Source organism: Cupressus sempervirens, chromosome 3 (assembly GCF_028749045.1).
Source record: "Cupressus sempervirens isolate cs-2001-9-10 chromosome 3, ASM2874904v1, whole genome shotgun sequence".
Lineage (NCBI taxonomy): Eukaryota > Viridiplantae > Streptophyta > Pinopsida > Cupressales > Cupressaceae > Cupressus > Cupressus sempervirens.
In genome coordinates this window covers 770,919,285-771,063,463 of record NC_143120.1, presented here as the reverse complement: position 1 = coordinate 771,063,463, position 144,179 = coordinate 770,919,285, and the positions used below count along the sequence as shown (strand labels likewise).

The 144,179-nt window shown below is 33.8% G+C and overlaps 1 protein-coding gene across 1 annotated transcript; it reads right to left on the bottom strand.

Annotated features, from left to right (window-relative positions):
- Nucleotides 1-35,258: 35,258 nt before the first annotated feature.
- LOC149569073 (uncharacterized) lies at nt 35,259-36,289 on the bottom strand. The gene is made up of 3 exons (XM_089817692.1): nt 36,155-36,289; nt 35,964-36,031; nt 35,259-35,715 (listed from the first exon to the last, which is right to left on the bottom strand). The coding sequence occupies exons 1-3, from the start codon at nt 36,240-36,242 to the stop codon at nt 35,605-35,607; spliced, it is 267 nt and encodes an 88-aa protein (XP_089673818.1). The 5' UTR covers nt 36,243-36,289; the 3' UTR covers nt 35,259-35,604.
- Nucleotides 36,290-144,179: the final 107,890 nt, after the last annotated feature.

Below are 144,179 nucleotides of genomic sequence, written 5' to 3'. Positions count from 1 at the left end.
AAGCTTCATCCATGGCTCACTAAAATGTAGCCCCTGCATTAATCAATCCAAATGGAATTCTCATGTCCATGAAGGTTCCATTTGGTTGTAAAGGTCATCTTTAACCTATCTTCTTCTTCTACCATTACCTAATTATATCCTAAATATCCATCCAAGAAAGGCATCATTTTTGAACCATTCACAATTTGTAGGACCTTGTCAAGCAAGGGAAATGGGTAGTTGTCCTTTTGAGATGCTAGGTTCAAATTATGAAAATCTATGCAAAGTTGAATCTCCTCGGTCTTCTTTTATTTAGGCACTAAATTAGCCACCCATGTAGAGTGATGCACAGGGAAAATAATCTTAGCGTCTAGTAACTTCTTGACTTCCTTCATTATTAGAGACTTGAGGATAGGAATGATGAGTCTTTGCCTTTTTTGAAAAGGTTTGGCATTAGGTTTGAGTGGAATATCATGTGTAATAATCTTAGGGTCATATGTCTTTAGTTCTTCATAGCTCCAGGTGATGACATCCTTATATTCTGTAAACAATTTGATCATGCCTTCCCTTTCTTATGGACTACATGCTATCCCAATTCTTACCATCTTAGGATTGTCTTCCATTCCTAAATTGTATGAAACACATTCATTAGTCCCTTTCTCTTCAGTGGTCCTTTTATTAAATGCGGATTAATCATGATAAAAAATGCATTCAAACTTGATTGTCCCTTTAGGAATAGTATTAGTTTTCAAGTTCAGGATTCCATCTTCATCTTGAGTTGCGCTATCCTCAGGTGCATTATCTGGAGTGTCATCATTTCTTGTCCCTTAAAATGGATACTGCACATAATAAATTTAAGAATATGTTGATAATCCTAAAAGACTTGAAAGTTTGTGATATTTTCAAGAATAGATGGAGCAGCAACCAATTCGATTGAAAATCATTTTAATTGTGTTCTTTCAACTAGTCGTAATGCACTTGTTGAAATAGAGAGGGAATCTACCACCATGTTTTTCCTTCTTGGAATGGACTTTATGTTCAAAGCTTCAAAATCATCTAGTAGATCACATACTCTTTTCCTATAAGAAAGTAGCCTCTTATCATTACAGGAATATAATGATTTCACTTGTCGAATAACTAACTGAGAATCTTCTTCGACTATGAGAGCTGTAAATCCTTTCTTGTGTTCAAAAAGAAGTCCTCAAATCAATGCTTTATATTCTGCAACATTGTTAGTACATCTAAATTGCAATTGATATGTTGTGTAAAAAGACTTACCTTTTGGACTAATCAACTCAATACCTGCATTGGCTCCTAATTTGCATTTGGAACCGTCAAAGAGAAGTGCCCAAATTGGGCTTTCCTTGGGTTTTCTAACCTTATGCTTATTTTTCCTTAGTTTTTCCTTTACCTGAGCTTTGAAGCATTGTCTCTTGGGTACCCATTGTAGTCTTTCATGAGGTGGGCTTACTAATTTTCCATTGTCATTCTTTGAAACTTGGAGTGTATGTTTTTGTTGTTTGTCTTGAATTTCACCTATCAATTCTTTGATTTCATCTGCTTTGGGTTTAGGATGGATGACTACTAAATTCCATCCCTAGCCTTTTATTTACCATCTTATTTTTGGTACTTTGATCATTCTAGATGGAGGAGAAGACAAACCTCCACCATTTGAATAGGTATCGCCATATGATGCATTTAGATCTTTAGTTTCTTCTTCACTCTCTTCGATGGCATCAGACATGTTTATATGAATTTGGTTTTCTATGGGTTCATTTTGTGGATCATTGACTTTCTTTACTCCCATCATTTGTGTTAACACCTTAGCAATTACTTCTTGACATAATGAACATTCAAACTTTGAATGGCTAACTTTATGTAATTGACAAAATCCTAGAAGGAGGAGGATATTAGGGTTAGCTTATCCCCCTAGATATTGTAAATTAGCCATCATATGGTCTATGAATTGTGTTATGACCTCATCTTTTGAGGTTGTAATTATGGAGTCCATATCTTGACCATCTGATATTTTGGTTGAAGTCGTATCAAAAACCATTACTTTGTAGGAGCCTAAATTTGTTTGTAAGAAGGCTACCTCATTAGGACCATTATATTCTATAATCATCTTTTTTAACTTTAGCTCTACATGTATTTTGATTTGGTTGTTCAAACCTTTCCATGGTAACCAAAGCTAAGTTAAATCCATGGAAAACCATCCCCTTAGGCACTTCATCCATTCTCTACTTAGGAGTAATCCATATGTTTATGGGATATCAACCACATGTATATCAATGACATCTAGAATTTGTGGGTCAACTATTAATTGTATCTGCACATCTTTTAGTATACCTATGACCTTCACCTCTATTTTGTCCAACTGTATCACTATTTAGTTGGTAGGTTGAGGGTTGACTCCTAACTTTTTCACTATGGACAATGGCATGATGTTACATGAAGCTCCTAAATCAATAAGGAAATTATGAAGATTCTTCCCATATATTTTGATGTTGAGCAAAAATGGGGGCACCTCAACCTTGACTTTAAACATGGTGGGTAATGCCTCTACAACATTAACTTGTTGGGATACTATCTTTTAAGAGGTAGTATTTGTATTTTAGGAGGTCTTTGTATGATCTAGAGTCTTCATGAGTGCTTCGTATTGTTGTGGAGAATTTTGCAACATGTCAAACATGGATATGTTGGCCTTTTTTCATTTCAGGTCTTCTACATCACTATACTTTTCAATAGAACAAGCAGTGTTTTCCAATATTGTTGGTACATTTCCTTGGTTATGATTTTGTTGTCCTCCATACACTAGTTTAATTGGTGTCAAATTGTTACTCACTCTTGGATTGGGAGGAGTTGGTCGTAGTGTTGGGGGAATTCCATCTATTAGAGGTTCATTTCTACTTCTCAAGTTGTGTGTATTCTGATTGTCATTGCAAAAAGAAAACATCTCTTCATGCTAAAGGTTGGATTCTTGGCTAAATGGGAATGAGAATTATTCATTGGCTAGCTATTCTACCTATGTACTTTTTGCACAATCATAGGATTCTAATAGCATAGCATTAAATTTCATAGGATGAACATTGTTGTTTACTTTTGGATTTTGAGTCATTTCTTGATTTCCATCATAATATGAACCATTGTTGTTAGATACATTTTTACTATCATCATATTGATTGATATTTGTGTACTAAATATTATTGTTGTTATTGTCTACAGGAATGCTTCCATTATTCAAACAGGTATTCCACTATCATTTCTGTCTTTGGAAGCCATTATTACGATTAGGAGGATTGAAGTTGTTCCCTCCATTATTGTTTCTTGTGTTGGTGTTCCCACTATTTTTGTTCCCACTAAAGTTCCTATTATAATTTTGGCCATAATTGTTGTTGTAGGGACCAACATTGTTCCTTTGAAAACTATTATTCTATCCTTGTGACAACCTTAGATGAGTCAACTCATTGTTCATTTGTGACATTTTTTTCATCTGACCAAATTTAGAAATAAAGCTATTGTCTACTTCAGTGGGCATTATTGCCTTTTGCTCAAGGAAGATAGCTTTTGGAGGTTCATACCCTAGATATGTTAGAGCGGGGTTTTGAGGAGCACATGCCTGTTATAATAGAACTAGATTCATAGGTATAAACTGACTAGGAATCGTAGGTACTTTGATAGGGTATGTTGGCATTTTCATGACATCTTGGGTTGGAAGCATCAATCCTCCTCTATTAGGATTGGCTTTCTTAGTAAAAGTTATTGCTTCTATGAAGACCTTTTCCAATGTATCAATATTTTCTATAGGAAGTCTTCTCAGAAAGATAGTAGTAAGAGGGTCCATACATTTAGGTAGATCTAAATAGTTGCTTCAACTAGTAAAGTGTATGGTGTTTCCAATTTGTGATAAGCCATATGAAAGTGATGAATGAAGCATGAAACTGTCTTAGCTAGATCTCTTTTGGTTGATATGAATTTTTTATGTATCACCGCTAGGTTGATAAAAGTTTTGAATTGTTCTAGGAACAATTTTTCGAAGGTATCCCAATCTCCAATACATCCAGCTGACAAACTGATGTACCAATTGTAGGAAAATTCCCCCAAAGAGTAAGGGAATAAATAGAGGATGACATCCTCATTAGCAATCTATTTTTGGTTTAAAATTTCTTTGAATACTTTGATGTGGTCTTCGATAGTTCGTGTTTCTCCATAAATGAACCTTGGGCAAAACTTCTTAGGATTCTTAGGGAGGTCATGGAGTGCACCTCTCAAGTTAATTGGCGAGTCTACAACATTTGCAAAAAAGGCCATTGGAAAATTTGGTGGACCCAAGGGTGGTGGTTGTGGAGGTGGAGTTGAAGAAGATGATGAAATGTTGAAGGGAAGTGGTTGAATTCGAGGTATTCCTTTATCATTGCGAGGCTTGTGAAATTGGTTAAGCTTGAGAAGCTTGTGTGTACTTGGGGAAGACCTCAAAGCTTGCTGAAATGGGTATTTTTGATCAAGATCCTTCAGTTTGCATCAATTTTGGAAAAAGTCCACCTCTACAGAAGCACACTTTCTCACAAATAAGGCACAAATCAGAATTTAGCACAACAACGAACTAGCACACCAGCATAGTAGTGCACCTAAATTTTCCAAAAAACTCATAAATTTTTTTGAACTTGTAAAAAGTGAAAAATTTCAAAACTTTGGCAAACTTTCCTTCTATTCCAAAAATCAAAATGGCGGCCCTCCTAGCACCACTTCTATTGAGTTTGCATTATGCATGATGCTAAATGGCAAGAATTCTTTTGAACTCCTCTCTTGAAAAGTCAATCTCTTGAATCAACTCCAAGGTTCTAGGTGATCTTGTGACCTACTAGAATCTACATAGTTGAAGATAAATTTTTTTGTTCACAAGGAGGCTTTTTTTGGTCTGAAATATTTTGGATGACATGTACATTATGCTCACTACTTCAAAATAAGCATGCAAAACAACTATGTTTTTGTATTATTTGTTTTTTATATGAATGCAATCTAACAATGTAACTAATATGAATCCCTAAATTAATGAGGGTTTAGTAAAGAAAATAAAAAAATCTTTAAAGGAAATAATGTGAAAGTAAATCCTAATGGACATAAGCTATAGAAATGACATGTCTATAAGTTAAGCTTTCAAAGAAATCAGTGGGTAACCAATGAAAATAGGAGCAGTGCTTCCTTGATTCCACTGATGCAATCGTCGATGGAAAGCTTAATAATAGTATGATATTTCACTCTTCATCAAATCACGAGGCCATAGAAAGTGCACTCATGGGAGACAAAAAGTTATGCAAGCACTATTTGGTGATTTCTTCTCAAGCTAGATATGTCAGTGGAATTCGTAAAACTATAGCAAACACCAGAATTAAAAGAGATCACACAACTAGAAATAATGCAATAAACTTTTGGCTCAATCACAATTCCATGAACATAAATTCACAAAACAATGACACATTTAGGCAAGAATTACTACACTCCAAATGTGAACACGAAAAGCATAATATTATTGCATAATAATAGTGGCCTAGATTACATATTACAATCCTATATTTATAAGAAATCATCTCCTCAATTTGTGTTGAGAGTGAGAGATATATTCATGCAATAATATGCTTTTAATTTAATAAAACAAACTAATTATATACAAAATAACAATCTAATTGGTGCTTAGTAGGACTTCATGCATTTTTATATTTATTAATTGGATGCATGAGCCTTTACATGTCATAAAATAAAGAAATTATGAGGGAAGGAGAATAAGAAAGCCTTTAGTCAAAGTAGAAGTGTCTGGAAGTGTCAAACATAGAATTTCCTCCTTCACTAGGTGTCTATTAGAGTTGAATTACTCTCAAAATGTGTTTCATATGCATGAATGCTCTAATCTTGGAACTAGCAGTTAACTATCAACGCACCTCTAGAAAAGTGCACCTGCAACTAGCACACATATGCACATCTAACTTCTTCAAAAATATTCCAACACTTTTTGACAAAAGGTACACCAGTGCACTGGCACACTAGCACACGAGTGCACCTCAAAGGTCTAAAAATGCAAAAATTCACCAACTGTAAAAATTGAAATTTTGGCTTCTGGGTTTTGTCCCCCTTCATACCAAAGCTATGTGTGGATGCTTGCCCTTGAATTTCTCAATGATCTCAATGACTTTTTGCTACATCCAGTAAATCTAAGGCATCATACTTTACCTTTTGTCTATAGTTATCTATCTCTATATAGGTCTCAACAAAATCCCTTAGTTTGGTATCTAGCTCTAACAAGGCTTCTTTTGTTCTAAATTCTTGCCGGATATCCTCATCACTAGAAGCTTCTTCAAAAATCTTCCTGAATTTCTCTACTGGCATCAATTTCTCCCATGCATCATATTCAAAAATGTTGAGACATGCATCACTATAATATTTCTCTGCTTGCAAAATTTTCTCTTAGGCTTGGTCCTTGAGCCGATGGATTTCTGCATGTAATGTTTCTATTACTTTATTACTATCTGCTATCTTTTCAATCCAATCATCAATTAAATCTAGCTCCTCTACTATATATACATGTACAAGCATTCTATACCTCTTCGCCTTTATGGCCTGTAGTACTTGTAAATCCTTTTTGCATGCATGTATTTCATCCATGATACTAAAATCTTACTTCAAAATTGCTACCATTTTATCTACATTTGCCTACATAACATGTAGTAGCTTTAGATTTCCCTGGATGATCAAAATGCCCTTTTCCTAAAATAAAATTTGCCATTGCTGATAAGCATTCAAAAATGGATCCAACTATATTCCTTGCCCATCTCTTATCTCGAGTGTAGAGTTTAGAGTCTCCTAGGAGTGTTCGGGATCCAAGGGACAACAACTTCAGCTAAATATCCTTTTAGGATTTCATTTTTCCTATGAAGTGCCATTAGTTCTACCATTTCTTGCTCCAAACTTTTGAACACATCCTTCATCTCCATTGTGACCATCAACCTGGCTATATCCAAAGTGGGCTTTCCAATGGGCTATCCAAGCATAACCTCTCTGATTTGATAATCTTGTGGAGTCAAATCTTCTACATCAGCATCAAGAGGTGGAATAGCCACTTATGCAAATAAATCTTGATTTTGATCACTATTGATGACTGTTAATGCCATAGCCTCTTTCGATGGGGACTTAGGCTTCCTTAAGACCTCAATCAACTTAATAATATCCTCTTCATCAACATTGAATTATGGATTTTTACTTCTTATCATTTCTTTGTGTAACCACCTTTGGACTTGTTCTACCAAAGGCCTACCTCTTGAGGATGAAGGAGTTTTTTCTGCCACCCCTTTTCCATTATTCCTCCTTCCTAGGGTTCTTTCCCTCTATGATGGCCCTTCCTTGATAGTTTATATTTCAATGGAGCCCACAGTTCTTACCCCGGTGTCCTAGGGAGCTGGCTGAGTATATTCAACCATTTGTCCTTCCCTAGAGACTTCATCGGTTGATATTTGTTGTGGTTCTTCCTCCTGCTCTTTTTGAATTTTTTCTTCTTTGGTACTTGGAGGTAGGGGAGTAGCAGAGTCTTTTTCCACAACTAAGACTTGCAATGGGGATGGAGGAAGAAACTCATGACCTTTTGATTTTGGGGGCATTTGGGTCCAATCTTCTTGCTTGGGCTCATTGGTAGGTGTATCTCAAATCTTGTCTCCCACCAATTTAGTGCCTATGGGCATGAAATCAAAATCTAACATCTTAAATATGTTAGTTCCCTCTACATCCTACTCATAATCCATTATTTCATTTCATCCTCTAATTTAGTTATTTGTAGAGATTCTGCTGGGATTGATGATGGTGTAACAGTGGATCTTCTCCTCCTTTATTGCTCCATGGCTCTTGCTAGCTAGGTTCTTCTATTCAAGGGAATATCATTCTCATCCTCCCCTTTTTTCTCTTCAAGGATAGGTTCCAGAATAGATGGGAAAGGAACTGCCCTCCTGATCACCCTTTGCCTTTTCTTGATCAGAGTCTTAATCTTTCTTCATTTCTTGGGGGCAGAAGGGGATGCTTGTTCTATCTACCAAGGTTATGAAACCTCTTGAATCTCAACTTTTGTCTTTGCTTGGCTTAGTGTAGTAGCTAGTGGAAGTTGTGGGTCAATCTGAACTTGTGGAGCCCTAGTATTCTCAAACCCTTATACATTTACTTCTTCTTTTTGTGGGCATGTTGGGATTTCACCTTCCTCTAGCTCAATTCTTTGAGGAGAACTCATCTTTTTTTTTCCCTTTCCTTTTCTCTCCTATGGATGATACTATCCAACTACTCTATCAAGTTGGTATACCATTTTGGGCCTAATTGGCAATTAGCTACAAAGGTAGGGATGGTGACTTTCTTCCCTCTACCTTTGGCTGGGTGGGCCTATGCATGGAAAATTACAATCTCAGCCATTGGATCAAGTTTAAATGGTTTCTTGATCCAATCCTGCATCATTTTGATGATGTGCCTCACCTGATAGTTAATATCATCATTCTCTTCCCTATCAACCTCAGCATTCATAATGGGTTGTTCCCCAATTTTATCTTCATTGAACAAAGGATCAAGCAGCTCTCCTAAGTCTTGTTGGAATATGTGCAATGAAATCTTTATTTTTAAGGCCTTTTCTACTAGATACAAATTCATCCTACAATAATCCTTAATATGGACATCATATTCATTTGTTGCATTCATCCAAAGGTCTTCAATAGCTTCTTCATATGTGAATGCTTTACCTGCTAGGTACTATATTCTCCCAATATTATCAAAACATCATTGTGTAGAACTGTACTCTTCTAAGGGAAATTGATCACATTCACACTCAAAAGAAGGAATATCTTGCTTCCATTTCACTTGAAGAGGCCCTATCATTAGAGGCCATGCCTAACACTATTTACATTATTTTCTAACTAGGTTGTATGCAAATGAGAGTTGTCGGGTGATCTCTAAGAGAACAAGTTTGTCACTAGGATACCTTGGAAGCTTCTTCGAGTTGACCATGGTACTAGCTACCCTTAGATATGTGAATGTTCTGAATTGAATTTAATATGCTTCAAGTGTCATTATATGTGCCATTGCATCATCTAATAACCTCTTCACATAATATCCTTCTATGAATCTAATTATGGTGAATATGAAAGCATGATTAACAATTTTGCATTCCTTGCTCTACCTCGTGAGTCTCTTTTTCACTAGTTGTGGATAAATAACATGTCCAAGCATTAGGATCCTACATGCTCCCTCTTTTGTATAGACCTGGATAGTTTGTCACCCTCATAGCAAATAAGTACACCAGGTAGGATGTCATGTAGAAGTTCCTTTTGTTCTTTTTCGTCTCCAACTACTCACACAAATTTTTACTCAAAGCAGTGGCTGAATCAAGTGGCATCTATTGGAATTAAAGATAGAGTAACTGAGAGGGGGGTGTGAATCAATTACTGACAAAAATTAATCCACAAATCCCTTAGATGTCTTAAAGATTTGGTTACTGCTGATACTTGGTCAACAAATGTTGTAACTTGGGAAATTAAACTATTACTTATCTTCAAGCACCCATACATGTAACTGAAAACAAAATGAACACAAGAGACACCGGATTTAACATGGAAACCCAATATGGGAAAAACCACCAAGTAACTAGTCACCAATTTTTCACTCTTTTGAAGTGAGCCCTATTAGGAGCCAACCCTGTTAAAGGTTAAAATACACACTGTTAGCTGTGACCTTATTAGAGGATTTAATCACCCTATTAGGAGTGGCCTTGCTAGAGGTCTTTAGAACATTTCAACTGAACTTTCACCTTGTTAAAGGATTTACTAAATGGCTGTTAAACTAACTCTATTAAGAGATTTGAAATCACTACTACAATGGTTAGAAAGAAACAATGAATTGACCTGAACAAGATGCAACTAAATTTACTGGATACAAGTCTCTATTCAGCATCATTAGATCCTCCTTGATCAAATATGACTCTACTGCTCCTCAATGATCTCTGATCATCCTTCAAATTTTCTTCCACAATAATCAATCATCATATCATATTAACTTCTCATACCTCCACACCATACTCTTTTGAATTCGCAACTTGACCTCTTACTTATACCATTCAGATTGTCAAGTCGGCCCATTTACATGTTATATTTACCAATAAACCATTCATCAGTTGGCTATAGATATTACTCTTAAGAAAATAAACATTATTTCATAAGAAAATGAAATCCTTTACTGGCCGACCCTGCTTAGTAAATACTGCTTCCAAGAATTTCCAGACTTAACCTTCTTGACTCGATTAACATTACAATATCCTTAAAATTCTTTGGCTGCCAAGTTCGCTCGGTAAGAACTAAATCTTCCAAATTACCTTTGATGACCAAGTGAACTCGATAAGAACTATTTCTTCCAAATTACCTGTGATGATCGAGTGAGCTTGGCAAGAGTTGTTTCTATCACATTTTCTTTGATTATCAAGTGAGCTCGGTAAGAACTAAATTTCTTTGATTACCTTGAAAGGTCGGTAAACATTGTCCTTTGCCTTTCTGACCTTCTCAGCTCGATAGACACTACCATTTGCCTTGCTGACCTTCTGAGCTTGGTAGACACTATCCTTTTCCTTGCTAACCTTCTGAGCTTGGTAGACACTATCCTTTGCCTTGCTGACCTTCTGAGCTCGATAGACACTATCTGATGACTGATATGTGATTTGTGTGACATCAAGACAACACACAATTGAACAACTATATACAAAAATCTCTCTCTTTGGCATTGATGGCAACACAACATGTCATAACAGAATGAAATTTGAAAATAAGTCTTTAAATGATGGAATACTCCCTCTTTCATAATAATTTCTCCCTCTTACACAAATTCTTATTATTTGCAAATTTCAGAAAGATTTGACAATATATTTTCCCTCTTTGACAACACATGCCAAAGAAAACTCAAAACAACTGAATAAAATTGTACCTGATGTACTGATTCATATGCAATGTCTTCATTGGTTTACTGCATCAACTGATAGATCTTCAATTATGTTCTTGTTGATGCATCACTAAAATTGTATTTTAGTGAGCTTCAGATAGGGAAATGACCCCTAACTTACCTCTTAGATACAAGAATGCATCCTCAGGTAAAGGCTTTGTGAATATGTCAGCAATTTGTTCCTTTGTATGCACATATTCCAATCTTATTTCCTTTTTCTTGCACCAATTCTCTAACAAAGTGATACTTTATGGCAATATGTTTGGTTTTTGAATGCATCACTGGATTCTTGGAAATGTTAATTGCACTTGTGTTATCACAAAATATAACAAATGGTTCTATGATTTCTTGCTTCATACCTTCCAATAATTGTTTAAACCACACAATGTTTGATCAATTTACTAATGCTGCAACATATTCAGCTTCTGCTGTGGATTGAGATGTACAATTCTACTTTTTGCTTGTCCAAGAAAGAAAGCTCCTCCACTTGTGCTCTTTCTGTCATCAATATTTCCTACCCAATCTGCATCAGTGAACACCTTTAAATCTAGTTTTCCTCCAATTTTATACCATAATCCATATTCTTTAGTTCTTTTTAAGTATCTCATGATCCTTTTGATTGCCATCATGTGATTTTCTTTTGGTTTTGCTAAGAATCTTGCTACAATCCCTACTGCAAGGGAAATGTCTGGTCTTGTGTGCACTACATATTGCAACTTTCCAATCATAGATCTATACAATGTCGGATCCACTTTCTTTGATTCATCATCCTTGGTGAGTTTTAATCCAGTACACATAGGAGTCCCAACTGGTTTGCAATCTTCCATACCAAAATTTTTTAGTATCTCCTTGATGTATTTAGATTGAGTGATGTAGATGACATTCTTATTCTGTTGAATTTGAAAACCAAAAAAGGATTTGATCTCACCAAACATTGAAATTTCAAATTCCTTGTTCATTTGTTCTGAAAATTCTTTACAAAGATCATCATTTCCTGTGAACAAAGTATCATCTACAAATATTTCTGCCAAAACAATCTTATTATTTGGTCCTTCCTTTATGTACAAACTCCTATTGTCATTAGTTCTTTGAAAACCAATCTAAATAAGATAGTTATGCAATCTTTCATACCATGCTCTAGGGGCTTGTTTCAGACCATATAATGCTTTATGCAATTTGCACACCATGTCCTTCTTATCTGGATCAACAAAACCTTCAAGCTACTCAATGTAAACTTCTTCCTCCAATATGCCATTGAGAAATACTGACTTGACATCCATCTGATAAACTTTGTATCTTTTGAATGATTTGAAGTCTTTCTTGCCATTGTACTTGTGACCTTTCTTCTCATCTTTGTTCTACTTATTTGGGCACCTAGCAGCAATATGTCCAATTTCTTCACAAGAGAAAAAGATTAGAGGAACTTTACCTTTGTATTTTCCTTTGCCTCTTGAATATTTTCTTGCTAGTAGAGCTTCAACCACTTCAAGATCACTATCTGAACTTTGTTCTGATTCTTCATCACTTTCTAATTGTGGTTCCTTCATCTTTTTCCCTTTTTCTTTGAGTGAAATCTTGGCTTCAAATGCTGATTCAACATTCTTGGCAGCTAGAACATATTTGTCATAGTTGTTTAGCTCAAATGCAGTCAATCTTCCAACTATGGCCTCTAAATTTATTTTATAATTTGCCTCACATCTCCTTTCTTAAATTACAGAAACTCTGATTGCATAAATGGGAAGTAGAGTTCTAAGAACTTTAATTATAATTGTCTCATCACTGATGTCTCCTCCAGATGCTTTGATTGCACTAACACATGCTTTAACTCTTTCAACATACTTTGCAATGTTTTCATCCTCTCTCATCCTCATTTGGTAAAATTGTCCTCTCAAACTTTCTACTTTGGCTCTTCTCACATTATCATCTCCTCCATAGATTTCTTTCAACTTGTTCCACATTTCAAAGGCAATTTTGCAATCCTTGATGTCATCAAATTCTTCATAACTCAGAGTAGATGCTATATCTATCATCATGTTATTGTGAGTCTTCTTTTCAGCAATATCATTGATAGATAATGTACCAAAAGGTTCTTCATATTTTTCATCAAGGTACTGCAGCCCTGTATCACCAATGGAAGCTAAATGAAGCCTCATCAATCCTTGCCATGCTAAAAAGTTGTCCCTATTAAGTCTTGGAATTTCCATTTTGTAAGACATCTTGATCTTTAGCTTAGATCCTTGAAATCTCTTCCTGTAAGCACCAAAATCTTTGATACCAATTGTTGGAATTAAAGATAGAGTAACTGAGGGGGGGGGATGTGAATCAGTTACTAACAAAATTTAATCCACAAATCCCTTAGATGTCTTAAAGATTTGGTTACTGCTGATACTTGGTAAAAAAATGTTGTAACTCGGTAAATTAAACTATTACTTATCTTCAAGCATTCATACATGTAACTAAAAACAAAATGAACACAAGAGACACCAAATTTAACGTGGAAACCCAATATGGGAAAAACCACCAAGTAACTAGTCACCAATTTTTCACTCTTCTGAAGTGAGCCCTATTAGGAGCCAACCCTATTAAAGGTTACAATACACACTGTTAGGTGTGACCCTATTAGAGGATTTAATCACCCTGTTAGGATTTAATCAACTGAACTGTCACCTTTTTAGAGGATTTACTAAATGATTGTTAAACCAACTCTGTTAAGAGATTTGAAATCATTGCTACAATGGTTAGAAAGTAACAATGAATTGACTTGAACAAGATGCAATTGAATTTTTTGGATATAGGTCTCTGTTCAGTATCATTAGATCCTCCTTGGTCAAATATGACTCTACTACTCCTCAATGATCTCTGATCATCTTTCAAATTTGCTTCCACAATAATCAGTCTTCATATCACATTAACTTCTCATACCTCCACACCATACTCTTTTGAATTTGCAACTTGACCTCTTACTTATACCATTCAGATTATCAAGTCAGCCCATTTACATGTTACATTTACCAATAAACCATTCATCAATTGGCTACAGATATTACTATTAAAAAAATAAACGTTATTTCATAAGACAATGAAATCCTTTACTGGCTGACCCTACTCGGTAAATACTACCAATAATTTCTAGAGTTAACCTTATTGACTCGGTTAACATTACAATATCCTTAAAATTCTTTGGCTTCCGAATTCACTCGGTAAGAACAGAATCTTCCAAATTACCTTTGATGACTGAGTGAACATGGTAAGAATTGTTTCTTCCAAATTACCTATGATGACCGAGTGAGCTTGGTATGAGTTGTTTCTATCACATTTTCTTCGATTACCGAGTGAGCTCGGTATGAACTAAATTTCTTTGATTACCTTGAAAGCTCGGTAAACATTGTCCTTTTCCTTGTTGACCTTCTGAGCTCGGTAGACACTATCCTTTGCCTTGTTGACCTTCTGAGCTCGGTAGACACTATCCTTTGCTTTGCTGACCTTCTGAGCTCGGTAGACACTATCTAATGACTGATATGACATTTGTGTGACATCAAAGACAACACACAATTGAACAATTGTATCCAACAACATCTTTTCCATCTTGATAGTCTCAATAAAATGTACCATGAAGATATTTAGGTGCTCGACTACTGGTAGACCCATTACTCTACTCAAAAGTATGATTGAGTAACCAATATTTCCTTCACATATCCCCTTTTCATGTCCTCTTTATTGATTATCTTCCCCAAAAAATTATTCTCTGTAAGATAAGAGGATTGGATGATCTCAGAAGCCTCTTGTAAGTGCTCTCTATACCATGTCTCTGCTACCTCATAGGTTAACCTGATAAATTGATCTACCCTCAGGAGATGGAATACTTTCTCAATGTTGTTAGGTCATAGATTGAGAATGATCTCTCATGTAACACTCTTAACAACCCTCTCTTCAGGGACAAAGTTTTGTGCAAGTGTCATAACGAGCTCGAAAGATTGCACTAAGACTAAGTGAGATGCTGCATTCACTAAACCTAAATGAATCAAAGCAGAAACCATAGCAAATCTCTTAATGGGTTTTTTACATATCTTCAATAATTCTCCCAAATTTGTGTGTCCTAACTGTGCATCTCTAATTTTTGAGTTATCATCGTGAAACCTTGATTTGTCTAGATGAACACCTTGGAACATGAAGATGACGGGCTTCGGTGCCATATTCTTGCTCATGGAAGCTGAAGAGGATGCCATTCTACACAAAGGGACAACCATTAGTTTAGAATATGATAAATTGAAACCCTAAAGTTGAGTTGCATAAAATTTACAAAGTGGCACTGCTTGAAAACATAGAAAAAACCCATTTTAGCCTCAAAGGCCTTATGGTGCACTTGGCACACCTAATAGGTTTGCCTAATGTGCATATTTTCAACATGAAATTCCAATATATAAAGTGTGCACTAGCGCACCTCATGAGGTGTGCTAGTGTGCACCTTACATATCTCGAGACTTCTTTTAAAGTGAGTTTCTAAAGTTTTTTGTGCTTTGGTGCACACAAGCGCACCAAGTTACGTGTGCTAGTGCACATCTAACCCTTTCTTTTTCATTTTTTAAGGTTTTTACGCTTTATGAAGCACCGGGTGGGTAGTAGTGCATGAAGTTAGGTGCATTATTGTGCACCCATCTTGGGAGGTTTTGTATTTTTTTTGTTTTGTTTTTTTAATTTTCAAAGTCTTGGGGGGTGATGCGCAGTTGCACACCATACTAGGTGCACTACTACTCACCTCTTAAGGGTTTTGTGTGTTTAATAGGCAAGGTGGGGAGGGTGCCACACCTTGGTTGATGCGGAGCTACAGAACTGGGAGGTGTAGAGCTGCATAGTTCAAGAGAATTGAAGGCAAATAGGAGACGAGGTAAAATGAAGAGTGGGAGGGGGGAGCTTTATAGGTCCCTGGGGTATCCTTGTGTTGGGTGGTTCGCAGTTGCATAGCTGCGACTTTTAAACATTTCTTCACTTTAGCGCATTAGCACAGTTCACGTAGTATACCAAGTGTGCTAAAACATCAATACTTAGCTTTTCTATTGAATTTTTGATTGATTTTGATCTTCGAGCTTTTTGGCAGGACCCAAACATGAACTAGGGGTTTTTTGTGAACTTCAAGATGACTAGGATCCTAATTTTAGGAGTCCAAAAACCTTTGAAAAGTAAGGGGTCTCCATTTCCTGAAAGGAAATGGGACATACATTGTAGAACTACAACAATACTCTATACTCCATGTATGCATGACTATACTTTGATGGTGATTATTTTAGTGATTTCAGTTATTTGATAATGATTAGTTAGATCAACTATCATATGTATTTTTTGATGGATGCTTACCCCATACTGCATGTGTATGGTGTGCGTGTATGTTTTCTTTATGTATGACATTTCTAATGTGGTTAAGGAAAGGATTCATAGTCACCTGCTAGTCGTGATCTAAACAATACACCACTTCCTTCCATTGCATGTTTAGTTTAGAATAACTTGTTTGTACATGTGTGGATTTTATGTAGATTGCAGATACTAGTTATCAACTTCCCTAAATTGCTCAAATGAGCGTACCCAATCGCTTTATCTCAATGGTAAGAGAGGGGAGATAAATTCTTAAGTCCAAATCATAATCTTTAAACCCAATTTTCTTAGAAAATTAGGACAAGTATCTGAGTTGATTACCTTATGAATGTGTCATATGACGTAAATTCATGATTATAATCCTTTAGTTTGATCATGTGTTTTTCTATGATGGGTTTTCATATTTCATCATATAGGTCTTTGGTTTTTTATCAACTAATTAAGTTAGATTAAAATATTAAATTAATGATTTAATTTAATGGAAAATTAGTATGATATTTTTAATATTTAATTAATTGGGAAATTAATTAAATAAAAAGAACTAAATTTAAAGATAAAATTATAAGTTTAATTTTAGAATGTGATATTATTTATTTAATTTAATAATAATATATTTAGGAGTCCATTTTTAAATAAATGTTAAATATTATTATTAATTAAGTTAATAAATATTTTATCTATTAACATTTTGAAAATAAATTGAATAATGGAAAAGATATTAATTTATTAAAGAGTTTTAAGATTGCATAAAGTATGCATGAGATTAAAATTTAATAAATTAATTAAAAAGACAAAGCAAGTAAATTTAATAAAGATATTTTTAATTGCATAAAGTGTGCATGAAAACATAAAAGAAAGATGATTAAGAGTTATAGAGTTGTGAGCAAGGAGTTCTCTCGACTAATCACACAATTAGTGCCTTGAATTTAAGAGAGAACTCCTTATCAACATTAAGGGTTCATTTTTGAGGGACTAAAGTTTTGGGAAGGAATCATAAATTTTGGAGAAGGAATATTCAGAGAGAAGATTCTAAGAGAAGAAATTTCTCTCACAAATCTTTTGGGTGTTAGTGATTTTAGCATCAAAACCAAGTAGATACTTGTGTTTTGATTCATCCAATTAATTATGTTATATTCTTATCTTCTTCATGACTATGAATTGTTTATCCAAATTTCTTTGTGATGAATATTTCAATATTGTAAATTACTAGTATGCATGTTGATTATTTTGTATATGTAAAGATTAAAACATCATAGAATCCTTGTTTAGTGATTTTACAAATTGGAATTTAAACTGGGAAGGGTTTTGATTTGAAAAGGAAAACTTAAATTAAAAATTCAACTGGTTGGTCGTATTTTCCCTATCTGAGTATTGCTAGAACTTTTATAAAAAAAATTTAATTAATTATTAAAAATTTAATATGAGGGGAGGACATTCTTGGAAACTGTTATAAATTTTTATATTTATCAAAAAAGAAATTTTTTTTAAAAAATTATATAATAAATGGAGGGAAGACAAGTTTTATCCCACCTCCCTTCGTGTCATATTCAAGGCTGCACTGACCGTAGTGTGAACTGCGGCAACAACAGCAACATTTACTACTCATGCGGTCATAGGCCCACTATGACCAATAGCTTATAAAAGAGGTCGCACGACACTCTAGGCTGGCGAGCCTAAAATGCATAAATTTATTGTGTTTTGCAATTTTTTAAATTGTCATTAAATTTTGTAAATCTAAATGTTAATTAGTATTTACTAATAAATTTTAATTATTATTTATTAATAAAATTTATTAAAAGTTTTGTTAATACTTATTAAATTTATTAATTATCAATAAATATTAAATATTAAGAATTTTAATTTATAGTTATTAAATTTACTAATTTAGATTTTTATTGAACTTATTTCAATTAATAATAATTAATTATATCTATTGTTATTATTATTTTGATAAATTGATTTTTTTTATGGGATTGCGAGTATTCTATTTAATAATCAATGATTATTATTTGAATAATTAAGTAAATAATTACCTTTAAATTATTTTCGAATAAGGGTAATTGTGCAATTATTTAAATATAAGAATGAGTCAATTTTAAGGGTGAACTGTGAATCTTATTTACTTGAAACATATATTAAACTGGAAACTGAAACCTTACTGTTAACTCAACTATGTGCCTTCAAATCTAAACTACACTATGAAACTACTCTGTTATCTATATGTTGTCTATGTTTTGGGTTTGATTTGACTAGAATGTTGACCAATTTTAGGACGTCTAGCAAAGGCTTGGGAGTTTTGTGGTTATGGTATTATTCTGATTTGATCTTTGATCTTTTAAACTCAACTATGGTCATGTGTTTGTATGCTCTATGATGAGGTTGATTATATTGTTGGTTCTTGCTTTCAGTGTCCTTGTGGAATAACAAGATGCATGTTATGAGATATTTTACTTAACCTTTTTTAGTCTTTGATTAGTATTTTTGGGGATTTTTTCCAGTTGCATGTAAAGAAATGATGGGTTATTGTGAATTATCTTTTGATGCTTTCCAGTCACTTGTATAGGACTAAGGTGAAATCTATGATTCTTTGATTTGTACTTTTATGAGCCTAGGGTAGGTAATCTGTGTGTTAAGTTGGGAAGTGGCTCGCAATGGAAGCTAGGGCCCAAGTTGGCTACCAGGGTAACCCATTGTAAGTAGTTTAATAAGTGATAGCATTTCATTAAATGGGTTTAAAATAAATTTAATAAGATATTGTTACCACAAAAAGTCACTAAGGGGCTAGAGGGTTAAAAGACTAACTAGGTAACCTTAGAGTTGACTCGTTAGTATGCCTTGTTAGTAAAAAAGGATACTAGTGTTGCATAGAGTCACTAGGGGGCTAAAGGACTAAAAGACTAGTCACCTATAACCCTAGAGTTGGTTTGTGCGATGACACTTGCCCACTAGTAGTATAGATTTCCTACGTGTCTTTGTGTGCCTCTGGGTCTAGATGTTGATTTATCTTGGGACCTTTGAGTTAGATTACTTTTGGGTTTTCTTGGACTTGGAGATTACTTTTTATTTTTGAATTGATATCCTATTTGGGACTTGAGACTATCTCCTCAGTGCGGTGGGAGTGGGCCTTTTTGGGTTACCACGTAGTCAGGTGGTAGTGCTTTTTACTCTTACCATTGAGATCTGTCTGTTGATGTCGTGGCTGGAGTTCTTTTTCTATATTTCTTTTCATTCTATTCTCGCGTATTATGATGGATGGTTATATCTTTATGATGGATGACATTTACTTATTGTACTATATTTGTTCATGGATTTGAAAAGGATGATGTAATCTATCTTTATAAATGTATACTGTTTAGCCTTTCATACCCTGTGACATGTACAGTGGATGATTGAGCATTTTGAATTTTATTGCCAAGTGACATTCGAAAAAAATGTATATTATTTAAATGGACTTGGACTTTTAATTATTCTTTTATGTAAATGTATGATTTATTATATTTAGTATTACTAAACTTAAATGTGACTCAATGTCTTGGGATCCTCAAGGAATGTAATCTATTATGTTTGCTTCTATATGATTGTATGTTATTGCTTCCACTACTCTATGTTTGATGTGTATGTTATTCTTTCTTTCAAAAAAAAAATGTTTGGAAAACTTAGTAAAACTTTAGGTTAATTCTTTTGGATCCCTTGGTAGGGTGTTACAGATACAAAAACTTATTTTATTGCTACTAATATCTTCAATATTTGATATAACTCTTGTTGCTCTTCAAAAAACTCAGATACCAGTAATCATACATCATAATTCACATCAATAGAATATTCTTTTAGTCTTCATAAGAAGCACACTTTACTTTACACTTACAAGCATTCCTTTATACCTTTCTAATTCTCAAAATATTATCTAGATGACCTTTAAGCTTTCACATGCTCAACAAAATATACCATTACAACTTTTTATCTTAGGGATAACATCTAGGATGTCATCCCTAATTAATTAAGTAATTATTTTGTAAAAAAAATAATTCCTCAATTCGTAATTATCCATTTCTTGTCATACTCTATTCTTGTTTGTATAATGCCACAATTGGTAAAAATGTTATATCTCCTTCTATACTGACCATACTAACTCGCGCACTTGAATGCATCATCCTGACATTTTGTAGTGTGCATACCTAACTGCACACATATCAATAATGTCTCTGTCAACTACACATCAAAATAGTATCTTCTCTTGTAGATAAACTAACTGATACTTAGACAATTTTCTAGATATGAATGTCATAACTTCAACTTCAAAGTTTGCCTTCTTCATGCTAAAAATATGTTTCCATAAATGAAAACATTAATATCTACCTTAGCCAAATTTCCAATAATATTATCTTTTCCATTTCCTTGATAATGAAATTCAAAGCCTTGAGGACAAAAATAAAGTAATTCAGAATAGTTGCACAACAAGTTTTAACAAGAAAGAGAGACATCTCACTTTCCAAGATGAGGTTTTTTAATTTAATTATTTCTAGAGTAGACTTCCAATAGTATGGCTTGTTAACTCCCATAAAAAAATTGGATTCTAAGATAGGAGCTTGGAAGTGAGGCTTGCTAAAACCTGAAGATTTAAAATGTCTTTCTCTTTATCGAATACATGACATTGAAAATATACATTGTGTATTTTTTGTGATTAATACTTTCACCTAATGCTTCTTCACATAGTTTTATATTATATATTTGATGTCTTCAATTAAACTAACATTCAAGTGGGAAAAGAAAAGGGTAGCATCCACAAATAAGGAATATGTAAGAGATATGGAAGTATTTGGGATTGAAAATTGCTTCTAGTGACCAATATTATGGGCATTAGAAATAGCCCTAGTAAGCTCTTCAACCATAAGAGTAGATAGAACCAAAGAGAGGGGATCACCTTGACAGATTCCTTGTGTGCTATCGAAGGAACCTATGGAATCGCCATTGATAATAATATAGAATTTAGCAACTTTAACACAAGCCATGACCCACTTGCAACATTTATAGAAAAAAAAGGATTGGAGAATGGAGAGGAGGAAATCCCATTTGACTTTATCATAAACTTTAAGCATATCTAATTTAATTACATAGGCTTGAAGTTTATTCTTCTTGATTGTATGGAGATCCTCATGTGCAACCATAATGCCATCATTTGTTTCCCATCCCAAAAGAAATTCTCCTTGTTGCAATGAAACAAGCTTCAAAATTAAATGTTGTTGTCTCATATAAATTGCTTTTTTGAAAATTTTGTAAATTGTATTGCACAATGTGATAGGTCTAAATTATGTAAATGTGTGTGGATTATCAACTTTTAGATATAAATGTAATGTTCATTGGATTGAGGTTTTTAACATTGCACCAATTTTCCTAGATTCTTCTAGTACAAGGAGCAAGTCAAAACCAATGAATTCCCATGCTTTTTGAAAAAATATTGTAATGAATCCATCCAAACAAGGAGCTTTATCTAGAGGAAGTGAAAACCCACCTTTCTAACTTCATTCATTGTGAATTATTTTATTAAAATGTTGTCTCTGTTGTTACTAAGCTCAAAATAAATTGAAGAAGGGAGGTAGATGTTGAAGCCATTGAAATAATAGATTTTAAGGTAGTAGGAGCTAGAAGATTTGAGAGATAATGTATTACCTCTTGCTCAATATATGCTTGGTTAGAGAGAAGAGCACCTGCTGATGAAGATTAAATGGAAATGATAGTATTAGTGGCCTTTTTAACCTTAGCAATAGTATGAAAAAAGGAAGTATTCTTATCACCATCCTTTAGCCATATCTCCCTCAATTTGTGTTGCTACTAAATTTCCTCTTTGTGTGATAGCTTTGTTCATTCTTCTTACAAAGATTTTTGCCTTTCAAAGAGGTTGGCTAAGAGTCCTTGTTGAATAAAAATGTCATGAATGTCATTTCTTTCTTTCTCCACTCGAACCTTCTCATTAAAAATGTCCTTAAAAACTACTTTATTTCAGGCATGTAATTTGGTTTGAACGTCGAGAAGCTTCATATGAAATTGATACATTCGTGTACCATCCACAAATGGAGCAGATTTCCACCATTGTTTGAGAGAAGGAAGAAAATATGAATGTCTAAACCACATCTTCTCAAATGTGAAGGATTTTTACTTTATGCTTGGAATGGTGGTATCATTGATCAAAAGTGAAATTACTGAATGATCCGAAGAAATGAAATGCAGGATGTGTGATTCCAACTTTACATTTGGTTTATATGAATCTCTCGATAGGATAAATCTATCTTAAGATATTTCATAAATGTAATAAAGCCCTTACATCTATTTCAACAAGTGAATGTACCATTAGAGACTGGAATACCCATGAGGCCATTATCATGAATGAAGAATGAAAAGTCCTCAATAACTGTTATTGGCGAGAAAATACCACCAACCTTTTCAGCAAGAGATTTAACAACATTGGTGTCCCCTCTAAGAAGGAACTTATGTATGGATAATTGTTGAAAAGAGTGGGAAAGACTAAGCTAAAGCTTGCCTTGGTGGAGTGTTGATCATAAATGTTGTGTAACATGAATTGGATATCAAAAGAGGACACTTCAAACAATTGCCAGTGAAAATGAGATGAAACAATACTCACGTGAATCATTTTAGGATTCCATAAAAGGAGTAGCTCACCAAAGGCCCCTTGTGGTGCTTGTGAAATGAAATTCAATTTATTCCATTTGGAGAAGATGTCATTAGTAGAAGAAAGAAAGATCTTTATTTCTTGTAGAAGAATTAGACCAACACCACTTGCATCAAGTTGTCTTTTGATGCAAGCTCTTTTGTTAATGTTGGCAATGAAACAAGTAGTATTTTGGGAGGTTAGGAATTGGATTTGGGTCATTATTTTCACTCAAGACATTAGGAAAATTCTCTTCATTAAAGGTTAATTCATGGTTATTTTTCAGCCATTATATGAGCTACCTAATTTAGATATTTTAAAATAAAATTATATCAAACCTATATACAAACACATAGACCAAATGTCTATCATTCATTGCCACAAAAAAAGAAATATTGCCATTATAGATAAATACACCCAATTAATCAATGTGGAGATCCCAAATATTATGTCATGGAAAATTCTAAGAACATAGAACATGACCTTCTATAGATCATTGTAAACTTCATTTTAGTTTTAATTAGTAATAGCACCAAAGAAAGGTGCAATAAAATATAATCTAAATAATAAATGGGAGGGTACAAAATCAAAATATGTGAGGACTATATTTATTAGTGATAATTATTTAACATAAAAGAATAAATTATAAATTATAAAATAATTTAATATTAATGGATGAAAATACACATTAGACATATATTTAGGATGATTATGTCTATAATACATAGCAATATACAAATGCCCATTGCTCATCACTATGTACATTATTCTCCAAATGTAATTTGCAATTGACTTTGATCCATCGCTATAGGTAATAGTGAACCCTTTTGAGAATCACATTGTTTTATTGTTAAAATACATAGCGATCAACTAATCTTATCGTTAATCATTACAAAATAAACTTCCTTTCTTTGATCATCGAAAGCACTTATCAACATATTATATAGTGATACAACCCACTTCATTTCTGATCACTATAACAAAAACCTCATCTCCCTGCTTAACGATAATCATTAACGGTTATAGCAATACACCTTTCTTTATTGCTTATCCCCATATTGACAATATGTCTTCTCCGCATAGTGATAAACTTGATCTCTATATGTTATACCGATATCTCACCCAACTTTGAAGATGACAACAAGGATCCATAGATAGGGACTATCATGTGATGAGTAAGCCATAGGAATGCATTTTGAGACACACTACTTTGATTTAGATGGAAAATCATGATTTCCTACCAACAAAAAGAAATGTAGTAAGTAATTCTATTATTTGATCATAACCATATAATCAACCTAGGCTATGAATAATATCCTTGAAATGATAAATAATTTCCAACATGAAAATAAGTCAATAAGATCAACTATAATCAAAGAAATAATAGGTGGAAAATATTTAACATATGGTAATTGATCACATGGGTCGAATGGGTTGTAGGCTAACCTATGACCCCATTCAACCCATTACATCGTGACATGTTTCCCTAGGGGTCCTAAGGACATATGGTAATCGATCACATGGGTTGAATGGGATTGTAGGCTAACCTATGGCCTCATTCGATCCATTGCATCATGACATGTGTCGCTAGGGATCCTAGGACCCCTAGGGACATATGGTAATCAATCACATGGGTTGAATGGGGTTGTAGGATAATCTATGACCCCATTCAACCCATTGCATCACAACATGTGTCCCTGTGGGTCCTAGGACCCCTAGGGACATATGGTAACTGATCACATGGGTCGAATGGGGTCGTAGGCTTACCTACAATCCCATTTGACCCGTTGCATCCCTACATGTGTCCCTAGGTATCCTAGGACCCCTAGGGACATATGGCAATTGATCATATGGGTCGAATGGGGTCATAGGGTAACCTACGACCCAATTCAAGCCAATGTATCCTGACATGTGTTCCTAGGGGTCCTAGAACCCCTAGTGACATATGAAAATTGATCACATGGGTTGAACAGGGTTGTAGGGTAACCTACGACCCCATTCAACCCATTGCATCATGACATGTGTCCCTATGAGTCCTAGGAACCCTAGGGACATATGGTAATCGATCACATGGTTCAAATGGGATTGTAGGCTAACCTACAACCCCATTCGACCCATTGCATCATGGCATGTGTCCCTAGGGGTATGTTAATTGATCACATGGGTTGAATGGGGTTGGGGCTGACCTACTACCCCATTCGACCCATTGTATCGAGACATGTGTCCTTAGTGGTCCTAGGACCCCTAGGGACATGGTAATCAATCACATGGGTCGAATGACATCATAAGTTAACCTACGACCCCATTCGACCCATTGCATCATGACATGTGTCCCTAGAGATCCTACCACATGTAAGGACATATGGTAATCAATCACATAGGTTGAATAGGTTCTTATGCTAACCTATGACCCTATTTGACCCATTGCATCATGACATGTGTCCCAGGACCCCTAAGGACATTTGGTAATCAGTCACATGGGTTGAATGGGGTCATAGACTAACCTACAACCCATTGCATTGTGACATGTGTCCCTAGGAGTCGTAGGACCCCCAGGGACATATGATAATTGATCACATGGGTTGAATGGGGTCATAGGCTAACCTACGAGCCCATTCAACCCATTGCATTACAAAATGTGTCCCCAAGGACCCCTAGGGATATATCATATGGGTAGAGAGGGGTCGTAGGCTAACCTATGACCCCCTTTGATCAATTACATCTTGACATGTGTCCCTAGGGGTCCTAGGACCCCTAGGGACATATGGTAATCGATCATATGGGTAGAATGGAGTTGTAGGCTAACTTATGACCCCCTTCAACCCATTGCATTACAACATGTATCCCTAGGGGTCCTAGGACCCCTAGAGATATATGGTAATCAATTAGATGGATCAAATGGGGATGTAGGCTAACCTACGACCCCATTCGACCCATTGCATCGTGACATTTGTTCCTAGGGACATATGGGTTGAATGGGGTTGTAGGCTAACCTACGACCCCCTTCAACCAATCTCATTATGACATGTGTCCCTAGGGGTCCTAAGACCCCTAGGGACATTTGGTAATTGATCACATGGGTCGAATGGGGTTGTAGGCTAACCTACGACCCCATTTAACCAATTGCATCGCAACATGTGTCCCTAGGGACATATGGTAATCGATCATATTGTAATTTAATAAACTATATAATACTATGTAATAATTTCTAATACTATGTTCAAATATATTTTATAGTAGTATATGTAGTAATATATATTTAATATTATTATTATTATTATATATAGATAATATTTATAATGTTATAGATAATATATAATACTATATAATAATATATAGTACAATGATCCTAATATACTATCTAATCATATTTAATATCTTATCTAATATTATAACAATAAAATTTGTTATAAAATATATAATAATAAAATAAAAAATAATGATATTCAAATATCATTATATCTTAAATGTGAAAACATATTTAAATATTTTTTAAGCTTTTGGTTTAAAATGTACTATAGGCATCCCCTACCCCTATAATTTTATGGATATGGAGGGACGGGCATCGATAAATATATATAGATAATATTTATAATATTATAGATAATATATAATAATATATAGTACTATGATCCTAATATGCTATTTGATCATATTTAATATCATATATAATATTATAACAATAAATTTTGCTAAATAATATATAATAATAAAATATAAAATAATAATATTCAAATATCATTATATAGATTAAACGTGGAAAACATATTTAAATATATTTTTAAGCTTTTGGTTTAAAATGTACAATTAGTTCCCACCATCTTAATTTTTAAAATTTTGTGTTTTGCTGCAACATTTTGAGTGCCTGATTAGGCTTGGTATTTACAAAACCTATTTGGTCAACTCAAAAAATGTGTTTGAGACATGTTTCCTTGACATTTAGACTTCAACTAGCCATCTGACAATATTTTTTCATCCAAATTCAATGAATGAAAAGGGTTTTTTTAGAACACTCTTAACATTCCATCGATATAATTGTTGTCAAAATATGAGTTTGATAAGTATTTATTAGTTAATTTCTAATTAAGATGTCTATAAACTATTAATTGACATACTGATTGAAAAATAGTTTTAACTTTCAAATGGTATAACATTTTTAAATCCAAAAGTTGTGTCACATTCTATGCTTCACCTAGTATAAGGAAAAAGAAAAGAAAAAAAGAATTTTGTAAAGTTTTCAATTAGTTAAGGTGGTTAGACATGGGAGTTTTTTTATTCTGAAAAAATTAGAGTAGAAAATTCATATTTAATTATTTATTGGGAATAAAAATACTCAAAAATATGTGTCACATCTAGACACGAGTCTAATTTTTATATCTATAATTATATTTAAAAATATTATCATTTGGTTTTGATTAAAGTGGTTAGACATACACCTACTTTTTATGTTCACCCTAAAATTTCTGTAGTACGATATTCAAATCCAAAATTTTGACCAATCAAATAATTTTTTCTCTAGATAAGGCCTAGTAGTTTAGAAACTTCATTCAATATCTTACAAATTCTTTTCTTACAAATTTTTGATATAAAGCCCATAACTACTTTAATATTATGTGTCAAGTTAACATGACCCTAATTTGTTGGTTTTTCACTACCACTTAAGGCCATAGTTTTGTTGACCATGGTCCTACATGTACCCCAATGTTAGTTGTGACTGGGCATCAGAACATTTACATGTTGAGAAAACCAATTTTGTCATACGAGTTTTTGATTACACAAACACCTATGTAAATCATTATGGCTGACTTATATACAACATTTAATGATTGTAGAGATAGTTAAAATGGAGTTTTATGTATCTTTATAGAAGGTATTGATGTTGAGGAAAGAAGATTGACCAATTAGAAAATCATAACAGAAATGGATAAAGCAATAAATTGTGAGTTGTTGATTATTATCTAGAACTTTCAAAGATTATCTATTTAATGAGGGCTCTAACCCTAGAGAGAGAGGGGGAAATGGTGAACGAGTGATTAGTAATGAATGGGTGAATGTGCAAGTGAAGGAGTGAACAAGGATAGAGCAGAGTAAGGAAGATTAAGTTTGATAAGAGATCAAATAGAGAAATATAAAAAGTGAAGAATAGAATGGAGATATCAGATTAAGAGATCATATTGAGACATTAGACCGAGGATATCTGAAATCATCTTTTAGAGAAAATTGAGGGTCAAGTACTGAATTAGTTTGAACAGATCGAGTTAGAGAAAATCTCTTAACAAAGTGATCCTAACATATCTATTTAGAATCTCGTTACAAGGTCCTTGTTTAATTGTAAGTGTGAAATGCTTCAACAGGGTAAGACTTAACTATGTTAAAGCTTTTAACAAGGCAAACTCTTCACCAGGTAGATAATCTATTATGACCAACATTGTAAGCCTAATAGAGTAACTTTATTGTTGCAACAATGAAGATTTGTGGGTTTCATCCCCACCCAAGGTTTACATTCACATTGAAGTGTTTCTGGGTAACCAAATCATTTGTGTTATGTGTTGAAACTTTTCATGGATGTTATGTTTTAATTTTATTTCAACATTATAGTTTTAATGTTAGATCTAATATATTAGATGAATTAGGTGTGAAATCAATAAAAAAAAAATTCAAGTAAAATTTCAAGATCCTAATTCACCCCCACTCTCAGTGTCTTGTTTCCCATTAAGTCCTTCCAACATAAGGATTCAATCTCATGTGCATACTCAAGTTCATCTTGTTTCTCAGTCTTCCTACAAATTAAAGCAAAACAAACATTATTCTCGTTCACAATTTTATAAATCCAATTTATTTCAACCAAACATAATCTTATTACGGTACAATCATTCTCATTGGGTTTCTCTACCAAAGGTAACAATACTTGTTTCTTTCCATAAGCCCAAATACCATACTGATTCAATGTACCATCATGAAAAGCATGTCTATCATACTACCAAGGTCTACCCAATAGAATATGGTAACAATACATAAGCATAATATCATGCAAGACCTCATCATAATGATTTCCAATCTTGAATTTAACAAGGCATTGTTCACTTACTAGTAACTTATACTCCTTTTGGATCCAAGCAACATGATAAGACTTAGAATGTATCAATCTCTACAACTACAATTTGTTAACCAACTACTCTAATGCCAAGTTATTTGGACTTCCACTTTTGATGATTACTTTGCAGCACTTTCTACCAATCTTACATCTAGTCTTCAATAAACTCTTTCTTAGAATAGACTTTTCATCAGATTCCTCATTCCACAATATTCTTCTCAAAATCAAGTTCTTACCATGCATGGGTTCATTCGATGATTCAACAACTTCTTTACAAGCCAAAGTATCAATGTTAGTACGTCTAATATTCTTGCTAGAATTAGTGCATTCAAAGGCACTATGTCCTTCTGCACACTTGAAACAAGTGCCCTTAAACTAAGACCTTTTCTTCTCTCTTTCCACCACAATTATTCCTAGAGTAACCAATATAGCTACCTCTAGTGTAATCAACTCTCTTACTAGAAAGTTCTTCTTTCTATTTGGTCTTCCCTTTTTCTTGAATTGCATTGTTGGTTCTACTAAATTCTCTATAGGTTTTTCCTCTTCTCCTTTCAAATCTAACACCTCTTCCTCTTTATCTTTGATCATGTTTGTCTTCCAATTATTTTTCAGCCTTCAAGGAATATTAATATGCTTATTCTACACCATCCATCTTGACATAGCCAATCTCATCTTGAATTGATGTCCTAAAACCATTCAAGTATCTAGCCATCTTCTCTGCTTCATCATCCACAAGTCTAGATCTAATGTCCAACTTGTAGAATTCCTTAGTGTATTCTTTGATAGTCATGTATTTTTGTCTTAGATTCAACATTCTCCTTAAAAAATTAACCTGGGATTCCATAGGAAGGAACTTCTTCTTCATCTTGCCAATCATCTTTACCTATGTCTTGATCTTTTCTTTTCTTCTTTTCTTCTTTTCTTCTTTTCTTCCTTTCAATTTGAAAATGATCCCACCAAAGTAAAGCTTGACTCTTCAACTTGGTTACTTATATCTTAACCTTCATATTCTTAGGACTTCTTTCTTACTCAAAGATCTTATCCATCTCAAAGATCCAATCCAATACATCATTAGTCTCAAGTATTCCATCATAGTAAGAAACTTCAACACCAAGTCTAGAGTTTTCCCTAGAAAAAACCCTTAGGAATCTTTCCTCATCTTGTTCTAGCTCAAGTTGAGGTTTAGGATTAGGTGTTTCTTCTTCATCATCACTAACATCCTCAAGATGTACACCTCTTCACTAGGTTATACCAACAGCTTCAATTCTCATTGCTATATTTCTCAACATATCCATTATAGCATTATCTGCATTTCCTTTACCTCGAACCATCTTGATAATAGTTCCTAAAAGATCGTAACCTTATGTAAGTTATAAGTCAAATCCCAGATCTTCCACCCTACAACCAATCCAATTAAGGTTCTCCACAATCCCAATACTTATAAGGAAAGCAAACCTTTCTTTGATACCACCTAGCACAAGGCTAGTAAGAAAATGAGAGCTAAACAGATATCAGACCCAATCACCTAATAGATCTCCAAGAGTACACATAGAAGAAAATTTATAATTGCAACAAAGAGACAATAGGTTTTATAGATTCATCGATTGATTACACATCTCGCATGATAAAATATATGTATCAACATCCAACATGCCTAGTTGTGAGACCTTCAATGTTATAGCCAATGAATTACATCAAAGTCCAAAACTTGTCATTTAGGGCTTCTACTATCTCATCCCAACTTTCTATCCATCCTTCTACCAAATCTAATGATCTTACCTCCTATGCCATAATCCAAGTTCTTATATAGCTAACTAGACCATAAGTTTGCAAGTCAAGCATCTAATTATAATATTGGTCCTTCCTTGGAAGAGTAAACCATAAACCCAAGAAATGGGGATTAATTGTTCACACACACTTAAAGGTATGTCCAAATACGAGCAAGGATTTGACTCCCAAACACTCAAGATGCCAAGTGATCACAAAAAACCACACTAAAAGAAATAACACACCACGTTGGATGAAAATAAGAAGAAATAAAGATGAGAAAGAATGGCATAGATGTCGAGGTACGAGGCACAAAAGCTTATATGCACTCTTAGGGTAAGGATTCAAAATAGGTCCTCAACATGATATCAACCACAGTCAACTCAAACCAAAAGCAACAATGCCTACTTCATGAACAAAAAATTGGTACAAAATAATATCAAATATTTTTTAGTTGATTCAAGATTTCTTATTGACCAAAGTTGCACCTACATTAAAATCTATGTAATGTTTTATAATTTTAATGTAATATTATATGTGATCTCCTAAAAGGCATCTTTAGATTATATGTACTTGTATCATGAATTAAAAATTAATGTAAATGGAAGAAGGGTATTGGTGGAAGAAAGGAAAGAGTAAAGTGAACATATTGTATTATTGTAGAGAAATTAGAAGATGCCATTTCAATAATGGTATTTATTTAAGTATCACTTTATGTTGATGGATAAAGGGAAGATGAACCTAGGAAATGTTATGTTATTATGTATCTAAGGAAATGATAGGAAGAAAAGAAAATATAATATTTTAATTTAATGTTCAAAGAAAGTATTATGAATGATAACTCATAGAAATTAGACTTGAAATTTGGGTAGTTATGATGTGATGAATGTAGACACTAACTTGATTGTGTTGATTAGTAAATTATTTATGTTTACTTAGTACATTTGAAATGAATGGAGAGTAATAAGACAATGCATACCTTAATAAATATTTATCTCCGCCTTAATTTCTAAATAGAACTAATGTTTATCATAGACTAGTAGAGGTTATGACTTTAGTTATCAGTTTTCAAATAATGTCTTGAGTTGATAATTCAAATAACCTAATACTTGGTTAACCTAAGTTAAACTAAGATGTGAACATGACAATGATTGTAGACTAATAATGATTACATTTCAATGTATATCTTTATGGATGTAAATATGTTTGATGATGTTTCTTTAGTAGCAATGTTAAGGAATCTGTGAGGACTTAGGTTGGTTAGTAATCTCACATTTGAATTTTGTAAACAAGTGTTTTTTTTATGTATTAGAAATGATCCATATCCTATTGGTTTAAAAAATTACTTGCACTTTTTGTAGTTAGATGGCTTGTCTCTCAAGTTCCCTAGCGTGGTGTTACAGGCTTTAGGTCCATAGAGTTACTAGCATATGTTACAATCACTTTTGATAATTAAAATGGCCCACATTGGGATGTCCAAATATCAAAAACTATCCCCACACACCCAATAAGCCAAGTCAATCATACTCAACTACCACTAACCACTGTATGGGCTATCACTATATACAAATCACAAGGCTACACACTAGATAGGGTCACAATTGGTATAAGACAAACTGACAAGGCCTCACATGTATAGTGGTCTCTAGAGTCAAATCCATACAAGGCTTTCGAATAAAGCATGCTTTCTCTTTGGAATGGTACTACAAAATGAAAAAGAATATGTACAAGATTATTAGAAAGAAAAAGTAAGCTTGACTACTATTGATCTCACTTTGATTTTGGGTCCGCAATGTTACTTTCATCTCTCTTTTAAAATACTTCAACTTTCATCTTTTGCATTCCCTTAATTAAGAAAACCATTTGTTTCTTAACGATTTTATCTTCTTCCCTCCTACAAATTGAAGGGCGGAAAGAGGAAACAAATAATATTGATTGCTACATATGGAACATTTCCTAATGTGCTCCAATCCATTGCAATGCTTCAATTTTTTGGAAAGTCATACAAGAAGTCAACTGTGACAATATCAAGCATTCAACTTTTATGCACTGAATTCTATTATATACAATGCTTCTTTCTACCATAAAGCATGTTTGTAAAATGACACTTCAAAGTAATTCAGTTTACTCAAATAGATTGTTCTTCCACATCATACACCTTTCATTAAACCTTTACCCTAAGAAGATACCATGAGCATTTTTGTGCACAACATGCAATATAAGTTTACTTCTTTCATTCCAAAAAAATAATGTTTTGCCTCAAATTTCAATATTCTATTGAAGGTTATTAATTGCCTTATTAACTACTCCAGCTTCATACCATTTATACATTCTATCCCGTGCAGACTAATATACAAAGCAAGTTGTGAAGACAAAATACAGATGATGAAAACTGAGGACATGACGCCAGAAACAGAAGAATGAATCAGCACCTCAAAACGTATGAAGGGAATAAGGAAAGAAAATAACACAACAGACCCATAAAGAAGACAATACAGTGGCACCTATCGCACATTATAAAGCATTAATATCCACAGCGTACGGAGATACATCATCATTTATACCTCAAAACAATACAAAAGAAGTCACATACCTCAAACCTGCAGAAAGGAATTCAAAAAGAAGATGAAAGCCGACACAGTTACAAAGGAATTCAACATTTATTTTATTGAGTACTGAGATTGCGCATACTCTTTTCCAAACTGTATGTGTGACATAAATTCAGTCGTACTAGAAATTTTCAAAGCTGTGTTATTTGTGAAAAATACAATTCGCATGCGTTGGGTAGTATTTAAAGGCTCACCTACAAGAATTTTATGTATAACGATACAAATATATAATCTAGAAAGTAGCACAATACAGATATAGACTTCTTTTAAGCCTTGGCAAACTTGTTTCTAAATATACAGCTATCACACGTCATGTGATTAGTTCATGCAAGATAGGATTTAGAAACAAGTTTGTCAAGGCTTAAAACAAAGTCTATATTTGTATTGTATTACTTTCTAGATTATATATTTGTATGGTTCTACATAAAATTCTTGTAGGTGAGGCTTTAAATATCATGTGGTTATCCTCTCTACAAACTAGTTGATCAATTTTCAAAAAATTGAAAACATCATAGACTTTTCTGAAAATTTCAGCGTTTGATTTGCATAGTTTGTAGTCAAAAACAATAAAAAATTTAGAAAAAAGAAAAAGTTTGACTTTGTATTGTCTCCGATGTAGCGTGTCCCATTTATTTAACCCAAAACTAATCTGCACAAGATCTTAAGAGGAAAAAAATATGGAGAAAAAAGGTCTAAAAATGCTTATATATAAATTCCTTTTTAATATGATTCAACATACAAAACTTTGTTAGACCATGAAAATAGTTTATTACTATTACATTATCTAGAGAAAAAAGAAGATCTGATTGTCTTCCTGAGAATTCCTGTACGAGTTATGGTGTGTTTGTTCATGCTCATTAGGTGATCGGTTTATAGAAAATCGTAATAAAGTTTATCTTCTTCAGCATAGCTTCAAGATTTGCAGATAGTATATTTTCTTATTACTATGTTATAGCATATTGATAAATTGGATGGGGGATTTGGAAATTAAATGTAAAGTTAAAGCAGCACCCATGAGGATTGTAAGCCCTTTCTCTAGTTCTCGCAAGATCCTTTTCAAGCTTTCTCTCAACGCTCCAAAACTTATTTCTGACATGGAACAAACTAGACAGAAGCAAACAGGAAAAATAATTAACAATTATCCAAGGTTGGAAACACAGAACACATGGATAGCCTTATGATATGAACAGAAGATTTTGGTTACAATTTAAAATGAACGATTTCTTACTATGCAAAGGAGACAACAACCAGTTGAGAGATTTTGCACTGGAAAATTTTGGAAGTCTAAACAACCTAAAATCCCACCAAATCATTTCAGCTTTTTCCTGTGAAATTATTGATTTTATAGGTTTTTCAAGTCAAATGTTGAGCCTATAGATTGAACTGTAAATATATGCATCATGAAAAAGAAGAAAGTGAAGAGGAGACTGGAAACAAAACCGTGGAAAACTCTGCCAACTAATGTTGATTTTAGTATGAGGAATATTTCTCAATTGTAACCCCATTCAACTAATAGTAGTTATAAAACATTTCAATGTGATTTTAAATGGCCTCAACAATATTCTTTATAGGTCAATTAAGATTTCTCATGTCCATAATATGGTGTTTTATGTCTGAAAGGACTCTTCAGATTTTTAAATAAATATCTGACTCATTCTTCCAATAAGTTAAAGACCAGCAAAAACCCACACGTCAATGTTTTCAAATAATTATTTCTTCACTTCATAATGGGCAGTGAAGAAAAACGGACACAATGGAAAACTCAACTAACCACTAAGATCAGAAAATGCTATAATAATATAAATAACAGTCTCAAACTGTTGACTGTAAATTCTCCTCAAGATTAATATCAAGATCAAGATGAAGCTCAAGATCTAATAATTTTCAATCACATGATAAGTCACTGCTCTTTGAGATCTAACATAACAGTAAGACACAATTTGGCTGTATATCATATGATTATAGAAACTGCCAACGCTTTACAAATTTCATGCATAAACATTGTTGGGTATTAAACTATGGTTATAGGAATCTGGAGTACACATATACTTATTCATTTTATTTTATTTTGATTTGCGTGACATATTACTAGTAAGGACTTCAATTGGTATTGAAGGTGCTATTTAAGGACGCCTGCCACCTCTTCCCTTCTTGGGATCATGCTTTGGATTGGGTTCTCCAGTGTCATAGTCATTTGCTGCAGCATCCAGAAACCTTCTATACACGATGCTATCCTGTCATGCCCACATGAAAGTTTTATATAATTTATTATCACAATGAAAAACTTTTAATTTGATGATGGATTAAATACACCTCTAAAAAAAATCCCATAACCGAATTAAAAAATACACAATTAACATAATAGATTTTAAAATTTTAGTATCATTAATACCCACTTTCAAAAAAAAATATACTCTATTCTTTTTTAAAATGATTAATTTCAATAGATAATAGATAATATCACTCCTTTGAATTTGCATACCTCTTTAAGGGAAGTACCATTGAATTCCACAGGCCCATTGTTCTGTTTCTCAACAAAACCCTTTTCATCTAGAAGAGAAAAGAGAGAAAAACCCATAGATCAGTTCTAGAAATATTCAATCATTACTAGTTTTGTAAATAGTCATCTCTAAATGTTTAGAGCTTTTGTGAATCATTTTTTCTGTTACAGACCTGTCAACAATGGAGTCGCATACTTTATGCAGTAAGCAAGCAGAAAGATAACAAGCAAGGCGTGGTAAATCCTCTGAGACGCAGCCATAGTTGAAGCAATCAAATTATCTGACTTGTTCACTGAGATGGCTTTCCTCGTCTCCGCCTTCCCATATTTATACAAAAAATCAAGTACTTTATTTTTCAAATTCTTAACCCTAACCACAAATGGTGTACAATAAGACATATTTGGTTACGTAATACTTCATATTCACATAAGATCTATTGAAGCACGATATAGTTCAAGCCTATACGAATTGAGGAGAAGTCACCTACCCTTTTGTGAATCCAGAATGTCAACACTTAACATGAAAGCCCACTAAGAGATTGTCCCTTTATTTAAAATACTAAAAATAGCTATTTTGCATGCTAATGTCTTCGCTTATTTTCTTTAATGTGAACGTTAAAATATTCGTCTTGGTAAGAGGAAAAAGCTAAATACATATTTAATAAAGTGGTACTTTGTGATTCAATAGGTACAATTTGTTGAGAACAATTGTCCAGATGATGATATCATATAGAAGTCATCTATTAATATTCAAAATCTAGTCTAAACTACTATCGAATAAAGTGGTATTACATAAAAGTAATTGGGTATCCATTAAAGTCGTTCGTGGTTCAACTTTTAAATGTGTATTATTGAAGGATCAACAATTATTTACAATTCAAATTTTAAATGGATGTCATTGAAGTGTTGCGATTCAATTGGTTGAGAATAATTGTTGAGGATGATGATATGTGATATAGAAGTCATCCACCAAGACTCAAACTCCCACCCAAACATTGATATCTTATAAAGTGGTACATCATAAAAGTAAGTGGGTAGCCATCAAAATCATTCACTATTCAAATTATAAATGAATAGTGTTGACGGGTTGTGATTCAATTGATTTAGAACAACACTCGAGGATGATTATATGTAATATAGATAATATCTTAATATATTTATCTTTATGATTTTGGCATAATGCACATGGCTACAAAAAAAGTAGCGACAAGGTCTGCCATTTTTCGATAGGCAAAGAATGCATGAAGCCCTGCACCCCTTCAGCTCCTGAGGGCGAGCTAACTTCTCCTCGAATTCATGCAGTTAAATATGGAACTGTATGGGCTTCTATTCCTACTAGAAACTCATTTTTTCTTTGGAAAGGGTTTGTCCTACTTCAACGAAGGGTCGAAGGGTTGGTTGTCAAGCTATGGCTAAATGCAAGGCTTTTACAGATACTTTTTCATCATCCTTCTCAATGAACAAAAATTGAGAAAAACTCTAATGGCTTCTATAATTTTTCTCCAAGGGATGCCCTTCCTCAAAATTAGGGGATAGCTAGAAACAATAACCTGTGGGTGGTTTTGACACACATTCCTTTAATTGCAACGAAAGCCAATTTTGTTCTGCTAGAGCACAGAGAGGTAGGCAAGAATGTTAAAATTGATCAACGATGAAGGGTTTATGAAAACCCTAATCCATTTTTTGGAAATTGTTCTCATCAAGAATTTAAGTGAGTGACCCCCTTGGTATCAAATGCCACCCTAAACAAATAAGAAATCCAAAACCTAATCCTTAGCAATGAAAATATAGAGAATTTGTGGGAACAATGCAAAATCGAAGGCATTTTCACCAGATGTAGGGTTGAGTCCACTTCCAACATTTTTTGTTTGTTTGGATGATATCATTGTTGGGTGAATAGCTAAGTATCTCTAACTTGTTCAATAGTATGCTTTTTATCAACTCTAAAACTAAGGAACTTAGAGATAAATTTCTTCATGATGTCCTATTTTCTCTAGAAGGAGAACATGTAAAATTCATTGAATGACTGTCTAATTTTAATGTTCAAAATTTCAATAATCATAAAATCATGAAATTGGTTACTTTCAAAACAAATTCTGTAGAGTTCCTCCAAGAGGACATTTGGCATCAAATTGGTAATTCTTTGGGGGGATTTAGAGGGTTAAAATTTTTTTTCTTAAATTCTATTGATGTCAAAATTTTGGTTGATCTCAATATTGATGAATCTTGTCTGAAACCCCTCAAAATTATCACGAATCAATCTATATACTATCTCAACCTAGAGATTTTCGTGGGTACCTATAAGGGTCTCTATTGTGATGCAGAGCCACACCTTGGAAAGCTCAGGAGGAATACTCACTCAACTGAGTTACTTCAAGGGGCACGACATCAATCAGCTAGGATCAAACTCAAACCAAACTCAAGATTGGATTAATCAGAATATATAAATCTCCATAGTTTATCTTCACCCGCACACCAAGATCTTTAACCCGGAATGTCCTCAAAGAAAATATATTTGCACTTTGACAAGAGAGACCAAGATCGAATTGCTGCCAAACTCCATAGTCGATTATCTATATCCTTTCTAAGGCAAAAACAGAAACTTTCTCTATTACCCAAATTCGAATGCCTCTCTTACATAGCCAACCGGCTTATTTAAAATTGATTCTCCTTTTCTAATAAAAGGATGAGAAACATTTTTTCATCTTCTATCCAAGAAAAGGATAAGAATCTGAAACTGCCTACTACCTATTATTGGAATCTGACAATCATGCAGTAGGCCACATTTTAAATATCCACATTTTTTTCGTCTTCTATCCAAGAAAAGGATAAGAATCTGAAACTGCCTACTACCTATTATTGGAATCTGACAATCATTATCTATGAATTAAAACTATTCTAATTTAAAAACCTATACCTAGTCCTAGGTGGCTATATCTGGAGAGCTCATCGAACTGTTACTCTAGGTATGCCACCACATGTAAGACGTTTATTGAAAACATTAAATTTAAATATTGAAAATATTAAACATTTCTTATTTTATTTCCTACTCTGCTACTGCAGCATACTCCCATGTAGAATGAATCTCAAGTCCTCTTGAGATGATGTGTTGTAGAAATGAATCTCATTCTTCTTTCGAACTTTCCAATTTCTTTGAACTAGGATGAGCATATCTACAAGAAAAACAAAGATAATATCCAACTTCTCCACATTGTAGCTTTGATTCTTTAATGCTATAAATGTCACAAAAAATTCTCCAGCATGATTCACTATACATGAAATCTGCATCTCTGCATAAACATTATTAGAAGAAAACATATCATCAGCATTAAGATTATTTGAGTTCTCTTTTTGAATATGAGCTTCCTTATACACCATGTAATGTGCATCATATCTATCTTCATCAATAGTAACCATAAACTTATCTGCTTCTTGACTATCAACCAGTTTCACATCTTGAATCTTAAGAATCGTATTTATCTCTTCTTCCTTTATTAAACATTTATCATCATCTTGATCTTCTATAGTAATCTCACTTTCCAATATCTCTTTCTTATTACAACTTTTCTCAAGAACAATAACAGTATTGCACTCTTTCCTTTCTTCTTCAAGCTGAGTTTCCGTACTACCGCCATGTCTTTTCCATTCTCCCACGATGGCTGCAAATTTTTTCCATAAATTAGATTCTTCTTCAGAATTTGCTGTTACACATTCCTTAGCTTCATCTTCATGCCATTCCTCTTGACATTTTTCTTCATTATGCATATTTAAGGCTTAATTAGTTGCCTCCAAAATCTTTTCCATAGGAGTACCTTCCAACATTGTACTCTTCTCTATTTTCAAAGGATATGTTACTGTTCCAACCACAGATTGTTTGCATTCAAATCCAATAGGGCTTGTCTTGTTACTGCTCTCGTCAAGAGATACTTGCTGCACTTCTTGTTGTTGCACTTTGTGTTCTTGCTGCACTTCTTTCAACTTAGCTTTATTCTCTTTCAACTTAGCATCATTCTCCTCAAGTCTCCTTCTCAAATTGTTTATCTCCTCTTCTATCTTGCTTAGCTCTTCTCTTTGTTTTCTCCTTTCTTCTTTCTCTCTTTTCTTCTTTTCCTCTATCTCCTTCTGTTTAGAATCCTTTCTCTGTCGATACTTCTAAAAAGATACAATAAAGTTGCTTCTTCTTGTCCCATCATTCCTCAGCTAGGTTATTTTCTTCTTATCTAGTCTCCTGGACTTCTTCTCGGACTATTTCTCTCAATCTTTCACAATCACACAAACATATACACAACTACTTTTTCCCAAACCTTTTGCTGAGCTCTGATACCAAAAATGATGCAGAGCCACACCTTGGAAAGCTCAGGAGGAATACTCACTCAACTGAGTTACTTCAAGGGGCACGACATCAATCAGCCGGGATCGAACTCGAACCAAACTCAAGATTGGATTAATCAGAATATATAAATCTCCATAGTTTATCTTCACCCACACACCAAGATCTTTAACCCGGAATGTCCTCAAAGAAAATATATTTGCACTTTGACAAGAGAGACCAAGATCGAATTGCTGCCAAACTCCATAGTCGATTATCTATATCCTTTCTAAGGCAAAAACAGAAACTTTCTCTATTACCCAAATTTGAATGCCTCTCTTACATAGCCAACCGACTTATTTAAAACTGACTCTCCTTTTCTAATAAAAGGATGAGAAACATTTTTTCATCTTCTATCCAAGAAAAGGATAAGAATCCGAAACTGCCTACTACCTATTATTGGAATCTGACAATCATTATCTACTAATTAAAACTATTCTAATTTAAAAACCTATACCTGGTCCTAGGTGGCTAAATCTGGAGAGCTCATCGAACTGCTACTCTAGGTATGCCACCACATGTAGGACATTTATTGAAAACATTAAATTTAAATATTGAAAACATAAAACATTTCTTATTTTATTTCTCGCTCTGCTACTGCAGCATATTGTGGTTATTTGCTAGTTTAGATAATCATTTTACTAAAGGTATTTTGGACATAGAGTGAATCTATCCAAGAAATGTTATATAAAGATTAGTAGATACTTACCTAGGGTTAGCTCTCCGGCAAACCCCTATCCCTAGCAATAAGGATAATTTAGGGGATGCACTAAATTAAATCTTGCCATCTTCCTCCCATCCTCCTTTAGACGTGGGAAATAATATGGAATTTTATGTTACTCTCAACCCTTTAGGTGGATGATTTTCTATTATTAGAGGGAAGAATCTTTCTAAAGGAAGATGCATTCCCTATTCTATGGTTGTTCAAAAATACAAGGAGGTCTTTAATAATGATAAAAATCTAATGTCATCCCCAAGAACCATTGATAATCATGGGAAAACTCCTCATCTTTTCTTAGTGAGGGATACAAATCAAAATATCCAATTAGAAGGATCTTTTAGAAAGCCATCCAAAGAAAGGACCTCCATTTTAATAGTAAGAGCTATTATCATGAATGCTAATGGTATTCTTTTGGGGGAGTATCCTAAGCATTGGAGAGTATTAACATGTTGCATTCATGAGTATGTTTTTCATTGATGTCAACATAGAAGTAAGTCTATGAAGTCAGACAAAGTAGCAGACAAAGATCTTAGATGTACAAACAATGTTTTGATTGTTTGGTGATTCATGTTCATGGACATGTTTGATACAATGTCCTATTGATAAGGTTCAATGCACAGTACCTAAGTCCAAGACATACAGAACCTATGCTTGATTTATAGAAAGCAATACAAAGACAGAGTACTTGAGAAGCAATTTTTGATGTTTGTATTATATTTTCTAACAGAGATATAATCTAGAGATGCATGGTTAGCCAGTAACATAAGATAGTCTAATGATGATGTTAGTAAATGTGCAAGCCCTAGTGTTACACGTGTGAAAAGTTGCATAGGCTATGAGCTGACAATTCTATTGTAATTATGAACTAATCAATTACCTTATTATAATTAATTGGGAAAGCCTTAAGGCCAACTCAAGGAATTATTTTGAAGATACAGTATAAAGAAAACTTATTTTTCTTGTTTGTAATGTGGCATAAGTAATCAGTTGTATTAAATGCGAAGTGTGAAAAGGAGTGGAGCATTTTATGAATCCATGTAAGTGATCCAAGGGATTATTGGATGTGAGATTTGTGATCTGATTACAAGATCAAAAGGAGTAGAAGTCTGGTTGACAAGATAGAGAAAGAGGAAGTACTATTCATTTCTATTATTTTGCAAGGAATAATATAGAGATCATTTGGACAATGGGTTCATTGGTCTTTACATAAAACTATTTGGACAATGGGTCCATTTATCTTCCACAACTCCTAACAAGGTTGGCACAAATCTTAACAAGGTTGGCACAACTCCTAATAGGGTTGAAATCTCCTAACAGGGATTCAAAGTCTCCTAATAGTGGTTGATATGTACTGAATGTTATTATAGAATCCTAACAGGGTCCATCCTCTAACAAGGAATATTTATATTAATGCATCATCTTGTGGGTATTGTTAACATTAAACCATGGACAAAAATAACAATTACATGAAAATATAACCAATATCAAAAAATAATAGATCACACGAAAAATAACACAAGACACCAAGATTTAACATGGTTCACCCAATCCCTGGGCTATGTCCACCAAATAGCAAGTCTGATATTATTACAATCTAGTGATGACAACCTGATCACAATCCATAATTCCTTACAACTCAATACTACCACAAGAACCAATTTTTACATCACCACTATGAAACAATCCCTAACCCTAAGCTCTTTTATACAAGTATGTTTATTGCTTTAAGGTTATAATTAATAAATACATGTTGATCCAAAATCCTAATAAAAAATTTATGAAGTGTGTATAGTACTTCCTAATCAATCACCATAATCTAACAATCTCCCATTCAGGGATTGATTAGGCTCCACATTAAATAACAATCTCCCACTTGGAGACTGATCTTGTAGCTATGTTGCTTCTCCATGAGGCTCCCACTGGATCAAACCACCCTAGACTCTGTTGTTCTTTTATTCATGTTCAGTTTACAAGAGCAACCGAAGCTAAAGAGGAGTTCAACTTCTCCCATATCACTACCTTTGTAAACATATCTATTGGATTGTCATCCATATGTATATTGTTCATCTTTAATTGTCCATCCTCCAAAACTAACCAAATGAAATGGTATTGCAATTGTGTGTGTTTGGTCTTTGAATGCAGAGCTGAATTCTTTGCAATATGAATGGCATGCTGACTATCTATAAAGAAATAATTATCCTTCTAAGGTTGTCGCAATTCTTCCAAGAAGAAATGAAGCCATGTCATCTCCTTGGTTGCCTCTATAGCAACTACATACTCTACCTCTATAGTGGATAAAGCATTAACCTTCTGTAACCTAGAAACCCAACTCACGACTGCCCCACCAACAGTAAAGACATAACCTATAGTACTCTGCATGGTATCAATATCCTCTACTAAATTTGAGTCAACATAGCCCTTTAAATCAGTAGTAGAGCCCCCAAAGTGTAAACACTTATTGGATGTTCCTCTCAAATATCTAAGAACCCATTTGACCACATTCCAATGCTCGATTCCTGGATAACTCATATACCTGCTAACGACTCCCACTACATGTGCAATATCTAGTCTTGTACATACCATAGCATACATCAAGCTTCCTATAGTTGAAGCATAGGGTACCTTGGACATCTTATCCTCCCCTGCTTATGTCTTGGGACACATCTCCTTAGTCAACTTCAAATGACTAGGTAAAGGTGCGCTAACAGCTTTAGCATTCTCCATAGAGAAACATTGCAACAGCTTCTCAATATAATCAGCCTAAGATAGCATCAATTTTCCATTCTTCCTATCTCTATAAATCTTCATACCAAGGATTTGTTTTTCTACCCCCAAATTGTTCATAGCAAATGCATGTTCTACCTGGCGTTTCAACCCTGTAATATAATCCATGTTAGACCCAACTACAAGCATATCATCGACATATAAACATAAAATAATGTAGTTGTCAGCATCCAACCTATTAAAATAAACACAATGATCTGAATGACACCTATTTTATCCATGTTTATGCATAAAACTATCAAATTTTAGATACCATTATCGAGGTGCTTGCTTCAAGCCATATAAAATTTTCTTCAATTTGTAGACTAAGTTCTCCATACCTTTGACCTCAAATCCACGTGGCTGAGCCATATATATCTCTTCATCCAAATCACTATGAAGGAAGGTTGTTTTAACATCAAGCTTCTCTAAATGCAAATCTTTAGTAGCCACAATACTTAAAATTGTACGTATAGAAGTCATTTCAACAATAGGAGAAAATATCTCATCAAAATCAATGCCCTTTTTCTATGCAAATCCTTTTACAAATAACCTAGCTTTAAATCTTTTCTTACCTCCATCCTCTTCTTTTAACCTGTAAACCAACTTATTCTATAAAGCTCTTTTACCTGTAGGCAACTTGCATAAATCTCATATCTTATTCTTCAGCAAAGAGTCCATTAGTCTTTTATTATAGACTCTCGTTGAGTCTTAGTATCCACCTGCACAGCTTCATCATAACATTCAAGTTCACCAGAATCAGTAAGTAAAATTGAATATAAAGAGGGAGAAAATATTTTTCAAGGTCTAATTTTCCTTGTTGACCATCTAACATTCATTGGAGTGTGTGGTATTTGTTGTTGCGGTTGTTGCACATCATGATGAATGGTTGGAACATCATCTTTTGGAGTATCATCCAACACTACATAATCATCTTCTTTCTTCTCATGCTACTATAATAGATCTTTCTACAAAACTTTCTCATTGAATATGACATCCCTGCTTCTTATAATTTTATGATTTTCAAAATTTCAAAGCCTATAACCAAATTCATTAATGCCATATCCAACAAATAAACATTTCTTTGACTTAGCTTCTAGCTTGGTTCTAGTTTCAAAATCTATGTGAGAAAATGCTTCACAACCGAAAGTTCTGAGAAAAGAATACCTCACCTTCTTACCAGTCCATGCTTCCTCTGGAATACCACAACCCAAAGGAGTAGAGGGACCTCTATTAATCAAATATACAGCAATATTGACAACCTCTACCCACATGTGTAAGGGCAACTCAACATCTAACCTTCAACCACTCTATTTTCCTATGGAGTCCTTGGAATAGTTTTCTATCTATGAATACCATTAGTGGAGCAATAATCTTCAAATTCATGACTGCAATACTCACCACCATTATCAAATCTGAGACATTTTAATTTCTTACCAATTTCATTTTCAACCAAGCATTTCCATTTCTTAAAAGTTTGAATACATCAAATTTTTGTCTAAGGAAATAAACCCATACTCTTCTAGTTGCATCATCAATGAATGTAACATAATAATGAGAACCACCAAGGGAAGATACCTAAGTTGGTCCCCATACATCGGTATGTACAAGTTCTAATTTCTCCTTTTTGTTATCCTTCCCAATCTTCACAAAACTCACTCTCTTTTGTTTTCTATACACACTACTTTCACATAAATCCATATTAACACATTTTAGACCTAGTAAAACATTCTTTGAATGAAGTACTTCCATAACTTTCTCACTCATGTGCCCAAGTCTGTTGTGCCACAGTGTTGTATCAAAATTTATAGCAGCTATTTTTTCTCCATGCTCAACTGCAACAACTGTTCCTGAACATTCATTTTTTATCTAAAACAATTAAAGTAAACAGAACAATATGACATGCACAAAGATATAAGGTTCCTACTTTCACACCTTTTGCTACTACAAGGGAACCTTTTGAAACCTTCTGATTTTTATCATTAAAAGTAACTACACAACCCTTATCATAGAGTTGCCATGCCTAAATTAAATTCCTACTCAACCTTAGAACATGTCTTACTTCATGTAGTAGCCAATGATTCCCATTCTGCAACTTAATCTTATTTTTTCCCTTTCCAACAATTTGATAGGGTTCATTATCTCCCAAATAAACAAGTCCAAAATCCCCTTGGACATAATCAATGAAATAACCTCTATGAGGTGTAGCATGAAATGAAGCACCAAAATCTAAAACCCATGAATCATCAACACTTTCTAAAGATAGAAGCAAAACATCCTCTTTAGATTTGTTACTTACCACATTTGCCTCCTTGTCTCCATTTATTTTATCTCTTTCATTTTTCTTTCGATTCAAAAAATCTTTCTTTTTATGCCCTAGTTTCCCATAGTACTAATAGTCATTTAGTCCTCTTAAGTGAGACCTCTTCCCCTTTGACTTTCTTATTGATTTCCCATGATTTTCAAAATTACTTCCTCTCTGAGTTATTCTTCCTCTAGTTTGTGCATTCAAAGCACTTCCTGATGTAGATCCACCTAAGGTTTTCCTACGAGTTTCCTCACTCAAAATAACACTAATCACATCATCATATTTTAGGGTACTAGATCCAAGAATAGAATTACTCATAGCCATTACCAAGCCATTCCAACTTTCAGGAAAAGAATACAAAATCAAGAGAGCCTTAATTTTTTCATCAAAATTGATACCCACAGAAGATAACTAACTAGCAATAGTATTAAACTCATTTAATGATCTACAAAAGATCCACCTTTTGCCATTTTCATATTAAATAAATGCTTGATGAGAAATACCTTATTTAAAGTGGAGGGCTTTTCATATAGTTTTGCTATGGTTTGCATCAATTCTTTCATTGTCTTCACTTTTGTAATATTAAATGCCACTAATGGTGCCAGGCATAATCGAATGCTTCCAAGTGTCTTTCTATCTAAGAGATCCCATTCATCATTTGACATAGATCTCCGATTCTTAGTTTTACCTTCCAACAACTTCCATAAATCCTTTTGTTAAAGATAGTCTTCCATTTGCATCTTCCATAACTAAAAGTTTTGCCCATTAAACCTATCAACCCTCAGCTTACCCTCATTTGCCATCACTCCCACTCAATTGTGAGACTTTCCTGGAGAGGATAACTTAAAAAAACCTCGCTCTAATACCACTTGTTAGGATTAAACCATGGACAAAAATAAAAATTACATGCAAATATAACTAATATTAGAAAATAATAGATCACACAAAAAAGAACAGAAGACACAAAGATTTAACATGGTTCACCCAATCCCTGGTCTATGTCCACCAAACAACAAGTTTGATATTATTGCAATCTAATGATTACAACCTAATTACAATCTATAATCCCTTACAACTGAATACTGCTACAAGAACCAATTTTTACATCACCACTATGAAACAATCCCTAACCCTAAGCTCTTTTATACAAGTATTTTTACCGCTTTAGAGTTATAATTAATTATTACATGTCAACCCAAAATCTTGATAAAAAATTTATGAGGTATGTATAGTACTTTCCTGATCAATCACCACAATCTAACAGGTACCATCCCCACTGGGGTTTTTCCTCTAATCAAGGGTTTCCCTAGTTAACATATCTAGTGTTATTGTGCATGAGTATCTTGTTGTGGTTTTTTATTATATTTCTCCTATGGTTAAAGTTTAATAAGCTTGAGAATTGTGATATTAGTTGGATAACTAATTCACCCCCCTTGTCTCCATTATATTGGTGGACTATATATTCCAAAAATTGGTATTAGAGCATCAAGTTCTTGAAGAGAAAGCTTAACATCTTTGGGAGATTAGTGGCTAGTCATTTTAGTAAATATAGTCGTCAGTTAGATAGAGGAAATTTTGACACCCAAAAGATGGAGATCCTTGGTGAGTTATTAGATTTGTGTAAAGAATAGAGCATTGAGTTTCCTAATCTAGAATCCTTTTTTTACATACAAATTAATAGAGGCACAAGTAAAGACAGATCCATCTTGGAAGTATACATGAAGATCAATGAAGGTGTTGATTTGCTTATGAAAAGAAAGCTAGAAGGTATGAAAATTTTCATTTGTTGGATATGTAAAGAGTTTGGTCAATTTTCATCTAGATGTCCTAAGAGACCAAGAAAATCTAGAAAGAGTTCACTTTCTTGGTGGCAAAGGTGGTATATCCACTGGTCCTTGCAATAGTGGTTGTAATTGATTCCAGTTCTCTCCTAGAGATTCTCTCTAAGATGTGTCTCTTATTACTAACCTTCAAATGCATCCCAGATAGCATAAAATCAAACTCTGGGAGGTAAAGACATAAATTCCATTTCCTTTTTTGGACTCTATCCATCCCTCCTATTTTGTAGAATCCTTGAGTCAGATTAGTAGTTCTAGAATGGAAGGAGGCATCTAGGTTACACCCCTCCATCTTTCATGATGTATAGCTCTAGCTAACTAGGTTCTCCTATTGAGTAGAAGATATTTGATATCATCCCCTTTCTCTTCTTCATATGCCTCTAGTATAGTCTTTGAGATCTAATAGGATGAGGCAATCTTCTTCTTTATCTTGCTACTCTTCTCCCTTACCACCGTTGTCTTGATCCCAGTCATCTTGGACACTGACAAAGAGGCTTTTGTTTGGCCCAAGGTTTCTATTGGTGGAGCCTAAGGTTCTTCTTGCTAGACTACTACTTTTTCACTTTGAGCCTCCTTTGGTTGGGCTTCCTCTTTCTGTACTACCTTCTTTCTATTCTTCCCTTTTCCCCTGTCATTACAGAAGTAGGCCACTTTCCTCTCATGTTTGTAGACCATTTCTGGTCATACTAGTGACTTCTCTTGGTAAGTCAAGACAGTGACTTTGGTTGCTTTTCCTTTCTTGGTGCTAGTCTTAACCTGTAGTGTCATCATGTTAGGAACTGGCTTGAACTGAAAAAATTTACTTACCCAATCTCTAGTTAGTTGAATGACATGTGTGGCCTCATGTTTTATATCATCATTCTCCTCCTAGCTAATCTCAACATTCATTATGGGTTTCTCGAAGATTATATCCTTTTTATAAAGTGGGTCTAACAAATCTTAAGTATTTGTGTTTCATATCTTAAATGGTATGTTCAAATTGAGAGCTCTCTCTACTATCCATAGACTCATCCTACAAGAGCTCATAAGATTTTGAAAATCATAGTCATCTATGCAATTCATCTAGTGATCTTCTATTATGGCATCATTTATGAATTGCTTCCCTATGAGATGTTGTACCATCCCAATGTTTTCAAAGTAGGAGAATGATACTATGTAATCATCTAAGGGATATTGATCCCATTCCATTTCATAGGTAGTTATATCCTATTTATGTTTGACTTTGAAAGCTCCAATTGTAATGGGCCATGCCCATGTCTTCTTATGTTTCTTTCTCAACCTATCATAGGATGAGGCAAATTGCCTAGCTATGTCCAATAGTATCAATCTATCACAAAGATAATGGGAAAGCTTCTTTGGACATAAGAGGGTCCCTACCACTTGGATATAGGTTAATATTTTGAACTAAAAGAAGTAAGCACCCACTTGTGCTGCTCAAGTGACAACCTCTACAACTAATCTCTTTGCATTATCTCCTTCAATGAACCATATTATAGCAAAGATGGAACCATCATTTACTAATCTATACTTTGGGCTCTTGAATGGGAGCTTCTCACATAAAAACTAAAGGTACACTATCTGTAGCTAGGCAGTGGCATCTTGCATGCTTCCTTTCTTCACTAATCCTAGATAATCAATTGGTCTGGCTATTAGAAATTAGCCCACATAGGAAGTCATGTAGAAGCGAGCATTAATCTATTGGATACAATTATTTAATTATATGGTGTATCTGATGTTACACAAATTTCAAGTATATACCAAGAAATCAATATATGTCAAGCTCACTTGAGAGTCAAAGGAAGTTACAGTGTATGATGAGTGGTTCAACATTAATGAAGTTTAGAGTTAGTGTCTACCAAGCTCACTCAGTCACCTAAGGAAAGTCTACAAGGAATGAGTATTAACCAAGCTCACTCGATTACTAAAGGAATCTTGTACAAAGAAAATGTCTACCAAGTTGACTTAGTAACAAAAGAAAATTTGGCATAGAACCAATGTTAACTGAGCTCACTTGGTTACCAAAGGAATTCTGAAGGAAAATCTTTTCTGGGTTAGTGTTGACCGAGTTGGGCCTTGCTAACAAAGGATTTTCCTATATCACTTTTGTTGGTTAGTTCTAGCTAACTCATGGGATGAATTTCATTTATTTGAAATTTTATTCAAGCAAACTTGACAAGATAAAACATATAAGATCAAGTTGAGAATTGAATTGTGAAAAAGAAGAAGAAGCATGGGATTCAAAAGATAAATCAAGGAAATGAATTTAAAGGAGTTGTCTGAGCTGCAAAGAACATTCTGATCAAGAAGGATCAAGTATTCAACCCAAAATAGAGATCTAAAATTAGAAAATAAAGTTGCATCAGAAATTAGGTCATATCATTGTTACTCTCTAATAATTGTAGTAGTAAATCATAACAGAGTTAGCTTAACAACTATTTGCCATATCCTCTAACAAGGTAGCATTTCTAGACTGAAGTGTTTAAAGACCTCTAACAAGGCCACTTCTAACAGGGTGAATTAAACCCTTTAAAATAGTCACACCTAACAGTGTGTTTTGTAACCTTTAATAAGGTTGGCTCCTAATAGGGCTCATTTCAAAAGAGTGAAAAACAGTAACTAGTTACAATTGATGTTTTTTCCCAAATCTGATTTTCACATTAAATCCTAGTATCTTTCATGTCCATATTATTTCATTTTCGATTTTGCAACTAATTTAATTAAGGTTAATCATACTAAACATCTTAAGAAGAAATTATTTCAGTATTTTTTGAGGGACAATAATTCTTAGTGTTTGTCAAGTGTTCCTGTGCTAACTGGGTTACTGTAACGCCCCGCCAAGGGACCCAAAAGAAATGACCTAAATTTTTACTAAGTTTGCCAACTCTTTTTTTTTTTGAAGTAAGAAAGAATAACATACATAGAAAACACACAGTAGCCGAAGCAATAACATACAATCAACTAAAACATACATAACAGGTTACCTTTCTTAAGGATCCCAAGACATTGAATTTACATATAAATTTAAATCTAATGATAAGTCCATCAAATACCACATCCATATGAAAGAATAATTATAAAGTCCAATGCCCAATTAAATAATATACATTTGTTCTAAATTCCTCTTGGAAAATTAAATTCGGAATGCTCAATCATCCATTGTACATGTCATAGGGTATGAAAGGCTTAAAAGAATATACATATGTAGAAATAGAAATACATCATCCTCCTCGGATCCATGATACAAAGTACAATGAAATAAATAAACCATCCACCATACATGATACATCCATCCATCATAAAAGATATAAACATCCATCATAAAGTATAACCATCCATCAAATGATACATAGAAAGAATGAAAATAAATGCAGATAAGGAATGCTCTAGTCATGGTGACTATGGATGGATCTCAATGGTAAGAGTGAAAAAGCACTACCACTCGACCGCATGGAACCTAAATGGCCCACTCCCACTATGCTGAGGAGATAGTCCCAAGTCCCAAACAGGATATCAAACCAAATATGAAAAATACTCTCTAAGTCTAGGAAATCCTAAAAGCAATCTAACTCAAAGGTTCTAAGATAGGTTGACATCTAATTCCCAAAGGCACACAAGACATGTAGAAAACCTACTATGTAAGTGGGCAAGTGTCATCACATGAATCATGCTAGAGTTACCCTGGTAGTCTCTCAGGACCCCGACCCCCTAGTGATCCCTATGCGGCCACTAGTATCCTCTCATACTGAGAAGGCATACTACAAAATGCAAGGTCACAACCAAGCATTCTCTCTACTCCCATCCTAGTCTATACTAGCACTCGAGGCATGGGCAAGAACATACAAAGACTCTTATTAGGTTCATTTTACTCTCATTTAGTGTAACATTTAGTGTAATGTTTTCACTTATTAAACAACTTACAATGAGTTACCCTGGCAGCCACTTAGTGCTCTAGTTCCCATTGCAAGCCACTTCCCAACACTACATATAGATTTCCTACCCTAGGCTCATGAAATCACAAATCATAGAATCATGGTAAAATCACTTTAGTCCTATACAAGTGACTAGAAAGCATCATAAAGATAATCATAATAATCTCATCAGTTCTCTGCGAGAAACTGGAAAGCATCAAAGATAAATCATAATATCCATCATTTTTCAATGAGAAACTGAAAAGTATCCCAACAATATTGATCAAGTACTCAAAAAGGTTAAGTTAGGTATCTCATAGCATAAATCTTGCTATCCCACAAAACACTGAAACATAGATGCCAACAATATAAACACACTCAACATAGAACATACCATCACATACCATGGTTAAGTAAAAGTTACCAAGATCAAGTCAGCATGATACCACACTCAGAAAACTCTTGAGCCTCTAGTAGACATGCTATAACTGGTCAACAATCTAGTCAACCCCAAACACAGATAGCATATAGAAACAAGATGCAAGTACATGTTTTGGTTTGTTTTAAATCACATAGTTGAGTTAAATGTGGGGTTTCAATTTCCATTTCAGTGTATGTTTTTCAGTGAAAAGATTCACCATTTACCCTATAATTTAACTCATTCATTTAATCAATTAAAATATAGAATCACCCCATTATATTTAAAGTCAATTACCTAAAATATTCTAAGGGTAATAACATATTTTTTAAAAACTTACTAAAAATAATTCTCCTTATTTTCTTTTGTAAGGTAATTGTAATTTACTAAAATCAGAATTTAAATAGCTCTTCAACAAGATTAAATAAATTCCCAACCTTCTCAATTAACCCTCGTTATCAAATAAGTTTAATAACTATTTATATCGCAACAAATTATTTAAAATATATATATATAGAATCTTTTAATAAAAATTTATTTAATAATATTAAATAATTTATAATCATTAATAATTTAAAAATCTTTTAATAAAATTTAATTTTAAAACACATTAAAAAACTTTTTTTTTAAATAATTATAAAGCATATGTTTTATAAGCTTATGTAAAGACTTGCAGCCTTTGTGCCGTAGTACCCTATTATCGCAAGGCTTGCAGTGGTAGGTACAGAGTACCTATCATCACAATACCTACGACAATAGGTGTACAGTCATAGAGCCACAACAAGGGGGGTACGGGGTAATTCCCTCCCCCTCCAAAATTATTTTTTTTAAAAATTGAAATTTTTTTATATAAAATGTTTTTTATTTAAATGTTATTTCCTCTCTATCAAAAAACCAATTTATTTTATTATAATTTTATAATTAATAAAATTTAATAAAACAAATTTATTTTAACTATTTATTCTTTTTATTATTTTTATCAAAGCCTAGAATAAATCTAATGGAGGATTACACCACTTATTAATTTATTTTCTCTAAGAAGATTTTCCATTTAAGTTCAAACCCTACTTGATATATTTCTCATTCCTTTAATCTACTGAAGAGGGTTATACAAATCTTTTGATTTCCCAATAAATAGATGATCAATTATCCATATTAAGAATGCATATTACTAAAAACATTTGTCACAAGAATTCTTCAGAAAAACACTCAACAGGCATGATGAAGACAAGAAAGGAAAGAGCATATTAAAATATGCGAAAATCACGAGCGTCTACTTGGACACTGATGCTAATTCGCTACACCTCGAAAAAATTGTAGAGAAAGATCCCTCCTCTCAGAACTTTCTCCTTTTCCAAAATCCTTTTCTTTTCCAAATTGTGTGATGAATTGAAAATGAACCCCCAAGTTGTGATATGGAGTTCTCTCCCAAAAATTGGGGCACTAATTGTGCGTTCACCCTAGAGAACTCCTTGCTCACAACTCTTAACTCGTATGAACTTTTATTTATCTTTCTTTTATCTTTCCCATGCACATTCATTAATTAATTAATTTACTTTATTTATATTTTTTTCACTTGAATCTTTTTAATTTATTAAATTAAATCTCATGCACGCATCATGCAATCATGAAATTTTTAATAAATTAATTTCTTCTATTTTAATCTCATGCATACATCATGCGAACTTAAAATTTTTCATAAATTAATTTCTTTTCCACTTTTTAATTTATTTTTGAAACTTAATTGATAAAATATTTATTAACTTAAATAATAATAATATTTAGCATTTATTTAAAAATGAACTCTAAATATATTATTATTAAATTAAATTAATGTTATCACATTCTAAATTTAAACTTATAACTTTTATCTCCAAATTTAATTCTTTTTATTTATTTAATTTTCTAATTAATTAAATATATTTAAATATTAAAATATCATAATAATTTTTCATTAAATTAAATCATTAATTTAATCTTTTTAATTAGACTTAATTAATAGAAAATACACCAAAGACTCATAAAATAAAATACGAAAACCCATCATAGAAAAACACATACAAAATCAAACTAAAGGGTTATAATCATGAATTAATGTCATCCGACACATTTGGAGGGTACACAACTCAGATACTTGTCCTAATTTTCTAGGACAAATGGCTTAAAGGGTTGGGATTTAGACTCAAGAATTTATCTCCCCTCTCTTACCATTGAGTTAATGCGATAGGGTACACTCATCTTGGCAATTCAGGGAAGTTGATACCCAGTACCTGTAACCTGCATAAAATCCATGCATGTAAAGACACAATATTCTAAGCTAAATAGGTAATGGCAGGAAGTGGTCCATCGTGTAGATCCTGACTAGTAGGTGACTATGACTCCCTTCCTTAACCACATCAGAAATGTCATACATAAAGAAAACAAACACACATACCATACACATGCAGTATGGGGTAAGTATCCATAAGAAAACACATAGTATAATTAAACCATCTAACTAATCATCATCAACAACTGAAAGCACTATAATAATCATCATGCATACATGAAATATAGAGTACTAAGTAATCTCATCATAGAATAAACTAAATGTTAAACAATATCTGATAATCTTAAAACAATGTCACTAATCATAAGCATAAAACTAGGCTAAAAGAGTTCAATAATGACACCAGAAATGCGAACTAGGGGCAAGCACTACAGTTACAATAGTATTTCAGTTTTAATATATTTTGGTTTTGTTTTGTACTGAAATCTAAAGGGATCGTGGATTTTTTTGTGGTAACTAATCCACCACTCCCCTCTTAGTTACTCCTCTTATATTTCCAAAAATTGGTATCATAGATTTTGGTGCTTGTAGAGAAGGTTTCAAGGACCTAAGCTAAAGATCAAGATGTCATACACAAGGGAGATTCCTAAGCTAAATAGAGATAACTTTGAAGCATAGCAAGAACTCATGAAGTTGCATTTGGAAACCATTAGAGACTCAAGCCTAAAGTATCTGAACACTAAGTATGTGGCACCTACTAGAACTATGATTGTGGAAGAAATTATAGAAAAGAAGAATCATAACATTGTGATGATTGACATTGCTTCAACTCTCAACTATGTTGAATCTAATGAGGTAAAATATTGTGCTACTAGTTATGAGATGTGGATCAAGCTGGAAGCTATCTGTGGAGGTGAAATGTCCCTTTCTCTGATTTTATATGATATTTCCAACCTTTAATCAGATCTTTAAGATCAAACAACTAATATCACAAAGATCCTCCAAATTTCTCAAGAAACCCCAAATCGGGTATGCCAGAAATTGTGCTAAAAGCTTCACAGCTTCACCAATGATTAATAAATCTGAAAGTGGACATTTTTACAAAAATTTCAGCAGCATAACAGCCTACAAAATGACATTTCCAGATCCGTATAACCTTTACACAATAGTTCTCAAATGTAGGACAAAAACTATGCTCATCGGGCTCCCGAAATTAACACAAAAATGCTCGAAAACACCACACAACACTAATAAACTATCTTAGAAGTTTAATCAAATCCCAATACATATATTCAGCTCTATTTTAACAGCTTAAAGTCTGAAATACAGCAGCAACCAAAACTGATAAGAAATACTCAACTGAAAACACCAAACTCATACAAAAAAACACACCCGAAACCCACAAATCTGCACTGTTTAGCACAAAGGCAAACTCTGTATGAGCATGCACATGGAATGGCTTCAAACTCCCGTCCTTAGCCTTCTTGGAAACCTGCAAACTCCCGTTCTTGGGTCTCCCTGGAAACCTACAAACTCCCGTTCTTGGGTCTCCTTCTCCACAGGTTTGGCAGCCTCTGAAGAATAACAAAGAATGAGCAAAAATCAAGTTCTCCTCCCAGCCCAAAATGCCTCCAAACCCCTTAAAAGAGGGCATAACTGTAACTCACGTCTAAGAGAGGTTAATGAAACATATTTTAATAATAATTTTCATTTATTAGTCCAACAGTTTCCAAAGATTAACCCCCTTTTTCCGAAACTTCACTTTCTTGGGCCTGCCTGCCTTAGCAAAGATTATTATTTTTTAATTATTTGAAAAGGGGACATGACAAGTCCTCCCCTCCCAAACATTGCTTGTCCTCAAGAAATAGTTGAACAATAAACCAATCAATCCACCTGGATCCCAAATGTAGTCATGAACTATACTACTACCAATTAACACAGGCTCCTGCAATATCCTTTGCAATATGACCAAGAGGAATCCATAATCAAACTGACAATTATAGCTCAACCAAACTCCGAAATCACCACTACCACAATCACAAACCCATGAGGCACAAACTCTTAGAACATCAGAACCCAAGCAAAGTGGACAAATCAAACTACCAACATAGTAAATACCATCAACGCATCCCACTGGCCTATACGGAATGCACAATCCAACTCTGCAACAATGGTGAATGCTCTCGAATGAAACTGTACCAAGTATGTAGAATCCACACACTGTACAACTCCTGAAGTCAACACAACTTTGCAAATCACTAGCCACTATCTCATAACCATAACTACCATGCACCCCTGATGGTGAAAAGCCATCACAAGATAAATAGCAAGAATTGGAACCCAAACCAAATTTTCCTGCCATCAACTCCTCAACACAAGGATCAAATGCTAACTGATGTACATACCTTGCAATATAATGTTGATAAAATAAACCAACCTTAGTCAAAAACTCACCATGAACAAGTGATACAACCCACTGTGACTGATCACTAGCTAAGTCAGGAGATGTCATAGCCAAAGGAGTAGAATCAATAACAACACCTGCTGAAGCATCACTCTGAAACTCCTGCTCTAAGTCATGTATTATCAAGCTATCAACTGTAGAACCTATCACCATGTCATGCCCATCACAACTCTCATCTTGAGGCATCAAATTGTCCCATAACTGATGATAAGCACTAGGAACCAAAGTACATCTCTGTATCATTATCTCATCAACATGGTCATCAAAGGTAAATTGATGAGCATACCTCATAGTGTAATGTCGATAGAATGCACCAATCTCAGTCAGTGGCTCGGACTGTAATCCAGATGAAACTAATTGCAATTGATCATTAACCATGTTGGAACTAACTACTACCTCCGAAGATATCACCAAGGGAGTAGTGTTACTAGTAGGAACCATGCCAACTGCCGACTCACCAACATCACACATGATCTTTGATACATCTCTAGTCTCTGTGCCATCAATACTAGAGGCCACCACCATGTCAGGCATACAACAATTTGCTACAACACCCAACTCAACTTAACCTAACTCTAGTGGGAATGAACCTGATATTCCAATGTTAGTATCAAGAATGGATGCATCCCCATCTCCACTGTCTCTGACAATCTCGGCTATGGACATCCTCGGATCACCAAACACCATAGCTTGTGACTGTATAGAATCAGGTGAAGACTATAGTTGCTCTAACTCCATGGTCAGCTTAGCCAAATGAAACTGTGACTCCTTGAAAGCCAACTGTGTACTCTCAAGAATCTCAGAAGTCACCTCAAGCTGCTCAGTAAGCTCACTCACCTCATCTTCCTTGGCCAACAATGCATCATATGCTGTACTGCCCCAATTCATAAGATAATCTCTGTCGGCTACCAACTGCATATAATCCTGTCTCAAAATCTGGATAGCCTCCCATAAAGAGTGGAACTCTGTCAAGGAAAGATAACTGCCTCCCTGCTCATCACTAGTAGGAGAACCCCATCCATAAACTGCTAACAACTGACGGGCAGCATCGAAATGCTGGCAAGTGATAGAAATGTCTTGGTCACTAACTCTCAACTGATTAGACACATGATGGAACTGGCTTGACTGTCTCCTACAAACCTCCTCTGATGCACTGTCTAAAGGAGTATCCTCAAAGTTACTAGTCTCTAGAGTATTACCATCCATATCCTGTGAATCAAATCTAAAACTCATATCAACATACGGAGTATCAAAAACATTAGCATTGATGTCCAACTCCTCTATACCCAAGGAAACTAAGTCTTCAAAATTGCCCACTGCATCCTCCTGGATGTCATCAATGCCAATATGATCTTGGGACTCATCTATACACACTGCCAAATATGAAATATCATCAACACATTCTAGCAAGTATGGTCGACTGGATATATGAACAAAGCCCAACATTGGTGTATAAAAACTAATACCAACATTGGACAAGCTACTAGCACAAGAAAAGACAACACCGTGCAATCTGCTAATCAAATCCATGATAGCACCCAAACAAACACTGCTACCAAAAAGTGTTAAAGATCTCCTGTCAACTGAATCCCAAATGCCAATATAACAATCTTGAGTCCATATCTGTAAACTAGAATCAGCTGGTAACTCAAGCAAAATCCTCACTTGAGTAATATGACCAATACCAACTAACTCCACATACCTATCATGATGAGATAATGAAGTCAAAATACTATCTTCACTCACCTTCAGCTGGCGGGATAAATCATGTGAAGTACTACCTGCCTCAACCTCATGTGATGAAGCATCTAACTGTGCCTGGTACTCTTTCTCAGCAAAGTCATGAATGCTCAATGTTTGCTCGTCTCTACCAGGTATCTCACCATCCTGCACAACAACATCCTCATAATCATCATCTGAACCCACTACACTGTAGTCACTGCCTGTTGTAACTATACCATCCTGAATACTTGTGGCATCACCCTTTGACAACCTATAAACAATTGTCTCAATTTGAGTATCAAGTTGACCGTTACTATCAATCTGTGTAATATCCTTTCCCACCACCTCCTGTGGCAGAGTAGAATCTGAGACCTCTACTTGGCTATCAGCTAGTTTCTCAAACTCCTCATGCAAGTTCTTGGGAATTGTGTCATCTGTCCTGTGAGAAAATCTGCCAAATAGAAATCTAGTCAACTTATCCACCTTAGCTGGGTCAGATAACATGTCATTCATTATACGGTGGTGCTCAACCAACTATTTAGACATGTCATGGCTTATTTTCATAAGTTTATCTCGAATGTCTAAATAACCATCCTTTCTACTATTTTGACTCTGGCTATCAATTGTCCAAGATCGTTTCCTCTAAGACTCTGTACTATACCTGTCCATTCTGGATAAAGTAGAGTGTAACCCCAATAGGATATAACTTCTTCAAACACCAAGAACTAACATGTAAATGATTAGAAGTAGCATGCAACCATAGATTTTGACATGCAACTGATTAGAAGCAACATGCAACCACCAAATTATGACATGCAAGATCTGGGTAGTTGTCAAAACTGACATGCAAGATCTGGGTAGTTGTCAAAACTGACATGCAAACTTCTACAACCACCAAATTCACCAAGAAATAACATGAAAATGATTAGAAGTAGCATGAAACCATATATTTTTACATGCAACTAATTAGAAGCAACATGCAACCACCAAATTATGACATGCAAGATCTGGGTAGTTGTCAAAACTGACATGCAAGATCTGGGTACTTGTCAAAACTGAAATGCAAACTTCTACAACCACCAAATTCACCAAGAACTAACATGAAAATGATTAGAATTAGCATGCAACCATAAATTTTGACATGCAGCTGATTAGAAGCAACATGCAGTCATAAATTATGACATGCAAGATTTGGGTAGTTCTCAAAACTGAAATGCAAGATCTGGGTAGTTGTCAAAACTGACCTGCAAACTTCTACAAACCCTCAGGCTAGCAAGATCATGGCTCTGATACCACTGAAATGTCCCTTTCTCTAATTTTATATGATATTTCCAACCTTTAATCAGATCTTTAAGATCAAACAACTAATATCACAAAGATCCTCCAAATTTCTCAAGAAACCCCAAATCGGGTATGCTAGAAATTGTGCTAAAAGCTTCATAGCTTCACCAATGATTAATAAATATGAAAGTGGACATTTTTACAAAAATTTCAGCAGAATAACAGCCTACAAAATGACATTTCTAGATCTGTATAACCTTTACACAACAGTTCTCAAATGTAGGACAAAAACTATGCTCATCGGGCTCCCGAAATTAACACAAAAATGCCCGGAAACACCACACAACACTAATAAACTATCTCAAAAGTTTAATCACGTCCCAATACATATATTCAGCTCTATTTTAATATCTTAAAGTCTGAAATACAGCAGCAACCAAAACTAATATGAAATACTCAACTGAAAACACCAAACTCATACAAAAAAACACACCCGAAACCCACAAATCTGCACTGTTCAGCACAAAGGCAAACTCTGTATGAGCATGCACATGGAATGGCTTCAAACTCCCATCCTTAGCCTTCTTGAAAACCTACAAACTCCCGTTCTTGGGTCTCCCTAGAAACCTGCAAACTCCCGTTCTTGGGTCTCCTTCTCCACAGGTTTGGCAGCCTCTGAAGAATAACAAAGAATGAGTAAAAATCAAGTTCTCCTCCCAGCCCAAAATGCCTCCAAACCCCTTAAAAGAGGGCATAACTGTAATTCACATCCAAGAGAGGTTAATGAAACATATTTTAATAATAATTTTCATTTATTAGTCCAACGGTTTCCAAAGATTAACCCCCTTTTTCCGAAACTTCACTTTCTTGGGCCTACCTACCTTAGCAAAGATTGTTATTTTTTAATTATTTGAAAAGGGGACATGATAGGAGGTGATGACAATGTAAGGATAGATAAGGCAGAAAGCTTCAAAGGACAAGTTAATCAAATGAAGATGAAAGAAGATGAGAACATTGCATAGTACAATAAAAGAATCAAAGCCAATGTGTGTGCAATCAAAGCCTTGGGTGGAAAAATTTATGATGTAGCAATGGTAAGAAAGGTACTCAGGACCCTTCTTGTTTATGCAATCATAGTGTCTTCTATTCAAGAAATGAGATGTGATCCTAAGAATGATATAACCTTAGATGCACTAGTGGGAAGGTTTACTACATTTGAGTTAGATAATTTTGATAATTATGTTCCTAACTCCAATAACCTTGAGTCTGCATTCCAAGCCAAGATATCACTCAAGAAGAAAGCTCTAGTCTAGAAGCAAGAAGTTTGAAAGTGAAGATAAATACGGTTCTTATGATGATCTTGAAGTCATTGAAGCATTTCTTACAAGAAGATTTCCCAAAGGCAAAGGAAATTACAAAGGTAAAATTCTATTGGTCTATTGTTCTTGTGAAGAAGTTGGTCACATTACTGCAAGGTGTCCAAATAGAGAATGCAAAGAAGAAAAGAAGCATTAAAAGTAAAAGATTCTGATAGCAATGAAGAAGATGAAATGGTTTACATTGATGTTAAAGTTGAATTAGATGATGAGAATGATATGATGGCCGTTATCTCACATGTTAGTAAGAATGATATATGGATTATTGATAGTGGTTGTTCTCACCACATGACTAGTGATAAATATAAATTTGACCACTTAGAACACTATGATGGTGGGAGTTTCATATTTGGAAATGATGAGCCATGTTATGTGAAGGAAAAAGGTTGTATTGCACTAACCAATTATCTCTGATGTGACAATGCTTATTGGGTTGAAGGACTAAAGCATAATCTTCTTAGTGTGACACAATTGAATAACAATGGATTCAAGGTAGAATTCATGAATAGGAAAGCCAAGATGCTTGATGGAGATGGAAATCTAGTTGAACTTGGTAATCAAACAAGAGGTAATCTATTCTACCTAGATCCAACTATAAAATCATGTTTCATAGCTCAAGTAGAAGAAAGTTGGTTATGGCATAAAAGGTTGTGTCATGTGAATTTTGATAACCTAGTCAACATAAGCAAGAAAAAAAGGGTTAGAGGCATTCCGAGCCTGAAGAAACCTGATATGGGCATGTACAAGAACTGTCAAATTAGAAAGATGGGAAAGACAAGTTTTAAAAGAAAAAAATATCATTCTAAAAAAGTGTTGGAGCTGGTTAATACAGACCTTTGTGTACCTATTGGCATACAAAGCTACATTGGAGATAAGTACTTTATTTTTTTTGTTGATGATTATTCTAGGATAGCAACAGTTATGTATTTAAAGGATAGATTAGAAGCTTTTCTAAAGTTCAAATGGTATCTAGCTAGTGTTCAAAAGGAAATAGGAAAGACATTGAAATGTTTAAGATCAGGTAGAAGAGGTGAATTCATCTCTAATGAGTACAATGAATTCTGTAATGAAAGAGGAATTAAAAGATAGGTATAATGGTATTACTGAAAGAAAAAATAGATCAATCATGGATTTTGCAAGGACACTGATGATAGAGAAGAATGTTGCTATCAAATACTAGAAAGAAGAATCAATACTGCAGTTCATATCTTGAACTAAGTTTAGTTAAGGAAGGACTCAAATCAAACACCTTTTGAATTATGGTGTGGCTATAAACCTAATGTGTGTTATTTTAAAGTATTTGGAAGCAAATATTGTATTTTGAAGGAGTCAAGGAAAGGAAAATTTGATGTGAAAAGTGATGAAGGCATATTCTTGGGATACTCCAATAAGAGTAAATCATACGAATGTTTGAATCCATCTACTCACAAAGTTATAGATAGTACACATGTGAAGATTGATGAGTTTGTAGAAGAGTCTGAAGAACAAAAAAGGATTGAACCTAAAGACTACAGAAAAATTATTTATTATGAGCCTGATACTTTACCTGAAGTTCAAGAAAATGGAATTTAGTAGTCTTCGCCACCCAAGTCCCCAAAATCCCCAGTCAACTCGAGTCACAATTTGAAGGGCCCAAGTTGTAGTCAGAAGGACCTGAGTTTTAGCCAGTGCAAACTAAGTCATCTAATGTAACCGAGTCAAAGATAGTGGGACTCAAGCATGATTTAGAAGATCATGGTGAACCTAGTAAATTCAGAAAGAAGGACCCTAGACTTGTTGGTTATGTCAGAAGGCATCATGCACCCTAGAAAATCATTGGAGATCACTCAATTGGTACAATGACAAGGAACAAGCTAAAAGGTACATGTTTACTTACTAAATTTGAACATAAAAATGTCAAAGATGCATTAGAGAATAAAAGATGGATAGAGGCAACAAATGAAGAGATTGATTAGATTGAAAGGAATAAAACTTGGACTCTTGGTCCAAGACCCAAGGATAATAATTTAATTGGCAAAAAATGGGTATTCAAAAATAAGATTTATGAGAATGAAGAAGTTTTAAGAAACAAGGAAAGATTAGTTTGCAAGGGTTATGTTCAAGAAGAAGCTATTGATTATGGAGAAACTTTTGCTCCTATTGCAAAACTAGAAGGTGTTAGAACACTTGTTGCATATGAAGCACACAAAGGATTCAAAGTATATTAGATGGATGTAAAATCAACATTCATGAATGGAATCTTAGAAGAGGAAGCCTACATTGAGCAACTAGAAGGTTTTATTGATCCTAGCAAAAGGGACATGGTTTGCAGACTACACAAAGCTATGTATGGTCTCAAACAAGCTCCTCGAGCATGGTATGAAAGGTTACATTATTATCTCATCAAGATTGGTTTTCAAAGAACTAATGATAATCGCAACCTATACACCAAAGAAGGACCAAATAAGAAAATTGTGTTGGTAGAAATCTTTGTGGGTGATACATTATTTATAGGAAATGATGATTTATGAAAATCTTTTTCTATTGAAATGACTAAGGAATTTGAAATGTCAATGTTTGGAGAGATCAAATTCTTTGTTGGCTTACAAATTTAATAGATGAAGGATGGTACCTATATTACTCAATCAAAATACATAAAGGAGACACTAAAGAAATTTGGAATGGAGGATTTTAGACTAGTTGGAACACCTATGTCTCTTGGACATAAGCTTTCCAAAAATGATGATTCCAAGGAGGTAGATTAGACTACATATAGATAAATGATTAGAAAACTTCAATATATGGTACACACAAGACCTGATATAGCACTAGTAGTTGGTATGGTGGCTAGATTCGCTACTAATCTTAAAGAAAATCATATGATTACAATCAAAAGAATCATGAGGTATCTGAAAGGTACTAAAGAATATATTTTACGGTATAAGAAAGGAGGAAACTTTGATTTGAAGGCATTCACTGATGTAGATTGGGCAGGAAGTGTTGATGACAAGAAGAGCACTAGTGGTGGAGCACTTTTTCTTGGAAAGAGGCTAGTATCTTGGATAAGCAAGAACCAGAACTATATCTCTCGATCCATAGCAAAAGAAGAATATGTCGATACAGTAGTCAATTGCTCCAATATTATGTGGTTCAAGCAACTATTCTCAAGTATGAAGGAGGAGATCAAGGACCCAAATGTTATCTTCTATGATAACACTAGTGCAATCAACATATCCAAGAATCTAGTGATCCATATCAAGACCAAGCACATTGCAACAAAATATCATTTATTGAGAGAATTGGTGCAAGACAAGTGAGATTGGAATATGTGAATATAAAAGAATAGATTGTAGACATATTCACCAAGCCATTGCCTAAGGATGCATTTTTGTATCTAAGAGGTGAGCTAGGTGTCATTCCCCTATCTAAAGTTCACTAATCAAATTTTAGTGATGCATCAACCAACCATGTTGAAGATCAAAAAAGTTGATGTAGTATTGTTAGAGTATATTGCATATGAATTTGTACATCAAGGTACCTGGAAACTACATTGATTGTTGCATTTGGCATAAGATGTTAAAGAGGGAGAACTTTTTTATCATATATTAGAATATATCAAAGAAATTTTTATATATATCAAAGATGTCAAAGAGGGAGAATGAACTTGAGTTGATATCAAAGAGGGAGAGTTTGATATTGTAGTCATTGCAATCAAATATTGATGATAGAGGGAGTTCACACTAATAGAGGGAGTTCTCATGGGTGAGAATTAGAATGAATCTAAGGATATTATCCTTAAATTTTTCTTTGAAATTTCTATGTATCATGACATCTTGTGTTTCCATCAATGCCAAAGAGGGAGATTGTTGGATACAATCATTTAATTGTATGTTGTCTTTAATGTTACACAAATGTCAAGTATATACCAAACAATCAGTGTATAATGAGCTCACTCAAGAGTCAAAGGAAGTTGTAGTGTATGATGAGCATTTCAACATTAACTAAGTTCAAAGTTAGTGTCTACTGAGCTCACTTGGTCACCTAAGGAAAGTCTGCAAGGAATGAATGTTAACCAAGCTCACTTGGTTACCAAAGGAAGCTTGCAAAAAGGAAATGCCTACCAAGTTGACTCAGCAACCAAAGAAAATTTGGCATGGAACTAGTTTTAACCAAGCTCACTCGATTACCAAAGGAAGTCTAAAGGAAAATCATTTCCGATTTAGTGTTGACCTAGTTGGGTAGGGTAAGGAAGGATTTTCCTATGTCAGCTCTTTTTGGTTAGTTCTAGCCAACTCATAGGATGAATTTCATTTATTTGAAATTGTATTCAAGTTGACTTGACAAGATAAAATATATAAGTATAAGGTCAAGTTGAAGATTGAATTGTGGAAGAGAAGAAGAAGAATGGGATTGAAAATATAAATCAAGGAAGTGAATTAGGAGTTGTCTGAGTTGCAAAGAACATTATGATCAAGAAGGATCAAGTATTCAAGCTAGAACAAAGATATAAAATTAGAAAATATAGTTGCATCAGCAATGAGGTCATATCATTGTTACTCTCTAATAATTGTAGTAGTGAATTAAATCTCCTAATAGAGTTAGCTTAACAACTATTTGCCAAATCCTCTAACAAGGTGGCATTTCTAGATTGAAGTGTCTAAAGAGCTCTAACAAGGCCACTCCTAATAGGTTGAACTAAATCCTTTAACAGGGTCACACCTAACATTGTGTTTTGTAAGCTTTAATAGGGTTGGCTCCTAACAGGGCTCACTTCAGAAGAGTGAAAAACAATAACTAGTTGCAATTGGTAGTTTTTCCTAAATTGGGTTTCTACGTTAAATCCTAGTGTCTCTTGTGTTCATATTATTTTCTTTATGATTCTGCAACTAAGTTAATTAAGGTTAATCATACTAAACATCTTAAGAAGCAATTATTTTGGTGCTTGTCGAGTGACAGTAATTCTTAGCTTTTGTCAAGTGTTCCTATGCTAACCAAGTTACAACAGTATTTCAATTTCAATAGAGTTTGGTTTTTTTTGTACTGACATCTAAAGAGATCTTGGATTTTTTTTTGTGCTAATTGATTCACCCCTCCTCTCTCAGTTACTCCTTTTATATTTCCAACACAATCTTCACTGAAATGAGTTATTCATCTAGGTTATTATTGATGATGGTGACCCAGTCAATTGGCAACTCCCTCCTCTTGATGGTTCCAATGAAATGAAAAATCTAAGTTTCAAGGTGAATAGTCATAAGGAGTCCCATAGTTCTACTTAGGAGCAATATATTGTATCCAAAATCATCTATCATGTGCACTTGAGTCATGTCGACCTTTCTAGCTCTTTTGTTAATGGGGGTTGGGAATTAGGGTACTTGTCATGTACTATATCTTTTATCTCTTTTTCATGCTCCCTCTACCACCTATTTTCTATCTCATACGTAATCTTCTAGAATTTATCTACAAGTAGTAGGTGAAAAACCTTCTCTATATTATTGGTGCATATATCTAGAACCATCTCCCCCATACCACTTCTTATAACCTTCTCCTCTAGCACATAATGGTGAGCTAGTACCATGATCAACTCTAAATACTGGATGGACACGGGGTGGGAAGCAACATTCACTAACCCACTTATGATCAACGATGAGATCATCTTCAACATCTCCCTCAGTTTGTTTTAGAAAACTAAGAATGTATTCCAATTAATGTGGCCCATCTCTATATCTCATTTTCCTGAGTGCTTATCCAGAAATCATGATTTCTTTGGCATTCCATAGAATTTGAAGGTGATGGGTTTGGGTGATATCTTTTCCATAATAGATGATGAGGATAATATTATTTTAACCTGCATAAAAGAGACATATCAGTATATTGATGTCAAGAGATTGAAAGATGCTAACTAGTATGACCAGAGTGGAAAAAACTAACAAGAAACTAGCAAAACAATAGTGAGAACTAAAAAATTAGCCAAAAGAGCCAAAAAAATGCACATGCACACCTGAGCATGTGTATATGGTGTGTGCCTTGGTATGGTAGTGCTTTAAGTAAGCAAATGTTTTGCATATTGCCAAGTGTGTATGTGCTCTTATCTTCAATGGGATTTTAACATATCTATGCACTTACTACACATATAACACACCATTTTAGGGTGTGCATGTGTGCAACATGTGCACTAGATTTTAACTTTAGTAGTCAATTGAACCTAAGGATGAGCTAATGATAGCTATAAAGGTGCAGACTCCTGAGGGTGTGCAGGTGTGACACTAGGATCTCCAAATATAGATAAATGATCATAATACTCTAGGATCCTAATATTTATAGGTGAAAGGAGGCTCAAGGGTGTGCATGTGTGCCTCTCAAGATTTAGGCACTTGTATGTACATTGTGCATCCATTATAGGTGTGCCTATGTGCATGTGCACACTTTTATTTTTCCTTGGTGTCATTTTGACTTTTTGACCACCTAACTTGGTGTGGGACTGACTGACTGGGCATCCTAGACCAACCTAGACTCACAGAGAGAGAGAGAGAGAGAGAGAGAGAGAGAGAGAGAGAGAGAGAGAGAGAGAGAGAGAGAGAGAGAGAGAGAGAGAGAGAGACTTTATCCCCTGACTAAGTGCCCTATTCTAGAGAATGGGTTCCCTTTCCCTAAAAGTGAAGAGGGGGTCCCCATTTTGACTCAAAATTCATTGTGAATCCAACACACCTATCAAAATAAATAATGTAATGAGATGGAGGTTGTATGCATTAATCCATGTATTCATAATGTGTAGGCTATAGGAAGTATTATTAAATTATACTAAGGAGAGACACAATTATTAAATAATAATGAATACCTATCAAGATAGATATTGTAATGAGATGGAGGTTGTATGCTTGAAGCCCTATAGTTAAAATATGTAGGCTATAGGAAGTATTAATAAATACATAATTAGCATAATGGAATTTTGTCATGAATTTGGTATTTTTTCAATATAATAGACTGGGATTTAAAGAATGAGTTCATATTAATCACTAGCTTAAATCAAATCCATCAATTCAGATCAATAATTAAAAACTACAACATTTAACAAGACCATTCAACACTAAAATTAAATCAATAAAACATGAGAAAATTATATATTGATTTTGCATATATTATCTTTACATGAAAAATACTAAATTATAACATTCTTTATGTAACCATTTATATATAGATTGCCAAACTTGACAATTGTCACCAACCACATGAGCTTCACTCTTGAAGCAATACCTTATCATGTATGTATTCATATTGGGGGGTTTAAAATGGACATAAAGTAGGGAATTATATTATTTAAATTGGGGCTTTGATAGGGGAATGAGAAGGTTGATATATAGATAGGGGTATGTGGGGTATTGGGTTAGTATTGGAGAAGGGTGACACAATTGAGTTTAAGGCAATATTTTTTGAAAATAGAGGTATCCTTTAGCATGTAAAAAATACACATGATATGAATTAGGTTCACTAAGTGAGTCACTCACATTAGCCACAAATGCATAACTTAAATTAGTTCAACTCATAAATTATAGAACCCGATTTTAACAACTTCCACAATAAATCAAAGCAATTTAAGAAATATATAGAATTATTTATGCCCAAAAAATATGTTGTTGCTAAAAATAAAATGAAGGAAATAAGAAAATTATGATTTTCAAAAAATCAAGTAACAAAATTGTGCCTAGAAGACTACAAATCACATGCTTTCAAAACTATATTATATACCATGAAACTAAAATTAAATGCTCCCAATAATGTGATCTAGTCTAACACAACAAAAGGCACCTAAATAAGCTACAAATAATATTAAAAATTTGCACCCAACATTGAATTCCTTAAGAACCATAACTCACTTGCAAACAAAAAACCAACAAAACACACCAAACATGCAACTACAACTCGAGCTATAATCTCTAATGCAACTTGTAAGTGAAGTTACTGATAGAATCACTTGGGTTTTCTCATATAACTCGCACAACTTATTGCATTTCATCCATTAAGTGTAAATACACTATGGATTTTCATCCAAAAAAATATTTAGTGGAATAAAAATGCTCATACAAATAGGAAAGAAGTGATAAATCACCAAAACAAGCTAATGAAATGTTAATCCTTCAATTTAAACAAGTTCTCCCAAAAGTGGGTGCCCAAAATCCATACACCTCTCTTGGAGGGATGATTAATTTTTAAAACTACATGTAACTTCCACCAAGCTTGTTGCCAAATGACACCCACATATGTCATACACCACGTGAATGTATAATTACACTAATTTGCCAAAAATGGACTCAAAGAAAATCAATATGTAATGCTTGAAATAATTGAATAAATTAAAATATTTATCATTCAATTGCTCAACTTCCATAAAATATTCAAATTTAATAAATACCAAAACATATTGAATATTTATCTCTTGATTGCAAATCCTTAACTTGTTAGGAATACTAGAAAGCGATTAAAAGTGCTAGTGGTAATTAATTTCACTTGATCAAGTTTAGTACAATTGAAATAAAAAGAGTTGATAAAATCTCTTATTTGTAATATTTTAATGGTTCCATTGTATGTGGGTATAGGTGATACATATGTCAATTGTTAGATAGAATATTATGTTGGCTAGACCACCTCATCATCTCCCCTCTCCTAGTGTGTACTCATGTTGTCACATTAAAAAGAATGTATCTATTTGAGTGGCCAATAGACTAGATTTCTTCTTATCCAATGAGAGTTGGATCATAATTTCTTACCTCTCAATGTTAGTTATAACCCATCTATCCTTGATCTCATCTCTAACTAGTATATTATTATTCATTTACATATTATACATTATTCTTTATAATTTAGAAACATTACTATTACTCTATGTTATTGCAAGATCACATGCCTAGCTTATGTCTAATTGCTTAAACTAAAGTTTTCCTCCTTTAATGCATGTTTCCTATGGAAAAAAAACTACTTTGTGGATGTTATCCTTTCAATAACTCTTTCATGCAAAGTTTCAAAAAATAGTTAGAAGTGCCTAAAGGATGAAGTGTAAAATTGTAAGTCACTCTTCTAAAGAAAAAGAGCAAGATAACTCAAATTTGGACATGGAACACCTAAAGTTGATATATTTTTAAAATTTTAAAATGATTTAAAATGTAATGAAATATGAATAAGTTAGTGTAATTTATTAATATATTTAAAATGTAAAATTTAAAATTGGTTGATTTTTTCAAAATATTTAAATCATGTAATTAATATATTATTTTTATAAGAATTTATAAAGTGAATATGACAGGACATGAATTATATTGTAAAATGATTTTAAAAAAAATCTATTTTTTATTAGTATTAAAAATTATAATAATAAAAATGTTTAAAGGTACATGTCCTAAAAAACACAATATTTTAATAGAACATTGAACATGTTCATGATCATTTATCAAAATGGAAGAGTAAATAATAAGATGATTGAATAAAATTAACTATTTTTTATTAACAGAATCAAAATAGAATCATGTTAAACTTTTGGAGATGTGACCTTCATATAATAATATTGAGATACACTAATTCCAGTTCAAATATAAATAAATTTATAGTCCTAAAATCTTAATACCTACAACTAATTAAACATCTAACTGGTTCACTCATATTTAAAATATTTAATTACATTTATTTTATTCCTAATCATCCAAATAATTTGTATGTAAGAAATCATATTGGATCAGAAACCATTTAACCTAATAAAGAATTAAAGATCTATAAGTTTTCTATTAAAATGTGAACATATAAATAGAAACCATATACTTCAATAAAATATATTCTCCTTAATTTTGGGTGTGTATTTCTCTTATTGTACTTAGAGAAAAATCTTTAACAAACTTTAAATAATGTGGAAGAAATGATGAATCTCAACATGGAAAAAATAATGATTGTCTTACGTTATGCATACGAATTCAATTTGTTTTGAACCCTACAAACCAAAAGAGGTCCTACCAAACTACCTTTTTATGGTCAACCATAGTCACATCCCATGAGTATATGTGCACTTGGGAACATGGGATTTTTGTCACAAGTGTGTTAAAGCTTTAGGGGGGAATGATAAGACGATATGTTTAATCTCAAGCCATGTACTCCTCTAAAAACCATTGTTCACGTGGTCCTCTCCTCTTCAAATATTTTGCACACTTGCCATCACAACTATGTGTCAACTCTATGTTTGATTCTCTAGAGGACCACACAACTATCTCTTCACACCAAGTGTAATTGGGAAAACACTTTTCATTGATTGACAACCAAATGTCCACTTTTTAAACGAAGCACATGATTATCCCTTGTGATAACTCTAGGGTCCTCTTGGGAATTACAAAAAATACCTTATTTTTTCCTATTGTTTTTTTCAAAATGATCAAAATCATAATGGGTGTTGAGAGGAACCACCATCAATTGAGTTGGGCTTGCAATAATGTGAAATGGGGCAAGTATATTCCTTCTCACCCACATAATTGAAACACATTTAGGGCACCAAGTGACCTCCAACCACATCCTCAATATATGGATCACATCTTGCCCAAGTGTAGAGGCTTTGTGACAATTATGAGCCCAAATAGTTTCTTTGGAAGTAGTGGTGGTGGGAATTTTACAAGCATAAGGCACGAACTCTCTCTTTCAATGGCTACACATATTCATCATTCATAACCCCACAGAAAAACCATCAATCACATTCAACTTTTTTATGATGGCCATTCTAAATGTAGACCAATTATTAGAAACACATTTTCCTGATCTTGATTGAAGGATGTCGGTTTAATGAATTTGGTCTTATTCCTTATAAAGGGTGAATTTGGTGCTACTCTAGATTATAATATAATTTTTTCTATCTCAACCATGGGAGTAAAACCTACACAAGTTGCAAATACTCAATAGATGGGTAATAGATCAGTTGAAAATAAGAGTCACCAATTGGGCTAGTCAAAAACATATGGAGGATCTTGATATTTTTGGGGTATCATTCGTTGTAACAAGGCTAAAAAGGGATCCACTAAGTGTTAAATTAGTTGGAGTGGAAATACTTAAGCCCGTTGGTACCGACCGACATTCTCATTATTGATCGTTTCCTCAAAAGTTAACAAAATTTGTCTTATTAGTATCTCGATAATTTCTATAATTAATAGTAATAATAATAATATTGTTAGATAGAATTATTATTATTATTATTATTATTATGCAATTGATCATATTCGGTTGATCATATTCGATTTTAATATTAAGTTGGACATTATGAAATTAAAAAATAATAATAGATTTCAATCTAGCAATTTGTGTCGGTTTTGCTTTTACTTATTCTTGAATGGTCTAACATTGATTGACTACTTCACTTCTGTAATGATAGTTGATTCATTTGATTATTGTGTGATTTCCACATATTTTGTTTGTAATTGGAGAGAGAATACATCATGCGAAGGATGTCATGAATAATATAATTAGTATATGAGTAGTTTTTTTAAAAAACTTTTAATTCTAATTAGTTCACTTAGAAATATATATATATATATATATATATATATATATATATATATATATATATATATATATATTGCATGCTTGTCTATGTGTGCATGTGTTTGCATGATGATATATATACATATATACATGTGTATTATAAAATATATGTATATATAAGTATGTATATAATTTTATGTATTTATAAATAGGTTCTTGATGCTTTATTCTACTCAAGAGATATTTTCGTAATCTAGATTTTGATGTATGTGTGTGTGTTTGTTTAGTGAACAAATAGATGTGTGCTAATAAATATAAATTATATGAGAGGGATTCATTAACCAACCATTTGCCACTAAACTATTCACTACAAGAGAAAGAGGGGATTTCAAATATAACTCGTGTTAGATTAGCACGACTCAAATGGATGAAAGGATGTAAAACTAAACCCAAATTATATTAAGGAAGTAAAAGGTTAAAAAATGATGGACTGGCCTTGGAATGTGTGAAGAAGATTTTTTTTGCTCTAAAAGTTGCAAATCTAAAGTTGTGATTAAATTTTCGACTGTAAATCTATAATCATGACAAAAAAATTACTTTTCTCAGACCTCCAAGAATAGGTCGACTTGGAGGAAAATTATCTGGACACTTTACAAGAAGATGGACATGTTCTTGGGACATTGTGGCAAAGTTGAACCGACTTCTTCAAAAAGGTCTCAGCGACTAGTTTCCACATCTATAACCACTATTCGAATGTCTTACTCCTATGCACAAGAAAATTTGATTTTTCTTGTGGGGGAGGGCTTGCCTTGGTCAAGGCCTAGATTAAGGAATCAACCTTGAAATGAAATGTAATGTACAACATTGAAGGAAGCAAGACAAATGTAAGCATTCACCTTGCATTATGAAACCCTTGCCAATAAGGATTTTGCAATGTTTGTGTGTTGTCAATGTTGAATTTGCAAAGGAGGATGTAGAATATATCCACATATGCAATGGATATTCCAAAACCACATCATTGAGCCATGGATGTAAATGTGCATCAATGAAGAAGAAATGTCACAATGTCTATATCCTCCCTTAATGGCCAATGAAATGCTCACAAAGGATCATTAAATCTTGAATGCCTTAAATGCTTGATGGATGCTTGAAATGCCTTGGGAAATCTATGAGTGCTTGTGAATGCCTTGATATGCTTGGATTTCTAGTGGATGTCTTTGGATGTGAAAATGAGGTGCCTATGATTCCTTTTATACTAGTTTTTGGGCACTAAAATAAAGCAAGATTACTAGGTCACTTGATTTCTGAATTTGCAACCCCCAAAAAAACTAACCCTAGGATCTAAAGTCCCTAAGGAATAGGTTGTGTAATGCCCCACTCGGGAACCCAAGATATATTAGCCTACTATGTTACAATGTTTTACTAAACATTATTTTTAGTTTACACAACATCAAGTTAATAATATGGAAGCAAAATACACATACACATCAAGTACACATAAGTAATTACAAATATGATTACCATTCCTCAAGGGCTCCTTCACATTGAACCACATTTAAGAAAGTTTTATTAATTAGTTATAATCTTCAGTGCAATGTACATAATCATAAATAAACAATAGATACATAATCACATAAGAAGAAACATTTAAGTACAACTGATATAATTAAGTACATCCAAATAACAACATCCACTACACATGTTGCAAGGTATTTAATAATAAATACAAGTACATAAAAATACAATACATCATCCCGTAGGATCTCAAGATAAAAAAATGCATCAATACATAAATACAACATTTGAATAGAAAGTCTCCATGATAAGAATAAGAATAATAATGGTACAACTACATCAACAAACATCCAATATCGATGCTAGTCTGAGGGGGACTCAAATGGTAAGAAGTCACTAACTCCTAATCTTGTGGTCACCTAATTAGACTCTCACTCCCATCTTGTATGAGAGATAATGTATGATCCACACACGGATAATTAAACCACAAAATCAACAATATAAATCATAGGCAAGGATCCTAAAATATTTCTTCAACAAGTGGTACTACTCATATGAAAAGACAATCACAGAGGCAACCCAAAACTATATATATATATATATATATATATATATATATATATATATATATATATATATATATATATATATATATATATATATATATATATATATATATATATATATATATAGAAAAAATAAGATGTGTATGGGGAAGTGCCATCACATGAGTCAACTCTAAGGTTACCCTAAAATTCTCTCTACACTCTAGCCCCATAGTGACTCTATAAGACATCAGTCATCCTTTTGTATAGGTAAGGAAACTGACTATGCATGATCACAATCAAGCATCTTCTCCGACTCCCATCCTAGCCTATGCTAGCGCTCAAAGTATGGGCGAGGAACACTTAATCTTTTTAATTCATCTAAAAACCCCACATTTAATGTGTAGTGTTATCATATAATTAAGTTACTTACAATGAGTTACCCTAGCAACCACTTAGGGCCCTGGGCCCCATTGTAAGTCACTTCCCTCCTATACACCTAGATAACCTACCCTATGGTGTATTCAAAATAACCCAAATAATACCAAAAAAGTATAATAAATCACAATTATGTAAGTCACCAAAGTAAACTAATGGAGCATAGGAAAGAACATCACATCCACACTAGGATTCATAATCCATCCCAATATAACATCTCAAAGAATCATCCATCCCATAATCATAGTAACAATCCATAAAGTCTCATAATCATTAGAACAATAAACCAATATCAATAACATATATTTCCATCATAGTGTACATCACCCATAAAGATAACTATTTAAATTATAGAATAAATCATAAAATAATATATTTTGTAACACAACCATCTAGAACATAAATAAACATAAATGGTAACATAAGATGACTAGGTAAATTAGATTTAAAAAATAATAATGGCTGTCACCCCCTTTGTTTAAAAGACATAATGATCAAATAAAGAATGGTTACTCACACTTACACTCCAAACCATACATGGATTGATCAGGACATAAAAATTATTATATCATTTCACATAAAAAGTATAATTTCATAGCAAAAATGATTATATCATTTCACATAGAAAATATAATTTCATAGCCTACAATGTGCAATATTGATTGGTTGACTACATAACTCCAAAAACATCATAAAAGAAAATACAACAAAGTCATATAATAAGGAATCACAATAATAATACAAGTTTAGTTTCACAACAAAATTAATTCATATTCTTAAAGTTTAGCTTGACTTAAGAATTTATGTTCAAAACATGCATGAATACCTATGGTATAGGTGTAAATACATACTTCATATATATTAAATCACCATGATTAATCAATGTTATAATGGTATTATTTCCTATAGTTTATGAAATAATTTAATATTCAACTCAAAATTACCTCTTAATTAAATATTAACCAAATTAATATTTTATCAATTCTGACTATAATATTTTATCATGTTATTAATGTAAAATATCTTAGATTATAAATAATTAGTTAATAACTCTTGGAAATATTAATCTTTCCTTGGATGTATTTAATTTGGGATATTCCAACGATCCCTACATGTAGTTTGTCCTCTTGCACACATGTGGAGGACATGTTAGTTACTTGTCCTCTAGTCCACATGTGAGGTCAACTCATTTCTTTTATTCCTTTTATAAAGGAAATTAGTTTATCCTCCTTAAGAGGATCTTGACACTTTGCATACACTTATTATGAATGTGGCATTCAGAGAAGTTCGAGTTACAAATGTGACTCCTTTCTCATCTCCATAAAAGAGATTCTTCTTTATCGTTCTTCTTTTCACATCATATTGATGTTATTGTAATGAGCTCTCTCTCTCTCTCTCTCTGGATTTTTTCTTTATTCATAATTATCACAAGGGGTTTTCTTTGCTTTCCCCTTTCAAAATCTTTATCTACCTTGTTTCTCTACATTGGTGTATGCTCTTGGAATTTTTTTATCTCATGGTAACAATTCTTCTCACATAAATCTCTTGAGGGTGAGTGCACTAAGACGGTGTACAAAAAGTGGGTATAAGTGGACACCTTTTTTTTTGAAATCAGGTAAACCTAAACTTGGTTGAGAGATTTGAGTGTCATCCACCAAAAATGACAAGATTGTAAAGTATATAAATTGTATTACTCTAAATATACTTTTTAAAATACTAGAGTTTTTTAAAAATGGATAAGATTAGGTGGGTCAAATCTTGTGCACACAAAAAATAGTTCCTAGCTTTTTAAAAAAACATAACATAGTTGTTTTCATGTGCAGCACAAAAGACCAAATTATATTTAGTATCTTACATATACCTTTAGTAGGATGATAGTTAAGAGTCATATCTAAAAGTTGTGTATTTTTTTTGTAATTTTATGATGAATATTTTATATTGTGAATTATTGAACTGACTACATCTTGAAATTTTGGTACATGTTTGTATGTTGATCATAACTTGCATCAAAATAATTGAAAATGATATCTTTTTTTAAAAAAGTGTAGAGCAATAATATATAATTTATTTTGAATTTGGTTAAGTATATAAAATTTTATTTTAAAAAAATGATAGACATATGCCTGTGAGGAATCTCAAGGCATTGGTAAAAGTAACTAAAGCTTGTATTGTTCATATTATCCAAAAATAGAAAAATTTATATGGTTAGAAAGCTAAGAAAACATGTAATATTATGGTAGTAGTTTTAGAGATACCCACTTCACCATTAGAAAACTTGATGAAGGCAAAGACGAGAATTCATCTTAGAAGATGAAAAAATGTCTAAAGGAAAAAAAAAATTGAGGGAAAATAGTCTCCCAAGCCTTTGGATCATTTCCCTATGCTATCATCAAGCCATAACCCGATCGGCTTTCTAGGATTCAAATAATCTAATTGGGTTATGAAATAGGGTTTACTTTGGTGAATATTTGCCAAATGAGGAATCTCACTCATCAAGGACCCTAAATTTGTGATTTTTTTGCACTTTTGGGGTGGTAATGTCACCTATAATTTATGAAAACTGGGTCCCATGCTCAAACCAATCGCCAATAATGATATATAGTCATTTTTATTTTAACGATGACATCACCAATGGAATCTAATCTTTCCCCATGGTAAATTAAATATTTTCACCCACAATTTTTGAGGCATGTCTTAATTGATGGTCACATTCGCCAATCTATAGTAAAAATTTAAGTCGGGTTATATGTAAAGTATATAGATTTGACAAGTGTTTCTATGCTAGAGACTTTCTAAGGAAAGTTTTATCCTTCTAATCTTTGGCCCAAAATAGATTATACTATAAACAAGTGTCATTATTTCATAAACTCTCTCTAAAAGTTGTTGTACTTTAACTTTTTAGCCTGAATAAGATTTATACCGTTTATTTAGGATCATCTAGCAGTCATTAAAAAGGGTTATTGTATCTCAGATGATACAAATTTATGGTTTCTAGATATTTTGACTTTTGGTCATGATTTTTTGAAATAATTAAAGATTTTCCGTTGTTTTACAAAATTTTCATATGATGGAAAAAAATTGGCAATAAAATTAATTTTTTTCCTATTTTGAAAATAAAAATTGCCAATGCAAATTAATTTTTTGCCCATAAAGTAAAGTTGGATTCACCATGATTTTATACATTTTTCCAAAGGGGGGTTTCTTAAAGTTATCCTTGTTATGAAATGAAAAAGTGCATTCACAACCCGATCGAGTTTTGAAGAACTAAAAGTAGGCTTTACTCTGAAGGTCATAAATTTCACATACAAAGTCTAATTGACTCTATTCAAAATACATTGGAAAGATATTGAAGAGATCTAAAACATGATGTAGATAAATAAATCCTATTTCATTAAAATTCTATTTTCCATTAATTTGAATTAAGCATAATCTAGAATAGGTAGTCATTGTTTTCCTAATGCATAATCAATAGGTAAAAACAAATGCTAACATAGTGTTAACTCTCTCTCTCTCTCTCTCTCTCTCTCTCTCTCTCTCTCTCTCTCTCTCAAACACACACACACACACACACACACACACACACACACACACACACGCTCGCGCACACACACAATCACTCACTAACTAAATAAATCTTAAGATATATCTCTTACTTTTCCTAACCTCTCACATTATTTAACTAACTCCTAACCTTCTCTTTGTCTAACTTGTTGGGTATGTGCAGGATCATGGTGTACCAAACTATGGCCTTAAGTGGCAGTGAAAAATCAGCAAATCAGGGTTATGTCAACTTGACACATAATTTTAAAGTGGTTATGGACTTTATATCAAAAAGTTGTAAGAAAATAATCTATAGGAAATTGAATGTAGTTTCTAAACTACTAGGCCTTATCTAGAGAAAAAAAAATTGATTGGTCAAAAGTTTGAATTTTAATGCAGTACTACGAAAATTTCAAGGCAAAAATAAAAAGTAGGTGTATGTTTGACCACATTAATCAAAATCAAATGATAATATTTTTTTAATATAATTATAGATATAAAAAGTAGACTCATGCTCGGATGTGATGCATATTTTTGGGTATTTTTATTCCAAATAAATAATTAAATATGAATTTTCTACTAAAATATTTTGGAAAAAAAAAACTCTCGTGTCTGACCACCTTAACTAATAGAAAATTTTACCATATTTTATTTTTATTTTATTTTTCTTATACTAGGTGAAGCGTAGAATGTGATGCAACTTTTGGATTTAAAAAATGTTATATCATTTGAAAGTTATAGCTATTTTTCAATCAGTATGTCAATCAACACTTTATAATAATCTTCAATGAAAATTAACTAATAAATGCTTATTGAAGTTAGAATTTGGCAGAAATTATATCAATGAAATCTCGAGAGTGATATAAAAAACCCCTTTTCGTTTCATTCAATTTCGATCAAAATAACATTGTCAAATGGCTACTCAAAGTCTGAGTGTCAGTAAAACCCTTCTCAAACACATTTTTTGGGTTGACTGAATAGGCTTGGTAAATACCAGGCCTAATCGGATATCCAATTTCATGTCTGAATATTTTTCACACCAATTTAGAGGAAAATTTGAGAAGGTAGATTTTTTTCAATTTTAAATTTGGAGGGAGGGAAATTTAAGAGGAAATAAATTTAAGAGGGAAACTTTAGACTATTTTAGAGGGAAATTTATTTTGGGAATGTGTGAACATTGATATTATTATTATTATATATTATTATAATTATTATTATATTATACTAATATGTATGATTATTATTATTAAATATAATATAGTTATAAATATAATAATTATTATTATAACTAAATATAATATAGTAATATATATGATATATATTATTATTATTAAATATATATAGTAATATTATATGACTAAATTATTATATATAATAATTTATTTTGTTATTATTATTATTAAATCTATAATCTAGTAACATATATGATTATTATTGTTATATAATCTAATAATATATTATTATTATATTAAAATATATAATATTATACAATTATTAAATATAATATTATCATAAATGTATCATTTCGACACATTTCATGACAACGTATGTCCCTAGGGCCCCTAGTGACCCCTTTCGATGCATTCCCAATGGGTCCCTAGGGGTCCTAGGGATATACATTGTCATGGAATGTGTCGAAACTATAAAAGACTCTAATATGTCCCTAGGGGTCCTAGGACCCATAGGGACATATGTCATCATTGAATGTGTCAAAAGGGGTCATAGGTCATCTTATGACCCCCTTTCACCCATATAAATGACTCTAATATGTCCCTAGGGGTCCTAGGACCCCTAGGGACATATGTCATTATGGAATGCATCAAAAAGACCTATGACCCCCTTTCACCAATATAAACGACTCTAATATGTCCCTAGGGGTCCTAGGACCCATAGGGACATATCTCATCATGGAATGTGTTGAAAGGTGTCATAGGTCATTCTATGACCCCATTTGACCCATATAAATGACTCTAATATGTCTGTATGTCATCATGAAATGGGTTGAAAGGGGTCATAGGTCATCCTGTGACCTCCTTCAACTCATATAAATAACTCTAATATGTCCTTGGGGGTCCTAGGACCCTGAGGGACATACATCATCATGGAATGGGTCAAAAGGGGTCATAGGTCATCTTGTGACCCCCTTTGACCCATATAAACAACTATAATATGTCCTTGGGGGTCCTAGGACCCCTAGGGACATGTGTCATCATGGAATTGGTCAAAAAGGGTCACAGGTCATCCTATGACCCCTTTTGACCCATATAAATGTTTCTAATATGGCCCTAGCGGTCCTAGGACTCCTAGTAACGTATGTCATCATGGAATAGGTTGAAAGGACCTATGACCCCCTTCAACTCATATAAACAATTATAATATGTCCCTAGGGGTCCTAGGACCCCTAGGGACATATGTAGTCATGGAATGGGTTGAAATGGGTCATAGGTCATCTGTGACACCCTTTGACCCATATAAACAATTATAATATGTCCCTAGGGGTTATAGGAGCCCTAGGGAGATATGTAGTCATGGAATGGGTCGAAAGGGGTCATAGGTCATCCTGTGACCCCCTTCGACCCACATAAATGATTATAATATGTCCTTATGGGTCCTAGGACCCCTAGGGACATATGTTGTCATGGAATATCCTAAATGATGGGTACTTGTATTTTAAGATGTTATCTTTAGCCCACACTTTAATGGGATTATGAGTTACCTCATGTTAGAAATCTGATTGAAAAGCTCATTATTGAATATTAAAGAGGGAGATTGTTGCAAAGGAGGAAGATTGTTGTTGAAGAATGTTTTCAATCATTGTTTTGTCATTGATGTCAAACCTGCTACTTGTAGGAATGACATTTTCTTATATGATCCAAGTACTATCACTTAGTTGATTGATGAAGAGGATTTGGTCAACAAGATGTAATAAGAGAACCTAAGGGAAAGGTTGAGTTATGATATTGTAATGAAGTGCAAGGATCAGTTAAGACATTGGTTAAATGATGTATTGATGACATACTCAAAGTTATAGAGGTTAGTAACACTTAGAAACATTGGAGGAAGAAGTTGTAACAAAGTTGTTTGCAAAGCTCAAACTAAGATCATTAGTAGGTGTCAAGCATCAAAAAATTCTTGGTGCCAAGTGATCTTCAAGTGTCGAGCATCAGCAAAAACGCAGAGGGTGTCGAGTAACACAGTATGTGTCGAGCACCAGTATTTCAATAGTGTTGAGCTGGTGCATCATTTTAAGTGATGAAGATTCACCAAATCTGAGCTGACACAGTAGTTACATTGAATTTTGTGAACAAGTTGGAAGATAAGGATGATGAGTTGGTGGCACAGAATACTATGTAAATCATTTTTGGGTGAATTCTAAAGGATTATTCAAGAAGTTTCTAGAGGAAACAAAATATGGGTTAGATATAATGAATCCTACCTAATCCATATGAATTGAAATTAAAGAATAGAAGAATCAAGTAGGAAAAGGTACTCCAAGACTTCTATTTAAGGAGTCATAGACCAAAAAGCAAAGAGTTATTGATACTGTTCCTGGTGAAGAGCCAAGTCTGCAAAGTGGTTGAAAGGATGTCAAGTAGGAGACATTTGGGAGAAGGAAGAGCATAGAGGCTCTACTTCTATGAGTGGCCATGAGGATATGATTGCACTGGTATATTGAGTATGGAGGCTCAAGGAGAAAAAGCTTGAAAAGAAGGCAAGCTATTAAGAGTTGTAGAGATTAAAGGCCAGGCAAGGGTATGAGATGAGAAGTGATCTGTGATCTGCAAGATAAGTTGTATGTTGTAGTTAGGTCAAGATTTTTTCTAATACTCTCTAGCAATTGTATTAGATCTAAAAATCCTATGGACTTAGGTTGACCTAACAGCCATTTGTAAATCCTTTAATAGGGTGACATTTCAAGTGAATGTTCTAAAGTCCTTTAACCAGGCCCACTTCTAATAGGGTGGATAAATCCTCTAACAAGGTCGCATTTGACAATGTGTTGTAAGCCTTTGACAGGACAGGCCTTTCACAGGGCATCACTTCAAAAGAGTGAGAATTGAGTAGCATGTTATTGGTGGTTTTTCCCAAATTGGGTTTCCACATAAATCATTGTGTCATGTGTTAATTTCTTATGTGTTTTGCTTGCATGTTGATTTATAGTAACCTGCTGATTAGATAAGTAAAAGCTTGGATGAATAAATGGTTGAATGGGCTCATCACATTTAGTAAAAAATTTGAATAGGACATTTGGACCTTGAATAACTGATTCATCCCCCCTCCTCTTAGTTATTCTAAAACATTTCTAACAATTGGTATCAGAGCCATCTGCTGGTTTAGTTTCAAGGTACTAGAAATAGGAAGATCAAGATGTCCAAGAGAGAAGTTCCCAAGCTCAACAAAGAAAACTTTTCTACATGGTAAAGTCTAATGAAATTACACCTTCGATCAATAGGTGACTATGCACAAACTTCAATTGGAACAAAACATGTAACTCCAGCAGGACCTCTTACTACAAATGACTTGAACAAAAAGGAGCACAATCAAGCAATGCTAGAAATTGCCTCTGCACTTAACTATGCAGAATATGATGACATCAAAGATTGTGATACTGAATTCAAAATGTGGAAAACCTTATTAGAAATATATGGAGGAGATCAAAATGTCCAGAGAGAAAAAAGAGAAACCCTAAGAGGAAAGTTTGATGAGATGAAAATGGAGGAAGGTGAAAATGTTGCTCAGTATGCTGCAAGAATAAAAGAAGTAGTAAGTGCAATAAGGAGTCTAGGTGGTCAACTAGAAGAAGAAATAGCCATCAAAAAATACTTGAGAGCTCTACTACCTATCTATGCTATTAGAGTTTCAACCATCCAAGAGCTAAGGTGTGTACAAGGGAACACACTAACCTTTGAAGGAACAGTGAGAAGACTTACTACATTTGAGCTATCCAATTTTGATAACTACAGACCTGAGAACCTTGAATATTCTTTCAAGGCCAAGATGACAATAAAAGACACTGAGGAAGACACATCAAGTAAGAAGAGAAGAAAAGGAAAACATGCATTGAGTGATAGCAACACAGATGAGGAAGATGTGGAATAGTTAGAAGCCCTGCTGGCTAGGAGATTCCATAGAGGCAAAGGTAAATTCAAAGGTAAGCTCCCTATCATATGTTTCAACTACAATGAAGTAGGTCATATTGTAGCAAGATGTCCATAGAAGAAGAACTAAAAATAAGGAAGCAAGTATAGGAACAAGAGAGAAGATGATAGCAAGGATTACAAAGAGAAAGGCAAGATATGCTACATTGTTGAAAAGGATTCTAATGAGAATGATGATGAAGTAGTCTATGTGGACATGAAGGATGAATCGGACAAAGAAGAAGATGGAGCAACAGCATTGGTTACCTGTGTGAACAAGAATGACAAGTGGATCATAGACAGTGGATGCTCACATCACATGACATGAGATAAGAGTAAGTTCATTACCTTTACTCAATATGATGGAAATAGTGTTAGGTTTGGTAATGATGCCCCATATCAAATCAAAGGAGAAGGTTCTATTAAACTCATAGAGAAAATTTCATGTGATAATGCATACTATGTTGAACGATTTAACTACAACTTGTTGAGTGTATCACAATTAAGAAATGTAGGTTGCAAAGTTGAATTTGGAAACAAAACTGCTAAGATCTATGATACTGATGGAAATCTGAGAGGAAAAGGTGAACAGACTAGGAGTAATCTATTTTACCTAGATATGGAAGATGCAACATGTCTTTTTGTTAGACTTAATGATGTGTGGTTGTGGCATAAAAACATATGTCATGTTAACTTTGATAATCTGATTAGCATCAACAAACAGAAGAAGGTCAGAGGGTTGCCTGAGTTGAAGAAACTTGAAAACACAATGTGCAAACAATGTCAACTAGGGAAGATTACTAAGTCTAGTTTCAAAAGCAAAACATACACTTCCAAAGAAGTACTAGAGCTAGTTCATACAAACTTATGTGGCCCAATAGAAGTGCAAAGCTACCTAGGAGACAGATACATAATGCTATTTGTAGATTACTATTCCAGGATGATGGCTGCTATGTTTTTAAAGCAAAAATTTGATGCATTTCAAATTTTTAAGTGTTATTTGGCCAGAGTTGAGAAGGAAATAGGAAAGAATTTAAAATGCCTAAGGTCAGATAGAGGAGGTGAGTTCACATCAAAGGAATTTGAAATATTTTGCAATGACAAAGGTATTAAAAGACAAACATCAGCACCAAGAACTCCACCACAAAATGGTATTGTTGAAAGGAGGAATAGGTCAGTGATTGATTGTGCTAGAACCTTGATGATGGAGAAAAAAGTTGCACTCAAATACTAGAGAGAAGCTATAAGTATTGTAGTCTACACACTGAATAGAGTTCAAGTCAAGAAAGGTACAAATGCAACACCTTTTGAATTATGGTATGGTCACTCACCTAACGTTAAACATTTCAAAAATTTTGGATGTAAATGCTATATTCTAAAATATACTAGAAATGAGAAATTTGATGCAAAAAGTGATAAAGGCATATTTCTTGGATACTCCACTAGAAGCAAAGCATATAAGTGTTTGAACACTAATACTAAAAAGATTATGAAAAGTGAAAATGTAAACTTTGATGAGCATATAGAAGTCAAAATTGATGAGTCCAAGCAATCAAAGGATTATAGATCCTTTGTATACTTCTATGAAGGAATGACTGCTAAAGACAATGTTGGAAATCAAGTTGGGAATCAGTAACAAACTTCAGTATCTGTTGAGTCTCAACCTGTGAATGTCAGGCTACATTTAGAAGCTAAGCTATAGAATGTAAAAAATACACATTTGATTCTAAAACCAATACACATGAAAGGAATGATGAAGTACCATATGAAGAAGAACAAAATGACTCTGAAGCTTAAGGATCAAACATGGAAAGAAGGACAGAACCCAGATTAGCCAAGTATGTGAGAAGACATCACCATGCAAACCAAATCATTGGTGATAAGGATGCTAGACCAATGACAAGAAATAGACTAAGGAATGAATCACGTCTACTAAGCAAGGTTGAACCCAAAAAAATGAAAGATGCATTACAAAATGATGATTGGTATAAAGCCATGGAAGAAGAAATAGATCAGACTGAGAAGAAATAAACATGGTCTCTAGTTCCTAGATCTACTGATAAGAATGTGATTGGAACCAAATGGGTGTTCAGAAACAAACTTGATGAGAATGGAGAGATAACAAGAAACAAAGCCAGACTAGTTTGCAAAGGCTATGCACAAGAAGAAGGATTGGATTATGGGGAAACATTTGCCCCTATTGCAAGAATGGAAGGAGTAAGAAATTACTTGCATATGCTACATACAAAGGTTTCAAAGTCTATCAAATGGATGTTAAATCTGCTTTCCAGAATGGAATATTGGAAGAGGAAGTCTACATAGAACAACTAGAGGGATTTGTAGATGAAAAGAACAAGGACATGGTTTGCAAGCTACACAAAGAACTTTATGGATTGAAGCAAGCACCTAGAACATGGTATGAGAGACTGCACAAATATCTTGTGAAGATAGGATTCGAGAGAATAAATGACAACAAAAACTTGTACATTAAAGCTGAAGAAGGTAGAGACATTTTGATATTAGAAATATTTGTTAATGATATAATATTTGGAGGAAAAGATGTTATTTGCAAAGATTTCACTGATCAAATGAAGCATGAATTTGAAATGTTAATGTTTGGAGAAATCAAATTTTTTGTTGGATTACAAGTACATCAATTGAAGCATGGTATATGTGTGACCCAATCTAAATACATCAAGGAGGTACTCAAAACATTTAGGTTGGATGAATCAAAACCAATTAGCACACGAATGGCAACAGGCCATAAGCTATCCAAGAATGATGAATCTGCTGAAGTAAATCAGACATTGTATAGGTCAATGATTGGAAAGCTGCAATATGTTGTACATAGTAGACAAAACATTGCATTAGCTATTGGAATAGTGGCCACATTTTCTACAAATCGAAGAGAAAATCACTTAATGGCAGTAAAGAGAATATTGATATACCTGAAAGGAACTAATGACTTTGATTTGTACTACAAGAGGAGTGAAAAAATGGAACTAAGAGCCTACACCAACATAGATTGGGGAGGTAACATTGATGATAGAAAAAGAACAAGTGGAGGAGCACTTTTCTTAGGAAAGAGGTTGATTACATGGAATAGCAAAAAGCAAAGTTGCACCTCACAGTCCACTGCTAAAGCTGAATGTGTGGCAGCTGCTATAAACTGCACCAATATTTTATGGATCAAACATTTGTTGCAAGGTATGAAGGAAGAAGTAATTGAGCTTGTGATACTTTATCGTGATAATAAAAGTGCTATTAACATATCAAAGAATCTAGTAATGCATGCCAAAACTAAGCATATTGCAATTAAGTATCACTATGTAAGAGAGTTGGTGGAAGATAAACAAGTGAAGATGGAATATGTTAGCTCAAAGGAACAGATTGCTAACATCTTCACAAAGGCACTACCTAAAGATGCTTTTGAGTATCTTAGAGGTAAGTTAGGGGTAATACCCCTAGCCAAGGCTACTTGAAGTACAAGCAAGTATGCCCTGCATCAAATAAGTTGAATGTTGAAGATTTTACACATTGATGTAGAGGATGTTTAGTTTGGGATTTACGCCTGAAGAAGGAAAAGTGCTAAAATTCCAAATCAGTCACAAGAAAGGTGACAGAGGGAGAAATTGAATGAACCTGCAAAAGCTACAATTGCATATTAAAAATGCTACTATGTCTTTGGCATTGTTGTCAAAGAGGGAGAAATAGAAAACTAATCAACAACTATTGAAGATAAAGAATTAGAAAAGAGGGAGAAGATGTTTAAATCTGATCAAAGAAGATAGAGGGAGAAGTTGATAGAAATAATTAGAGGTTGATCAGAATAGTAGAAGGTAAACAATGCAGAGGGAGAAAGATGAAGAACAAGGAGAATAAAGTATCAAAGAGGGAGAAGTAGAAATGAAGCAATCAGAATAGTAGAAGGAAATGTGAAGTTACAATTTACTTTTTGGCATTTGACTTACTGTTGTAACCTAGTGAGCTCATGGTTGAATAGTTTAGTCTGATGGTTGATCAGTTTTGGCTTGCCATCAATGCCAAAGAGGGAGATTGTTGGAAATATGATTGAAAAGCTCATTGTTGAAGATCAAAGAGGGACATTGTTGCAAAGGAGGAAGATTTTTGTTGACGAATGTTTTCAATCATTGTTTTTTCATTGATGTTAAACTTGCTACTTGTAGGAATGACATTTCCTTATATGATCCAAAGACTATCACTTAGTTGATTGATGAAGAGGATTTGGTCAACAAGATGTAACAAGAGAACCTAAGGGAAAGGTTGAGTTATGATGTTGTAATGAAGTGCAAGGATCAGTTAATACATTGGTTAAATGATGTATTGATGACATACTCAAAGTTATAGAGGTTAGTAACACTTAGAAACATTGGAGGAATAAGTTGTAACAAGGTTGTTTGCAAAGCTCAAACTAAGATCATTAGTAGGTGCCGAGTGAAGATTAGGTGCCAAGCATCAAAAAATTCTTAGTTGATGCCGAGTGATCTTCAGGTGTCGAGCATCAGGAAAAATGCAGAGGGTGTCAAGTAACATAGTATGTGCCAAGCACCAGTATTTCAATAGTGTCGAGCTACTACATCATTTCAAGTGATGAAGATTTTCCAAATCTGAGCTGACACAGTAGTTACATTGAATTTTGTGAACAAGTTGGAAGATAAGGATGATGAGTTGGTGGCACAGAATCCTATGTAAACCATTTTTGGGAAAATTCTAAAGGATTATTCAAGAAATTTCTAAAGGAAACAAAATATGGGTTAGATGCAATGAATCCTACCTAATCCATATGAATTGAAATTAAAGAACAGAAGAATCGAGTGGGAAAGGTACTCCAAGACTTCTATTTAAGGAGTCATAGACCAAAAAGAAAAGAGTTGTTGATACTGTTTCTACTGAAGAGCCAAGTCTGCAAAGTGGTTGAAAGGGTGTCAAGGAGGAGACATTTAGGAGAAGGAAGAGCACAAAGGCTCTGCTTCTACAAGTGGTCATGAGGATATGATTGCACTAGTATATTGAGTATGGAGGCTCAAGGAGACAAAGCTTAAAAGGAGGGCAACCTGCTAAGAGTTGTAGAGATTGAAGGCCAGGCAAGGGTATGAGCTGAGAAGTGATCTGAGATCTGCAAGATAAGTTGTATGTTGTCTTCAGGTCAAGATTTTTTCTAATACTATCTAGAAATTATATTAGATCTAAAAATCCTATGGACTTAGGTTGGCCTAACAACCATTTGTAAATCCTTTAACAAAGTGAAATTCCAAGTGAATGTTCTAGAGTCCTTTAACTAGGCCCACTTCTAATAGGGTGGATAAATCCTCTAACAAGGTCACATTTGATAGTGTGTTGTAAGCCTTTAATAGGGCTCGCCTTTCATAGAGCATCAGTTAGAAGAGTGAGAATTGAGTAGCATGTTACTAGTGGTTTTTTCCAAATTGGGTTTCCACGTAAATCACTGTGTCAAGTGTTGATTTATTATGTGTTATGCTTGCAGAATAGGTGGGGTAGGCATGAGATTTGTAGGAGGATGAACTTGATAGGCACAAAGAAGACAATCTTTTTAAAGGAAAGATTTGCAAGGTTCTCAAACCATACCTCAAATCTAACAACATTATTTCCAAGATAGCACAAAAAATACAATCCAAAATACTCCTAAGCTTTAAATTTATTGTTCAACTTCAATGCCAAAACCCCCATAAGCCTTTGTGTAAACTTGTTAATTGCAACTCTCTATCTCTAAAATGACCAAAAACACTAATAAAGAGCCCTAACTCTAACTAGGGTTTTCTAATTTTTAATTCAATAATAAATCACTTAATTTTATTTAAATATTAAATCACTTAATAAAATAAATATTTCCATACACATTCAATGCACTTTTAATATAAAATATTATTTTCTTCTTTTTCTCCACTTTATTTATTTTGCACAACACTTTTACAATCATAATTTATCATTTCAATTAATAATAATAATTAAAGCACATTGTTTAAATGCAACTCTAACTTAATTATTAATAAGTAAATAACTATAATAATCAATATTAAATCTTTAATATTTTAATTTCTCTTTATCCAATTTCCCAATTTAGATATTTAAATTAAAGTACATATCTAATTAATTTCCAATTAATTAAATAACATCATATTTTTAATAATTTCTTTTTTAAGTAAAATCATATTTAATAATTCAACTATCATAAGATTAATCCAAGCATCATAATTATACCATTTATCAAAAAAATCACATAGTCAAACCCACATAACAGCAACTTAAATAAAAATGACCAAAGTCAAAATCAAGCAACACACATAAAGAAAAACTCATGGGTTCCAAAAGGTTAGGCAGTCAGATAAATGTTGTCCTTCTTAGGACAAGTAATTAGGCTTTTGTTGGGATTGGAGCTGAATATTATCTCTCCATTCTTACCATTGAGTTATTGTGATAGGGCACACTCATCCTAGCAATTCAAGGAAGTTGATGCCTAGTACCTATTATTTATGTGAAAATGCGGCCTAAGCTAACACACACACTTCAACACGGTCTTTATTTGTGGATTCATCCCAGAATGAACATTGGATTGTTCATCCAAAAATCAGCCAGCAAGGCGACCTGTTGCCTTCTATCTAAAGGAATTGCTTGTTAGATATCCTCAGATTTGAGGTTTTAAGCAATTAGACCCTCTACGAATGAAGGATTTGAAAGAGAATGTGACTAATCTATATGAGAATGAAACTAACAATGAAAATCTTATGAAAATAAGGAGCTCAAATGAATGCACAATCTAGCAGCAATTCAATGCAAATTCTCATTCAACCTCCCCCAAAATGAAGAGATGAGGGTCTCTTAAATAGACTTTCTTGGAATCCATCAATGGCTGAGATCGATTTCAATCAATGGTCAAGATTAAAGGTGAAGTTCAGTCATAAAGGAAGATTCCCAAATTAAAGGGAGTTAACTGATTTAATTTGAGAAAAATAAGGAGTTAACTGATTTAATTTGAGTAGAATAAGAAGTTAGCTGATTTAATTCCTTTTTGATCAATAGTGAACTAGAAATTTCCCTTTTTGAACTGAAGAGAGATTTTGGTGAGATATTTAATTTAATAAAATGAGATATGCTCTCATAATTACCTTTTCTATTTAATTAAATAATCCTTTAATTAATTAGAGACACTTTTCTTATTTAATTAAATAACTTCATTTAATTAATTAGGAATGGCTTCACATTTAATTAAATAACTTTGTTTAATTAATTAGAAGTAAGTTCTCCATTTAATTAAATAAATTTGTTTAATTAATTAAAATAGGCACATTTATTGAATTAAATAAATTTAATTCCAGAGTACATTAGCCTTAAGATATAATTTAATTTAATTAAAGTATAAATACTTAGTAATTAAATTAAATATTAATCAATAGGTTTAATGTGACTAATATGAGAAAATACTATAGGAATTAAATAATAAGCATGATGAATGTAGATTAGGGTTTTCTGCATTTGACAATTAAGTCAAGTAGCAAGTGGCCAAATAAGAATTTGCCTAATTGAATAGGACTTGAGGATTGATCAGAAATAGACCAAAATTGGTTGAGATGGCAATGAGCCAATTTTGGGGTATTACATTTTGCCCCTCTTTGAATGAATGTGCAAGCAACATGTTCAATTCAAAGATAATCAGAAAGCATGATGCAAACATGAGATTGGTTCCGAAGTTGATTACAGGGAGACCAATTGATAAGATTTTAAGGACTATCTCTAGAACAGAGCTTAATCCAAAGTAATCCAAGTAGAGCACCTAGATACCTAAGATTGGTAGCATTTAAAAGACTATCTCCAGAATGAAGTGTAATCTTTAAGGATCCAAACAGAACATCTAGATACCTGAAATTGATAGCATTTAGAAGATTATCTCTAGAATGAAGCATAATCTTCAAGGATCCAGATAGAACACCTAGATACCTGAAACTAAAAGCATTTAAAAGATTATCTCTAGAACGGAGCTTAACCTTCAAGGATCCAAATAGAACACCTAGATACTTAAGATTGATAAAAGATAATAAGGTCCAATCATGAGTCGTAGAATCATCCCCAGAACGAGGCTTGATCCTCAAGAGTTCGAGTTTAGACTGTCCCAATACCTATCCATCGAACTCTGAGAAGAGTTGTTATAAGGTTGATCAATTGATGAAAAAATAAGATAGATGGCAAAGATGCTAGATAGAAGGGAACACGATGCCCCGAGTGATAAGGACATAAGATGGGAACCAGATGGCCCAAGCAATAGGTATTTAATGATGTTTAATCATCCTACCCCCTCGGGAGTGAAATCAAAAGATGAAACACCAGAAATATGATTTGAAGTAGTATATCATGAGATATAGGAAAAAATCTGAGATTTAGCAGAATATAGAAGAGATCATAATGATCGAAAGAAGAAATATAAAGAGATCAGAATGATCTAAAGAAATATGAAGAGATTAGAATGATCTAAAGATATATAAAGAGATCAGAATGATCTGAAGAAATATGAAGAGATTAGAATGATCTAAAGAAATATGAAGAGATCAGAATGATCAGAAGAAATATAAAGAGATCATAATGATCTTGAAGAAATATGAAGAGATTAGAACGATCTGAAGAAATTTGGAGAGATCAGAATGATCTGAAGAAATATGAAGAGATCAGAATGATCTGAAGAAATATAAAGAGATTAGAATGATCTAAAGAAATATAAAGAGATCAAAATGATCTGAAGAAATATAAAGAGATCAGAATGATCTGAAGAAATATGAAGAGATCATAATGATCAAAAGAAATTTGGAGGTTGATCCGAAGTGATTTTGAGATCCAAAAGACCAAGTTTGAGTTGAAAAGATTCCAAGAATTGCAAAGTATCAGAAAGATTTGGATTGCACAAAAAAATTTAAAATGCATTTTGAGCCACTTAAGTGTGTCAGATTTTGAATTCGATCCCGAAAAATGGGTTCAGAGCAACCAAAGTAGCCAAGAGGGTGATTAATCAATCATTTGTGCAGTTCGTGAAAGAACATGATACTTTGAAGAGATCAGCAATCCCTCATCAGAGAAGGTGAAAGTAGATTTGCAATTGAATCGCATGCTTATGCAAGTGAAGTATGTAATGCAAGACTATGTTAAATGCAACCCTAGGTCTGGTTACCAAGCCTCGATATTTAATCATCATCGGATATAAAATAAAGCTCGTATGTTATACAATTCCCACTGACATTACAATCATGGAAATATGAATATAACATACGTCATTAGTTTGTCGGGATTAAATGTAAGCATTCGAGGCACAAGAAGCCAGAATGGCCAAAATATTTGTCCCTTTTAATGTAGCAAGCTAACATAAGCATCAGAGCATAAATGCTAGGATGACCTGAATGTTGCTTGCATAACAAACACACTAAACACATGGGAGATCCATCTTATGCTAAGTACTTAGTATTTATACTGTCTGCAATGACCCTTACATTCGTAACGTAAGACAGAAGTGTGCTAGATATACTCGCAGTGACCCGTACAGTCACTTAATAGGATGAGTATCAGTATGTACTATAGCATGAAGATTTCAATCCAAAGAAAAAGGAGAAGAACCAATGTCATTGATGTATCTGTATAAAAGGAGTCGAGGTAAACATGGCCATCCAATACGAGATGGAGACTCTTATAGTGGACACCCCTTTTATAGGAACATATCAACTTGTTGGAACTAAACCACAGATAGAAAGCCAAGAAAAGATCATGCCCCCAATCATTACTTCTCTAGTTGAAGATAACATCATCGAGTTGCTCGAGGAGATATGATAAAGAAAAAAACAAAGCAAACAAAGAAAAATCCCAGCATATCCAAACAAGTATATCATTTTTTTGAATTCAATGTTTTGGGATTGATGTCAAGTGTCAATGTCCAAAATACATTTGAAAGAAATCTCTTCAATAGGGTGACAACAGTAGGCAGACACAGTCAGAATGACTGGTGACTGAGGTCAAAGAGGAATCTTCACGATGAAGAACCTAAGAAGGACTGAGTGACAGTAGACAGACACAGCTAGGACGACTGGTGACTAATGCAAGAGATTTTCAATAAAGGAACCTAGAGACATAACCTTAGCAATAGTAGGAAAACACAGCTGAAACAACTAGTTTTTGTTGCAAAAGGGATTCTATGAGGAGAATTTTGAAAAGAGTGACACTAGCGATAGTAGGAAGATGCAGTGAGAACCACTGGTGACTATCGCAAAGGAGATTCTATGAGGAGAATCTCAAAAAGAGTGACACTACTGATAGTAGGTAGACGCAATGAAAACCACTGGTGACTGTCACGAAGGAGATTCTATGAGGAGAATCTCAAAAAGAGTGACACTAGTGACAGTAGGAAAATGCAAAAAGAACCATTGGTGACTGTCATGAAGGAGATTCTATGAGGAGAATCTCGAAAAGAGTGACACTAGAGACATTAGGCAGACGCAGTGAGAACCACTGGTGACTGTCGCGAAAGAGATTCTATGAGAAGAATCTTGAAAAGAGTGACAGTAAGGGGGGATGGCCCTGAGCTATGACAAGACTCAATCCATGGATACATGAGTAGAAAGTAGGAAAGTAGGATACAAGATGGAGCATTAGGAATAAGAGGCACCTGTTTACCAGGTTTTCACCTTCTTGGCAAGTTTTTTTTTTTGGTACCATGATGCTTGTTTCCAGGTTTTCATCAATGGCACTATTTTGTTTTTCAATTTTTTTGTATTTTTCTCTTTTTGATTTTTTTCGTATTTTTGAGATTTTTCAATTTTTTTGGTGTTACCAAGCTGCCTATTGCTAGGTTTTCACCAAGGTAACAATTTTTTTTTAGGACTTTTTGCAATTTTTTAGATTTTTTCAGAGATTACGAGCTCTCAAGAAGGATTAGCTTGATTTTGTTCCAGTGTCTAGCAAGGTGCAGGACAATATGTAGTAGCAAGCTAGTGGATAAGTAGAGATGGAAAGGCAAGGAGTATGAAGCAGTGAATGTTACCCTCAAGGAAAGCTTTCACAAGATTACCCAAGCTAGGGAAAAGGATATAACAATATAAGCTCATGATGTAATGAAGGGTATTGTGTAAGTAATCCAAGAAAATGACCATGTCAAGAGATTGCTAAGAACTGAGTTTTGTTCTTTCTTTCGTTGATCAAAACCAAAGGGTTAATTGAATAGGATAGAAAAGTTTGTTATGGAGGTTATGAGTGAATGACTTTAGGAATGAGGACATCTGAAGGATAAGCAAGATCATGATAGGATGTCATGGATGGAAGAATTACACATGATGTCTGTTTACCAGGTTTTCATCATGGTACTTATCCAAGGTGCCACAAGAAGTGGTTTTCACCATAGGATGGATTTATTTTTCTTTACTTTTGCTACCAAGGTGCCTATTTCCAGGTTTTCACCAAGGTACTTTTTATTTTTCTTTTTTTTCTCTTTCTTTTTTGGATTTTTAGAGTTTTTGGAAAGAATTCGAACCTTTCTCAAGTTAGATAGCACTCCTATAATGTAAGTTATGATAAGCCAAGCCATAGCAAGGTACACTCAAAGATGTTGATAAGGTAATGGAGGGAGATAGTAGAAAAGATATATGGAGGACAAGGTTTAGGCTATGGATGAGATAAATGGGATGGAAGGATAAATGGTGGAGGATAGAAGGTAGAGTGGATAGGGTAATGAAAGGGATGCGCAAGGGGAGAAGAAAGAGTGGGCAAGATCAACATTGACACACACCTTGAAGGGTAATGTAATGATGGAGGAGATATGGATGAAACAACTTGAAGCTTAGATATATGAGGTGGCAGAGCCATTGTGGAGAGAGGTGGAGTAGAAGGTTTTGAAATCTTTTTAGGAAGATGTTGGGAAGAAGATGGAGTGGAAGTCTTTGGAAGCTTAAATGTCAACTTTGATTTGTTTTCAATATTCAAGTCCTTCAAAAGAGACTTGGGAATCCATATAGCTTTTGATTTTTCATTAGATGCTTTGGAATGCATTTCTTCAATAACAGATTTAAGAATCCATACTTTCTTTGGTTGAGCTCTTTGAATAGTGGACCTTTGCAGTCTCTTTTGAATATTTTCCTTCTTGACATTCACATGTTGATTAGGGGAGACATAGTGAACATTTGAGGATGGATTCATGCACTTGTGTTTGAGTTAATCATCCAAATTTATTCCAAAGGACTTGGGACTTGTGGATGAATAAGGCCAATATGATTGGTTTAGATGGAAAAGTGGATGTGAAGAGTTCAAGTATGTGTATCTTTGTTGATGTTGGGGTATGGTAGGAGGAATGTGTAATGAGCTAGTAGTGGCAATAGGAGATAGAGGAACATAAGGTCCCAATATGGATGGAAGAATTGAAGGTTTTAGCTTAGATGGTTAGGGACCAAGGATAGATTTAGAAGATGTGAATGAACCATGAGTATGGATATCAACATCTTTAGAGTGAGAAATATGACCAAAATCATCAATAGATTTATGAGTAACTGTTATAGGAGCAATACCTTTGACAAGAGTATTTAAAGCTTGAGCATAGTTTGGAAGTGAATGTAGAGAGGTAGAATAAGAGAGCGAGGGAACACTTTTCTTTTCAAAAGGAATTTTAGGTAACATAGGAAAAGTATCCTTCTCTTGGTCTTTTATAATCTCCTTAAGGATGGTGTAAGGAATATCTTGATCTTGCTTAGTAGAGGTGCATGACATGGGAGATGGAGGACTATGTGGCTCTTGAGATGGAGGCACGAGATCTTGGAAGACTTGAAAGGGGATGAAGGAATCTTGGTCTTGATCAACACTTGTTTCTTCATCATTTAAGTGGTCCTCTTGACATGAAACCAAATCCAAGGATGAGGGAGTATCTGAATCTATATTCAAATATATTTCTAGAGTCTCCATAACAGGCTCTTGAAGGGACAATGGGTGAATAGTTGGATTGGGGATAATAGGAGGAGCAACACATGGAGGTTTTGGATCTTTGCTTTGTGTAGTATGGGAGAGGTTTGCAGCTAAGTCAAGATTAGGTTGAATTTCCTTTAAAGGTAGTCCTTGAGGGTACACATAGTCAACTGAGGGAGTAGTGGGTTCTTTTGGTGAATATGTGTTGGAAAGATTGGACAATTTAGAAGGTGGATGTATGTTGGAGGAAGTAGAAGTTGTGTTTGAACCATTACTAGACATGTTTTCATGAGGTTGATCCTTCTTGAGAGTATAATCTTTAGTAGTTGAGAGATTAGATTTTTTAATTATGCCATTATCAAAGAAATCTTGAATCTTTTTTTCAGCTCCTTAAAATGTGAAGTTTTATGTAAATTATGTCTATGATAGGCACAATAGTTACTCATAAAGGAAACTCCTGCCAAAGTGAGCTTAGGTAAAGTAATGAGTTTTTCTTCAAGAATTTCTTCCAAGGTTAATTCATAAGATTTTCCCAAAGGTGTGAAATCACGCTTTGGTTTAGGTTCCCAAGGTTTTTCTTCAAAAATATTTGTAGATTTCTTGGGTGTTTGTGAGGTGTTCTCAGATGTCTTGGATTCAAGATCACAAGAATGTGATTTTTGGTTGTCATAGGAGAAAGGGAAAATTTCTATTAAGGACAATTTGTTCGATGATGTGTTTTCCTCTTCTTTTAGTCTTTGAAGTTGAGCACTCATCATTTCAATTTGTTTCTTCATGTTTGTAATTAGAATTCCTTCTTCCTCATTAGGAATATTGGATTTAGCATATTTGTTGTTAGCCATTTTGATGTACTATGTTTCAAGTAGTGATAGCCAAGTTTTACAACATAATTCAAGTTGCCACAGTCATAGACAATGACAAAAAGAAAAAGCTTAGACAAGGACCACACTAGAACGTAATCTCAAAAAAGCAAGATAAGAGTGCAGTATACTAAGGTACGAATAGTTTGATTTGAAGGCTAGAATAGCCAAAGATTATGACTATCATAACACGGAGTACAACAAGCACTAAAGGAAAAGAGCAAGATAACTAAGATACAAGGCTAGTTAAAGTATGGATTGCAAGTCATTAGCTAAGCAGGATGCCACTATTTTAGGACTGTTTGCAGACAAAGAGCAATAAAAGGATGCAGAAAAGGGCAGCGTGCAGATCGCAGATAGCTAGATTAGACCAAAAGTGGAAATGCTAACACAAGATCTCGCGCAAGAAACCTTTACAGGTCACACAAAGAAGTTTTTCGAGCCACACAAAGAAGTTTTACGGCTCGTGCGAAAGTCAGTGACAGTATTTAATTTCGCGCAAGAAAGTTCACAGGGTTGTGTGAAGACTCATGATAGAATTTTAATTTCGCGCGAGGACAAAATGATTTCATGCGAGGACTAGATGATTTCACGCAAGACCAAAATGATTTCGCGGGAGAAGGTAGACCAATTTTACAACAGCAATTGATTTTGACAAATTTTGATCGTTTCAGTAACTAGGCAGATAAACAGGCATGTAGAACAACAAGCATGTGATTTCAAGCACGTTTGAAAACAATGAGCAAGGGCAAAAGCAACCTTGCGCATGAACAATCAAGTGACTTAGTTTGTAATAATCCATAGGAGAGCTATTTGTGTATGTTTTCAAAGAGTTTTGCAATCATTGCACACATTCCTAGAAAGTGAAAAGTTGGCCTCTCTAAGGTTTTTAATAATGTTTTGACTCTGTAACTTTTATGACTCACAGGGGTGACCTCCAATCTCGGTACACTGAGGTTTCAACACAGTTCGAGAACTTAATCTTCAAGAGCTGCTAGGGAGATCTGACAACCCACAATGAACCACACCTGTGGAGATTTCTTCCACAAGGACATTTATATAGTGGTTGTCACTACCATGTCAAAAATTGTTATTACCGCTTGAGGTTCTGTCAATGCAGTTTGCCCTGTAGAGGGATTGTTTGCTACGGTTAACCCTCTCTAAAGGTGACCGACTCACAATAGTGTACCACAAGGGGACTTAGCTTCCAGATTCAAGGTCTTGACACCTTTTCACTTTTAGCCCAATCAAAGCAGACAGATTAATCTGACATACTAAACTAAGAGTATCTCTTAAAGATCTATGATATCAACTCCCAGTGATCTATCAACCTCTTCGAAGAAAGGATGCCTCAATCAACAAGTTGAAGATTCATCTATCTACGAGATGCTCAAAGTATCCTCCCCACCTACAAGGAATCCATCGTAGAGAGGAGTTTTACTAAGAACCCACTCTCTCAAGATCCACAAATAGTGTTCATGGGGGTCTAATTACTGTGTGTATAGATGTTAATTCCTGAAAGCAAATCTATCCAAAAGCAATCAAAGAGCACAAGGTGGTACACTTAATGCTTTAACTAATGCGAGGTGATTCCAAAGATGTGGAACATTTAACCCCTTACACAAGCCAAAACGAGTCCACAACTCAAAAACTAGTGAGTTCTAGAAAGCACAAAAGGGTTACCTAGTGGAGCATTTAACGCGTCTTTCTTGTAGACCCCTCCCCTTTAACATGGTGCCGATCTTGCAACCACAGGGTGGAATGAGGGGTCGACAGATTAGCGAGTCCAATAACCCAAAATAGCTAATTAGATCTATCACTAGTAACTAAGCCTGCTAGATGAAAACTAATGGAGCTCATAACCTAGTATCAAATTATGCATGTGTTGTAAAATGAGAACAGGGAAGGAAACACACACAAGCTTAACACGAGAGATGTTCGTTTTAGGTCCAAATGAAGTGTTATCAGTCAAAGAGAATTACTTGGTAATCCTCGCAACGCGCTTAGTGGATGTTTTACCTATTTTTAGCAACTTTATCACGCTTTTTTAATTATCCTACAAACCGCTGTTATGCTGCAAAAAAAATTAGAAAAATGGAAATAAAGATGCTTAAGAGAAAACATGTTAGTGAAAACTAAAGCTTAACTATGGGAAAATAAAATTTAACTTTTTTTGTTCATTTTTATACCCATAAAAAAGCTTAGAAAATGCTAAAACCTATGAAAACATCAAAAGTCAAAATTCGTTTTATACTTTTTCTTTTTTTTAAAATTTATCTGAAAACAATGGTTAAGCTATAAGAAATCTAGAGAAATAGAAATAGAAACATATCAGATAAGCTGAAGTTCGAAAATGCTCAAAAACCAAGCTGTTGTTATAAGATCTCGCGCGAAATCTCTCATAGAGCCGCACGAAATTGTTTCAGGCTCGCACAAAATTCTGTTACTGCCCACGCGAAATCTTGCACAGTGTTGTGTGAAGAAATAGGTTTCACACAAAATTATTTCAAGCTCGTGCGAAATTATTTTACAGCCTGCGCGAAGAAATTAGGTGCCACACGAAGTTTTGCGCAATACGAAAAGAATCTTCGCGCGAAAATAAATAGTCTCGTGCGAAGATTCCCAAATCTATACGAAATAGTACGGACAGAGAATTAAGAAATGATTTTAAAAAATACAGAAAGAGGCCAAAAAAATTGATTTTCCCTACCCCATGGTGGGCACCAGAAATGTATGCATGAATATGCGGCCTTTGCTAACACACACACTTCAACATGGTCTTTATTTGCGAATTCATCCTGAAATGAACATTGGATTGTTCATCCGAAAATCAGCCAGCAAGGCAACCTATTGCCTTCTATCTAAAGGGAATTGCTTGTTAGATATCCTCAGATTTGAGGCGTTAAGCGACCAAACCCTTTACGAACAAAGGATTTGAAAGAGAATGTGACTAATCTATATGAGAATTAAACTAACAATGAAAATCTTATGAAAATAAGGAGCTCAAATGAATGCACAATCCAACAACAATTCAATGCAAATTCTCATTCAACCTCCCCCAAAATGAAGAGATGAGGGTCTCTTAAATAGACTTTCCTGGAATCCATCAATGGTTGAGATCGATTTCAATCAACGGTCGAGATTAAAGGTGAAGTTCAGTCATAAAGGAAGATTCCCAAATTAAAGGGAGTTAACTGATTTAATTTGAGTAAAATAAGGAATTAACTGATTTAATTTGAGTAGAATAAGGAGTTAACTGATTTAATTCCTTTTTGATCAATAGTGAACTGGAAATTTCCCTTTTTGAATTGAAGAGTGATTTTGGTGAGATATTTAATTTAATAAAAAGAGATATGCTCTCATAATTACCTTTTCTATTTAATTAAATAATCCTTTAATTAATTAGAGACACTTTTCTTATTTAATTAAATAACTTCATTTAATTAATTAGGAATGGCTTCCCATTTAATTAAATAACTTTGTTTAATTAATTAGAAGTAAGTTCTCCATTTAATTAAATAAATTCATTTAATTAATTAAAATAGGCACATTTATTTAATTAAATAAATTTAATTCCATAGTACATTAGCCTTAAGATATAATTTAATTTAATTAAAGTATAAATACTTAGTAATTAAATTAAGTATTAATCAATAGGTTTAATGTGACTAATATGAGTAAATACTATAGGAATTAAATAACAAGCATGATGAATGTAGATTAGGGTTTTCTGCATTTGACAATTAAGTCAAGTAGCGAGTGGCCGAATAAGAATTTGCCTAATGGAATAGGACTTTAGGATTGATCAAAAATAGACTAGAATTAGTTGAGATGGCAATGAGCCAATTTTGGGGTATTACACCTATAGCCTATATAAAAGATGAGCATGCACATGTGCATATAGATCTAAGCTAAATAGGCAATGTTGGGGAGTGGTACATCATGTAGATCCTAACTTGCAGGTGACTACAACTCCCTCCCTCAACCACAACAAGCATGATAAATAGAAATCTAAAATAGACACACATACCATACACATGCAAGTATGGGATAAGTATAGTTAATAAAGCATGGCTATAAATATCATCATATCCTAACATAAGAAACTCATCATTATGAGGATGTGGTAAATATCCTTCAAAGACACATCATATGGCATCATTATGGAAGCAACTACATTTACAAACTGAGAATAATTTACAAAGGTAATCATAATCATTGAAAAAATACATGAAAGTATCATAATTGCAAGTAACCTTTATTATGTGGTATGATAAATTACTTTATATAAAAAAGTATTATATTTCAACTATCAATTAAGGGCTCACATGTCCATAGTAGAGTCATATAGAACTTTAACAACAAAGTCCATAATGATAGTAAAGGAGGGGTATTACAGGTTAACTTGGTTCTTCCTGAATAGATGAACCTGGGTCAATCTATTATAGGGTTAGCCCAAAAAGAGCTAATCTTAATGTCTCAAAAATTGCTTATATGAAAATGCAAGATGGGTGGAATAGGAGAAATAATTGATTGATCATGAATACATCCATGGTCCATAAGGTCACTAAAGGGTGGGAGATAAAATGTCCTAAATGATCGGTACTTGTATTTTAAGATGTTATCTTTAGCCCCCACTTTACTGGGAGTATGAGTTACCTCATGTTGGAAATCTGATTGAAAAGCTCATTATTGAATATCAAAGAGGGAGATTGTTTCAAAGGAGGAAGATTGTTGTTGAAGAATGTTTTCAATCATTGTTTTGTCATTGATGTCAAACCTGCTACTTGTAGGAATGACATTTTCTTATATGATCCAAGTACTATCACTTCGTTGATTGATGAAGAGGATTTGGTCAACAAGATATAATAAGAGAACCTAAGGGAAAGGTTGAGTTATGATATTGTAATGAAGTGCAACGATCAGTTAAGACATTGGTTAAATGATGTATTGATGACATACTCAAAGTTATAGAGGTTAGTAACACTTAGAAACATTGGAGGAATAAGTTGTAACTAGTTGTTTGCAAAGCTCAAACTAAGATCATTTTTAGGTGTCGAGCATCAAAAAATTCTTAGTTGGTGCCAAGTGATCTTCAAGTGCCGAGCATCAGGAAAAATGCAGAGGGTGTCGAGTAACACAGTATGTATCGAGCACCAGTATTTCAATAGTGTTGAGCTGGTGCATCATTTCAAGTGATGAAGATTCACCAAATCTGAGCTGACACAGTAGTTACATTGAATTTTGTGAACAAGTTGGAAGATAAGGATGATGAGTTGGTGGCACAGAATCCCATGTAAATCATTTTTGGGCAAATTCTAAAGGATTATTCAAGAAGTTTCTAGAGGAAACAAAATATGGGTTAGATACAATGAATCCTACCTAATCCATATGAATTGAAATTAAAGAACAAAAGAATCAAGTGGGAAAGGTACTCCAAGACTACTATTTAAGGAGTCATAGACCAAAAAGAAAAGAGTTGATATTGTTGCTACTGAAGAGCCAAGTCTGCAAAGTGGTTGAAAGGTTGTCAAGGAGGAGACATTTAGGAGAAGGAAGAGCACAAAGGCTCTGCTTCTACAAGTGGTCATGAGGATATGATTGCACTAGTATATTGAGTATGGAGGCTCAAGGAGACAAAGCTTGAAAGGAGGGCAAGCTGCTAAGAGTTGTAGAGAATTAAGGCCAGGTAAGGGTATGAGCTGAGAAGTGATCTGAGATCTACAAGATAATTTGTATGTTGTCTTCAGGTCAAGATTTTTTCTAATACTATCTTGAAATTATATTAGATCTAAAAATCCTATGGACTTAGGTTGGCCTAACAGCCATTTGTAAATCCTTTAACAAAGTGACATTTTGAGTGAATGTTCTAGAGTCCTTTAACTAGGCCCACTTCTAATAGGGTGGATAAATCCTCTAACAAGGTCACATTTGATAGTGTGTTGTAAGCCTTTAACAGGGTGGGCCTTTCACAGGGCATCACTTTAGAAGAGTGAGAATTGAGTAGCATGTTACTAGTGGTTTTTTCCAAATTGGGTTTCCACGTAAATCATTGTGTCATGTGTTGATTTCTTATGTGTTATGCTTGCAGAATAGGTGGGGTAGGCATGAGAGTTATAGGAGGATGAACCATAAGAAGGTTAAGTTCAAGAATCTTATCTACCTTATATCATTGATAGGATTAATAAAGATGATTGGCATGAGTGGGTGGTTTTGAAGGAAGAGATGGCCAATAAAAGTCTATCTCAGCACAATCTTCAAGATGTGAGGGTTTCAAAAGATAATGGTTAATGGTGACTTCTCCTTTGTGGGTAAATTTAATGCATTTATGAATAGGGGAAGCTACATCTTTCATGGAAGAGAGCCACAAAATATCAAACTTAACTCAAAATTGATTGGAAGTAGGAATGACAATAAAGGTAGTATGCACAACCTTACTAAAAAGGGTCACATTAAGGTTGATAGAACCTTAAGATTTATAAAGGAAACCATCACTAGTTTAAATCCAAATACAAGGTGTGGCATAGGAGTCCTTATGCAATCGTTCATAAAAATATATTCTTCATTGATAATATTCATAGAGGAAGAGGGATCAATTAAAAGACCATGGTTAGGGAAATGTACAACCCTAGCAGTAAGATAGTGAAGACCATTATGTGTTTTAAATATATCAAAATGATCAAATGTGATAGATAGTGGAGGTTAAGGTTGGAGTGAAGGTTTAGTTTCGAGTAAAGGTAAAATCAAAGGTTAAGTTTCAGATTCAACATGATTAGATTCTTCCACCTTTTCATATAGCTGATATTATTAATAGGAGAAGAAGATAGATTAATGAAATTTGTTGAATGTGGAGGAAAAGGTATAGTGTAAATTTTCAAATTTTAATTAGGAGGTGCAACATATTTTTTTCATACTATTAATTGCAACCTCAATAGACATAGCATTGTCCAATAAATAAGGTCCTAAATGAAATTCTTCAAAGCATAACACTTTTGAGTATCATGACCATATTGATGGTGTTATTGATAAAAAAACATTTTGATCAAATAATTTAGGCATTGGTTTTCTAGTATTAATAGGATGGATAGGAGGAATTCAAATATTTTTATCATTAATCAATGTATACATTACCACATGCAAATATTCAGGTAAAGTAAATTATTTATTATGCAGGAGCACCATAGGGCACCATAGGGCTAATATAAGATCCTAATACAATCTTGGCTTGATGACCCTAGAATTGGTGAAAGATTGTAATAAAGGTTAAATAGTTGTTTCATATTTGACAAAAGTCTCCTTTTACAGGCAAAACATTGTTAATGTGACCAATTAGGGCCTAGAAGTAAAAATGATTGTTAAAGGCATATGAGAGATTAATTAAAGTTAAATAATTCATAGAATGAAATTGGACACTATTATGCATCATTACTTTTCAAGGAGGCAAGAGTTTGTGTGAAGTAGCAAAAAGTTGCAAAAGTTGTCATGTTGAAAACTTTGCATTTTGAGCAACATTTTGACAAGTTGTGCAATACATGTATAGTTGGTTACCAAAACCCAATAAATATTTGGGATGACAATAAAAAAATGTATTTAAAATCCCTACCAATCCATTTTGATGGGTCAAATGTTGGAAAGTTTCAAGGTTGAATGACAAAAAGAACTTATTGTTATCACAAATCCCTTGCGTCATGAGAAAATTTATGTTTGTGGATTGAAATTTACTTATTTTTGTGATTAGTAGTTAGATATTGTTGTTTTAAATATATATACATATTGGTGTAAAGTTTTGTTTAGTTTTGGATTGGAAAAATAATTTTCTTTTCTCTCTAACGGTTACCAACTTGAACAAAGATCCCTGTACATAGTGGTTCTAACTACATTTCTCACTGTTAAATGTGTACACCATTTTTATGGATAGAATTATATTCTTTTTAATATATTTAATTTTCATTTGGAGGTTAGAAAATCATTTTTTCTATTTTTAATAGGAAGCCCCAGGCAAGACTATGTGCATCCTAACTAGGAGCAAGATGTTATTAAATGAGTAATGCTTGTAGGATTTGGTTTAATTCATAAAATCAATCATTTTCTAAGTTAAAGAAGTATCTAAATAAGAAGTTTGTGTAGTAAAAAAAATTTCTCAATCCATTTTTTAAGGTTTTGGAGATAGAAACCAATGACATGCCTTAGAAGGCTTGAAACCCTTGTCCAACCCTAATTTGTGGGATAAGCCATGTATGCACACTATTAGAACCTAAGACTTGTAAAATTCTTTAAGGAATCCAAAAGGTATTGAAAAGGTGGATTTTTCTAGTGGTTCTTTTGCAAGTTTGTGGAGAAAATGTCTAAAAAATAGTGATAGGAGGCCTATTTGAGACCTAATAGGAATATTAGGTCTTTAGGATGCAATTTAAGTAATTGATAAGGGAGATTAGGGTTAGAATAAGTTCCACACACTTCGGAAAGAAAATCAAGATGATTTTGAAGCCCCCATACCTCTTGAAAGTGAATCTAGGTACGTTGGAGGCACAAGGTGGTTTGATTCCTTTGAGAAAGAAGAGAGCTTGAATGAATTCTTAACTTGGTAGCATCACCTAATTGATAATGAGGTTGAGGGAGTTGAATAAACCCTAGAAGGGTCATAAGGACACTTGGATTTTGTGTAGAATCAAATATTGAGGTGTTGAGATCAGAGTGACAGAATCCACCAAGGTGAATCATTTCAATTTATGATTAGGATGATACACATAGAAAAAAGTAGTCATTTCTTAGGTTTAGTAGCCACTTGATAATCTACTATTTTTTTTGTCTTATTGATTTTGATGCAATTTGTAGGGTTAGAAAATGTGTTTTGATGAATAGTCGTGTCACTTTTATCAATAGTAACAGGAGCCATTGGAGGTGTTCTCTCAATTTGGCTTACTTATAATTGATAATGGTGAAACAAAGCACAAATATGTAAGAAAGAAGTATACTCAATAAGGAGAACATTATATCTAATGTCCTTTTGTAAACTAGAAATAAAAATAAATTGAGTATCATGATAAGTTATCTGAGAATACAAATGTTTAAATTTACCAATAAATTCACTAACCTTTTCTTTAATATTATGTTTCTAATGCATAAAATTTATTAAAGAAATTTGAGGACCACTATTGTTTTGAAATTGTTGAAAGAAAGTGTTGGCAAGCATTTGAAATGACTCAATGTAACAGGGGGGTCAAAATAAATACCATTGCAAATATTCATCCCTAAATGTGTGCATAAGAAAATTAGTCATGAGGATATAGTTGTGATCAAAAATGCTACATATAGTTTGGAAATACCTAGCATGAATCACAGGGTCACCATTACCATTATAAGTCTCAAATTGAAGTATCTTAATGTGTTGCAAAATAAAGGCACAGAGGAAATATAGGGAAAGGGGATTAGCAATATCACATGTAGGGATGTTGTACTTATAGTGAGTGAATTGAGGCACTTATTGTTGTAGATAAGTGACAATTTGAGCTGAGCTACTAATGGTAGGACTAAAATATGTAATAGTATACATAGACACATTGGATGTAGTTAGAAAAGTTGTTATACAAAGAAGAAGGAATATGCAAAGATGTTAGTGTAGGATGAGAGGGAGTGGAGAGAGGATTGGAATATTTGAAATAAATAACATTATATGAAGGTAATGAAGAAGTTATGGAAGTAGGAGGAATACTTGAGTGAAGTGTAGGGTTGGAAACACCAATATAGAAAAGGTCATATACTTTTGTAGAAGCCATCATGGAAGGTAGTGTATAAGTGGGAACACTAGGAATAGAGGTTAAAATAGGAATAGAAGGTCCAAAGGTTGTGGAAGGAGTGTATCCTAACTCTTGAGCATGTTTTGTCAAAGTCTTAGCATGAATATTAGTAAGGTGAGATATACAACACAAAATAGAAATATTGTCATTATCATGAGTAATAAGTTTCTTAATAGCCTTAATAGTAGGAACACTATCATGATTTTGGTTCTCTTGCACAAGCCAATTTTCCAATTTATAAAACTCATGAGAAATCTTATTAACTTGAAAAGAGGAACACTTGAGGTTTCACCTTCATTATGGAAAGAGTGGGAAGTGTTATTCTCCATGGTAGGATTGAGATCTTGAGGAGAAATATTGGTATCATCATGGGTCCTAGGAAGGAAAGAAGGATCTATTGATCCTACCATAGGTTAGTATACTAGAGGGGGGTGGGGGGTTGAATCAATATACTCACTAGTTTCAAATTTTCACTCTAAATCACACTTCACACTTATCTATAGGTTTGTGATGGTTATAACTTGACCAGTCAAGATTGAGAAAAAATAAAGAACATGAAAATAGTAACACATAACACAATATTTATCTCATGGAAACCCAACTAGGGGAAAAACTAGGGTGTATGAGTCAATCATCACAAATCTTGCACTCTTTTGAAGTGTGCCCAATCAAGAGCTTATCCATGTTAAAAGATTACAAAATGCATTGTTATGTTCTACTCGATTAAGGGATTTTTATAAAATCTATTAAAGACTTTCCTTGTTAGGAGAAGCTTGGATAAAGGAATTTGAACATAATTTAATCTAGTACCTTATTAGGGGATTTTTAAAAATAACTTATTAGGGTCCACCCTCGATGAGATTATTGTAAAGATTAGTAAACAACAAGGAATGATATAGTAAGATAACTACTACACTTAGGTTGAAATAGATACTTTTTCAGCTCTCTTGATCTATCTAGAACTATTATTTTCCTTGTCTCATCTCTAAAACCTTAAACCTCAATCACTTATGTACATGGTTGTCTCTCCTTTCTCATGTACATGATATCCCTATATTTTTCAATCTTATTTACTCCTCAAAAAAATAACTCGCTAAAGGTGACTTTACTCTTTGTCACTATCCTTTACACTTTTAGATTCCTCTTAGCTCAACTCTCTTGGATCCTTCGATAATTACTCTTCCATCTAATCTTTCCTCTTTAAACTCTTCCTTCTTTTTTAATTTCTTCCAACTTCACTTGGAAGACCTAATCTGTGAATTCAAAATTTGAATTCTCATCCCTACTACTAGCTCAATTTTTCCTTGTAGTAGTGCATCGCTCTTTTCAGAAGTAGCATGATCATATAGGAGTCATAGATTTGATGTATCTTTGATGAATTTCTCTACTTGGAAAGAATTCAAATTTGAATTTTTGTGATTTTTCCTCGATCTATTTCCCCGTCACCATTAAATGCAATATTGAGTGCACTACTACCCTCTACATGACTAGGAAGTCATCGGTTTCTGTCTCTATGCTCACCTAGCTGACTTGGCCAATAAAAATTACTATTCAATCAATGTTTACTTATGCTCTACATCCTTCTACTCATGTGGAGTTCACTTATCATACTTCATCTAAGTGGATCAAGGATTGCATTTCTTCACTTCTTTGATCACTTTTGTGTAATACAGTCACACATAAATGTGCTTTTTCGATCATTCCTCTCTACCATTCTTGGTCTCTTCATATGTGTTGACATCAATGCCAACACTATTGATAAAATTCTAGCAGTCTATCTACTGATCAGCCTTCAAGACACTTATGCCAATAGTATCTCCCATTGACATTGATGAAAAAACTTAATCATTTTAGCACTCTTTATTTTGGAACCTTGCCTTTCCTTCTTTTAGAATCTCCCCCCAAGATAGTCCATTTATATGGTTAGACCATTATGAGGTTCCCCTCATCCTTTTTCTTGTGTTCTTCACACGCTTTTTCTTTTTAGTGTCTTTTTTTTTTTTCTTCTTCTCCTTTTTTCTTCTACTTTTTCTATGTGCTCCCTCTTTTTTGGTTATTCTTAGCACTCTCTCTCAACTTCTCCCCCTTTGACAATAATGCCAATGGTGATAATCTTTTCATCTCTTTCACTCTCTCAATTGCTCACCCTATGGAGTAATCCCTTGTTTGCATCAATCCACCTATATACTTCTTCATTTCTTGATCATGGATTGATGTCTTAGTTTAGGCTGGATAGGGGTAAGATCCCTAACCTTTCTCTTAGATACTCAAAATTATCCTTATGAGTAGGCTTGGTAAATATATCATCCAATTACTCCTTGGTTGGTACATATTCCAACCTGGCCTCTTTTACTTACACTTGTTCCCTCAGAAAATGGTACTTGATGGATATGTGCTTTGTCTTTGAGTGCATAACAAGGTTTTAGATATATTGATTGCACTAGTGTTATCATAGTTGATAACTACTAATTCCTCCATTTTCTCTTGAATTGCATAAAGTAGTTACTTGATCCAAATAACATGAGTGCAACTCATTAATTCAGCAACATATTCTACTTTAGCTATTGACTGTGATATGGAGTTCTTCTTGTTGGTCCATGCAACTAGTCTTCCTTCAAGAAAGAATACACCACCAGTTTTGTTCTTTCTATCATCTATGTTCCCTTTCCAATCAACATTGGTGAAGAAACTAAGCTCAAAGTTACCTTTGTGAGGATACCATAGGCCATACTATTGAGTTTCCTTTAAATACTTGAAGATCCTCTTCATAGCTACCATGTGTGATTCCTTTGGGTTCTCCAAAAATCTAGCCACTAGTCCAACTACTTGAGTTATGTCTAGTCTGTTGTGCATGGCATGTGCTATTGTTTATCAATCATAGATTGGTAAAGAATTTCATTCTCTTTGGGGGATTCATCCTCCTTTGAGAGTTTGTGACTGGTTACCATTAGAGTTCCTAATAGTTTTACTTTCTCCATATTGAGCATCTTAAGTATTTCCTTCACATTTTTTAATAGTCCAATGAATATTCCTCCCTTTAATTGGGACATTTGAATTCCGATGAAGAACTTGATCTCTCTGATCATGGACATTTCAAACTCTCTCTTCATGAATTTAGCAAATGCAACACTTAGTGTATCATCTCCTCTAAAGATGATATCATCCACAAAGATCTTTGCAATCAGAAAACTTATTTTTGTTTATTGCTTCATGTACAAATTGTAGTTGTCACTAGTCCTTATGAACCCAATCTTTATCAAGTATGAGTGTAATCTCTCATACCATGTTCTTGGTATCTATTTTAGTTTATATAGGGATTTTTTAGTCTACATACTTGGTTCTTTCCTTGTTCATTCTCAAATCCTTCAAGTTGTTTGATATCCACTTTTTCTTCTAGAACTCCATTCAAGAATGTGGAATTCACATCCATCTAATACACTTTGAAGTTCTTGTAGGCTACAAATGTTAGGAGTATCCTGAATCCTCCCAATCTAGCCACTAGTGCAAAGGTTTCTTTGTATTCTATGCCTCTTGTCTATATCCTTTGAAAACAAATATAGCCTTGTTTCTGACTACCTCTCCATCTTTATTCATCTAGTTTCAGAACACCCATTTTATACCATTGACATTCTTGTCATCTAGTGGGAAATCAAGGTCCATGTATCATTCTTCACTATTCAATCAATTTCCTCCTTTGTGGCCTTTCTCTAGTATTCATCTTTTAAAGCCTCTCATGCAACTTTGGGCTCCATGTGTGAGAGAAGACACACTATCTCTCTCACCTTTCTCTATGTTATCACTCTAGCATCCTCGTCTCCACTGATTTGATTTGTTGAGTGTTGCCTCCTCATGTACTTTTTATAGCACCATTTCCCCTTTAGGTGCCTCTTCTCTTTGTTCATCATATCAAGCTTTGTTTGCTTGAGTTGGTACAACTTCTTCTATAGGTGTCACTTCTACAGTACCCTTCCACTGTATCACTTAGCAGAATGTACTCAAACTACTTGTAATTTCTGAGTTCTTTCTATCTTCTTTATTCTTCTTTGAGAATTCATCCACCCTTACATTGGTACATTACACAATCTTATTTTTTGGAGATTTAGACACTGGTATTCTCTTCTCTTGGTAGAGTATCCCAAAAAGATAATTGCATCAATTTTAGGCTCAAAATCTCCTTCGTATTCATCTCTCTTGATGTAGCACTTGCTTCCAAATACCTTGAAGTAATTGATGGATGGTGTGTGACCAAAACATAGTTCATAGGGATTCATCTTTGTCCCTTTCTTCACTTGTATCATGTTCAAGGTGTACACAACTATAATTTTAGCCTCTCTCTAGTAGATATGTGCAACATTGTTTTGAATCATCAAAGATTGAACACAATCTATGAACATTTTATTTTTTCTCTCTACAACACCATTCTGTTGAGGTGTCTTGGGAGATGACATTTATCTTCTTATTCTATGCTCCTCATAGTAGCTTTCAAATTATTGCAAGATGAACTCACCTCCTAGGTCTTATCTCAAGAATTTCAATGCTCAACTAGTCTCCTTTTCCACTTTTTCTTTGTAGACTTTGAACATGTAGAAGGCTTCAGACGTTTCTTTTAAATAAACAATCCACATCATCCTAGAAAAATTATCAATAAATAACATAAAGTATTGTTGCTCTGGTTTCATTTTTGTTGTTTTCTCAACTTTTCCTTTAATCCAAACATGTTGATTTTGAACTTCAAAAGATCCTATGATCAGTGACCTTTTGAATTATTTTGTGATCTTAATGCTATTGGCTCGTCCATAGCTTTGCCTAGCACTTTAAAATTTTGAATTCTGATGTCTGAGTCTCAAGATATCACAAGTTAATGAAAGGTGTTAAAATATGTGTTTTTAATCCACATCATTAACCTTAATTTTTTAGAGATTAAGGTTTAGAGTACAAATCATGTGTTTTGATCTAAAATCTTAACCTCTCAACCAAAAAAATGAGTTAAGATAAACTTCTCAAACATATGTTCAGTACCATTAACCTAAACCTCCAAAATAAAAAAAGGTTAAGATTGAAATCAAAAACATATGTTTTAAGTTTGGTTATTAACCTCTCTTACTAAGTTGATAGAGGTTAAAAATCAAAAGCTAGACCATCTTAAATTAGTGTGGCCTTAAGCTTGTAACTTCAATCAGTGACATGTGTGTCTCTCAATAAGGGATTATGCTCATGGTTGGTCTTATTTAGCGATTACACACAGATGATGTTGAAGTGCAATAATGAATTCTGAGATCATGTTTTCTTCTCCACCAAAAGCTCGCAACATGATCAAAAATTTGAAGTTTTAAGGAAGACTGGTGATGATCCTAGCATTTGAGATTTATTCTTGACTCTTAAAATAGCAAAAATATAAAATCAAAATCTAGAGGCATGGACAAGTATGTGAACTATTTGGTGGAATACCTCTACTCCTAGTCCACAACATTCACATTACAAAATTGATGAAGCCCAACATAAACATCACATACTAAGGAAGAAATTAAGCTTCAAAAAATAAGTCAACTTTGACTATTTAGCACTTTTAGTTTAATATGAATGAAACTTAGTATTTTAAGCCATCAGAATATATCACTCTGATAAGATTGTCGTACACAAGCAACTATGGTAAAAATAACCACCTCCAGCCCGTGGGTCTGGTTTCCACTATGATCACATGCAGATGAAGTTGAAGCTTATTGTTTTGGGAGATTTAAAATCTTAGAGGAATGTGTGCAATGATCTGTGCCTCACTTCCCAACTCTACATGATTTCCAACACGAGGAAGAAACCATGCTCGAACCATGAAGATCAAGAGGTGGCGTCCAAAATTTAGGCGAAGTTGTGGAGCGAAAAATTCCCAATTTTATTAATAGCTTGTGGCTCCCTATCTAGACCACCTATGACTGATTTGGTGCACTAAATAAGCGGTATAATAGAACCGACTGAGAGCTTTGAACAGGCTGTGGAAATCTACATGTGCGTATATTAGTTTGGAACATTTGAAAATCAGTTTCAAACTCTGTAAATGGTGAAGACAATACGCATGGAAAATGCCAACAAATATAATATGGGAGCCAAAGTGATGCACATGAACCAGTTGACATAGTGCAGTCACCGCGAGATCATTAAATATCAAATCGCAGTCAATGAAATGCAAGGGGAAAACATGGATAGTACTTAAAATGATTGACAGAATTCTTAGAAAGAATGTCATTTCATTGAATTTGAAAAATGCAATATCTGTGCAATGAATTAGTGGGGAGCTTGATAGTAAAGACACTCCAAACTGCTCGCACAAGTTATGGTAGTTCTCACATCTCCAAAACAAGTCGGGTGGTATCCTCAAGCGAGTCGATAACAACATCGTCATGAATAGCCTCAATGAGAGTTGTGCACCTCAGAAATTTCTATGACCGAAATGTGGAGCGAGGTGCACGAAATGTTTGAATAATGAACTATGGAATATATGAAGCCTCTTACTTGTCTGATTATATCACCTTACCAAATGCAATGAGTACTCATCAAAGGATAGATAAGGTCTCGAAGGAATGGCTTAAATATCACACACTAAGCTTAATTTCTAAATCAAAAGTGTTAAATAATCAAAGTTGACTATTATTTTTCCAAGCTTAATTTTTTTCTTAGTGTATGATATTTAAGAATCGCTGACTCGAATACAATATAAAAATAGAGTGCACAGTAGAAAATGAGTGTTTGTGTGAAAATGCAATAAGGCAGTATGAACATGACACAGACAAGGTATGCGAACTATTTGTCAGGATGCCTCATTGGAGTGCGACAAAGTGTGATATATTATCATGTAGAGGTATCAACTCAGCGGTGTGAGGAATAAATTCCTTCCCAATTTCTAAAATAATTGTAGCAATTCATCACATGGAGTTTATTGATTGCAAGAGGTTCATGTAAGTCCCAAAACCAATGACAATGCATTGACGGGAAAATTTGGAATCATCGATAATTAATCGAGCTATCTGACAAAGGTGCTGAGTTGAAGTCCCCCGCTTCCAAACAATAGACTTATGAAATTGTGAGCTTCGGTAGGCATTGTGTGTGTGGAAGTGGCAATGAATAATGGTGATATTATGTCATGATTATATGTAGAGTTTTGTCAGTGTCTAAACTCTATAAAGAAGCTTGGATCGGATTCAGGCATAGGAACAAGCTCTATTGGCGGTGCTCTTCATATGTTTAATACTCAGACACCAGAATTCATTAACCTGTGATATCTTGGAACTTAGAAATTGGAAAACAAATGCAAAACAAAGGTCTTCATAAGTAGTACTCAATAAGTACTTCTCCCACATTGCAGTTGTTACCAAACTTAAAGGGATGGTGAAGTTTGGTTGCAATGTGGGATACTCAGACAAAGGTCTTCGTAAGTAGTCACGAATTGGAAAACAAATGCAATGTGGGAGAAATGGTCATGTATCTTTTGTTCTTTACTAACTCCATCTATTCCAAGGAAACTGGAATCAGCTTGAAGGGTATCATGGTATAGCATGTACATTGTCATAATTATTGGGGTTATATTTTCCACAGTGGGGAGGAATCTTCTGCCCATCTTATAAGAAGGCTAATGAGGAGGGCTAGAACGGTTTAAAATTGAAAAGCACAGTAAACTGAAGATGGGTTATCAAAACGTTGGAAGACATGTCAATCTCATGATATACACAGCTTTCCAAGAGGAAATATTTAGAGCAAATGATTGTTTCTATGTCAATATTCCTAATGTTAAGATATGGCAGAGATCATGACAAGAATCAACATCAAATACTTCATTAAAATCAATGATTCAATCATCTAAAGACAGGTTTCAAGTCATACATTGTAAATCATGATCTTGATCACTTTGGTTAATTTTGCAGAGGTTAATTAAGCCTCTCCTAAAACATGTAATTGGGAGGTAGTTATTAACCACAAAGGAGTAGCTCTTAACCTCAAGTCTATATAAGAGATTATTTTGCCTTGTAAGAGGGACTTTTTGGACTTTAGAATTAGGGAACACTTATGTTAAAATTTAGCTGATAAGATAGTTTTTGGAAAGTGTGTACAAATTTTGTCTTTGTAATAAAAAATTTCTCTTATGTTCTTGGGGCAAGAAAATAAAGGAAAGGAAATTTTGAGTTCTCTTTCTAAAAATTTGAATTGTTGAAATGTGAAAGTGTTTATTCTTTTTCCATTGAGTGTTTTCATGGTATTACACAAATGTTCATGAATCTTGAATCAACATTGTGCTAATGATCATCTTCAAGTGTAGCTCTTGATTTTCCTTATTAGCAATTTACGATAATCTAAGAAAGCTTTGAAGTCATTTGGTGCATTTGTTGTCAGTAGCTTTCTCTCTATCCTTCAAGTTCAAATACATCTTTATATTGAAAAATTAAAAAAATTACATCTTATGAGGGAGTTGCCCCTCTAAATGTAGAGGAAGGCTGCATATCAAGGGCCTATCCAACTGTTGGGAATAGTTTGCCACATACACTCCATTGGGCTAAATTACATCATTTTCAAGTGACAATTTTTTTACCAATAAGTATCTATCTCCATATACACTCTTCATCCTTGTTGGACCACACAAGCTAGTATGAACTAGATCTAGTACATGTCCACAAATCAGTGACTTACTAGAGAAACTTGAACTTGCCAAATTTCCTAGTTGACAATCTTTACACATAACATTGTCAAGTTTAGTAATAGGGTGTAAACCCCTTACATAGTTCTTCCTTCCTAATTTGACAATGCTTTCAAAATTCACTTGATATAGCCTCCTATTCTACAACCATTATCATTTTTAGCTATCATACAAGTATTACCAAAAATATCGAGGTAGAAAAGATTACCTATTCTTTGTTCTCCAAAAATTAAAAGTTTTTTTATCTTGTTAAATATTCTACAAGGCCCTTTGTTAAAACTCAAGCTTATAACCTTTGTCTATCAATTGGGCCACACTCAATAGGTTCTATTTTAATCCTTCTACTAGACATACATCTTTACAGATTGTAGATTCATTCAAGCCTACAATACCCTTACCTATCACTATGCATGGTGAGTTGTTACCAAACTTCACCATCCCTCTATCAAAGGCCCCAACCTTGTAGACCTTGCTCCTATTACCAAACATGTGGTACAAGAAATCTCTATCTATTACCCAATTCCTATGGATACGGGTACTTGTTATTAAGGATCTCTCCACCCTTTGTTATGTGATAGTAACAAAGGACACTTCATCCTCATCCTCATCATCATCACTAGTTAACTCTTCACCAATCCCACCTTCTTCAGAAATGTAGCATCACCTCTTCTCCTTTTCTTTGGAGTTTGACCACTTATTGTTGGTTCCCTTCTAGTTGTGATTCTCCTTCCTTATAGGTTCTAGACATTGGCTAGCATAATTTCCTACCTTTTTGCAGTTAAAAGATTTGAAAGGAAGCTTACTTTTGTACTTCAATTTTTATCTGACCATTCTTTTTGTGAACAAGGCCTCTAGCGCTTCTTTTTTGGCTTCTTCAACATATATGCTCTCTAATTTTCTCATGTATCTAGATGTGCTTTCCTCTTCTCTTTCATTTTGTATTCCAGTCAGTGTAACAGAGGATTTTAATGTAGTTTCAACTTTTGGTGGTTGACTATTATCAAATTTGCTAAGCTCAAATGTAGTGAGCTTTCCTATCAAGGCATCAAATGATACCTTCATCTTTTCTATTGTTCTCATCTCTTGAATAGATGGTGACCTTATGGAATATTTGGGTAGTAGGGTTCTTAACAACTTGATTACAAACTCATATTCTTATATTACTCTTCTACTTGCTTTAATGGCTAGCATGACATCCTATTGTGGTTCAACAATGCACACCCCATTTTGAGTCACAGAAAGGGGACCCCCTAGTTACAAAATTCTCTATAAGGCATCTAGTCTAAAGCCTCAGTCATTTTGGACCCTCCCCAAGTTCCAGGTCAAACCCCAATCCTCAACTAGGTAGTCTCAAATAGTCAGGCAAGCGAAAACATCAAGTTGTTTAACTCTATAATGCATAAAGTGTGCACAGATGCGCACTACACCTCCTTTTGAGGATACACACCCTTGAAGGTGCACACCAAGCCAGTTCCCCAAGCCTATTTAAACCTCCCCCCCTCTCCCTTCACCATTTGATCTACGCTTCACCTTCTATATCACATCTTCAAAGCTTCAAAGCTATGCCATCTGATTCCTTGGTGATCTCCTGACTCTAAGGTGAACTCCCTCTTACAGGTGTGCACCTCTACACCTAGACATAAAGAGAAACTCAAAGCTAAGACCAAGTCTCCACTCCCACTTTGCAAACTGCACAAGCACTAATGTGCATGTGCACACATGCACACCCTGCGTACTTAGCCATTAATTCCAAGTAATCAATGTGTGCACTAGTGCACCATGTGCATCTGCATAGGTGCACTAGTGCACAAATCAGGTTTTGGATGGGGAAATTCATAATTTTATCCATTCTGACTAATTTTGGCTGTAGTTTCATTTTGACCTTTTGACACCAGAGTACTAATGTTTGCCTATTTTGTGCAGATATAATGGCATCATCATCTTCATCTATTGTAGAAAAAATAGCACCTAAACCCATATCATTCAAGTGCCAAGGGACTCCCAAGAACTCTAGATTCCAAGAGGGGCATACAAAAATTTGGGATACAGAACTCGGTCACATTGATGGGAATGCTTTCTTAACAATCTACAACAAACCAAAAGAGAGGTCAGCAATGATATGAGTGTTGATTCAGAGTACGTTGGTGAACATCATGTCACACCCTATGTCAGTTCAATCCTCAAAACTAATTATGAAACTAGTTGAACACTACATGTCAAAAGAGAAGGTTGTAAAGATCGTGATGGGAGAGATAGCTCTCAACCTCCAACCAAGAAACATTGAGAAAGCTTTTCTTGTTCCAAGGGTAGACCAATACCATGAAATATCTTACAATGGTTTGGACAAGTGGTACAAAGAAAATGAGAAAGAGGTAAAGGAATTGGTAGAATCCACATTCTTGATCAAAAGGACACCTTTGGGACAAAATTTAGGCAAAGTGGATATGACCTCGAGATACATGAAGGATAACATCAAATATTTGATTGTTCTCCTCAGTAGAGAAATGGGCCTCCCTACAGTAGGTCACCTACAAACATGGATGGTTCACTTTATTGAGGCCATCAGAACTACAAATATGCCTATTGATTGGGCCACCATCCTAAGTGACAACTTGGATGAGAAATTAGTCTCGGTCAAGACAAACCCATGCTTTTATATGACATCGTATATGGTGTATCTACTAGTAACCGGAACCACAAATTACCTAGAGTTGTATAGGAAAGGAAGAATGCAAGATGCAAATTCTTAGCCCTATGGGGTTTACCCACAACTAGTAAAGAAGAATCTTCCACTACAAGGTGTGGAATCAGGGGTAGTCAATGATGGTTTTATTTTTTCCATCATCAAGTTTATTGAGGGAGATTATGGTAAATGGATGTTAGTAGAGGCAGTAGCAAGGATAACTGAAATAGGTGCCTACTACATGTAGTTTAAGATATTTACCTATCTCTGGGTAGCTGTTACTCTTTTGTGCCCAAAGAAGCTCCCATTGTATCATGTTGATTAGCTTATACTTTTGGAAATAGCCTACCAACTCACTTCTACATATGACAAAGTGAGGAAATAGCTCAAGAAGACTTGGGTATGGCCAATCACCATTAGAAGATTTGAGGTAAATATGAAGTAAGACATTGCTACCTTTGATTTAGAATGGGATCAGTATCGCTTGGAGGACTATCAGGCTCCTCACCCATATTTTGATAATATTGGGATGGTTCAACATCTAGTGGGGAAGAAATTTGTTCATGAAGAGGTACTTAAAGATCATTAGAAAAATACAATAAATGACTATGATGTCCACATTAGGGACTATTGTATGATAAGTCTACATCTAGCAAAAAATGTGCTAAAAATGAAGATACCCCTAAAATTCATAGAAAAGGATGTCCTAAAGGTAATGGATCCCTTGTATAATAAGGATAAAATCTATGATAGGCCCATTATGAATGCAAAAATAGGGTACAAGGAGAATGATGTCATAGATCATTAGGCCAGACATGTAGTGGAGGTGATGAGGAAATAGATCCAAAAGCCATTTTGGATGGATCCAGTTCCCCAGGCCATACCTTTACAAGCTATTGTCATGCCCTGAAAAGGAAAAGGTGTTAAGGTCACCATACCAACCTACCTTACTAAATTACTAGTAAGGTTGGAAATGGTACATCAACATGAGCGGGAGGTTAAGTGTTTCAAGGCTAACAAGGGAAAAGGTAAGAGGAAAAGGGTAGCTCCTAGGGCAAGGAAGCAAGCAGCTAAAGCCCAAGTAGCAGAAGCCTAGCCAACCCTAGAGCTAGAAGAGAAAGCTCAACCAAAGAAACTTCTAGAGCAACCACAAGAGCAACAGTCAAAGCAATAGGAAGTGGATGCACCAAAAGAGAAAGGAGTTCTTCCACCAAGGACCTCAAAGGAAGAAGCCTCCCCATTTGTGTCAAAGAGAGCAAGAATGGGAATAACTGTGGTAGGTGTCAAGAGGAGGAGATTGAAAAAGAAGAGTACTCCCTCTCTGAATGTTCCAAAAACCATTCCTAAAGAAGAGGATGAGGAATAAGGGGAAATTTTTGAATTTATCCCCTTAAGTCAAAGAACTCACTTGGCTAAGGTAGTAGAAGAGGAGAGAAGGAGAAGCTCTACTCAAACACCTCCATCTACTCCAAGGGAGCCTATCTAGGTAGAAACTTCAGAAGATGAACATCAAAAGTGGATAGCTGAGATGGAGGGTGAGAAAGCTGATATTTTTAACCTCTTAGATTTTGATTTCATGCCTATAGCCACCAACATAGTGGGTGAGAAGATAAGAGATACTCCAATGAATGATCCATTAGGAGAGGAATGGAATTAGTTTCCTCCTCTACTTCAAGTTCCTATTGGAATTCTACCACCACCACCATAGGATATGGCCACAATAATGGATAAAGGGTTAGTAGCTTGACCTCCTCTGGCAATACAAGAAGAAGTAGAAAGTTAGGATACTAAGGAAGTAGAATATCAATACCTTCATGTCAATGAAGTTTCTAAAGAAGGGAAAATAGTGTTAAAAACTCAACAAGTTACCTTAGATACATATGCTAGATCCTTAGCCCAACTAAGCATAGAAACTCCCTCTAAAGAACTCCCTCAATATGAGAAGACTGGAGAGGAGTGATAAGACAAAGGAGTTTGCTTCTAAACCAACTTCTTTAGCCAAATACATGTCACCAATAGGGACCACACCATCGTGGCTAAAGAAGGAGGTTATGTTTTGACAGAAGAAGTAGATGGAGCTAATAGAAGAGGAGGAAATGAAGGAATTGATAAAAGAAATAAAGAAGCCTAAGCCACCTAAGGGTGATGCTAGAACCTTGCCTTCATTATGAAGAATCAAGATCAAGACCTTCTATCTCATAGTGTCATTCCTCCTCCTCATGCTAACACCAAATAAATGACTCCTAAGGATTACCAAATGAAGGAGATCATATTGGGAAAGCCCACAGTGGACACGGCTAAAGTGTTGATTACCACAAGCCTCAAGGAAGTGTTCAAGCACATGGATTAGGATGAATTAGACTTAATAACACTATGAAATTAGAATGGGCTATTAAGAGGCTATCTGAATGAAGTGGTGGGACCCATTGACATGGAAAATCTAGAGATTTCTCTTGGAGATGCTCTTGGAAGGAAATAGGCAGGGTTACAAATGGATTCATTTTTGGACACATTTTAGCAATGACATCAAAGTTTTGAAGAAAGAGTGCAAATTACACAAGGCAATTTTAACTTTTTGCACCATATCCAAACTAATGTTGAAAATTTGGTTTCCATTGTAAACCAATATTTTGGACTAATGGATGAAGTACACACCTAGGCTAATGATTTACAAGCACTAAGATTCATAAAGGGTGAAAGGTATCAAATGCTAATGGATGTATACTCAGTGGAAGAGATAGATAAGCTAGACAATTGGATAGTGAAGATATCCTCAAGAAATAAATCAATGGAGGGATTACATGAGGGAATCTAGGGAATAAAGAATAAAGATCAAGAGCAATTTTTGGAAGTGGAAAGGTACTATAATGTTGCTAGCCTTGAGATTTTTGAAGATGAGTTAAAGACCAACCTTCTTTTGGTGCAATCAGTAGTTCAATAATTCAAAGGCACATTTGAAGATGCTTCATCAGAAGATGTTGTACGACAGGCATTTAGAACCGAAGAGGCATTGTTAGAACTAGACAGCTAGCTTGAAGATTTTGTAGAGATGAGGGTAGAAGTAAGTAACTACTGGCAAGTAGTAAAGAACAAGTATGATGCATTAGATTTACTGGAGGCTAGTGAAGTTGTGGAGATAATAGAGAAGTTCAAGATTAAACATCCTAACATCATTTTGGTGTGAATGGGAAGAAAACCCAAATGCTAGAAATTTATTTTTGACACATACAATATTTTTTGGATATTTGGACCCTATCACCAAGGTGTGCAAGTACACAGGTGAGATTTTCTTAAAGGTGCATCGACAATTTTGAAGAATAAGCAATGCATTAATAGTTAACTACCAATTGCTATTTTAGAGCATTCCATGCATCAAAAGTGCATTTTGACGGTAGTTCAACTCCTAGAAACACCTAAGGAAGGTCAAGCTTCCATTTTTAGAGCTCTCAGAGACTTCTAGATCATCTCAAAGCTTCCTTCTTATTATCTTCTCATTCTTTTATTCTTTTATGTCATGTAAAGGCTCATGCACCCATTAATGGATATAAATAAGGGTGGAGGCTTACTTAGCACCATTTAGAGAGTTAGTTTATATATAATTAGATTTGTTTTATTAGTTTTTAGCATAAGCTTGTATTTAAAGAGATCCACAAAGGGAGGAGAGGATTTCTTTTAAATACATGGATGTAATATGTACTCTAGGCTATTATTTTGATGCAATAATATATGTTATTGGTGCTTTCATTCTGAGTGTATTTATTCTTGTCAATGTGTGTTATTTTTGTGAATGCATGTTCATGAATAATAATGGAGCCAATGGTTTTATTGTGTTTTTATGATTGTGTGATCTTTTAGTTCCATTGTTTTCCTTGTGTTTATAAATTTTTTTGTTGTGATGAATTGGAGAAAGGATCATCTTTGTTCCTGCATAGTGTTTTGTCCCATGTGAGTGCACTTTCCTTGGCCTCACAATTTGATGAAACATGAAACATCTTTCAGTTATTATTGAACTTCTCATCAACAATTGCATTAGTAGAGTTGAGGAAGAATTGCTCCTAATTTCATTAGTTTCCTACTAGATCCTTTTGATAATTTAATTCATAGACATGTTGTTACTTTGGCTTATGTTTGTTAGGAAATTCCCTTTCTGTAATTTTCTTAAAATCTCACATTACTCTATCTTTGTTATTTATATTTCAACCATTTGGTCAAAATATAAATTCATATAGTTGCATTGATAAATTGCATTCATCATAAAACACAAAATACAAATTATCATTTTTATGGTTACATTTCAACAATAGGTTGTGCAGATTGTTTGGAACCAGCAAAGGCCTCCTCATGAACATACACATTTATCTTCAATTGAGATACCCAATAGGTTGAAAAATAGCCACATGGTTGGTCATTGATCATCTTTTCAAAAGGGAGACTCGAAAGGATCTATGTTTTTTAGTATCATGGAAAATGATAGCTCAATAGAAGTGGCACAAAAAGGAGGGCTACAAACCATTCAGATAATAAGCACAAGTTTTTATTTGAAAATTCTACAACTTTAGGATGTTCAAAAAAAATTCCAAGTCTGTCACTATTAGAAGATGTGCATGTGAACTTTTTGAAGAGGTACACTTTTCCAGAGTCAACATAAATTAGAAGATCTTGATCCACCATCTCCATTTTAGTGAGCTCTAAGGTCTTCACCTAGTGGACATGAGTTCATAGAACTTAGTAATTTTCACAAGCCTTGGAGTGATAAGGGGATACCAAGAATTCTTCCATTCCCATTCCAAATTTCATCATCTTCTTTAGTTCCACCTCCCAACTTACCTCCACCTATCATTCCACCTAATCCTCCCCTAATGGCCTTCTTTGAAAATACACTAGATTCACCAATCAATTTACAAGGTGCACTCAATGACCTTCCCAACAACCCTGAGAAATTTTTCCCAAGGTTCATTTATAGAGAAACATGGACAACTAAGGCTCATATCATGGTTTTTAAAGAAATATGCAATCAAAAATAGATTCAACAAGAGAATGTGGTCCTCAATTTATTCCCATACACATTGGGAGAGGTGGCCTTTAACTGGTATGTGAATTTTCCACCAAGATGTATCTTGAAGTGGGTGGCCATTGAAAATTTGTTCTTAGATCAATTCAAAACATTCATCAACTTGGTTGTGATACACCATCATTTTATATCAATCAAGAGGGATCCAATGGAGATAATTTCATGTTTCAATCATCACTTTCATATGACATACCGCAATTTGGAAACACCCTACACCATACTAGTTGATGCTACAATCCAAATTTATCTTAAAGCCATGAACCATGTCACCACTATCTTTTTGAGGAGATTGCTTGCTACAGATATTGATACATTAGACAAAGTCTTCAAAGAAGCAATTACCTTTACTAAATAGGCCAATCCTAATGGGGGTGGGTTGATGGTTCCAACTCATGCTAGTACAACAATACCAACATATCCTGTTGGAGTACAAGTAATACCTAGTCAATTCATTCCAGTGACTCCAATTTCTACTACAATAGGAACCATTGTACCAACTCCAACCATTACCTACCTAGGATATGAACTCCAAAAGCTTCCTTCTTTGATCAAAAGGTAGCACCATCTGCTAAGACATAACATAATGCCACAATTAAGTTAGGTCAAATAAAAAATACCATGTCTCATATTACTAATGAGCTAACCCATCTAAGATTGTTGCAAGGGAAAAGCAATAACTTCTAGAGAATGAATACAGGCCCTTACAACAACAACTATGGTCAAAATTACAAAAAGAATTTCAATGGAAATAACAATCTAGGGAATAATTTCAATCCTCTAGATTGTAACAATGGTTTCCAAAGATAGAATTGACAATGAAATGTAGGTCCAAACAATGGAAGTATCCCTGTAGATAGCAATGATAACGCTCAATTTTTGGACATCAATCAACTTGACACTAGTCAAAACATACCCAATGATGGCAGCTCATATTTCAACGGAAATCAAGAAGTGAACCAAAATTCATAATACACTAACAATGAGCCCTCTATGCAGTTCTGTACTATGTTATTAGAATCTTATGATTCTCCATATGATTATAAAACCATAGAACAAGTCAACGAAGAATTTATTTTTCCACTCAATCAAGAATCAGATCCTAAACCAATAGAGATGTTCACTTTTTAGAATCACAATCAAAATACTTACAACTTACAAAATCAAAGGGAACCTATAACTGATGGAATTCCTCCTACATTGCAACCAATGCCTCTAGATCCAATAGAGAATAACAATCCAAGGCTTATTTGAGCACCCTATGTTGGACAAAAAAAATTAAAGCCAAGGAAATATACCTACGATACTAAAGAATCATGTTTGGTCAACTATACATTATTGTGCAGCTGAAAATTTAAAAAGGACATAGGTCAATATGTCCTTGTTTAATATGCTACAAAATTTCCCTAATAAGAGTGAAGCATTGTTGAAGACTCTTGATCATACCAAGACAATGCCTGCCATAGGCCTTCAGAAAATAGTATCGCAACAAGTTAACACTTTTGAGGCTATGCCTACCATGTATAAGGACAAGGCCAAAGTGCCCCCTTTCTTTCTCAGTCTTAGAATTTTTGGACGAAACCTTCACAATTATCTCATAGATTCAAGATCTTCTTGCAATGTCATGCCACTTTTGATAGCTTAGAAGTTGGGAGTCACTCCACAATCCACAAATCAAATAGTAATTCAACTTGATAAAATGGAAGTAAAGGTTATTGGGGTATTGAAATATGTTCAAATATGGTTAACTAAAGATCCTTGAATCAAAGATATCATAGACATAAATGTGGTGGAAATTCCAAAAATATATGGCTTGCTACTAAGTAGAGAATGGACCCGATGTCTAAGAGGATGATTTTAAACTGATTTTGCTCAGCTATGGCTGCCTTGAAAAGGGTTGAATAATCAAATCAAGATAGAAATTGAGCCAAAGATGAAGATAATGATCATAGAATACAATGTTGTGAATGAAATAGCATTCCTTCAATCGAACTTTGGCTCTTAAAAGTTTATGGCTCTTGACATAACTTTAGTTTAAAAACTAGACAATTTGAATGAATAATTATTGAACCCTACCCCAAGGGAAGAGATCATGACTCATTCTGTAGATAGCATAGTTTCAAATTTGCAATGCTTAGGAGAAGAAGTAGACACAAACATTTTACTCATTCCAGGATTTTCTAGGTTGCACAAAGTAAGTCATATAGAATTTGAGTGTTCACATTTCCAAAAAGCGATGGCTTGGGTATTGACTCAGATAATACACTTGAAATTGGTCAAAATTTAGGTCAAATTGGTCATGTGCAATGATGAAGAGGAAAAGGAAGATCTAAATGTGTCATACAGTCACACCTCTTCGGATGGTGGAGCTTTGTCTTCCCCTCCACCAGGGATGATAAAGTCCTAAGGATAAGACACTTTATAAAGGGTCAAGGATAGATTTCAATAGTTGTTCGACCTAAACCACAAATTGATAAAATTACAGAGTTGATTGGGGAAATTCAAGATCAACAAAAGAAATAAATGATCCCTAAATCAAATCTAAAAAATAATAAGTCACTAAATCCACCATGTAAAAGAATTCAATGGATCTCTAAGAAACAATCCTTCAAAGTCTAAGTGAAAGAAAAGATTCAAACAAATAAACACAAGTCAAGGAAGCCAAAAGAAAAACCAATATGGACACTCAGGTTTGACAAGTCTAGATGCAAATTAGGAGTTGGCAAGGGTATTTTACTAATTAATCCCAAAGGTGGGTCTTTTATGTTGCATATCATTTACAATTTAGGTGTACTAACAATGTTGCAAAATATGAACCCTTGATCCACAAAATTCTCTTTTCTTTAGGGAAGGATCTCAAAGCTTTCTTAATTGAAGGAGACTCTTAGTTGGTGATTAGAAAGGTCAAATCAATCTACTCTTTTAATGATGGGAGACTACTTGCTTGATGAAAAAGGGTTTGGGACTTGATGGAAAATTTCAAAGCCCTAAACATAAGGTCCATTCCAAGAAAGAGGAATATGATATTCAATACCCTTGTAATTTCATCCAGTGCATTACATCCCCTTGAAAGAATGAAACTCAAAAGGTTTTTAGTTGAACTAGTGGTTTCCCTATCTATTCCAAATAATATTGCTAACTTCCAGGTCTTCTAAGATGATCAACATATTCTTGAGTTCATTATCTTTAATAGTTTGTTCAAAGGAAAAGAGATTGACTATACTCCTGATGAAAAACCTAAGGATGGTGAACTAGAAGATGAAGATAGGATTATAAATTTGAAAACTAACACTATTCTTTAGGGAATGGTAGAGTTTGAATGTATCTTTGACCAAAATGAATCAACATGTAGTAAGATAACAGTTGAAGAAAAATGGATTAAAGAATGTGATTCATATAGTAGAAGAACACTCTAAGTTGGTGAGAATTGGAAAGGCATATAATCCTCAAGAACAAGAAAGTATGCTTCAATTACTCACGAAATACAAGGATGTCATTCCATGGAGTTACAAAGAACTCAATACATATGATCTTGACATCATCACTCGTGATATTTCATTGAAGCCTAATGCTAAGCCTTTTCATCAAAGACAAAGACTAATGAACCCCATTATCAAGTCATTAATAATGAAGAGTTCCATAAGTTTCTTGATGCTAAGATTATCTTTCCACATTGACATTCTATAGGGGTTGCTAACTTGGTTCCAGTAAGGAAAAGGACTAGAGAAATCTTCCTTTGTGTAGAGGTTCTCAATTTGAACCAAGCATCCTAGAAAGATAAGTACCCTTTGCCTTTGCTAGATCAACCACATTGATTCTCCTAGGGCTTACCTCGATCTGGGTACCTTTGAAAATTTCCTTAGAAATTCTAACTATAATTCCCTTTACATTAAAAACTTAGAATCATCCACCTCATTTTCACTCATACACCCTGATCTCATTGATTGGTCTAGACAGAGCCAACTACCCAAGCTACTATCCTCTCAAAATGACTATGAGATTGCTTGTTACATTATCTCTATTGAGCCTATAGTCTCTTCCACCAATGAGATGGCTACGAAAATGATAGAAATAGATATCAAGTACCTTAGTAACAAGATAAATAAATAAATTAATTAAGGGACTCTCATAATAAAAACCACTTTGTAGAAGTGTCAGAGCCTAAAAATAGTAAAAACAAAGATGTATCTGAGGGTGAAAACCTCTTTGAGGCACCAGAGGATGAGATACTTGGTAGTCTACCTAGTTATTTTTAGGATACATCACCAATGTTGATTGAGCCCACACAGCCTATCAATCTTTGTAGAGAAGAGTCTCCAAAAAATTATAGACCTAGCTCAATATCTGTCAACTGAAGAAAAGGAACAATTCACTCAATTTTTCTATGAGAATAAAATCAACTTTTCTTGGACCAATGTAGACATGTCTTGTCTTGACACTAATCTTATCATGCATTATCTTTCTATAGCTCCTATTGTTAAACCTTGTTGTTTGAATTCCTATGAGCCTTGCCTGCTCAATTCTGGGAATCTCAACACAATCTTGACCAACTTCTAAAATTAAAACTTAATAATTTAATCTCCACACTTTAGGCTCTATGGACTTATTTGGGTGTAACTTTATCTCAACCCTCTAAGGTAGGTTGAGGCTTTTTTTTGTAGACTCTATAACTAATACTCTTGAGTTGGAAATTTTTTTGTCAAGGAGAAATCAAATATGTAAATTCTTTGAATGTGTATGAAGGTTATCAAGTAATGGAGTGTAATAAAGTATTTGTATAATTTATGAAAATGGATATGATAAAGAATATCACCTTCCAAAAAAAATACATTTTTTTGTATAAAAAAACAAAAGACAAGTCCTCTTATGTTAGGAGAATAGATTCAATTTCAATATTTACTATAAATATCAGATTGCCTAGAGATGAGTGCACGACCATCAATTGTTGGACAATGAACTTAAAGTCATAAAACCCTAGGTAATTATATTTAACATCCAAATATGAAGACTAATTACACAAAATAAACATAAGCATATGAGATTTTCTTATTCGAGGATTTTCCCCAATTTCAATCTATCAACACCAATATTAATCCAAGAGGAAAATTCACAATATTGATGGTTAATTCCTCCAACTTACTATCATTCATTCACACTGATCTCATTGATTGGTCTATATACAGTCAACTACCCAAGCTATTATCCTTTCAAAATTACTATGAGATCACTTGTTACCTTAGTGTTGGTTATCCTATAGTCTCTTCTACCAACGAGCTAGCTACCAACATGAAAAAAATAGATATCAAGTACCTTAGTCAAAAAATCAAAATGAAAATGAAAAAGAGGTGCTTTGATGGTAAAAACCACTTTTTGGCAATGTTAGAGCCTAAAAATAGTAAAAATAAAGATGTATCTAAGGGTGAAAGCCTCTTTGAGGCACCGAAGGATGAGATAATTGGTAGTCTCCCTAGTTATTTTCAAGATAGAACATCAGTGTTGATTGAGCCCATGCAGCCTATCAATCTTGGTATATAAGAGTCTCCAAAGATTATACACCTAGCTCATTCTTTGTCAACTAAAGAAAAAAAATGATTTACTCAATTTTTCTATGAGAAGAAAATCAAATTTTCTTGGACCTATGCAGAAATATATGGTCTTGAAACTGATCTCATCATGCATCATATTTCTAGAGCTCCTAGTGTTGAATTGTGTTTGTTGAATTTCTATGAGGCTTGTCTGCTCAATGCTAGGAACCTCACTTGGCCAACTTTGGAACTTAAACTTAATAATTCAATTTCCACACTTTAGGCTCTTTGGACCTAGGAGGATGTACCTTTATCTCAACCCTCTAGGGTAGATTGAGGCTTATTTTTGTATAATTTATAACTAATACTCTTGAGTTGGAATTTTTTTTCTCAAGGAGAAATCAAATATGAAAATGCTTTGAATTTTTATGAAGGTTATCAATTAATGAAGTGTAATAAAGTATTTGTATGATATATGCAGATGGATATGATAAAGAATATCACCTTCCACAAAAATTTACTTACCTCTAGAAAAATCAAAAGACCAGTCCTTTTCCATTGGGATAATAGAGTCAATTTAAATATTTACTATAAATATTAGATTGTCTAGAGATGGGCATGCGACCATCAATTGTTATAAAGAGAACTTAAAGTCATTAAATCCTAGTTAATTATATTTAACATCAAAAGATGAAGACCAATTACACAAAACACACATGAGCATATGAGTTTTTCTTATTCGATGGTTTGCCTCAATTTCAATCTATCAATAGTGATATTAATCCAAGAGGATAATTTTCAATATTGATGATCAATTCCTTAACTTTGGAATAGAAGCAGAGTACTTTTATTAATTATGAAAAGGAGTATAATTGGGTTGTGACTGGTTACAATATCTATCCTATATTTCATACATATTAATTTATCAATATTTATTTTCTATATCTCGCTCTATACTAAGATCCTAGTACCCTTTCTTATAGAAAAATGAAGGAGTGCAAAAAAGCTTCAGACCTTTAAAAAAAGAAACCAACTAATAACTAATTGCAACCATTCACCAAAATTTACATTAATAAAACTTAAAGAGTTTAAGAAAATCATAATACTAGTATCATGTCAAAAATCTCATCAAAGTGCTAGTTCCCCTAAAGATCTTAAAACTTTGCAAGAATGGCATGAACCTCAGTTGTGCCCACCTCTAGCTCCAATTCATGGTTATCATTGGAAAATCTTGCATAACTAGTCCAAAATTCTCAAGCAGTAGCATACATACTATTGAGAACATCCAAGTGGTCCTCCTAGGCCAAAGCCAAATCTAGTTGCATAAGAGGCCTTAGGTTGTCCTTTATATTATATTCTTGAATTAGTAATCCCATGGATGTGTGTCTTTGAAAACTGCAAACAAAAAAAAAATTTATGTGAGAATGTTGTTGATAAGAGACCTCATGGTGTCCTTTTAACAATGGCAAAAAGTTCATTAAATTTGATCATCCTTCCATACACACCATCATAAAGAAATTGTCACATCTAATTCAGTGCAATTTTAAGACCAACAAATCTACTTAGTTATTTGGCCTACTTCTTCAGCTATGACGTTAAAGAAACAACATGCATATTTTCCTTTAACATTGATTTTTCACAATTATGGCCTTGAAGAAGTCTTCCCTTTGTAAAATCACAAAATTGAGGTAAAATTATCTCATGACTCGAGAAATCAGTAAATCAAGTTGTCAAGAAATCATCAAATGAAAAATTGTGAAATCAGATAAGTAAGATTGTTCTTTGTGCAAAATCACAAAATAAGATAGTCATAATTCAATGCTCAGTTAAATTGCAAAATTGGACTGAGAAGATTCTGTCAACTCCAAAATCGTAAAATTTGGGACCACATTATATCACTTGCCCACTATTCCAATTTTTCAAATATTTGATGCCCTGCAAATATTATACTTCTGAAATAACCAAAAATTGTTATTTCACAACCCTACCTAATCTAAGACTCTAAAATGAGAAATGGCTCATTTGGAGAAAAAAAAAAGTGAAATCTGTCTTATTCTAGTAATGTACAAGTAAAGCACATGCCATATTAACAGAAAAGGGTTTAAGATATTGGCCGTGAATAGTAAACTCCTATACATTCCCATCAGTATCCTTTAAAAATAATGAGTTCTCTCCTTCTCAAATATTATAAAAAGACCCAGCCATAGAGCATCAAATTTTCCATGTTTTCCTTTATCTTGATCCTTTACATTCCATTTCAACACCAATCACCAACATTATATGTTATGCCCATTGATCTTTTGTCCCAAAGATATTTGACCATTTTCTACTTTTTAATGTTAATAGTTATGCTCTAAATTTGTTCTTTGGTTCTCACCTGTTTATGCCAATGCATTAATGCCTTCATCGATAAAGCTAATGTCCTCTATTTTCACTTTCTTGATGAATCTATAAATTGGTAATAGGTTATTCTTGGGAATCCTAGCTTCTTTTCTATGCACAAGTTGAAATGGTGAGAATCCAATGGCTTTCTTCCTTGTAATCCTATCTACTCATAATATAAGATGCAACTTTGAATCTCAGGCCCATTTTTTATTTCCCAACATCCTTTTGATGATCTTAAGTATATTATTATTACTAGATTCAACATGGTCATTCCCTTGAGAATGATAAGGAGAAGAGTAGGAGACAAGTATAGTATATTTACTACAAAATTTTGAAAACTCCTATGATCTAAAGCACATACCATTATCAAAAATAATATTTTGAGGAAATCCAAATATGGACATTATATTTTTTATTAAAAAAATTGTAACAACCATGCTATTGGATCATCTAGTTGGTATATCTTCTACCCATTTAGTGAAATAATTTGTGGCAACCAAGATCAAGCTATGCCCACTACTTGATTTATTACTAATCTCCCCTATAAAGTCATTTCTCTACATTTGGAATGGTTCTTCTTCTTGCAAAGTTCTAAGAGGAAAAGCTCCATTGTATCTCAATTTTCCTAAATATTTCTTGCATGTTTCACACTTTCTTATATAAGCACAACAGTCACTAAAAAGATGTGGCCAATAATATCCTACTCGTAGAATCTTGTGAGTAGTTATCTTGGCAGAAAAATATCCTCCATAGACCCCTTCATGCATTTCTTTCAATATTTTAGATGCTTGATCAATATCTAGGAAAAATGTAATATGTCATCTCTATTTTTCAAATAAAGATCTCCTTGAATAATGATGTATTTTGCTACTTGCAATTTTATAATTCTTTTCTTATTCCCATTCAAGCCCTTATGATAATTCATACACCTTAGGTAATATACAATATCAAAGTAGCAAGGGCACCTTTCAATACTTACTTGAGATTATTCTTCTTCCACTTGACTTATTTGTGTTGCTTCCAAGTTAGAATCATTCATGAGCTTAGCTAACTCTTACTAACTTGGTTATTTGAGTATTGATATTGAACTCCTGGAGTTGATTAATCTATTAGCACGTTCTTCATGTAGTCTATGTTTATCTAAAGATATCTTTTAACTATAGCATTAGGTACATATGCTATAGCATTTTCACCTATCAAATATGCTTTGAAAGCTTTAACTTTTTTTACCAAAGCATATGTTTCTTCTCATTGATGTCATAACTTAACTCTCAACTTTGTCAACTTCTACTAAAATAGGAAATTGGTTGTTCATGTCCTTCATTTTTTTGGAGCATGAATGCAAAAATTGTATGATATGATCCAAATGAGAATATTCAAAAAGGCTTCTTGAAATCTGGTGCCTTAAGAACTGGAGCTTCTTTTATTTCTTTCTTTATATTTGCAAAAGCATGTAAAGTTTCATCATCCTAAACCAAATTCACTCTTTTCTTTAGCATCTTGGACATGGGTTTAATAATTTCTGCAAAATTGGATACAAATTTCCTTACAAAATTAATCTACCCAAAAAATGATTGAATGTCTTTAACAGTTTTAGGAACTTTTATATTATCAATAGCAGCAACTATATTAGGGTCTATTCATATACCTTCTTTAGATACAATATGTCCTAATAATTTTCATTCTAGGACTCCAAATTGGCATTTTTTTGGATTAAGAGATGTCTCGTAATCAAGAGCTTTCATAAATATTTTTCCTACATGATTGTAGCAATCCTCTGCTTTATTTGAATAAGTTGTGAATCTTGATAAACCACCAAGATGTGATTAATAAGTCCTTCAAATGTGATATGCATCCCTCTTTGAAAAGTTTCTCCAACATTTATCAATCCAAATGACATTTTAGCATAGATATATGTTCCCCATGGGGTATTAAATGTCATTTTATATTGTTTTGTTTCCTTGACTTTCACTTGGTTGTAACCAGAAAAACCATCCACCATAGACAAGAGTTCATTTCATGTAACATTTTCCAATAAAACCTCCATGTTCAAAAAATAATAATTATCCTTTAAAGATGATATATTGAAATTTATGAAATCCACACACAAACTTATATCTCCATCCTTCTTTCTAATAGGAAGCAAATTAGAAACCCATGTGGAATATCTGTTGGGTTTGATTATATTGGTATCTCTCATCTTAATCAGTTGTTCCCTCTTTTTAGGGGCTAACAAGGGTTTTATTGGTCTTTACTTCAGCCTAAAAGGCTTGACATCTAGTTTTAAAAATATTTCATGTTGGAAAAAGTCTTCTCTATATGCCTTTAAATCATCATATGACCAAGAAAACATGTGCATATATTTCCTTAATAGAGAACTTATTCTATTTGGTAGATTTTTCCAATAAAAACTTCCCTAGGAGAATACTCATTCCCAAGATTGACATTCTCATTATGTTCCTACATAGTGACAAGGGTGTGAGCTTTGATTTTTTACATGTTCATCAAAGATTCACTCCAAAGACACTAATCCTTTTGGTAACTTTTTAGACTTAAGTTGTAAAATCTCATCTCCAAAAATAGTATCCTTTCCATCTTGATTTTCAACAAGACCACTCCAATCAATATCAACATTTTTCATTTCAACCTGCACAACTTGTAATCGACTGTCAATTTGTTTGATGGCTAGATTTTCCATCATATGAGCTAAAAATTTATCAATTCTATCTCGAGTTTTTTGTCATAATTTTATCTCTAATATGATATATTATTAATTCAGAAGCTCCATATACTGAAAAAAAAACTTTATTTCATGAATTTTTTCCATATTTAGTCCTCAAATTAGAGCCTCACATTCATCAATAATATCTATGCATTCAGATTTAAACAAAAAGGAGTACCCTAACACTTTATCTAATGGGGACATACAGATTACCCTAGCACCATTACCTTCCTTACTATAGGCTCCATCAAAATGCATCTACCATATTTCATTGTTCTCTTCCTATATATGAACCTCATTAGTATCTTCTATCATTTGTATGAATTTATTTATGCTTACTAGGAAGTTATCAATATCTATTTGGAAGAAGTTGATTCTAATATCAGGATTAAATTTTTCAATGAAGTAGTAAAATATCAATTCCTTATCAATTCTAATGTTTTAGCCATTTTTTAGAATAGTTGCATACTTGAAAAATGAAATTGTATATGTCCTCCAACTAAATTTGGCCATTGTCTTGAAAGTAACATTCCATAACAGATGGGAATTTCTACCATAGTTATATTTTTCTTATAGGAGACATCAAGACAAGTGTGGAATATGAAATCATCATTCTTTATTATGCTAACCATGGGCACTAACCTATTTTCCATGGCATACCACTTCCCATAAGGAATATCTACTTTCAATCCTAATTCTTTCATAACATATGTTGGAATTATATTCATAGCTGCTCTTGAATCCACAATGCAATTTATCACTGATTTGTTGTTAATCAATAGAGTTAAATAAAAAAGGGTATAGTGGAGAAATCTTATTAATATTTATCCCAAGATAAATAATCATTTTTTCCTCAATATTATGATCTTTGACATACCCTTCTTTGACAATTTTAGAAAAAAAAAAAATTAAAACCTATCTTCCATATTTGGGAATTTTAATAATTTCTAAAAATGAAAATAAAATTTTCAATTGTGATAAAGCATTAGAATGAATGAGCTACTACTTATCAATTTCTTACCTCTTGAAGGATGAGTTACCTTTGGGTCAACTTATTTTTTATCCATGGGCATCACCTTCTCTTTATCTTTCTTATGTAAAGTGGGCATTTTAGCTTTCTTTCTCATGTCCAGATTTATTGTTTTGTTTATAAGTTTGTAATTAGTCCTTGTTTGTTCAACTGTTGCAATCATACAAGCCATTCTTTCTTCTTCAGTTGATAGCCTCATTATAGGATTTTCATCATTATCAAAAAAGACCTATTGGGTATATTTTTTTCTTATTCTCTTTGTGTAGACATTAGGAATGTATTCTTCTTCAGAAGAGTCATCTTCTATCCCAAAAGGGTTCGGATGATAATGTATTTACTATTTGTTGATCATTTCTTGGGTGAGTTTCTTCTTCTAATATTCTTCTTTCCACTAAACATTTATCTGACATATGAGGTATCTTGCAAGCTTCACATAGGGACCATTTTCAACATAATTATTGTTCTCCTTCAGAGGATTAGAAGTTCCATTTTTCTTTATTGGTTTGTCATCTTTCCAAGATGTGTTATAAGGAATATCTTGCAGTTTATGTAACGCCCCGCTCGGGAACCCAAGAGAAATAAACCTAACATGTTACAATGTTTACTGAACTTTTTTTTTTTTTTGAAGTTTAAACAACATCAAGATAACATTAATGTGGAAGCAATAAGAACATACATATCAAATACACATTTGCAATTACAGATATAGTTTCAATTCCTCAAGGATTCCTTTACGTTGAGTCACATTTAATAATTTTAAATTAATTAGTTTAAGTTCCAAGTACAATGTCTCAAGATCATAAAGAAATAACAGATACATAATCACATAAGCAAATGCATAAGTATAAACAATACAATGAAAGTACATCCAATCAATAACATCCACTGCACATGTCACAGGGTATGTGAGAATAGATATAATACATCGGAATACATGATAACATATATACATCATCTGAAAAGAAGTCTCTGAGATAAGAAATAAGAATGATAAAGGTACATCTTCTGCAATGAACATCCAATAGCTAGCAATGTGAACGGGTACCCAAATGGTGAGAAGACACTACCTCCCGACCGCGTGGTTACCTAGTCAGGCTTCCACTCCCATCATGCAGGGAAGATAATGAACGATCCACATACGACTATCAAACATAAAACATTCCTAAGCAAGGTACCCCTAATAGCCAAAACTACCTCAAAGATAACACATACTATTCAAGAAGATAAAATAATCCAAAAGTAAGAACACTCAATCCAATACCGACACCACATAACCAAACATCATACACGAACCAAGTATAAACCAAATACCAAGATCATAAGATAAAGTCAACAAAAGATAAAATCATCTCAAGTCAAAAGCCACATGTCAAAAGTACAACATCCATGAATCAGCAATCATCATCAATGAAAGTAAATAACCATAATAAACACATCTGACAATAGATACACCACCAACAATAAGTACACCACCAGAGGTACACAAATCTACAAAGATCTATAGAGGAGACTCAGGCTACATACTAGGGAGTGTCATCACATGGCTGCTTGAGTTACCCTGGACTGATCTCTTAATAGACCCCAGACCCTCAAGGGTTGAGTTACCCTAGACTGGTTACTCTGAACCCCGGACCCTCAACATCACACATATGGAAATCAGAAAGCCCTCTTAGAAGACGAGGCACTCATCTCATTCCCATCCTTAGTCTATACAAGCACTCAAGGCATGGGTAGATCAAAAATCTCTAACTTATCTTTTTAGTGTGTTTTCCCCCCAAAAGTTTTAATTACTAGATTATCACTTATTACATAACTTGCATTAGGTTACCCTGGTACTCACCACTTTGGGTCCCGGACCCCTATGCAAGCCACTCCCAAAGTCATGTACGTAGACAACCTCTCCTAAGCACATAAATCCACAGTTGTGTCCCATACCACAACACTCATAAAGATCAACTCGGTTCCTTAACAGGCAACTTGATAATAAGATGGTTCTCCCATCCAAGAACACATAAAAGCTCCACAAGATAAACCTCATAAATATAATCTCAATTTGAATCACAAGACATATCATGACATCCAGCCACATAAATGGTATAAAAGAAATCTCAAACAAAACCTCTGGTGTACATCCTAGACTGGTCAACACCTAATCGACTCCAAAATCCAAAAAAAAAACATAGACAATACAGTCTCATAGTTTAGTTTGATTTGGAAACAAGTTAAACAATAAGGTTTTCAGTTTTGTCTCAACGTATAATTCAAGTAAATAAGTCTCAAAGATCTCCCTTACATATTAACCCGTTCTTAGTTTGAATTTTACCATAATTGATTTAAAGTCATTTTCCTAAAAAAATAATCCCAGGATAATGATTTAAAGATAATACTTGTCCTCTTCCAAAGAAAATAATCTATAATTTTATTAAAAATCAATATTACAATAATTAAGTATGACTTAAACATCTTCCATCATTAACTAATTCTAATTAAATCAAATTTAATTAGATTAATTAATAATTAATAAAGTTATTTAGATTTATTTAATTACAAAACATTTATATAAATTAATAGTAAAATTATTAATAAATAATTATATAATTGCATAATACAAAATGTTATTAAATTATAATGTATATGTATTGCCATTTAAATTAAATAAATTTTTAAATGCATTAAAATATACTAAAAATGAAATATTCAAATAAAATGGTGTGTTTAAAGGCTCGTCGGCCTGGTACTTGCGACAGCAGGGTACCCTGTTGCGCGCAACAACGGTACCAGCTATCGCGGCCATTAATGCCGGCAGCAGCGGTACCGGTTGCCGCAGCCAATAATGCCGACAGCAAGTATGGGGGGGTAAGTTTATTTTGATTTAATTTTTATTTTTATTTTATTTTATTTTTCATTTAAAATTTAATACGAATTTTATTAAAACAAATTTAAAATTATTAAATATGAAGATAAGAATTGTTTTATAATATTATAATTTTTATTTGTTAAAATCTATTATATTCATTTCAAAAAATTCCACAATATATATATATATATAATCTTTACATTATTAACTTGATATGGAAACTAAGTTTAATCATGCAAATTTTCTAATTCCAAAATCTTCTTTTAAAAAAAAAAATCTCAAATCCTCCCCAGATTAAATTTCTAGCTTCCAAATTTAATTCAAATCCAAATTTTGATTTAATACTAATTTTTTTCAATTATAGAAACAAGGTTTTCTAAATAGTTGTTTCAACCCGAGATTCACAGATGAAATCGAATAGTAAAAGATCCAGAACGAAGGATGGCAAGATTCAGACAACAAAATTTGAGAAACAATTTTCAACAAGCACGAAGAAGACAGAGATCCAAAAGTATTTCTACAATGGTTCACAAACCCTACCTTGATCTGATGCTAACAATCTGGTGAAACCCTTGCTAATCCAAGCCCTTCAAAACTTTTCAAAGATTTCTTTGTTTCCCTTCCAAAAGTGTGTTCCCTAAAACCTGTGTGTGCAATAATGACCCAAAACTCTCTAATATAGAATCTAATTACCTTTTAGGGTTTCTGTCTCCACAACTCTAAAATTATAATTATTTTATTTAATTAATTCTTTCATGCACAATTAATTTTCTTTTTAATTAAAATATTATTTTATTATTCCTTCATGCACTTTAAGTGAATTATTAAATTTACTTTATTTAATTTTCCACTAGACTTCGCTCTATTTAATTTATTAATTTTTAAATCACATGGACACTTTATTAAATATCTTTGTTAAGTTCACATAATTTATCTTTTTAATTAATTTCTTATATTTTAAACTCATTCATGCGAACTTAAATCTTTTTCATAATTTAATATCTTTCTCCTTTTAATATATTTTTTGTATGTTTAATTTGATAAATATTTATTAACTTAAATAACAATAATATTTAGCATTTATTTAAAAATGAACTCTAAATATATTATTATTAAATAAAATAAATATTGTCACGTTCTAAATTTAATCTTATAGCTTTTATCTTCAAATTTAGTTCTTTTTATTTAATTAATTTCTCAATTAATTAAATATACTTAAATATTAAAATGACATAATAATTTTCCATTAAATTAAATCATTAATTTAATCTTTTAATTAGACTTAATTAACAGAAAATTCATCAAAGACTCACAAAACAACATACACACAAAATACTCACGAGTTTAAAAAGGGTTGACAGTCTGTTATGAGTCCTCCTTGTAGGACAACTATTTTAGGCTATGGCTAGGATTGGACCTGATCATTATCTTCCCATTCTCACCATTTGAGTATATTTAATAGGGCACGCTCATCCTGGCAATTCAGGGAAGTTGATGCTCGGTACCTGCATCTTGCATAAAAGATGAACATGTACATGTATATAATATATCTAAACTAAACAAACAATGGCGGGGAGTGGTTCATCGTGTAGATCCCGACTAGCAGGTGACTACGACTCCCTCCCTTAACCACATCAAACACTTCAGACAGAAAGATAAAATAAACACGCGCACCATACACATGCAAGTATGGGGTAAGTATCGTAAAAATCACAAGTCTAACATCAAATGCTTACATATAATAATGCATCTCTATCAATACAACATAATCATCACTAAAGACATCATGTTAACATAGTTACAAAAGAAACCACATTTACTAACTAGGATCATCAAAATATCAGTAACAACACATAAATGAAATCAACTAAGCAATAATAACTGATACATTTGTAATCAAAGCCATGAAATAATATCATAATATTACAAATCTAGTATCTCTAAAACTAATCAATACATATAATCAGCGTAAAAGAATTTGACAATGATAACAAAAATGTGAACTAGGGGCAGGCACTACATCCACCCCCCCTAGAATTAGGCTTACTCCTGGAAGCCCATTACAAAGAAACATGAATCAAACTCAGAAAACTCAAAACTAAGGTCCACGATTGGGGCAATTGGTCGCCCTATGACATATTGTCCACAAAAATAGCAATCTCCACTAAAGCCTCCCTGAGCTCCAGGTGCACACGACTGATTAAAACTACCAACACTAGCATCCTCACTGAGAGCTCGAGGAACTCGATCCAACCTGTTGCGCATACTACGCTTCCAGTTGTGATAGTTCCCTAACTATGAACCACCACTGTTACCATGGAAGAACTTTCTTCCCGACTTCGCTTCTCCTGATTACCCTTAGAGAAGTTAGGAGAATCTTTAGAACTTCCAGCTCCTTGAGACTGGTTATCCCTCAATGCTCCTGAATAAAGTGCCCCACTAGCCTGGACACTTGGTAGGCCACCTTGACCCGAAGTCACACTCATCTCAACCAAAGTAGCTCACAATATTGCATGTTTAAGGGTTTTAGGTTGGAAAACCCCAGACACGAAGAAGACAGGAAGAAATCATTAAATTAAATCATTCACGATTTAGGTTCCAACTCTAGGATCCGGTTTTAGGTTGGAAAACCCCAGACACGAAGAAGACAGGAAGATTAACTTTCATCACAGAGAATTCAGATCTACAAACCCCAGACACGAAGAAGACAGGAAGGGATAATTGCATATTTAATGGATAATCAGAAACACAAGACCCTACCTGATCCTGATGCTATTATGCAATCTCCAGGAACTGTATGCGAATTCGCTCCTCTCAATAACCTTCCCCTGGAAAACTTTCTTAATATCAGCCTTCTAAAATTTGCTTCCAAAAATTATCTCCCAAAAATTCCCGTCCAAATTTGTCTATCTCAAAAATGAACCCCCAAAGTTTTGATAAGCAATTTCTCCTCAAATCGGGGCACTAATTGTGCGTTTACCCGAGAAGACTCTTTGCACAACTCAGTTAACTCCAAACTAACCTTTATTGTCTTTTCTTATTCTTTTGCATTCAACTTTCATGCACATTAAGTTGAATTATTAAATAATTTTATTTAATATTCCACTTGACTTCTATTCTTAATTAATTTATTACTTTAATCTTATGTGCACTTTTAAGAAATTAAAATAACATTATTAATTTCTATAATTTAATCTTTTAATTTAATTCTCATATTTAAACTCATGCTTAGATCATGCGATCTAGAATTCTTAATAATTTAATATCTTTCAACTTTTAATTTATTTTAGAACTTAATTGATAACATATTTAATTAATTTAAATAACAATAATATTTAGCATTTATTTAAAAATGAACTCCAATTATATTATTATTAAATTAAATAAATATTATCCTGTTCTAAATTTATCTTTGAACTTTAATCTCCAAATTTAATTCTTTTATTTAATTAATTAATTAATTAATTATAAAGATATCATAATAATTCTCTATTAAATTAAATCATTAATTAATCTTTTTAATTAGACTTAATTAATAAAAAATACACCAAGGACTCATAAAGCAACATACGAAAATCCATCATAGAAAAATACATACCAAATCAAACAAAAGGGTTATAATCACGAAATTACATCATGCATTCGGAGGGTACTTAACTCAGATACTTGTCCTAATTATCAATTAGGACAATTGGCTAAAGAGTTTAGGATTTGGACTTAAGAGTTTATCTCCCCTCTCTTACCATTGAGACAGTGCGATAGGGTACGCTCATCCTGACAATTCAGGGAAGTCGATACCCAGTACCTGCAACCTGCATAAAATCCACACATGTACAAACACAATATATTCTAAGCTAAACAGACAATGGTAGGAAGTGGTGCATCGTGTAGATCCCGACTAGCAGGTGACTACGACTCCCTTCCTTAACCATATCAGAAATACCATACATAAATAAAACAACACGCACACCATACACATGCAGTATGGGGTAAGTATCCATAAGAAGCACATGGAATAATAAACCATCTAACTAATCATCATCGATATCTGAAACCATTGAATAATCATCATACATGCATGAAATATAGAGTACCAAGTAATCTCATCATATAATAAACTGAGTGTAAACATCATCTGATAATCTCTAAAATAATAATACTAATCATCAAACATAAATTGGCCTAAAAGAGTTTGGCAATGATATCAGAAATGTAGCTCGAAAATGTAAACTAGGGGCAGGCACTACATCCACCCCCCCTAGACTTAGGCTTACTCCTGGAAGCCTATAAACAAATAGGGATATAAATCTCGTAATCTAGATGCATCCTCCCATGTAGCTGAAGAGTCATCAGTAGGGTCCCATTGGACCCTTACCTACTCTATGGTTCGACCCTTGAGGGTCAACTCCCGCTGCTCCAGAATACGTATTGGCTCCAAAGCCAGCTGCCCGTCCTCTACCTGCAATGCATTCCAATCAAGAATATGTACAACATCAGGGATATACTGTCTAAGTACTGAAACATGGAAAACATCATGAATGCGAGCAAGGCTGGGTGGTAAAGCAAGACGATAGGCAACTGGACCAATCCTCTCAAGAATATCGAATGGTCCCACAAAGCGAGTTGCTAGCTTTGAGCCCTTTCCATAACGGATCGGACTCTTCCACGGATGCACTCTCAAGAAAACCTTCTCTCCCACAGCAAACTGCTTATCTGACCTATGTGCATCAGCATACTTCTTCTGCCTATCCTATGCCGTTGTCAAGTGCTGTCGGATACGCACCACCTGTTGCTCCATGTCACGAAGCATCTCTAGACCCAACAGGATGCGATCCTCAAGGCTATCCCAACTCAAAGGTGTACGAAAAAGGCGTCCATATAAGGCTTGGAAAGGTGCCATGCCAATAGAACTATGATACCCGTTGTTGTAAGAAAACTCCACTAGGTAGAGATAGTCCTCCCAATGAGTCTGCCTATCCATCACGTACATCCTCAACATATCTTCGAGAACCTGATTCACTCTCTCTGTCTGCCCATCTGTCTCTAGGTGATATGCTGAACTGAAGTTCAACTGCGCTCCAAGATCATGCTGTAGTGATGTCCAAAATGCGGAAGTGAAAACATGATCCCTATCCGAAATGATCTTTCGAGGAATACCATGTAGTCTCACAATGTCACGCATGAAGACATTAGCTACTAAAGCTGCAGTGTAGGAAGACCTGATTGGTGAAAAATGTGCCACCTTGGTCAACCGGTCAATGGTGACCATGATAGCATCATGACGACGAAGAGTCATAGGTAATCCTACTATGAAATCCATAGAGATGATGTCCCACTTCCATAAAGGAACGAGATTTGGTTGCAAAAGTCCTGTCGGATGTTGGTGTTCTGCCTTGACTCTCTGACACTCAAGACATCTAGCCACAAAATCAGCAATGTCGCGCTTCATCCCGGACCAATAGAATAAATGTCGCAAATCTGCATGCATCTTCTTGACACTTGGATGTGCCGAGTAAGGTGCACGATGGGCCTCTGATAGGATCAATATG

What these genes read in the sequence shown, in the direction of transcription:
- LOC149569073 (XM_089817692.1), bottom strand. Translation starts at nt 36,242, where the DNA reads ATGGCTGCGTCTCAGAGGATTTACCACGCCTTGCTTGTTATCTTTCTG. An exon ending in TGCGACTCCATTGTTGACAG is followed by an intron (nt 36,032 to 36,154) that starts GTCTGTAACAGA and finishes TTTCTCTTCTAG; the next exon opens with ATGAAAAGGGTTTTGTTGAG. An exon ending in ATGGTACTTCCCTTAAAGAG is followed by an intron (nt 35,716 to 35,963) that starts GTATGCAAATTC and finishes TGGGCATGACAG; the next exon opens with GATAGCATCGTGTATAGAAG.